The 144,179-nt window shown below is 45.5% G+C and overlaps 2 protein-coding genes and 1 long non-coding RNA gene across 7 annotated transcripts in view; all 3 read left to right on the forward strand.

Moving 5' to 3' along the window:
* Positions 1–5,311: 5,311 nt before the first annotated feature.
* Positions 5,312–7,717, forward strand: LOC137423814 (uncharacterized). 2 transcript variants are annotated; one of them, XR_013622705.1, is made up of 4 exons: positions 5,312–5,799; positions 5,891–6,065; positions 7,030–7,290; positions 7,493–7,717. XR_013622705.1 is itself a non-coding variant. In XM_078773494.1 (4 exons), the coding sequence occupies exons 1-4, from the start codon at positions 5,710–5,712 to the stop codon at positions 7,511–7,513; spliced, it is 504 nt and encodes a 167-aa protein (XP_078629620.1). In that variant the 5' UTR covers positions 5,312–5,709; the 3' UTR covers positions 7,514–7,717. The 2 variants fall into 2 exon arrangements, 1 of the variants encoding a protein (XP_078629620.1); XM_078773494.1 differs by having other exon boundaries at positions 5,312–5,756.
* Positions 7,718–19,858: 12,141 nt separating this feature from the next.
* LOC137423813 (uncharacterized) lies at positions 19,859–80,777 on the forward strand. Of its 3 annotated transcripts, XR_013622782.1 has the most exons (4): positions 19,859–21,168; positions 53,049–53,260; positions 55,011–55,194; positions 79,311–80,777. It is a non-coding gene; the product is annotated as an uncharacterized LOC137423813 (long non-coding RNA). The 3 variants fall into 3 exon arrangements; XR_013622780.1 differs by having other exon boundaries at positions 53,049–55,194; XR_013622781.1 differs by having other exon boundaries at positions 53,049–55,194; positions 79,990–80,777.
* Positions 80,778–99,418: 18,641 nt separating this feature from the next.
* LOC137423808 (uncharacterized) overlaps positions 99,419–144,179 on the forward strand; it is a 152,573-nt gene continuing 107,812 nt past the window's right edge. Inside the window, exons 1-2 of one of the 2 annotated variants that reach the window (XM_068111328.2) lie at positions 99,419–99,550; positions 111,977–112,092. In XM_068111328.2, coding sequence (XP_067967429.2) covers positions 111,988–112,092 — 105 coding nt within the window. In that variant the 5' untranslated portion in view covers positions 99,419–99,550; positions 111,977–111,987. Of the gene's footprint in view, positions 99,686–111,976; positions 112,093–144,179 lie in introns of both variants that reach the window. The other variant, XM_078773717.1, reaches the window with a different exon arrangement.

The raw sequence follows: 144,179 nt of genomic DNA on the forward strand, positions 1-144,179 counted from the left end.
CAGACGCCTCGGATTGTGCGATTGTGGTGACTCTCACACAAGGGGGTCGCCCTGCGGCCTTTTTTTCGCACACTCCGACCCAGAGCGAATGCCTCCACTCTGCTGTCGAGAAGGAGGCGTACGCTATAGTAGAGGTAGTTAGGCGGTGGCGCCACTTGCTTCTGGGCAAGGAGTTTCAGCTAATGACCGATCAAAAGTCTGTCGCATTCATGTACGACTGTCGCTGCATGCACAACGCATTAAAAATGAGAAAATATCGAGATGGAGAATAGAACCAGCTGACTTTTGTTACAAACTAGTTTACTGGCCGGGTCGGGAGAATCTGGCCGCTGTCGAGACCAGTCTGCGCGGGTATGGATCCCTTACCCCCAGATTTACAGGTCATACATGAATCGTGTCATCCGGGGGTGACGCGACTCGCCCACTTTGTTCGTTGCTGAAATCTGCCCTTCTCAGTGGACGATGTACGGCGCTTCTGCCAGAAGTGTCCGGTGTGTGCTGAGCTAAAACCCAGGTTCTGCAAGCCACCTATGGGAACTCTGGTTCAGGCCGGCGGTCCTTGGGAGAGACTAGGCATAGACTTTAAGGGGCCGCTACCTGTGTTGGGGCCGCATCGCGACATGCTCACGGTTGTAGATGAACACTCTTGCTTTCCCTTCGCGTTTCCGTGCACGGACGTCATCGGCTACGTTGATCCAATGCCTATGCCAGCTGTTTGTTGTTCGGGTATCTGGCTTTCGTCCACTCTGATCAGGGAGCTGCTTTTATGTCCCAGGAGGTGAGGTCTTATCTCCTAGAGTGGGGTATCGCGGCTAGTCAGACTACCCCGTATCATCCGCAAGGTAACGGACAGGTAGAGCGACTTATTGGGATTGTCTGGAAGACGGTGGAGATGCGTCTGAGGACTCTGTTGCTGAGCCATAACCAATGGAGTTTGGTCTTGCCAGAGGCTCTACACGTGATTCGTTCCCTGTTATGTACCGCCACTAATAAAATGCCTCACGATCGTATGTTCCGTTACCAGAGACGCAGCTCGAGTGGTCGATCGCTGCCCGGCTGGCTAGCCGAGCCGGGGCCTGCATAATTGAAACGAATGATTCGTTTGTGTGTTTCCCTCTCTCTGCCCCTCTTGTCTCCCGCTCCCTTCATTTTATGTTTTGTTTGTCTGTCTTTTTTTGTGTTTAATGCGTTAGCTCTTACACGAGCCTCGACTTTGTATACAAAAAAAGAGTAAATACGAGCCGGCTGTTGACCGAGTAGAGGTTCTTGAGGCCAACCCAGATTATGCGCACATCCGGATGGGCGATGGACGTTTGGTCACTGTGTCGGTGACGCATCTAGCTCCATGTGGGGAGAGTCCCAGCGCCGGGCCAAGTGATGAGTGGGGTACAGGGGAGCCGGATACTCTGTCCTCATCAGCCGAGCCTGCCTACTGTGCCCAGGGTTTTGGAACCGGTGGCGGAGGGGATTCCCAGTAGGATGTTCGGCATAGCTCCGGAAAATCGGGGAACCAGTGAAGCCATTCCCTATAGGAATCGGGCCGGTCGTGAAAGTCGCAAGCCGCAGCGGTTGGGTTGGTAGGCCGTACCTCACTATCATGTTATTACTCCCACTAGTTACTCCCACTCGGGAGTAATGCATTCGATCGTGTCCGTTCGTGTATTTGTGAACAAGATATCTGGAGAAGTTCTGAACCGATTTGGATGAAAGTTAGTGGGATGGATTTGGATGAAAGTTAGTGGGATGATTGCCCTTGGGATAAGGAAGAATTGATTAGTTTTTGGTGAAGCACAGGATATTATTCTGGATCCAGGAATTTTTTTTGAATGCTTTTTTTAACCATTGGAAGATAGGGCTAAGCAGCGGCCACCCACGGCGGGAGTATGCGCTCTACTGAGTGGCGTTCTAGTTGATTGCATGTTATTGATCTATGTTACGCTAGCGAGCTTGCTGGACTTTAATAGATATATTGATGTTATATGCATGCGGGCTTGCTGGAAATTTAATTGGTGGTTGAATGTGATGAAATTATGGAATTGCATCTGATGCAGTTCTCTCTCTAGTGGTCACGCCTTAAAGGGTGATTGAGGGTGGGGTGATTGAGGTTGAATTGAGGGTGAGGGGACTCTCTGCTTGAGACTGAGTTTGAGTTGGTAAGTTTCGTATGCTTCTTTGCTCGTGGCTCATTTGCATAATAATAATTTGTAGCGGTTACTTTATTGGGACATAATCCACGGGCACGGATCTGTGGGGCTTTTGATTGTGTGGGCGCGCGGTTGTTGAAGCCACGCCCTCCGAAGGTTTTGGCGCTATAAAAGCTGTATGAGTTCCGTTCGCGTGAGGAGTTCTGTTGGAATAAAGGAGCTTTGAACACCTAAGAAATGGCCTCTGCTTATCATCCGCAACTCCTTCACTGGTGACCCCTGCTGCTCCCGAACGGATTCGGGGGCTTCAAAGGAACATGGCAAGTGCAGTGTTGATCGAGCTGATGGAGTTTTGGGTGGCCGTTTGCTTCGCGTGCACTGTATTGGGCTCCACCTCTGCGACCAGAGTGGCGAGCCTGCTCCACTGCTCCAGGATCCTTCGAAGGGACGCAGTTACGAGACGTTGGCGGCACGGCTGCTCGTCACCTTCGCGCGCACTGCTGCTCGTAACCTTCGCGCGCACTACGGCTCGTAACCTTCGCGCGCACTATGGCCAAGCACCTCCTCTGCGACCAGAGTGGTGAGCCTTGTCCAACGTGCGCTGCTGCTCGTAACCTTCGCGCACACTAACCCGGGCAGCACTGCTGCTCGTCACCTTCGTGCAACTACATACTACATACTACAACTACAACTCGCGAAAACTCTACAACTACAGCTCACGTGTAGAAAGCTGCAACTAGCGCAACTACTACTCCTACTCTGCAACCTCAGGAGGCCCACGAGGAACCTCAGCAGCCTCCCCCGAGGCCTTGACCAGCCCCGTCGGTTGGCTCAACCCCCGTCGGGTAAGTCCCCGGTTGGCCCGCCCACTGCCAAGCCGCTCATAGCCCCTGCTCGGGTCATCAGTCGTTTTGGCCGGGTGGTTAAGGCCCCCCGAAAACTGACATTGCCCGTGCGAGTGCATTCTGGGGGGGGAGGGGGGGCGCATGTAGCAGTTACCTTATTGGGACATAATCCACGGGCACGGGCCAGTGGGGCTTTTGATTGTGTGGGTGTGACGTGCGCGCGGTTGTTGAAGCCACGCCCTCAGAGAATTTTGGCGCTATAAAAGCTGTGAGTTCCGTTCGTGTGAGGAGTTCTGTTGGAATAAAGGAGCTTTGAACACCTAAGAAATGGCCTCGTCTTCTCGTCATCCGCAACTCCGACAACTTTATATTGCTGTCTGCTTACTGTATGCTGTTCTTTTGTAGACGAGTGGAGACTTGATTGAATATAAGCTCATGCTATGGAGTTTGTAGGATGATTATTTCACCACAGTGGTGCCCACTTGACGGTGCAGCAACGGTTTAATCTTCCCCATGTGCCCACTCAAGGGTGCCTTAACTGTCTCGTCTCCTCCATGTGCCTCAATGGTGGTTTATGGCTCTGGCGCCTATGACGAATGCATGTTGCTTTGTGTGAACTCATTAGTTTGTGGGACTTGTGGTTTGGATGAGACTTGGATCGTGCTCATGGTTTGTGAATAACTTAAGTAGGGAGAGGGAGAGAGATCAATGGGGCAGGCCTAGCTATGAACGAACACAATGCATACGCCCACACCCACACCCCATACTAAACATTCTACATACCATTTTATCTAAACAAAATACAACATAACCATTTTATAGTTTTATGTGATTTGGTATGTGACACCCCAGGGGTTTCCAAAATCCATCACAACCCCTTCCCTGACTCACTCACCTGAGGCTTTTAGGGACTTCAGTGTCCCCACTTCACTGCAAACAACTACTCCACTGATTGTAGAGTAGAGGTGGAGGACTGCTCTGTCGTGCAATAATTGTACAGGAAAACCATTCATATTCATGTCCCCTTAAAGAAAAATAAGAAAACCTAATGTGTTGTGTAATTACTGCGACTCATTCTCTCACTGAGTCGCGTATTCTAATCGTACTAAAATATGCCATTTGTCTGTCTGATGAATTTTTGACGCCAATACATTCTGTCGTTACTTATCCAATCTCAACCAAACTTGACAGGATGACCAAGGGTTACAAAATGAAGGTTGTAGCACATTCATTTGCCCTCCTCCCAAAGGGGGTTTCCCCCGCCATTGCCGTCAATAGGTTGCGTGTTGAGGTGTATAGCCATATTAAGTTAGCTTTGTCGTGGCATTTTTCCAAGGCTGCTTCTAATAACAAAACTAACGATAATAGCGTAATATTAATGTTATTGCAAAACAATATTAATACCAATAATATCCCACTTCCCCAAGGGTTTTTTCCGGTGAGTCAACGTATAAATAGCTTATCATGGCGTTTTTGTGGGAGCAACGGCCTCTACCAGAAGTAAAGAACAGTAATGAATATTATGAACCACAAATACATATGATTAGCTTTTTAAACAGTCGCTAATGCTATTTATAACACTAAATGAAGAAATTTGGAGGAATCCTGACATGCGTGAGGTAAGTTTTACTTTGAGAACTGAGTGAAGATCTACTGTAATGTAATCTACTGTAATGTATCAAGCTGGGAAGGCAGTTTGAGTGCACCATCGGTCTTTTATTGCGCAGCCGTGAAAAACAAGCACCCAGTCCCAGAGTCAGGCCAGCTTTCTCTGCCATGCATTATGTCTCCGCCTCTTTTATGACCGCACTTCCGGTTAATCCCATGCAATAATACATAACACTCTAGGTACCCCATAAGTGTTGGGTTAATAACATGACCCTTCCTGGCACTAACGTGGCGTTTTTCGTAGTGAACTTTTGAAACTTGCTCCTTCTGTTTAACACGAAACTGAAAGGGAGGAAACCCGGGGTGTGCTCCTTTACCAAGCAGCTAGCTAGCGCTTGCCAAGCCAGCCATTCATTGAGGGTTTTGAATGGTGTGCTTGCTCGAATGCTTAAACCACTTGGCGATCTCTCTACAAGAAACGTGGTAAATGAACACACCCAATGTTTGAGACCAGACCATAGATCGACTTTAATCTATATACCCCAAAGAGGAATGATCCTTCCTGCCCCTCCTGGAGTCTGCGGGTGTACTAATACTTTAACTTCAACTTTTACCTGTACATGCATGACCATGTGCGTTCCAAATGAAAATATATATATATATAATCTGGGAAAAATTGTTTTTTTGCTTCTGGTGTTGTCTGACAGCAGGTTGGCCATGGCCACAAAATAGTCCTTGGACGGAAGCAAGATGGTGAGCAGTCTTTGAGTGGAGGTGGAGTTACGCTAGCGTCCTCGGCACACCATCCTCGGCGCTATGTCCTCCGACAGGCATGCACACTGTGCTATATTCTATGTGCTCGCACATGTGCTGACAACGTGCTGTCCGACGCCAGTGTCCTATGTCCTGCGACGTCCATGGGCTGTGCTGCGCGCTCTAGCCTGCGCGCCGCGTGCTGCACCCTTTGTGGCATTTCCATGTTGTTGACACGGTGTTTAACAACTCAATTGACCACGTCGCTTTCACGTTTCGTTATCAGGACAAAGCCATGCAGCCTGCCCGTCATCTAATACTACAGCTAAAAGAGCAGCAACACCTCCCTACCTATATCAATGATAAGTACACTGACAGACGGAAGGATGAAACAAATTGAGAAATGGTACGCTGACAAGCACGCCACCGCTCAACCTCCACCTGACTAAGTAAACCATCAGCAAATGCAACAGCAATTACATTTATCCTGCCTTGGTTGTCATCGTTATATGCAATGAATTATTGCGTACGTATTTACAGTGCAACTATTGAAAGAATACATGCGTTATATGTGTGGCACCTTTTCCAACGCCAAAAACCGAGAGAACACCAAGACCACCATTGCCAATGTATGCCTGTTCCTGCGCCATTTGGCGGGCAAACACGACATAGGCAGTTCAATGCCTTTCTTGAAAGAAACGACCAAAATGCGCTCGTAAGTATGACATACGGCATCATTGACAACGTAGCACCCGTGAACAACTCACCTGATGCAGGTCCCTCGCATTTGCAACCCCTCATGAACATGCCATGCACATTGGCCAAAATATATGATGCACATGACGACAATCACTCACACCAGCAACAACAACAACAACAACCCTAATAACCCCAACCATGACAATAACAATAACACAAACAATAACGATAACCCTAACAATAACATTAAGATTAATAATAACAATAATGGTACAAATGATAACAGCAATAGCAATTGGTTCATTTGGTGGTTTCATTGCTTTTGCTTTTATTGATTACTGGTTTTATTGTTTCACTTGCTCATTTGTGTTAAATGGCATTTCCCCAAGCATTTATGAAGACTCACTTATTCCTCCTACAAGTTGCATGGACGACGACGACAACCAACAATGTCAGGCTAACCCTAACACGACACATTGTTGTTGCTGACGCTATCCTTTCATTTTTTAAATTTTGTCAGCAGAAATCAGGGTAAACCCAAAACAAAAATCGGCACACAACGTTGTCCAGCTAATCGGACTGTTATGTGCCCGTCTGCTTATTAAAAACGGCCGCAGAAAAGGTGTCATAACGAACATAAACCTGGACAACTTCCAGAACGCCACAAGCAAAGGCCCAACACGGTTCATCCACGCAAGCATACCGCGTGAAGGCGAACTGCGTTTTATCACCCAAACAAACTGAACCGTATGCACAGGACATTGTTATTGCAATGACACTTTCACTTTCACATTTTGCAATGTCACGGCACTTTCCTTGCAAATCAAGGCACCTAAAATTTGTTCAAAATTTCTAACAATGCACAACAAATCAACACCCCCTCAACAATCAACTACCCCTCTCACGCACACATCACCCAAGCACGTCTTAAGAAGTCTGCTGCACTACCGACATGATCCTTTACAATATTTCATTTGTAGGTTCCGGAACACAAAACCGCTGCCCACTTGGGCAGGGCGACGGTCACATTGAGCATGCAAGACTACAAATTGATGTGCACCTTTGCAAACATCAGGCACAAGCTACCAGGATTCAGAGACCAAGAAGAACAGACCTTCTTTTTCAATAGCAGTGGAAACCCATGCAAAAATATGTCCAACCTGTTGACGGCAGGATCGCAATCCCTGGGAATGAAGACGACTTTGACGGCAGGTGCAATTTGTACGTCCATTGCCACACACGTAAGTACAATACGTTGTGTTACACAATTACTCATACACCATATCAACCCACTACTCTCACATGCATGCACAATTTCCCTTTCCCTATTGTCAACGTCAATCGTTACTAACATGTATACTGCAAAAAGCTTTTCATCCTTCCGTCTGCAAAGGTCCCCATTGGCAAATCATTTCATGCTACCCTTGTCTTTCATACGACTAGGTGACAAACAACATCGACTAAAACCAAGTGAGGAATGTGGCACACTACATGTGCCTCTCATGCGCCACTCAGCACCGCCACCACATCATCCGCGATGACGAGGAACACCTGACGGCGTGTTGCACAATCAGAAAACAGCCAACTGTAGACAACGAATAAGAAAACTCACCGATCCGACGCACAATAGATGAGTGCCCCTTTCCTTTTTTTGAAATAAACCTAATAAATCACCATTACAAGTTTCAAGAATAAACAACAGTTGTCACACATTTCCGGTGTACGTGTATTCCTCAGTATTTCAAACACTGGCCACAAATCGCTGTTCTCCACAGATAGTACCTGTAATTTGCAAAGTTCCATGCGGTCGTGAATAAATGGTGTGTTACCTTGGTGTTGCCAGGTCGTAGATTCCTCCAGAAGCCATGGATTTGCACGAAAGTGCGAATGGTGGCCCATTGTTGCAATGCAAAAATGAGGTATCGGTTCAAAATTCGACAGTAATGTGTGACGACACAACAACCAAGGCTCAAATCAAGTCAAGTCAAGAGTAACTCTCGTCAAATCAAAAGTCAAGTCGAAGACAACACAAGTCAAATCAAGGTCAGTTCAAGTCGAGCAAAATTCCATCCAATACCGGATATGAAAGGCTGCCTCATCCTCGTGTCGTGTTACGGCCTGAAGCACATCGAGGCAAGAATTCGATCAAACCAGCTTTATTTATAGGTTACAACAATCAACATCCATTCCTATACATAAACAGAGAAAACAACTCAGGAAGACGAGAGGAGAAAACCACATTAGGCCAGCATGACAGAGAAACAGTAGGCAGCCAGGCCTGCAGGATGCTGCTCATAAAAAAGGACCGGCGCGACCTGAGGGAACCCCTCGGAATCCAGTCAGTCTCGAGGGAAGACCTACAGCCCGGTAGTCCTGAAGATGTCAGGAGAGAGAAGAGACCCACACGATGAGGACGTGAGCGTTACTGTATCCTCCCGTATCAACTCAAGGCCACGTTGGGCATCCAAACGGGAGGTGCTGCAGCGACATTTCAATTCAGCACGGCATTCAAGGCAGGCCCCACAATAGGCCCCCAGGCAGACAGGAGTAGGCCCCAATTCATGCCCAGTGCTGGGCCCCAACAGTAACGGTACGGCAGCAAGACTGATCAATGTCAACCTTCAGATAAAGAGGCACCTGCAGGGGTTGATCCGGCACAACCTTCAGGTGGACAGATTGCACCTGAAACTCTACAACACACGAAAAGCCACCCCGCCACGAGCCCTCCAACAAAACACTCTGCTGCTTTGCCGCTCTGCCACTCTGCCGCTCTGTGAATCAACTTCCTGGTCCCTTCCTTGCCCACAGCCAATCACAGGCTTTATACCCATGGGCCAAACCACTTGTTCTAACTCAGGGGGGTGGGGGGGGGCAAACTTCAGACAATGTCCCGGAAAGACTCTAATTTCATTTCGACTATATTGTACAATGGCTTCATCTATCAGCAATTTTCCTTCAGACCTGTGTGTTGTACGCTGGCCATTGTGCTTCTCTGCTCCCTCAACAATATGAATGAAGGTCGTCAATGGCAAACAGGAAATGAGATTTGTCTCCTTGACATATAACGTGCCTTGTATACGGTGTACCACAGCGTCCTGCTCACCAAAGTCTCCTCTTAACATATCCATGCAAACTCGACGCATGCCTTGTGCACTTGGTCTCTGGTCGCAAGCAGGATTTTTGTCTCGTGTCGCTTTCCTGTTCAGCCTGCACTTCCTCAAAGCAGTGTTCTGGGCTGTGTGCTTTTTCTGGTGTTCAGAAATGATATCTACGACTCTCTGAAAAATCCTCTCTATGTCTTTGCCGATGACTCCAACCCATCTCTGATGCGGCATACCTCATCGCTCAAATCGGCAGCCAGCAGACTCCTCAATCTCTGCAAACATGGACAAAATCGCAGATTGTTCAAACAAGTGTAACATGTCTTTCAATGCTGACAAATGTCACACTCTCATGGTGTTTGTCCAAAAAGACGGTGTGGGCAACCATGGCATCATCAACTTTGTCAACAATCATCTGCAAGAAGTTGTGTTACTCAAGATTTTGCTTTCCACCATGTGCCATGATATTTGGTTGGAAAAGCACATCAGCAAACTGGCCTCCTAAACCATTCGCCGAATGGCTGTCTTCCGTCGTGCGAAGTCCTTCCTTGGCACACCCGACATCCTCAACACATAAAAGTCAGCTTCACCCACAGCTCAATGGAATACCGACTGCTCTCCCATCAGGGCTGCTGCTGCTGCCAACACGTAGCTCGCCTTTTGACTGATGAAAAGCAAGCTTTCAATTATAATTCATTGTGATGTGTTGATATGAACCTGACGCTGAGGGCCTTTCGGTCACCCGCCGCACACAAGTTGGTGGTGTTTGTTGTGTTCTACATGCAAGTTGGTGGTGTTTGTTGTGTTCCACACACTCCTGTGCGGCCTAGCGACTGCAGGTGTCTGTCTCCGGTCTGTCTCCACAAATATTCCTTCAGGTCACACAACATGTGCCAGCAACACTTCTTGAATGTTGAAACTGCCAGAATCAAGATTCTCTGCTCACATTCACCCTTTCGTTCCTCTTTTCTGTTCCCCCTCTGTAATAAATTCGGTCACTCCCTTCACACTAACATGGCATCCTTGGCATTCTTGGCATCCTTGCCAGCCAGGGAGAGCAAACAACAAAGAACAAAAAAAACAAAAAAATAAATAAATAAACAATTCCCGCGCATCCGTGGCATTACGAACAACTAACACTAACCCTAAGACCAACCCAAACACTAAGACTAACCCTAACACTAAGATTAACACTAAGACTAACCCTAACACGAAGACTAACACTAAGACAAACCCTAACACTAAGACAAACCCTAACACTAAGACAAACCCTAACACTAAGACAAACCCTAACACTAAGACAAACCCGAACACTAAGACTCAACGCAGGCAGGTTGGTGGTCTTTCTGTCTTCTACCGGCTCCTCTCTGGCCTTGCTCCCCCAGCTCTCTCTGTGCTCTGTCCCCCTAATATTCCGAGAGGTCGCACAATATCTGCCAGCAACCCTCTTATGGATAAACTGCCAAAATCTAGGCTCTCTGCTCATCTTCACTCTTTCATTCCCCTTTTCTCCCACTTCTGGAACAAACTCCCTCACTCTCTTCAATCCCACTCCTCCCTCCAGGTCTTTAAAATAGCTGTTCACCACCATCTCTTATCTTCCCCCATCCAAAACCTTGATCTTTTCTACCCCTGCTAATTTTCACCCCAGATACACTTCTTTTTTTTGAAATTCCAACTTCTTTCCTGGAAGTCCTTGCAGTGTTGATATGTTTGAAACCTCTACCACCTCCTCCCAAGCCATCCCCCTCCCACATTTCTCTCGGTGTCTTGCTCTCGAATGTTGTGTTTGTGGCCTTCCCCCTCTCTCCCCATCTTGTGTTCCGCTCCCCTTATTTTGTGTTTTATGTATCGGTTGATTTTTGTGTGATTAATATTAGCTCTTTCACGAGCCTCGATGTTGTATCCCAAAAAATAAAAACCCCCCCAAAAAAAACCCTTACACTAACCACTACCACTAAGACAAACCCTAACACTAAGACAAACCCTAACACTAAGAGGGGTATTTTCAACCAATGGTAACCTTTATTTGGCTAAAATCAGACGAAAAATCACCAAGTTATTCAAAATATAAGTCTATATCTGGAAGGTGTTTTGAACTTTCAACGTGATGACGTTATGACGTCACGTGGCATGACCGAACAGTTGTGGACGATTTTGTCCCAACGTGCACGACCCCATATTAAACGGAATCTAATTTCTGTTTCCACTTTTACCGCTAAAGTTGGGTGCCTGCACCGCGTGGTATATATATATATTTTTTGAAAATCAGATAATTTAAACGAGTCAATTTAAAAATACGATTGTGGGTTACCATAACAACCACACTCCACCTCTGGGTCCGAGTTACACAAACAGCTCTCCCGGGCTTATTTCAACGCCGATTTGAATTCTGTTTTCGACTCTAGTCTGATTTTGGGCATGTTCACACTGGAACGCAACAACCCGCTTCAAATGAGACAAAAATTATAGAGCTGCGGTGTGTAGAGAAAGAAGGGTTTCATTGCCTGATTGAGCTGGTAAATAGGAGAAGAACTGCAGTTGTCTTCGTGTTAACCATAACCCTAACAACCCTAACCCTAACAACTACCCTAACAACCCTACCCTAACCCTAGCAACCCTAACAACTAACCCTAACCCTAACACACACGTTCCTGCATGAGAATAGCGACTTGCAACCAAAAAAGAACGTGCACTTTTGTGTGAAAACTGCTTCTATTTGGCAAACAAGATTGATTTTGAACTAAAAAGGCTTCTTGTGAAATGTGTTATTTTGCTGGAAACATGGATAATACACAATATTTGATGAAACACACACGTTCCTGCATGAAAGTAGCGACTTGCAACCAAAAAAAAGTTGCACTTTTGTGTCAAAACTGCTTCTATTTGGCAAACAAGATTGGTTTTGCGTGAAAAAGGTTTCTTGTCAAATATATGTTATTTTGCTGGAAACAAGCATAATACACACTATTTTATGAAACACATACCCATTTCTGCATGAGAGTAGCAACTTGCAACCAAAAAAAACTTGCACTTTTGTGTCAAAACTGCTTCTATTTGGCAAACAAGATTGGTTTTGCATGAAAAAGGTTTCTTGCCAAATATGTGTTATTTTGCTGGAAACAAGCATAATACGTGCTATTTGATGAAACACACACGTTCCTGCATGAGAATAGCGACTTGCAACCAAAAAAACGTGCACTTATGTGTCAAAACTGCTTCTATTTGGCAAACAAGATTGATTTTGCACAAAAAAGGTTTCTTGGCAAATATGTGTTATTTTGCTGGAAACAAGCATAATACACATGATTGTGAGAAGTATTTCCGCATGAGGTTGTGCCTGTGGGAGAGAACTTCATGGTGGTGCCTATGCCTTCAGGCATGGCAAGGTGACAAAGCAAACGGGCAAAGTATAGCCTACGGGCACTAATGCTGTACTTGCCTCCCAGATAGGGGTGGTGGTGCTGGCAGATCAGGTGGCCAGCTCCCGCCATAATCTAACCTACCCCACTAACCTATTCCAACAATTACACTTCCCCTTTCTATCCCTGTCCGTCTCTATTCTGTCATTGCTTCTCTCCTAAGCTATATTGCCAAGTGCAGTTTTGCAATCTCATAGGATCCCCGCTATGTGCTAACTAACTCACGAGAGGAATTTTGCACTTGCACAGAACCTTAGCGAAGGACCGAGCCATGTTTGCAGGTCCTTGACTTTACTGTGCCAGTGAATCCAGCAGCCAGAAATCATTTCAGTTGCTGGATGTTGTGAAGGCAAAACATTTATAATTCACCTAACTTTTGAAAATAATTTACTGATCTTTCTTCGAGACTCGCAAAATTGTCTCTACTTTAACCGATAGTTCTATCAACCTAACCTACTGATAGTTCTTCGATGTAGTTCTATCAACCGATACATGTTCATGCTCTATCAATTTGAGATCATGCCTTCTAATTTCCCTTCTGTGCCTCTACACTTTTTTGGCTGGGAAGTGTGGCTCCATCGCAGGCTGACCCAACTGCCTATGCATCCTGGAGCCACTGAGACCATGAGCGAGCTTTTCTGCTCCAAGATTAATTCTGTGGCAGTCCCCTCTGACTTCCCCCCACCCCCCCCCCCCCCCCCATGTACACTCCCTGGCACGTCGTGCCTCGGGTCCTCTTTCACTGGGTAACTGGGCCCACAAATCTGGATCCACCCCCCTCACGTTCCCATGGCATATTCCAGGCCAGTGCACTCCCAGCGCCTCGGGTGCCCTTCACAACAACAATCTACTTCTGATGAGCCACACTCCCAGCCTACCAATACATTTTTGCAATAAAAAAAATTTCCTACCAACAGTACCGACCACAGAACGACTTCCATAGCAATTTATCTGGATCTCACTGACTATAATTTACTTACCCCATGGTTTGCTTGGTCAGGACTCATTCCCTCTCCAATCATTCCTTCACACCACCATTCATTCACCTCTCGGCCACTGTTACCCACACTCATCCCTCTGGACTGCTTTACAGAGATGGTGACAACACACCCTAACTGACTATTATCCCTCTAACTATCTTGTGTTACCAACTAAACTATGCAATCACCGTGTTATTTTGCATTGCTAATCTAACTTCGTGCACTACTCATTCTCACCCCGTCTCTATTTGCCATGTCATCCTTTTCGGGATCCATTGGCTGACCCTTCCTCCTCCGGGGATTGAAGAACCAAATCTTCATCCCCAGAGAGTACTCATTTGACTGGCTCTGGTGGTCATACCTGCGGTTCATCCTTACTCCTGCCAAATGGAGATGGTATGGACATGCATGTGATAAGTTATGGAACTGCTCCATGCCTTTCTCCAGGTGATGTGCTGCATAACCCTCCCCTGGTGATGTATCAGAATGCTCTGGCACAGGACTGCATAACAGATCGACAAACTGATATATTGTTACGGCCCGGGGTTCGGGGTCTACTACAAGGGGTTAGCCTCCGTTCCCTCCCGAACTTACCGGACCTGAGGCTGCCGCACACGAATAACTTCGTACTTCGGCAGGTTGCGAATCAGTAACTACGAACGCCAATTGGTCCATCGTGCGATAGCTTCTCCTCGTGACAACCTTTGTCTGGACCTCACCAACGAGTACCAGGCCGGAAAACGTCAGTCCCCAACACAAGCAGGCAAAGGCGATCCCCAGCACGAACACGGGCAGGTAAGCCGGCATGTGCAGAAAGAGTCCAACTCATGCACAGAGGTCTGTGAGAGGGTCTGGCCGAGAGTCATGCACACGTGCAGAGGTATCAAAGTCCAAGGCCAAGAGAGAGTAATGCACGTGTGCAAGAACTTTTGTCCAGCCCTCGCCGAGGTTGGGGGGTGGGGAGAAGGGTGTTTTCCGGGCTCCCGATTGGTCGAGTTTGCCACTCCGCCGCCAGAAGATCCCTCAAAGTTCCTCAGGCCCTGATTGGTGGAGTGTCACTTGCCCACCACAAGCCCTCTCAAAGGGACTTTTACCTGGTGCATATCCCAATGGTCTTCAGTCTGTCTTATGTGCTTCAAGACTTTGAATCAATAACTGTGGATGCAATGTTGGTGCATCTGCCTGGCTAATTATCCCTTATCAGTGGAGGGCCTGTCTTTCCCTCCCAAACGCATAAATATATTGTTGCGGATATAGGATTGGCATCCATCCATATCCGCTTGTAAATATTCCCCTATTTCCTCAGTACTTCCGAACTATCCCCAATTCCCCATTCCCTAGTCCCATTTTCTGTAAACAACACTCTGTAGACCCGACCTTCCCCTATTTCCCCCTATTAATGTCGCATCCAGGTCCACCGCATCTCACGTAGACAACTATAGGACATCTTGCTAGTTATTCTTAGTCTATGTCAGTTAAGGACTCGTTTCCATTAATTCTGACTCTTCGTTGCACCAGAATGTGATTGTATGGCACCGTTAGGAAGTTTAGGACCTCCCAATACCTCCCCGCAGCTCTTCCTCACGGTTCAACAACAACAACAACAACAGCGGCGGCGGCGCGGGGAGTGGGCGTCCTCACTCCGGCTTGGTTGGTAGGGGGTGTTGAAAGGGCACCAAGCCTTTCCAACGAGCCGCCATCGAGCATGTGCTCGACGGGGTTACCAAGTAGGGGCTCGCTGTCAGCTCCTCGTCAAGGGCGGAGCCCGGTAACCCCCCGCACCCAATAGAAGCGGCGGACCGATCCCATCTGGGGCGGAGCCAACGAGCCGAGGGCGTGTCACTCCCCGCTGAGCATGCGCAGGAAGAGGGAGGTGACGTCAGAGGCGCCCTCAGCTTGGAGAGAGAAGGACGCCACCTCCGAGCGCTGCAATACCTCCCCGCATCTCTGGACCGGACCGTGTTTGATTCTGCCCCTGAGCCAAGGTGCACCTTGTGCTATCGACTGCCTGTCCTTCCCTGCCATCAATCCCTGTGTAAGTCAGTCTTGTTCCGTTTGTCTGTGGTCTGTCTGGGATAGATAAGATTGTGTCTAAGTGCCTATCTCTTCTGTGCTTTACCTCTTACCTTGTAATCTACCCCTTTTCTCCACCACCAATTATATCCTCCTCCGGAGGTCTTGAGAACTGTACCCCTTGTGTCGTTTCATTTATCCCAGCCGTTGTGTCCTTTCCTTCATTGATTTAGCATAGCGCGACTTGGTCAACGTCGGGTGGAATCGGGTGAGTTGGGGAAGAATCGGGTAAACTGTGCGAACACGGCGGCCATTCCGCTCGGCCCATCATAACATCTTAAGCCGTGTCCGTAACAATTGGTGTCGAGGAGTGAGATTGGACCCAAAGCGCGCTTAACGCGCTCAAAATTACAAGCAGTGTGAAATTTGTTTTGTTTTCAAATAAAAACCCGAATTTTGAAAGTCGCGCTATGGCAGATCAAGACGGCTAGGTTCCGGTAGAGGAGAGTGAGGCAGGGTCGATCCAGGACCAAATTGAGGGACAAGAGGAGAGCGAAGCAGTGAGGGCGGCAGGTTCGCAAAATGGCGTCCTCGCGCACGAGGCTTCAGGCGCGCAAAGTGGCGTCCTCGCGCACGTGGGGGTAGCGGCACCAAATTTTGCCGCGACCGTAGCAGCGCCGTTGGTGGATTTGAACCTTTTTTTTATACAAATGAAGGCCCTTATGGACAAGAATAGCGAAGAAATGGAAAGCAGAATGATGGGGGTAATGGGGAACCGGATGGATGCTCAGAGAGAGTGAGCAATTGGGGGTAATGAGGGACGAAGCGAGGGGTACCGGTGAGGCGTTAGACAATGGGATAAAAGAGGTAAAGAATGGGTTAATGGGGGTAGAAAACAGAATGGCCGCTCAAGAGAATCAAATAGAAGGGGTGAAACATGGGTTAACGGGGGTAGAAAACAGAATGGCCGCTCAAGAGAATCAAATGGAAGGGATGCAAAAGGGGTTAGAGGGGTTAGAAAACAGTATGGAAGGCAAATTGAGGGACATGAGGGACCAAGCGGAAAGGGAAGTTAAAAAAATGGGGCAGCAGATAGAGGGGGTCAGAATGGGGGTAGAAACTAAATTGGATGCTCACAGGGAGGAAATGGAGCAGATGAGGGTGGCATCTGGGCAGGAGATGCAAGTGATGGGAGAGGAGATCAGAAGAGGTGTGAGTGAGGAGGTCGGAGGAGTGCGCGAGGAGGTGAGGCACTGTAAGGAGCGCATGGAGAAGGAGGTGAGAAAGGGGACTGTAAAATTGCAAGGTGGTATAGAGGAGTTGACGCTGGGAGTAGAACAACTGACAGTGGGACAAAAGGAGTTGGGGGCCCAGGTAAAGAAGAACACAGCGGTAATAGAGGGTTTAAAATCGACACAGAAGGAGATGAAAAAGGACGTAGGGGTAATTAAAAAAGAGTGTCAGACGGTACATGAGGACCTGACGAGGAAAATGAACAAGGTGGTAGAGGTGATGGAGGTTAAAGAGCGGGAGGTGCGGGAGCACATAGAAAAAAATAAGGTGGAGTTAGAGGAAGAACTTAAGGGGGCGCACGAGGAGATGAAGGAGGTGAAGCAGAAATTAGAAGAAGTGGAAGAAGGGGTGAGCGAAATTAAGAAGCGCGACTTGGTCAACGTCGGGTGGAATCGGGTGAGTTGGGGAAGAATCGGGTAAACTGGGCGAACACGGCGGCCATTCCGCTCGGCCCATCATAACATCTTAAGCCGTGTCCGTAACAATATACTAACATGAAACAAGGGGAAGGAGCTCAGATAATGTTCTGTTATAAAATAGCTATTCTAAGGGACCTGTATGGTGGTTACCATTACTTCTCAGCGGTTTCCCAAAACCGCAACAATAGAGAGCAGATTCTAGTTTCTCCTTGAAGGTTGCTTGCTCGGTGATGAACGAAATTGGAATCTCAGCACCTGCTTCTGCTGTAAGGTTCTCAAACTGCCCCCAGATGCCAGAAATTTGAATGACCTGAAACAAATGTAACGAAACACACATAAGCTTTCCTTGTTCTTAGAATGATTGAAATAATACAAAAATTAATATTTATAATAACAGCATGACTAATAATAGTAAGTTAATAAACCCAAGAGGCAATAATACCTTGCAGTGATGAGCTGTACATCGAAGTTATTGAGAAACAATGAAGGAAAGTTTGGAAACTCCAGTACGGCCAATTTCTTCATTTCTGTATCTGCTCATCTTTTGAGGCGTATAAAATAGGAAGAGTGATATCACGTCACTGACATTGGCAATTAATGCTCCCAGTGTGTAGTCAAACTTGGTGAAATTCATGATAGTTTGATTTATGTTGAAGGTCAACACTTTTTCTGCACCTCTTTCTTGTACTCTTGACAGATAATACAATGGTCCCACGACAGATTTCAAATCATTGGTCAGATTTCAAATCCTGTTGCTTTTTCAGATCTTACAAACATCCTTCAATCATCTTGGGCTTTCTCGACTCTCTGAAGGCGCAAAATCTTTTCTTTTTTGTGAAGGATGTATCGCAAAGCCAATGGTATACAATTTGAGAGCCATTACCACGACAAATAAAAGAGCCTCAATGATACGAATAATAGCACTGATGTTCTCTTCATCTGACAGTCTCTTCCTGTCTTCTGCTAATACTTCTAGGGCACCCAAACCTTTTTCACCAGGACTTAACTTTTCATCTTTCACACTTTTCATCTTTTTTTTTTTTTTTGGAAAACCAGTACACCCGCTCACTACGGGAGGGGCAGGAAAGGCCATTCCTCTTTGGGGTATATACATTACAGTCGATCTATGGTCGGGTCTTAAGAAATTGAGTACCAGGGTGTGTGATCATTTACCAAGTTTCTTGTGGAGATATCGCCAAGTGGTTTAAGCATTCGAGCAAGCACTCCATTCAAAACCATTAAGGAACGCCTGGCTTGGCAAGCGCCAGCTAGCTGCTTGGTAAATGAGCACTACCCGGGCTTCCTCCCTTTCAATTTCATGTTAAACAGCAGGAGCGAGTTTCAAAAGGCCTCCATGAAAAACGCCATGTTAGTGGCAGGAAGGGTCATGTTATTAACCCAACCCTTGTGGGGTATATAGAGTACAGTAGATCTTCGCTCAGTTCTGGAAGTAAAACTTCCCTCATGGATGTCGGGATTCCTCCAAATTTTTTTTTTTTGTGTTATAAACAGCATTAGCAACTGTTTAAAAAGCTAATCATGTGTGTTTGTGGTTTATTTGTTTCACCTCTATTTGTTGTACCTCTAGTAGAGGCAGTTGGACCGTTGCTCCCACGGAAACACCATGATAAGCTATTTATAAACGTTGACTCTACGTTTGTTCAATGAGGAAAAACACCTTTGGGAGGTGGGATATTAATGGTATTAATATTGTTTTGTAATAACATTAAAATTATGCTATTATCATTAGTTTTGTTATTGGAAGCGGCCTTGAAAAACGCCACCATAAAGCTAACTTAACATCGATATACACATCAACACGCAACTCAATTGACGCCAATGGCAGGGAAAACCCACTTCGGGGGAGAAAACCCTCTTGGGGAGGGGGGCAAATGAATGTGCTACAACCTTCATTGCGTAACCCTTCGTCATCCTGTGAAGTTTGGTTGAGATTGGATAAGTAACGACAGAATGTATTGGGGTCAAAAATTCATCAGACAGACACGAAATGGCATATTTTAGTATGACTAGTACACCTGCAGACTCTGGGAGGGGCAGGAGGGTGCATTCCTCTTTGGGGTGTATAGATTACAGTCGATCTATAGGCAGGTCTCAAGAACATTGGGTGTGTGTTCATTTACTAAGTTTCTTGTGTTACGTACTCCCTCCCTAAACCACGGCCACGGTGTACCTCTGAGCCTCGAAAGGAGTCACGGCAGAAAGATGTGTTATTATGTGTGTGTCCCAATGACCAATGCTAGAACCACATCAAGCGATTGATACAAAACAAATTATTGTGTTCCAAACTCACACAATAATAACACTTAACGCAAGTACAAGGAAACTCTCACTTGCACATCATAAACCATACAATTCCTATGATGGTACCACCAATATCTCCTCAATCAATAACTCACAGTACTCCAACCTGGTGTTGGCTTAGCGGTTAGGGTGCCGGCTTGGGATCCTAGGATCCTGGGTTCGAATCCCTGTCGATCGCTGAATTAACGCCAGGGGGATTGACTCAGCCTGTCATCCTTCCGAGGTCGGCAAATAGAGTACCAGCTTTCTGGGACTTTAACACAAGAATCTCAGGCAGTCCTGGTTCGGCATGTTTTACAAGCTCTCCACGATAGGGGAATCAGAGTAGTGTGTCTTACCATGGATGGACATTGGACATGCTTCAAATTTGAGCATGTGCTCAAGGCTTGGTTGTCAACTGAAGCTCACTGGTGATCTGCGAACATTCTTCCCACATCCAGCAACGGGGCAGCCCATTTATGTTATGATGGATGCATGCCATATGTTGAAGGTAACAAGGAATATGTTCGAAGTGTACTCACCCCTGGTGAGCAATGACGGACCCATCATGATCAGCTGGTCATTCATCAAGCGTCTGAACGAAATTCAAGAGGCGGAGGGCCTGCATGCTGCTAATAAAATCACAGCGAAGCACATCAACTTTCATAATCAAAAAATGAAAGTTTCATTGGCTGCCCAAACTCTAAGTAGGTCGGTTGCAGTTGCTCTTCAGTTCATGAAGGAATCCGGCTATAAAGACTTCCAAGAATGTCTGCCGACTGTGCAATTCATCCAGGGAATTTATATAGACCTACATTTTGATGGTATGAATTAGATTAATGTGGGTATGAAACAGTTTGTTAAGATTGAACTTTTTGTGTTTGGTGATTGACCGTCTGTTTGACATCATGAATAGTAGGAGCCCCATGGGCAAGGGGTACAAAGCGCCATTGTCTGCTGATAATTGGGAAGATACGCTTTCCTTTTTCAAGGAAGCAAAAGATTATCTGTTGTCAATGGCAAGAGAAGATGGCACTCCACTTTTTCGCACAAAAAGGTTTGGTTTCTTTTGCTTATCAAGATTGCAAAACTTGAAATTTTGTGTTCTTCATTGTTTTTTTGAAAATTTTGTGTTGTTTATTGTGTTACCATAAAGCGTTCTAACTTTTCTTTACCAGTTCACAGAATTTGCAACTGTTCTGATATTTGATCTGCATTTGCTGCTTTCTAAAAATGACAAACTACCTAATCATGGCCGCTGTACGTGTTTGTATTGCACAGGGTATGTATAAATCTCCAAGGAAGATTTCTAAAATTAAATATTATATCGACAAATTAAATTATAGGTAGAAAATTTAGAGGTAGAAAATAATAGGTTGAAAATTTAGAGGCTGCAATGTTCTATTTGACTAAAGTGTTCCCTACTAATACATAACTTTTACAGGTACTTATCGATCATGGGTTTCATTATCAACATTGAAACGCTGTCCTTGATGGTCCCCAAGCTTCTGCACACACAGCGATATGTGCTGACATATCGCTTTAGCCAGGATCATCTTGAGCTCTTGTTCAACTCGATCAGAGCATCAGGTAAATATATAAGAATTATGAATAATTGCAGTGAACTGCTGATAGTTTTCCTGTATTTAAGATGCATATTTCTTTTCAACCTGGCATTGTTTATACAGTCTAAAGTGCAATTTCAGGAAATGTTGATTAATTGAATGATTGCAAATTTAAGTTGTCAAATATGTCAATGGCATTGAAAAATAAACTTATCCATTTGGTGGTTCAACAAAACTAGTTTTTTGTTGTTGTTGTTGTTGTTGCATACTGAATCGAGGCTCGTGAAAGAGCTAACATTTACTTCACAAACAAATCAACCAGACAAACAAGATATATAAAAAGAGGGAGCAGAAGACAAGATGGGGAAAGAAGGGGAAGCACACAAACACAACATTTGAGAGCAGGGAGATGTGTGGGAGGGAGAGTGCTTGGGGGGAAGAGGCGTGGGAAGGGGGGGGGGGAGGGAGGGAGAAGTATAAAACACAAGGACACCAAGGACCTCCAGGACAGAAGTTGGTATTTCAAAAAATTGGATCTGGGGTGAAATTAGTGGGGGTAGAAAAGATCAAGGTTTTGGATGGGGGAAGATAAGAGATGGTGGTGAACAGCTGTTTTAAAGACCTGGAGGGTGGAGTGGGATTGAGGAGAGTGAGGGAGTTTGTTCCAGAGGCGGGAAAAAAGGGGAATGAAGGAGTGAAGGTGAGCAGAGAGTCTTGATTTTGGCAGTTTGACCATAAGAGGGTTGCAGGCAGATCTTGTGCGACCTGTAGGAATATTTGTGGGACAGAGCCCAGAGAGAGCTGGGGGGGCAAGGCCAGAGAGGAGTCGGTAGAAGACGGAAAGACCACCAACCTGCCTGCGGTGAGTGAGTGAGAGGCCCTTGGAGTTAGCTTCTTCGCGGGAGATTCCAATGATTCTGAATGCTTTGGTTTCAACAGCGTGAAGACGAACTAGTTTAGACGCTAGACGAGCAAGGCACTCACCCAAGAACTTGCCTTAGAGGGCTGCACTATTCAAATCAATGAATCTTTTATTTCAGGTGGATGGAATAATTAATCCAACAGCGATGCAGTTCGAAGCAGCCTTCCGTCATTTGATGGTTCGATGTGGAGTGCAGCCTAGCAGTAGGGGCAATGTGACCGTTCAGGATGAGATTCCTTCCCTCTCGGTTTAGGACGCCGACTCTACTGTTCTTCCCAGTGAGGAAGATGGCGAAGTCATACCTTCCCCGTTTCAGGATGTTTCCAATGTGGTTTTGGATCGCGACTATCTGCCGACCACATCTGGCATGCTGGTTGACAATGCCCTGGTCTACATTGCAGGATGGGTCGTAAAGAAAATCTTGAAAAAACTGGAATGCGATGTGTGCCGTAGCAAACTGGTTTCTGATGCTGTGCCCACATCGTTTGAGGATAACTATCATTTGCTTCAACTAAGGAACAACGGTGGCTTAGTTATTCCTTCATTCGGAACTGTGAGAGCGATACGCACGGCAGAACGTTGCATCAGGCAAATGACTAACATCAGATCAGCAGCTCATCAAATTAAGGTGTCTCAAATCAATCATGTTGTCCGAGCGGAAGTAGGATCAGAAGACATCTTCAACTTGGGTGATCACATTGGAGACACTCAGCATGGGATTAACAACCATCACTTTCCGCTGATGTCTTTGATTGTCGATGCATTTTATACATTGAGGCAGTACCATGTGGCTAAAGTTCACACTCTGGATTTGCAACGTGGTAATCTGAGAAAAGTGCATGGTAAAAATCTACACTTTAAAGGCCATTAGACTGACATTCCTGGTGTTTGTTCCATTTGATATGCAGTTTTTCTGCATAATAACTGTACCTGAAAAGATTTACTGCTCTTGACATGTACTTATGAAGAAGTAACAAGTGTTAATATTCATTACATGAAGAGGAGAATTTTTTTTACTAGTTTTGTTAACTCCAATCCATATTTATGATAATTGCAGGCTTTTGGATTACCCATTGTGATTCTGTTATATGAAGATGTAATAATGGTCCTGCTTTTCTGGTGTTAGCAGTACATTTCAGTGATGTTTTTCTGCATGAAATTATTTGAATATTAATATAACTTCACACTCACAGCCTGGTGTTGGCTTAGTGGTTAGGGTGCCGTCTTGGGATCCTAGGATCCTGGGTTCGAATCCCGGTCGATCGCTGAATTAACGCCAGGGGGGTTGTCTCAGCCTGTCATCCTTCCGAGGTCGGCAACTTGAGTACCAGCTTGCTGGGATGAATGATCCCGGTGTGTACCCCGGTTTAGAATAGGTACACCGTATCCCTGCGCATCGTAAGAGCATGACCAAGGGTTGGCGTCAGGAAGGGCATCCGGCCATAAAAACATTGCCTCAAACAGGGAACCATGATTGTCATGGGGCCCACAAGGCTAACCCCCACTATAGCGGGGAAAAATGGCCTTAAAACGATCATTCATTCATTCACTCACATAGTGTGGAGTTAGATTTTGTAACTGTCCTTGTGACAGCTGTCTAGTTATTATTATTGTCATTATTTATACCACTTGGTATGCAGGCAATATGATATTAAGGAGAATAAATAAATTTTTAAAGTGATAACAGCAATCAAGCAATGTGAATATTAATTTGTACATAATTTATTAATAATGTGGTTGGTCTCACTATTAAAAGGTTCATGTCAATATATCGATTTTTCTTGTTTTTCTTTTTCCTGGAAGACCAAGTTGGCTAGTTGGCTGTGCAGTGCTCTTGTTTCATACATATATAGATTTTATTTGACAACTGGGCATCATGGTGAGATGCATGTCATTTAAAATATGATAGAAGTACAATAAAAATACAATGTAATGAAAAATTCTATAAATATGAAAATAGAACTAAAAAGACTAAAGTTAATCTTTAAGGTTATTGGTCCCATTTGCAAATGAAATGACATATAGCTCTCAATTTAAATCCAAGTGAGTTATCTTGTAGTGTCATTATTGATCTTTGTCCAATCAACTTATGAGTGTTTTACATGACGGTTTATTATATAACTAAGGGTATTATCAGAGAAATGCTACAGCATTCATAAAAATACTGATATTTAAAATAATACTGATGTACTATATTTTTAGTGTGGAAATAGGTATAAATAATTATCTGGTAATTTTGTTTTCACTGGGAACCAGTTTATTTATCATGTAAATTCCCTGATTAAAGAAATAAATGTAATGCCTACATAACGTGTTTATGTGTTTCTGATTAATATATCATAAATAGTTTAAACATTTATAAATAATAAAATTAAAATTAAAGCAATATTAAATCATATATATATATATATATATATATATATATATATATATAAATATATATATATATACAGACTTGGCATTTAATATGGAATATTTTTTTTTTCTTGACTTGGGTTTACTTTCTTAACTCAGTATATCAATCTGGTGAGTTTCTTTTACACTTTGGTGATTTATTTGTTAAAAGAACCATGTCACTGTCTGTCGCAGCAAGAAGTCAACAACAGGATTATATCACAGGTGGCGTGGCAAAATGTACGGACAGGTGCATTTGACGATTGGCTTCACAGTCGGGTATACAAGGGTTGTTGTGTTCTGTATTAGTGGAAAACAACTGCTGCACGTCTCCAAAAGTTATTGCCGCTTCCTCTGGAGATGGTCCGTCAACTCGACAATGCTGTTTGTCATGGAGTGGTGGCTTTACGAAATTACAGCATGAAAGAGCGTGCTATTGCTCGGCAGTATGGCATCACTCAAGGTCAGGTGTCAAAGATCCTGAAACGAAATGCTCAGAGGGGTGTCCCTACTCCAATACCGAGGCCAGGACGTCCCCGCAGAACCACAAGGAGGGATGATCGCCAGCTGCACCGGTTAGTCCGCAATGGCCGTACCAAGTCAGCTAATCGGCTTAGGGCTGAGTGGCAGCAACTGACAAATGTGCCTGTATCCAGAAGGCGAGTCAACCAACGACTGGTTCAAGCAGGCTGTCGTGCCAGGCGTCCCCTGAGAAAGCCACGCCTGACCAGACAACACTGCCAGCGCCGATTGCAGTGGGCCAGGGAGCACCGTCAATGGCAGCCAGGACACTGGAATCATGTGATCTTCAGTGACGAGTCTAGATTTCTGGTCTATCGTCAATATGGCCGCGTCCGAGTGTGCAGAATAGTGTATGAAGCCTACAACAAAGATTGTATAGTGCCAAGAGTCCAAGCTGGAGGTGGTGGGGTGACCGTTTGGGCTGCTTTTCATGCAGGGGGCAAAACTGACCTGGTTGTTCTGAATGGAAACCTGAACCAGTTCAAGTACAGGGCCATTCTGGAAGAAACATTGCTTCCATTTGCTCGTGCCGCCTTTCGAGGAAACTTTGTCTTCCAAGATGACAATGAACGGCCTCATCGTGCTCGCATGATCCAACACTTTCTTGCTGACCGTGGTGTAGAGCATATGGAGTGGCCTGCCATGTCCTCGGATATGAATCCGATAGAGAACTTGTGGGCAGAATTAACGCGTCAAATCGACAACTTGGACCAGCAGCCTACCTCTGTGCATGAATTGCAGCAGACTATTGTCACTGCATGGCAAGCGATTCCTGTCCAAACCTTGGCAAATCTCATGAATAGCATGCCTCGACGTGTACGTGCTCTCCTGAATGCTCGTGGGGGTTACACGAAGTACTGAACTGTAATTTTACTGTCTGTAATCCCAGTCGTAATTTAACTTTTGTTTTTGTTTAAAAAAAATTTGGCTAATGTGCAAAATAAAGAGATACTTCTGGAAAACGTACAGAAGTTTAACACAGTACTGTCCATGAATTGAGTTCGATATCAGTTTACATCACTTTCAAGGATCAATTTATTTGTTTAGAAATGTCAAATGTGGTTTTTGTTTCTTTTAAAGGTCACATTAACAAAATCTAGAATAATTTCAACATAATTCCAATGAACTTTTGGTTTTAAGACATCTTGAAAAGTAAGTTCACCCCCACAAAAAAATATTCCATATTAAATGCTAAGTCTGTATATATATATATATATATATATATATATATATATATATATATATATATATATATATATATATATATATATATATATATATATATATATATATATATATATATATATTGTTGCGGAGATGAGGACTGTATTTTTTTTGATTGTGTGCTGTATTATTATTATTATTGTTTATTCTGCGCCCCCCTACCTCCGGAGCTGTGTAAAGGTGAAAGGGCATCCCATAATTAGTCCACAAGCATACACGTCAGCCAAATAATAGAATACCCCTGTTTGATAATTATCTCTTATTCTGTGTTTTAGGGTAAGGCTGTGTCTCCCATTAATTGAAGTACTCCATTGCACCAGTGAAAGAGAATAGATCCCCTTCCATTCCCATCCCCAAAATCTCCATTTCCTTTTACATCCCCTTTCGTCATTGCCGAGCCTCGATTGCCAATTACCTCCCCTCCAAAACCACCATTGAACAAGCGCTCGGGTCGGAGAAGAAAGGCGTGCCCGCCCGTCGTCATCAAGGGCGGAGCCAGAGGGTCGCATGACCAACCAGGGCCGAGGTGAGCACACCGATGGGCGTGTCCTGAAGGCCGGCGGCTTGATCGCTGGAGGCGCTATAAAAGGCGCGCACGCAAGAAGCAAGTGAGAGGGTGGTGAAGAGTCAGAGTCAGTCAGTGGAGTCGGTGGTCAGTTGGTTGCGTTGGTTGCGGTGAGGAGTCGGTGGTGGTGGTCAGTTGGTTGCGTTGGTTGCGTTGAGGAGTCGGTGGTAAAGAGTGAGTGGACCAAGAAAGAGTTGAGGGTTTGGACCAGACGAGTCGGACAAGGCCTGGCAAAGCACGCGACGTCCACAGCAGCCACAACAGCAGCTTGGGGGCCTGAACGGCGGTTTGGAGCAGGGCCGTGAAGGAACGGCGGCTGCTAAACGCGCCGGTTGTGCTGCAGGACCCCCTTGGACCTTCCTCTCCCTCCAGCCATCCACCTCCTGCCTTTCCACCCTTCTTGTGTACGTGAGTTTGTTTTGTTTGTTCTGTCCCAGGGTTAATTAAGTCTGTATAAGCTAGTATTTTCACTGTGTCACCTGCGTCTTATGTGTTGTAAATAAACTTGATTGCTCCTTTTTGCTTGTGTGTGTACAATAAATCCAATTACTCTTCTGTCCGTCTTCTCGTTTTATTCCTTTTCCTTTTTTCCTTCTCTTTCAGTCACTTTAGAGGTTTCCCAATTGAATATCTGTGGTGCGATCTGGTCAACGTCGGGTGGAATCGGGCCAATTGGGGATCCTGTAACGGTCGCGGTTGGACCATCCGCTCGGCCCATCATAACATCTAAACCGCGATCCGTAACAATTGGTGTCTGGGAGTGGGATTCGAGGCCCGAACCAAATTTTTAAAACGTGTAGAAAAAATTTTTGGTCAAAATTACGAGCTGCCGAAATTTTGTTTTATAAAACCCGAATTTTGTAGATCGCGCCATGGACAATCAAGGCGATCGGATGTCGGTGGGGGAGATAGACGGGTTAGGGGTAACCCAGGACTTCGGGGAAGAAAGGGAAGAGGAGAGCAATGAGGTGGTTGAGGGGGTATCAGACGCACAAAATGGCGTCCTCGCGCACGAGGTTGCGGGCGCGCAAAATGGCGCCTCGCACATAGCTACGGCGGCCGCACCCGCTGCACAAGTGGGAGGGATGGCCCAAATGCAGGCCCTCATGGAGCAATTTATGGCGCAAATGCAGGCGTCCCTCAAACTGCAGAGTGAGCAATTGGGGGTAATGGGAAACCAAATGGGGGTAATGAGGGACGAAGCGAGGGGTACCGGTGAGAAGTTAGACAATAATTTTGAGGGGTTAGACAACGGGATAAAAGAGGTGAAAAATGGGTTAATGGGACTAGAAAATAGGATGGAGGACAAATTGCGGGAAATAGGGGAACAATCTGCCCGGGAAATCAAACGAATGGGAGAGCAGATAGAGGAGGTAAAAATCGGGGTAGAAACCAAATTGGATGCTCAGAGGGATGAATTGGGACAGATGAGGGTGGCATCTACAAAGGAGATGGAGGAGATACGACGAGGTGTAAGTGAGGAGGTTTCGGGGCTACGCGAGGAGGTAAAGCGAGGTGAGAAGCGTATGGAGAAAGAGGTGAGGAATAATACGGCTAGGTTACAGGGGGGAATAGAGGGTCTGACGAAGGGAGTAGAACAGCTGACAGTCGGACAAAGGGAACTAGCGGACCAAGTGGAAAAGAACACTGCAATCATCGGGGGTTTAAAAGCGACACAAAAGGACATTAAAAACGAATTAATAGCAACACAAAAGGAATGTCAGATGGTACATGAGGGGTTGACGAAGAAGTTGGAGGAGGTGACAGAAGTAATGGAGACGAAGGACCGAGAGGTGAGGACGCACATAGAAACGGTTAAGGTGGCGTTAGAGGAAGAGATAGAGGGGGCGCACCGGGAGATGAAGGAGGTAAAGGAAAAATTAGAGGAGGTGGAAGAGGGGGTGAGTGAAATTAAGAAGAGACGGAGGGAAACTAAGAGGGAGATAAAGGAGGAAGTCATGGAATATGTACAAGGTCTGTGTTCAAATCATGACGAGGTGCTCACTAACCAAATAAAAAGTTTGCAGGTGGCAGAGGAGGTGCGACGACGAGGTACGGAGGTGAGTGGCAATGTATATGATGTGAGGGGAGATTCAGTCGGCTTGGGGGGTGGTGTAGACCCGGGTGTTCGTGAGGGACCAATGGTAAGATGTATGACTGGTCCGGAGTGGATGGACAGGGGAGGTGTGCAAGGAGGTTTGGCTATGGGGAGTGAGGGGGGTGCTGGTGAGCAAGGATGTGGGGGTATGGCGTGGGTAGCGGGTTGCGGAGGGGCGACCCAGGCATCGACACCAGGAGGGGTAGTGTTTGGAGGGACGGGGGACGCGCGGGAGCCCCCCGGGAATAGCGTACTGTGGGAGCCCGAACGGGTTGGTCCCGCGTTGATCCCGCAAGGAGTGACGCGCGGGGTCCGACCTTCGGGCGCCCACAAGGTCCCACTCGCGCCGTATGACGGCAAGAGTGATTTGAGGGCGTACCTGGCGCAGTTTGAGTACGTGTGTAAAGGCAACGGTTGGAATCCGGACGAAGGTGGAGTACACCTGGTGGGGGCACTGCGCGGTGCGGCGGCGGAGGTGCTGACGGCTTTACCACCGGGTGCTCTCACCCTGCCAGCTCTCCGTGCGGCATTAATTAATCGGTTCGGCATTGAACAGCAAAGCGAGCTTGTTAAAGCCCAACTTGCGCAGCGAAAACGCAAGCCCCAGGAGACCATCGGGGAACTTGCTCACGATATTCGCCGCGCGGTCGGGATTGCACACGCGGACATGGCAGCGAGTTCCCAGGAAAGCCTGGCGCTGGATCACTTTATTCAGGCCCTTCCGGATCTGGAGCTCCGGCAACAGCTCGCCATGTGGCGCCCGCGGACCATGAGTCAGGCGGCCGACGCTGCAGCCCGTTGGGAAGCAGCGAGGCCCCTGTCCCGGGGAGGCGAGCGCCACGCAGTGGCGGTGCGGCAGATGGGGCCCGTGATGGGGGGCGGCCCCCCAAGGGGGCCCGCCCCCGACGGGGGCCCTGACCTGGAGAGTATGGTCCGGAGGTTAGTGGATCGGCGCCTGGCGGGACCTGGACCATGGCAGGCGGCCCCAGCGGTGGCACCCGGTAGTCCCCGACAGAGTACCCCAATTCGGACATACAGGGGGGGGAATTTGGAATACCAGAGGCAAGCACCTTACCAGGTGAGGTGCTATAATTGTGCTCGGATGGGTCACCGTGCATGGGAGTGTCGAGCTCCGCGCCGGGACGTTTCCCGCCAACCGATGCTCTCAACTCCGCCCCGTATAGATCGGCCTAGCCGACCTCAGACACCCCCCCGCCAGGGCCCGGGAAACTAGAACGTGCCGGGCATGCAGGGCGGTGTTCGGCAGTAGGGGATGGGGAGAAGCCCTCGTTGACGCGACAGGTCATTCATTGTGGCCGAATTGGGACGGGTAGTTTGACAATTCGGTGCAAAATTGCCGGCGTGGGGGTAGACGCCGTGGTGGACACGGGAGCCAGCGCCACGATCATCAGCCCCGTGGTCCTTAATTCGAGTGCAGACGGCTGGGGTAAAATCCAGCGTCTGGAAAATCATAGTTTGCAGTTGGCTACCGGGGCAACGGCTCCGATCATAGGGCGTGGTTTTGTGACCCTCAAGTTGGGATCGGTAAAGCAAGAGATAGAGGTTTGGGTGGCGGAGGTGTGCGACCCATGCTTAATAGGGTTGGATTTGTTGACTGCCAGTGGTTGTAAAATCGACTTGAGTCGGGGGATCCTGCGATGGGGAGTGGAAGAGCTACCATTGGAGGGGGTGAGCACGGCCGAGAGGGTGGAGCTGGAGGCTCCTGAGGCCGTGACCATCCCTCCGGGGGCCGAGGCCATCGTGCCGGCCCGATGGTCAGCTCGCCCGACATGGCAGGAATCCTGCGGCCTGGTCGAACCGGTGGCAGCGCTATCCATACCTGGTTTAATCGTGGGCCGTACCCTTGTAAAAACGGACGGGCTGGTGGTGGCCGTCCGAGTAATTAATATTAGCACGGAACCACGCACTATAGTGAGGGGCACGAAGGTAGCTGGCTGCACCCCAGTTAGAGAAGTCGCGTCAGTGAGGGGCGAGAACGTCCAGCCGAGCCGGCCCCAGGGGGAGCCTTCAATAAGTTCTAGGAATTGGCCCGATCCCATTTGCGAGATGGTAAATCGTAGTAGTGTAGAGTTGGGAGGTACCCAGAGGGAGGCCTTACACAAACTGGTTGGGTCCCATTTGGACCTCTTCTCCTTGTCCACCGAGGATATTGGACGTACGGGCCTGGTAAAACATCAGATCCACACCGGTGAGGCCCGTCCTATTCGTCAGGCCGCCCGACGGCTCCCTTGGAGCAAGAGGGCGGAGGCTGACGAGCAGGTTGAAAAAATGCTCGACGCAGGTGTGATCGAGCCCTCGGGAAGTCCTTGGATGTCACCTGTTGTGCTGGTCAAAAAGAAGGATGGGACCACGCGGTTCTGCGTGGACTATCGCCAGCTAAACAACGTGACACTCAAGGACTCATATACCCTGCCAAGAATTGATGACACCCTCGATGCCGTTGCGGGCTCAAATTGGTTCTCAACTTTGGACCTCAAGAGTGGGTATTGGCAGGTGGAGATGGATAGGGCAGGGAAGGAGAAAACTGCATTTTCCACAGGTAAGGGGCTGTATCAGTTCACTGTGATGCCGTTTGGTTTGTGTAACGCCCCCGCCACCTTTGAAAGATTGATGGAACATGTACTAGGCGGCATGCCATGGCAATCATGCCTGGTGTACCTGGATGACGTCCTAGTACATGCCAAAATGTTCCCCCAGGCAGTAGCTAATTTGGACCAGGTGTTCGGGTGCCTCAGACAGGCAGGGTTGAAGCTGAACCCGAGTAAGTGCACTTTGTTTGCAAGAGAGGTGGCCTATCTAGGTCACGTGATCGGCCGTGAGGGGGTAAAAACGGACCCAGACAAAATTAAAGCGGTAGAGGAGTGGCCCGCACCACGTACCATCAAGGAGGTGCGGGGATTTTTGGGACTCTGCTCCTACTACCGGCGCTTTGTGGCGAAATTTGCGGAGTTGGCCCGTCCCCTCCACCGGCTTACGGAGAAGGGGACGCGATTTAATTGTACACGGGAGTGCCACGAGGCCTTCCAAAAATTGAAGGGGTGTCTAACATCCGCACCCCTTCTAGCTTACCCCACTAGTGACGGGACATTTACCCTGGACACGGATGCGAGCCAGGAAGGATTGGGCGCAGTTTTGTCTCAGACACAGGAGGGCGTGCAGAGGGTGATTGGTTACTATAGTCGGGCCTTAAGTAGGCCCGAGCGAAATTATTGTGTCACTCGCAAAGAGTTATTGGCTATGCTGGCTGCCATGAACCATTTCCACCCGTACCTGTACAGGCGGAAATTTTTGGTTAGAACTGACCATTCCTCCTTGCAATGGCTCCTTCGGTTCAAGGAACCGGAGGGCCAAATTGCAAGGTGGTTGGAAAAGTTGCAGCAGTACGATTTTGATGTGGCCCATAGGGCCGGGAAGGCCCATGGTAATGCGGACGCACTCTCTCGGCGTCCTTGTCTGGGGGAAAACTGTAAATTTTGTGCGAGACACGAGGAGAGGGAGCAATTGGGCGATTCCGCCCCGATTCTCGTCGTCCGGGCAACCCGGGTGAGAGGGCCAATTTTGCCACTAACCGCGGACGAGGAATTTGGAGAGTTGGCTTGGAGCACGGCCCAGCAGGAGGATCCTGTTCTGGGGCCGGTGTTCCAATGGGTCAAATTGGGGCAAAGACCAAAGGGGGTAGAGGTCACCCCCCTCGGGGCGCAAACAAAGGCGTATTGGGCTCAGTGGCAGACCCTGGAGTTGAAAGGCAACATCTTGTATCGCAAGTGGGTGGAGGTTCCCTCTGATAGAACTTCCTGGCTGGTGATAGTCCCTGACAAATTCAAGAACGTCATATTGCAACAGGTGCATGGTACCCGCTCCGGCGGCCATTTGGGCAGGACAAAGACAATATCTCGGGTCCGCCGGAGGTTCTATTGGGTGAATATGGGGCGCGACATACAGGACTGGTGTCGGAGATGCGACGCCTGTTCTGCCAAAAAGGGACCAGCACGGAGGATGAGGGCCCCCCTCCAATTACATCAGGTGGGGGCCCCCCTTGAGCGGGTGGCTATGGATATTCTAGGACCGCTGCCCCGCACCCGCCAAGGTAATAAGTATATCCTCGTTGTAATGGACTATTTCACCAAGTGGCCGGAGGCCTATGCCCTCCCCAACCAAGAAGCAGGGGTGGTAGCACAGGCCTTCGTAGAAGGATTTGTATGTCGGCACGGGATTCCACAGGAGCTGCACACCGATCAGGGTCGAAATTTTGAAAGTCAATTGCTAAAAGATGTGTGCAGACTCCTGTCAATTCGGAAAACCAGGACCACGCCCTTGCGGCCACAATCTGACGGGATGGTGGAAAGGTTCAATCGAACATTAATCCAACAACTGGCATTGTTCACCACCACCCGTCAGGATGACTGGGACGAACATCTCCCGTACCTGTTGATGGCCTACCGAACTAGCCAGCACGGGGCCACCGCATGCAGTCCAGCGTTGCTTATGTATGGGCGGGAGTTACGGGCTCCCGCCGACTTGCTATGCGGTCCCGTGCCAGACACCACGGATACACCGCCGAGGGAGGGTTACGCACGTCACCTGGAGGAAGGCATGGAGCGGGTCCATGCCTTCGCCCGCCGCCAGCTCCATCTGGCGGGGGCCAAGATGAAGCGTAGGTACGACGACCGGAGCCAGGGGAGTCAATACGCTCCGGGGATGAAGATTTGGTTCTTTAATCCCCGGAGGCGGAAGGGCAGGTGCCCAAAACTCACATCCCCCTGGCAAGGCCCGGGAGTCGTCCTGTCGCAAATCTGTGACGTGGTCATTAAAATCAAAATGGGGCCACGGGCCCCCCCTCGGATCGTCCATGCCGACCGGATAAGACCTTATGCCGGCGAGCAGGCACCCTCATGGATCGCCTCGGCTCTAGATGCCGAGGCAGGACCCAGTACCTCTTGCGACGGGGGCTCGTAGCGTCAGAGGACTGGGGGGGGATGATAGGGGGGGCAGATGCGCTATAGATTATGGGGTGTATGGCAGTGAAAACTAGCCCGGGTGGGTTAGAATATATCGTGTGTAGGGATCTAGCGAAGATGACATTAGGTAACGTTAAGGTTTAGTTAGTGACTGATACCTGTAGTGGGGACGCAGGTAGTTTAGTGTGGATGATAATGACGTGGGAGCGCAATAGTTTAAAGGGACGACTGGGAAGCGCAAGTTTCAGAGGGGAGTAGTTAGCTGAGATGATGCCGTGTGTTTGAAGATTGAACAGGTGTGATTGAACAGGTGTGATTGCACAGGTGTGCAACTGAACAGGTGTGTGGAGCAGTGTATGAGTGAGTGATGGTGATGTGTGTTGTGTTGACCAACTGGTCCAGGAAGAGGAGGAGGGTGCAGGTGGCACCAGGTGTGATTGCACAGGTGTGCAACGACAGGTGAATGGAGGACAGGTGTATGGAATAAATGGTATGGAGTATTGGAATGGATGGTCGTGGAGTGAGTATGGTGGAAATTGTGGAGTGGAGTGGATGGTGCGAAGGTGTGGATGGGGGAAGAGTGGACCCCCATCACGGATACCCGGGGCGGGTAGTGTAAGTGTTAGGTAGAGGGTACAGGTAAATTGTGGTTGGATATTGGCATCTGTGGTGCGGGTGAAAGAATGGTCTTTGGATGGGTGCATTAGTGTTGTGGAAATGGCTGGGCGTGTAGCCTGTTAGTGTGTGTAGTTGGTTTGGGCACTCCACCACTGTGAGGATGTCGGCCAGGTGAGGCCGCAGGTGGGCTCTGGGAGCCGGTAGTTGTGGATGGGGCCCGAGGATCCGGAGGACCGACCTGGGTAGCCCAGTGCCAGAGGGCACCGAGTGGGGTGACAGAGCCAGGAGGGGCTTTCCCCACTTAGTTAGGTTAGGGTGAGGAGCTAGGTAAGCTCGGGTGGCAACTGCAGTGGTGGAGGTGTGCAGGTGGGTAGACCTGCTGGGAGAGCTACACGTCGCAGCCCAGAAATTGTGCGAGGGCACCGGGAGATGAATCGGGGGAGTGAGACCCCAAATTGAGAAGCACCACAGTTTGGTCAATGGGAATTGGTTTTTAGAACCCAGAGTGTAAGTTGGCCAATGGATTGGCAGGGAAAGACCCCGGGTCGTGTAAAGTGTGTTAAGATCATTTAGAGGATAGTTAGGATGAAGGATCTCCTCGCACCATCTGCATCCACTCACCTGAGGTGACAGGTACTCCACACCATGCCATGTTTTGATTATTTTTTATGATGCAAATGTTTGGATTGTGAGACGCATCATGACGTGGGTGTGACATTGTGCTTTGATGTTCCATCTCTTCCTCCTTATGAGGATTGATGATGAATTTGGTGATGGCAAATTTTGAAGTAGAGGGATTGTGGAGACGAATTTGGTATAAGGGAAATATGTGGAAGACGTGACAGTAGTGACGAGTTTGTAAATGGGTAGATTTTGTAAATATGGGGTAAGGGCAAGGGTAGGGTAGGTGACAGGGGGGTGACGTACGGTAGGGACGAGCTTTCTCACTTCGCCCTCCGTACGCATTTCGCCTTGCATTGCCTTACTGATGTGTACCCTTGTGACCTTACCCCTCGCTCAATTGTCCCTCTTTTGTCTCCCACATGACCTGTGCGCCATTGGGCGCCGAGGGGAGCGTGCGTGGGTCGGCCATTGTGCGCCCGAAATTCCCAGAACCAGCTGTCTGCATCGATGCACCACATTATGGACCACATGTCTGTGGCCGAGCACCACTTATGGACCCCATGGGGTGGGGCATGGCCCCTCTGCTGGAACCGGCCATGAGGGCCCGAAATCTTGCTGGCGGACCTTGGCCACAGGGCACCGATGCCCCACAGGTGAACCACACGTAGTTGGCCCTGTGGGCCATAAATAAAGAAAATAAAAAGGACACATTGGGCACACTTTATTGCAAATAGGCCGCCAGTAAGAAAATGAAAGAATGACAACATCTGGAAGACCAAATAATAATAACCAGCAGAGGGAGCCGAAGAGCAAGAGATCACCTGCAGGGTTAGGGGTTGTTGATTTTATTTTTATTGAACATGCATTGAACACTGATGAACTATGGTGACTGCACCGATTGGTGCTTGAGGGTGCTTGTATTGGTGAGTTTTTGGGTGCTTTAATGGTGCATCGATGCAGAGCAGACTGTCTCCCCCCCAGAAAGAACAATCACAGGTCCTGGGTTAGTTTTGTAAATAAAAATAGCGTCATTGTAAATAATGCTTCCCACCGTCAGTGTATAGTTTGAAGACCATTCCGCAATTCGGTTAACTGTGGGCGTAAGTCTGTTAGGCAGGGTGCAATGGAGCAGCGGGACACATTTATTTATGTTTTAAAACTGTCGCACTCAGGGTCAGGTTAAAAGTAGAGGGAACTACACCTACGTGTCACACTAAATAAAAGTTGTAGGCCGGGACGTGCCTAAGAGGAGGAGGGTGCAGTGTTGCGGAGATGAGGACTGTATTTTTTTTGATTGTGTGCTGTATTATTATTATTATTGTTTATTCTGCGCCCCCCTACCTCCGGAGCTGTGTAAAGGTGAAAGGGCATCCCATAATTAGTCCACAAGCATACACGTCAGCCAAATAATAGAATACCCCTGTTTGATAGTTATCTCTTATTCTGTGTTTTAGGGTAAGGCTGTGTCTCCCATTAATTGAAGTACTCCATTGCACCAGTGAAAGAGAATAGATCCCCTTCCATTCCCATCCCCAAAATCTCCATTTCCTTTTACATCCCCTTTCGTCATTGCCGAGCCTCGATTGCCAATTACCTCCCCTCCAAAATCACCATTGAACAAGCGCTCGGGTCGGAGAAGAAAGGCGTGCCCGCCCGTCGTCATCAAGGGCGGAGCCAGAGGGTCGCATGACCAACCAGGGCCGAGGTGAGCACACCGATGGGCGTGTCCTGAAGGCCGGCGGCTTGATCGCTGGAGGCGCTATAAAAGGCGCGCACGCAAGAAGCAAGTGAGAGGGTGGTGAAGAGTCAGAGTCAGTCAGTGGAGTCGGTGGTCAGTTGGTTGCGTTGGTTGCGGTGAGGAGTCGGTGGTGGTGGTCAGTTGGTTGCGTTGGTTGCGGTGAGGAGTCGGTGGTAAAGAGTGAGTGGACCAAGAAAGAGTTGAGGGTTTGGACCAGACGAGTCGGACAAGGCCTGGCAAAGCACGCGACGTCCACAGCAGCCACAACAGCAGCTTGGGGGCCTGAACGGCGGTTTGGAGCAGGGCCGTGAAGGAACGGCGGCTGCTAAACGCGCCGGTTGTGCTGCAGGACCCCCTTGGACCTTCCTCTCCCTCCAGCCATCCACCTCCTGCCTTTCCACCCTTGTGTACGTGAGTTTGTTTTGTTTGTTCTGTCCCAGGGTTAATTAAGTCTGTATAAGCTAGTATTTTCACTGTGTCACCTGCGTCTTATGTGTTGTAAATATACTTGATTGCTCCTTTTTGCTTGTGTGTGTACAATAAATCCAATTACTCTTCTGTCCGTCTTCTCGTTTTATTCCTTTTCCTTTTTTCCTTCTCTTTCGGTCGCTTTAGAGGTTTCCCAATTGAATATCTGTGGTGCGATCTGGTCAACGTCGGGTGGAATCGGGCCAATTGGGGATCCTGTAACGGTCGCGGTTGGACCATCCGCTCAGCCCATCATAACATCTAAACCGCGATCCGTAACAATATATATATATATATATATATATATTGTTGCGGATATGAGGATTGTATTTTTTTTTATTGTGTTGTATTGTGGTAAATTGCTGTGTAACATTGTTTGATTCTGAGCCCTCCTGCCTCCAGTGTTGTGTAAAGGTCAAAGGGCGTCTCGGTAGTTAATTCCATAAAGCATCCATTGAAGGACACTATATTACCCTTGTTCAGTAGTTTTTATCCTTATTATGTGTTTTAGGGTAAGGCCTTGTCTTCCATTAAAATGACACTCCATTGCACCAAGTGAAATAGATAGATTCCCTTCATTCCCATTCCCAAAACCTCCACTTCCCCTTTCGTCAATTGCCATTCGCATTGCCAACTACAATTGCCGCCATTAAACATGTGCTCGGGTTGGGGAAGAAAGGCGTGCCCGCCCGTCGTCATCAAGGGCGGAGCCAGAGGGTCGCGCGACCAACCAGGGCCGAGGTGAGCACACCGATGGGCGTGTCCTGAAGGCCGGCGGCTTAATCGCCGGGGGCGTTATAAAAGCGCGCGCGCAAGGTCCTACGAGAGAGAGAGAATGGAGATCATCCAGCAGCGATTCTTGTCCAAGAGAAGAGATCATCCAGCAGCGATTCTTGTTCAAAGGAGATCATCCAGGGAAGCACAAAGCCTGCTATTCGTCGCCTTGCTTGCCAGCAGCAGCGTCCACAGCAGCAACAACACTCAATAGCCGCTTGGGGCCTGGACGGCGGTTTTGAGCAGGGCCGCGAAGGAACGGCGGCTGCTAAACGCGCTGATCGTGCTGCAGGACCCCATTGGACTTTCCTCTCCCTCCAGCCATCCACCTCCTGCCTTTGCATCCTTTTGTGTACATGAGTTTGTTCCATTTGTTCTGTCCTGGGAATAAATTAAGACTGCATAGGATAAGCTAGTAATTTTCACTGTGTCTCTAATACCTTCTGTATATTATTTTATTATCTTTCCTTCTCCTTGTTTTTTTTGAGCCTGTAAATAGTAAATAAATTAGATTCGTATTTCCAACCTTTTTGTCTGCTTCTTCTTCACATCCGCGTCATCTTTGTCTTTTCCCTCATTGAGTAGCTGTGGCGCGATACGGCCAACGTTCGAGTGAATCGGGTGAATCGGGGAAACTGTTAGGTCGCGGTGCCTCCGCTCAGCAAACATTACATCCTTAACCGCGAACCGTAACAATTGGTGTCGGGAGCGGGGTCAGACCCGAAGTGCGCTTAACGCGCTCAAAATTACGAGCTGCTGGAAATTGTTTTGTTTTTAAAGAAAAACCCGAATTTTGAAATCGCGCCATGGCAGGTCAAGGCGACGGGATGTCGGTGGGAGAGATAAACGGGGTAGAATCGACCCAGGACCTCGGGGAAATGTATGTGGAAGGGGGCAATGAGGAGGTGGTTGAGGAGGTTTCAGGCGCGCAAAATGGCGCCTCGCACATGGCTGCGGGGACCGCGACCGTAGCAGCGCCGCCGTTGGATTCGAACCTTTTGTTGCTACAAATCGGGGCCCTTATGGACAAAATGAGGGACGAAGCGAGGGCTAATAGTGAGCGATTAGAGGGCCAAATGGGGACAATGAGGGACGAAGCGAGGGGTACCGGTGAGGGATTAGACAAGAAATTTGGGAAGTTAGACAATACATTTGAGGGGTTAGACAACGGGATAAAATAGGTAAAGAAGGGGTTAATGGGGTTAGAAAATAGGATGGAAGACAAATTGCGGGAGATAGGGGAGCAATTCGCCCGGGAAATTAAACGAATGGGGGAGCAGATAGAGGAGGTGAAAATCGGGGTAGAAACCAAATTGGATGCTCAGAGGGATGAATTGGGACAGATGAGGGTGGCATCTACAAAAGAGAGGGAGGAGATGAAGGAGGAGATACGACGAGGTGTAAGTGAGGAGGTCTCGGGGGTACGCGAGGAGGTAAAGCGAGGCGAAAAGCGTATAGAGAAAGAGGTGAGAAATGGGACGGCAAAGTTACAAGGGGGCATAGAGGACCTGACGGAGGAGGTGGAACAGCTGACGGTGGGACAGACGGAGTTAGTGGAGCAGGTACAAAAGAACACTGCGGTACTAGGAGGGTTGAAAGCGACACAAAGAGACATCAAGGACGACTTGATAGCGACACAGAGGCAATGTCAGATGGTACGTGAGGGACTGACAATGAGGTTGGACGAGGTGACAGAGGTAATGGAGACAAAGGACCGGCAGGTGAGGATGCACATAGAGACGGTCACGGTAGCCTTAGAGGACAAGATAGAGGAGACGCACCGGGAAATAAAAGAGGTGAAGCAAAAATTAGAGGAAGTGGAAGACGAGGTGAGTGAAATTAAGAAGAGACGGAGGGAAACTAAGAGGGAGATAAAGGAGGAGGTAATGGAATTGGTACAAGGTCTGTGCTCAAATCGTGATGATGTGCTCGCTAACCAAATAAAGAGTTTGCAGGTGGCGAAGGAGGTGCGGAGACGAGGTGCCGAGGTGAGTGGCGATATACGTGGAAATGTACATGATGTGAGGGGAGCTTCAGTCGGCTTGGGGGTTGATTTGGATCCGGGTGTTCGTGAGAGGCCGTTGGTGAAGTGTGTGATGGGTACGGTGAGCGAAAGAGGAGGTGTGCGAGAATGTCCGACTCTGGGGTGCATGGGGAAAGAGTGCGCTGTCAAGAGTAAGGGAGGCTGCACGCCTGTGGTGAGTGTTACGGAGGAAGTAACGGGAGAGGGTGCGCAAGAGTGTGCGCGAGAAAGGTGTGTAACGGACAGGTGCATGAGGAAAGAGTGCGCTGTCAAGAGTAAGGGTGAGTGCGCTGTCAAGAGTGGTGGTGAAAGTAGTGAGAGTGACACGGAGCATGAGTTGGTTGTGGCAGGTGAGAGAGGATGTACACCTGGAATGGTAGAGCATGTGTGGGAATGCACACTTGAGTTGGTAGTGAGGCACGTGGTTGGGTGTGCGAGTGAGAGCACACCTGTGATTGTCACAGAGGAGGTGACCGAGGAGGGGGCGCGAAGAGGTATGTTGGTGAGGTGTGCGAACGACGAGTGTGTGCAAAGGTGTTCGGTGGTCAGGTGTGTGACCAAGTCTGTGAGCGGAATGAGTGTACCTAGGTGTGTAAGAGAAGGTGCAATGACGAGGAGCATGGGAACAGCTGGATGTATGAGCAAGGAATGGGCTGCGGGGTGTAAGCATGCAGGTGAGGCATCGACGGTAACCGGGTTAACGGTTAGAACGACATTTAGCCGAATCGGGCCCTCGGTGCGCGCCGAGCAGCTTCGCGTGCCGCGAGGACCAGCGGGGATCCGAACCACGGCGGTTTCGAAAGAACCGCCGTACGCGATCCACGCTGGGCCTCGCTTTGAACGGCCGCGTCCGTGCTCCACTAGGGGGAGCGGGCAGCCCGATAGGAAGGGTCGTCATGGCGACCCCTTTTTGTTGAGGCGTTCCGGCAGGTCGAGATCGGGCCATTGCATGGCTCCGTGCCGAGGTGGTGCGTGGGATCTCGGCCCGGGTAAGCGTCCTTCCCTGCACCGAGTGTCGGACGCATCCAGCCGCCGGCACCAAAGAACCTGCATTCATTGCTCGGCTGTACGAAGCCGAGCTTTAGAAGTGAATTGGCGCACCGAGAGGATCTAGTAAGTAGACGGGTGATGAGGTTAGTGTTTTGGCCCCGAAATTAGAAAAAGCAAAAATTTAATGATTGGCAAAGGATTGGCAGTAATGATTGGCAGATGATGGGTAGTGATTGGCAAATTTTTGATTTGTTGAAATTGGGTGTGCAAAATTTATAGTGAGAGATGCCCCATGTGATGGGATGGCCAATCCACCATCCCTCACAGCGGGGGCAAAGGAGCACTAGTTATGGGGTTTATGGCAGTGAAAACCGGGAGGGTTTGGATAATGTGTAGGGACCTAGAAGATGACCTTAGGTAACGTTAAGATTAGTTAGTGACAAGGATACCTGTAGTGGGGACGCAGGTAGATTAGTTTGGATGATAATGACGAGGGAGCGCAATAATGTAAGGGGCGACGGGGAAGCGCAAGTTTCAGAGGGGAGTAGTTAGATGAGATGATGCCGTGTGTTTGAGAATTGGAAGTGTATTGTGAAAAGTGTGTAAGGAACAAGTGTGATTGCACAGGTGTGCAACTGAACAGGTGGATGGAGCAGTGTATGAGTGAGAGTGATAGTGATAGTGATGAGTGTTGTATTGACCGAATGGTCCAGGAAGGAAGGAGGGTGCAGGTGGCACCAGGTATGATTGCACAGGTGTGCAACAACAGGTATGAAGAACAGGTGTATGGAGAATGGTTGTGTGGAATAAATGGTAGTGTGGAATATCTGGAGTATTGGAATGGATGGTCGTGGAGTGAGTATGGTGGAAACTATGGAGTGGAGTGGATGGTGCGAAGGTGTGAATGGGGGAAGAGTGGACCCCCATCACGAATACCCGGGGCGGGTAGTGTAAGTGTTAGGTAGAGGGTATAGGTAAATTGTGGTTGGATATTGGCATCTGTGGTGCGGGTGAAAGAATGGTATTTGGATGGGTGCATTAGTGTTGTGGAAATGGCTGGGCGTGTAGCCTGTTAGTGTGTGTAGTTGGTTTGGGCACTCCACCACTGTGAGGATGTCGGCCAGGTGAGGCCGCAGGTGGGCTCTGGGAGCCGGTAGTTGTGGATGGGGCCCGAGGATCCGGAGGACGGACCCGGGTAGCCCAGTGCCAGAGGGCACCGAGGGGTGACAGAGCCAGGAGGGGCCTTCCCCAGTAGATAGGTTAGGGTGAGGAGCTAGGTAAGCTCGGGTGGCAACTGCAGTGGTGGAGGTGTGCAGGTGGGTAGACCTGCTGGGAGAGCTACACGGCCCAGTCCTGAAATTGAGCAAGGGCACCGGGAGTTGAATCTGGGGAGTGAGACCCCAAATTGAGAAGCACCACAGTTTGGTCAATGGGAATTGGTTTTTAGAACCCATAGTGTAAGATGGCCAATGGATTGGCAGGGAAAGACCTCGGGTAGTGTAAAGTGTGTTAATGTCATTTAGAGGATAGTTAGGATGAAAATCTCCTCACACCATCTACATCCACTCACCTGAGATGACGTACCTCCACACCATGCCAGGTTGTTTTAATTATTTTTGATGCAAATGTTTTGGATTGTGAGACGCATCATGACGTGGGTGTGACATTGTGCTGATGTTCCATCTCTGCCTCCTTATGAGGATTGATGATGAATTGGTGATGGCAAATTTTGGATAGGGGGATTGTGGAGACGAATTTGGTATAGGGGAAATATGGGGAAGACGTGACATTAGCAACGAATTTGTAAATGTGTAGATTGTTGTACATATGGGGTAAGGGCAAGGGTAGTGTAGGTGACAGGGGGGGTGACGTACGGTAGGGACGAGCTTTCTCACTTCCCTCTCCGTACGCACTTCACCTTGCATTGCCTTATTGATGTGTACCCTTGTGACCTTACCCCTCGCTCATCTGTCTTCCTCCCTTTGTCTCCCACATGAGGACCTGAGCGCCACTGGGCGCCGAGGGGAGCGTGCGTGAGTCCGCCATTGTGCACCCGGAACTCCCAGAACCAGCTGTCTGCATCGATGCACCACATTATGGACCACATGTCTGTGGCCGAGCACCACTTATGGACCCCATGGGTTGGGGCATGGCCCCTCTGCTGGACCCGGCCATGAAGGCACGAAATCTTGCTGGCGGACCTTGATCACAGCGCACCGATGCCCCACAGGTGAACCACACGTAGTCGGCCCTGTGGGCCATAAATAAAGAAATAAAAAACGGACACGTTAGGTGCATTTTATTTCCACAAATAGGCCGCCAGCAAAGGAAAAAGACAACAACTGGAAGAAAATAATAATAGCCAGCAGAGGGAGCCGAAGAGCAAGAGACCACCTGCAGGGTTAGGGGTTGTTGTTTTTATTTTTTATTCATTGAACAATGATGACTGTGCACCGATTGGTGCCTGAGGGTGTATTGGTGCGTTTTTGGGTGCTTTCATGGTGCATTGATGCAGAGCAGACTCTCCGTACGCACTTCCCCCCCAGACCCCCCCTCCCCCCCCCCCCCCCCCCAGAAAGAACAATCACAGGTCCTGGGTTGCGTTTTGTAAATAAAGCAGCATCACTGTAAATAATGCTCCCCACCGTCAGTGTGTAGTTTGAAGACCATTCCGCAATTCGGTTAACTGTGGGCGTGAGTCTGTTAGGTAGGGTGCAATGGAGCAGCGGGACATATTTATCTATGTTTTAAAACTGTCGCACTCAGGGTCAGGTTAAAAGTAGAGGGAACTACACCTACGTGTCACACTAAATTAAAGTTGTAGGCCTGGGTCGTGCCTAAGAGGAGGATGGTGCAGTGTTGCGGATATGAGGATTGTATTTTTTTATTGTGTTGTATTGTGGTAAATTGCTGTGTAACATTGTTTGATTCTGAGCCCTCCTGCCTCCAGTGTTGTGTAAAGGTCAAAGGGCGTCCCGGTAGTTAATTCCATAAAGCATCCATTGAAGGACACTATAATACCCTTGTTCAGTAGTTTATATCCTTATTATGTGTTTTAGGGTAAGGCCTTGTCTTCCATTAAAATTACACTCCATTGCACCAAGTGAAATAGATAGATTCCCTTCATTCCCATTCCCAAAACCTCCACTTCCCCTTTCGTCAATTGCCATTCGCATTGCCAACTACAATTGCCGCCATTAAACATGTGCTCGGGTTGGGGAAGAAAGGCGTGCCCGCCCGTCGTCATCAAGGGCGGAGCCAGAGGGTCGCGCGACCAACCAGGGCCGAGGTGAGCACACCGATGGGCGTGTCCTGAAGGCCGGCGGCTTAATCGCCGGGGGCGTTATAAAAGCGCGCGCGCAAGGTCCTACGAGAGAGAGAGAAGGGAGATCATCCAGCAGCGATTCTTGTCCAAGAGAAGAGATCATCCAGCAGCGATTCTTGTTCAAAGGAGATCATCCAGGGAAGCACAAAGCCTGCTATTCGTCGCCTTGCTCGCCAGCAGCAGCGTCCACAGCAGCAACAACACTCAACAGCCGCTTGGGGCCTGGACGGCGGTTTTGAGCAGGGCCGCGAAGGAACGGCGGCTGCTAAACGCGCTGATCGTGCTGCAGGACCCCATTGGACTTTCCTCTCCCTCCAGCCATCCACCTCCTGCCTTTGCATCCTTTTGTGTACATGAGTTTGTTCCATTTGTTCTGTCCTGGGAATAAATTAAGACTGCATAGGATAAGCTAGTAATTTTCACTGTGTCTCTAATACCTTCTGTATATTATTTTATTATCTTTCCTTCTCCTTGGTTTTTTTGAGCCTGTAAATAGTAAATAAATTAGATTCGTATTTCCAACCTTTTTGTCTGCTTCTTCTTCACATCCGTGTCGTCTTTGTCTTTTCCCTCATTGAGTAGCTGTGGCACGATACGGCCAACGTTCGGGTGAATCGGGGAAACTGTTAGGTCGCGGTGCCTCTGCTCGGCAAACATTACATCCTTAACCGCGAACCGTAACAATATATATATATGTATGTATGTATATATATGTATATATATATATATATATATATATATATATATATATATATATATATATATATATATATATATATATATATATATACATATATATTGTTACGGACGCGGCTAGGATGTTGATTGGCCGAGCGGATGGCCGCCGCGCCCGAACAGTTACCCCGAATAACCCGATTCCTGAACGTTGGCCAAAATCGCGCCACCGATATTCAATGGGGAAAAGACTAAAGCGAAGGATGTGAAGAAGAAGAACACCAAAGCAAAAGGGTGGAAATACGAATATAATTTATTACTATTTACACAATCAAAGAAACCAAGGAGGAGGAAAGATAAGAAAAGAAAATAGAAAGAGGGACGGACCAGAAGGACACAGTGCAAATTCCTAGCTTACCTATAGCAGTCTTAATTAACGCAGGGACAGAACAAACAAAACAAACTCACGTACACAAGAAGGATAGAATGGCAGGAATGAATGCTGGAAGGAGGAATGGGAAGGTTCAGCTGGGGCAGATGGTTCGGGCTTGATTCCGCACGGGACGTCGGGCTGGACCTCGACGGCCACCGATGCCACCGCAATCTGGTTCCCGCGGGGTAATGGGTCGAAGCGGCCTGGTGGAGTCAACTGCTGGTGGAGCCAAAACTACTGGTGGGGCGCAACTCTTTCGTTGCACTTCTTACTTCGCACTTCTGTCAAAGGCTTCCCCGCGCTTCTTGTTTCGCACTTCTGTCAAAGGCTTCCCCGCGCTTCTTGTTTCGCACTTCTGTCAAGGCTTCCCCGCACTTCTCCGAACTCATCTGCTACCTCAAAAACGTCTGCTCGTGCCGCTGTGTGGACGTCGCGTGCTTTTTCCAGGACTCGTCTGAGGTGGGGGCGTCTTCTGCGGGTTATATCAGCCCCACCCTTCATCCTCTTCGAACCTCCCCCAAGCGTTCTCTCTCCGCCCTCCCCAGCCAAACCCCTCGTTCTGGGTTGGTCGGCCAGGGCTGGTTCACTCCTCCCCTCTATGACGAGGTGGAGACACGCCTTTCTTCCCCGACCCGAGCACATGTTCAATGGCGGCAATTGCAGCAAACCGCCCAATTCAATCGGCAAAGGATGCAAAAAGGGGAATGCAGTTGGTAATGGAGGCTTTGAGGGAATTGAAAGGGGATCTATCTTATGTAATTCAGTGCAATGGAGTATTACGTTAATGGAAGACAAATCCTTAGCCTAATACACATAATAAGGATATAACTGTCAACAAAGATATATGGTGTCCTGCATGTATGTTTTATGGACTAACTACGGGAACGCCCTTTGATCTTTATACAACAACAATTTCAGGAAGGAGGGTGACATTTTACCACAATTCATTCCACAACAAAAAAAAAAAAACAACATTCTCATATCCACAACAATATATATATATATATATATATATATATATATATATATATATATATATATATATATATATATATAGATATATATAGATATATATATATATATATAATTACAGTATATAGCACTGATTAAAGTTGTAATTTTGAATTCTATCTGTGGCATAGGATAAAATAGGTTCTCAAGCCTGATTTTGGCATAATTAGCAGTGATAATATATCTCAATCGTATATAGATCTGTCATGTTCACCATTTTATCCTTGGTGAAATCTTATAATTATAGGGTTCGTTAAATACTTCATTAAAACTTGTATAAATTTTGGGCACGCATAAAATGACCAAATGTAAGTCATAAACTGCCCATGAAATCCTAAAACCCAAACGCAGATTTCTTATACCTACCAGTTAATGGTAAAACTATACCAAGATATATTAAATGACCATCAACAATCCTCATTCCTGTTTTACCCTTATAAAATCCATGTGGCTAATAAAAAATATATCTTCAACTATTAATCAATTAATTCGCAATTAAACTCGGTGTTTTTTTTTTTGTTGTTTTTTTTTTGTATACTGAATCGAGGCTCGTGAAAGAGCTAAAATACATGATGAATACATGATGATATATGATGATGATATATGAATATGATGATATATGAATGATATATGATATATGATGATATATGATGATATATGAATACATGATGAATACATGATGAATACATGATGCCAGATTTGTGAATTGCCCTTGGTATTATATGGCCATTATTACCAAGATAACTCCTGCAAATCTTTCATTTCTTCATTTTATAAATGTAAAGTAATTGAAAAGTATGAAAAATATTTTTTCAGGTTAGGCTGGTGAAGAAATATCTTAAAACTAGTGCATATTTGTGGCCATCCACTTTGAACCAAACCTGACCTCTAAACATGCTAAATAACTTTTTATGTCATTATAATAATGAGTTATGGACTTTTCATTTATAACAAATAAATTAATATAATAGTTCTTTAATTGATGGATAGATAGATTTTTATTTCAAACAAAAGCTGAAGAGGTTACAGTACAATATCTTATAAATAGATATAAATGTTATACATGTACATGCATTTAAACACAACAATTGTTTGAGGTAGGGATTAATTGATTGAGCTTAATTGATAGCCTTTTTTTTAAGTATTATTTGGTTAGTCCATATTTAACATCATGTTATATGTACATCTAATCTCAATTAATTTCCTGTGAGTCACAGAGAATGTTTATTCAGTGTCTGGTCTGCTCCTGCTGTGAAGGTGGTCTGCGATTCTGCATCGTCTGCTTATTCTGGCCGGTCTGCTTTTTACAGTACCCCAAACTTTCCTCCTATGAAAAACTTTGCTCTTATTAAATAGAAATTTTCCTCAGCATTAAAATGAGGTATTAATTGTACAGATCCGTTCATTATTAACCGAGCTACGGTCTAGGAGTCAATTTTTTAGCCTTGGATCCAATGATCACACATGCTGGTTGTACCTCCGCAAGATGGCGGCGCTTCCGACGTATCGCGACAACAAGCGCTGATAGGCCATGCGGCATCTAGTAATATATCTATGGTTGCTCCCACAGAAATGCCATTATAACTCTAAGCTATTCATACACATTATCACTGCAGGAAAAACGCCTTGGGGAAGTGGGACATTATTAGTATTAATATTGTTTTGTAATAACATTAACAATATGTGATTATCATTAATTTTGTTATTAAAAACGTCTTTGGAAATACGCCACAATAAAGCTAATTTAACATTTATATACACCTCAACGTGCAACCCCATTGACGGCAATGGTGAGCAAACTCGCTCGGGGGGTAGAAAACCCCCTTGGGGAGAGGGGCAAATGAATGCTCTACAACCTTCATTGTATAACCCTTAGGCATCCTGTCAAGTTTTGTTGAGATTGGATAAGTAATGACAGAATGTATTGGCGTCAAAAATTCATCAGACAGACACAAATGGCGTATTTTAGTATGATTATACAGAGATTGAAGTTCACATTTGCTGACTTGTTATAAAGCGTCATCGTTGGAAGCGCACTTGGTCGTTAATTACCAACCTGAAAACAGTGTTCGGCTTCGTCATTTTTACAATTTAGGACTTGCACTTAATATTCGTTATTATAATAATATTGCTGTTCAGATTTGTCAATGGAATTGTGATGACAGAAGTGATAAAAAAGAGAGAAATTATATTAAACAGGAAAAATAATTGATGGAGCGAGAATATAGTTTCATCTTTTTTGGTGACCATCTTGAATTGTGGCCTTCCAGGTAAAAAATCCAGCTTGGCAACAATGATTTTCATCATCAGCAGGGTCTATTTAGTCTAGAAAAGTATGTTAACAAAAATGAAAATAACTGGCCGCTTACATCGGTTTTTTGATGACTTTTCAGCTTCGGCGATCTTCTTGTGGTCTACTACAGATGCCTGCAAAAGTATTCACCCCCTACCAATAATGCCACATTGAGATAAATTACAAATTATGGAGAAACAAATTTTCCAAAGGAACCTTTTCTATTCATAACTGACGGGATCAAATGAAACTGTTTGAAGGAGCTTGCATGTCAGGAATACCTGTAAAAACATGTACAAATCAAAATTTACTGGTTGAAAAAGTATCCAGGCCTTTAGGTTAGTACTTGATGGCTGTTGAGTTTGGATGGGAACCTGTTCTGGGTAGAATCTGGATGGTATGATACGTATTCCACTTCTTAATGATAGATTTCATCGTACTCAAAGGGATAACAAGTCACCTTGAAATCTTCTTATAACCCTCTCCTGAAAGGTACTTCTCCACCACTTTGTCTGACTTATTTGGAAAGCTCCTTGGTCTTCATGTTTGCCTTGTTGGTTGACTTAGTGAGTTGCACCTTAAAACTCTTCAGATAAGTGGGGAAGATTAATTTTTAAGTTAAGCCACTGATTACAGAAAGGTGAAACCTATTACACGCCTTATTTAACTTTTCAAACAAATAATTTGATCATGAAGCAAGTTCGGGGTAATTAGGCAAAGGGTTTGAATACTTATGCAACTGAGAATCATTTGATTTTTCACTGTTAATGTAACATATTCGCATTTTATCTGCATTTTGGCTTCATTACTTTGCAGTAGTTTGTGAAGGCTCTGTATATAAAGTTTGATTTGAAAACATCATGAAATAAGCTCAGGTGGCATCAAAATGTGAAAACTTTAGAGGGGGGTGAATACTTTTGTAGGCCACTGTATGTTTGGATGACACTTGCCTGATGCTGTGGAATGATCAATAAAAGACTGTCAGTCACATTTTTTGACACATTGGATGCTTGTACAGGATTGATAATCCTGTGGTGGACTCATCTGGTCATGAAGCAGATGTGGACACTACGAGATCACCTGCGGATGGCACGGAGCATTTATTCTGTCAATGGTAGCGTGGCGGCTTGTTGCGAGCATTTGGAAAGTTGGGAGAGCTTTCTGTTGAGGTTTTCCTCCTACCCTGTATGCAGAGGAAAGGTTGAGTAGAGCCATATTATTGAGAGGTTTGTGGGGCCACTTTGACCTGGGCTGTAATTGGTCTGTACCTGTGAGTGCATAGAGGCCCAGCTATGAGCTGGTAATGGCATCTAGTGGTGATGCGGTGGTGATTGTGAAACTGCCTGTGCAAGGTATGATGAGCGGTAAATGCATTGCAGAGTGAAGGCAACAAGGGGATGCTGCTCTGAGTTTTTTTGTGGGGTCAATGGTTGATTGCCATCCAAGTGTAGGCAAGGTTTGGAATGCAAATGTTGTTGGATATTGAAAGCTATTTTGGGCCTGGAGGGCAAGGAACTGTGGCAGTTTGTAGCTGAAAATCAGGCTCTGGAGAGGGAGTTTGGAAGGGAAAGATTACAAGGAGAATGAAAATCTCGAGGTTGAAAGGAAAGATAATAGGCTCACTGAGGCTTAAAATCTTGAGGGCAAAAATTGATGCAAATAGGCTCGAGGCTGAAAGGAAAAAGTTTGAGGTTTAAAGGGAGAGGGGAAAATGTACTTTGAGTGTTTCAGGGTCCAGAGTGCTGAAGTAAATCAACCAGAGAATGTTATTAACGTTGCACAGGTTAGAACTCGATACCTGTTACCTGTTCAACACAGAGCTCATTCAGATCACTCATTCTTGATTTACTTGATTTATTTACCTGTTTGCAGAATGCAAGCACAATCCACTTCATCAAAACAACTAAGCGCTTTCACAATGCACTTCATCAAATATGTAAGGGGCCTGTCTTTGTTATGTCTGCACATAGGATGCACCCCAGTATCTGCTTGCAGTCGGAAAGCATGCCCCACCAGTATAACATATATTTTTGTCATGGAGTGTGTGTATAACTGTTATCATTGAGAACAAAAACCAAACTCAAGAACATTACTAGTGTCTCCTTACATACGGTACCACAGCAGCTGTTGCTAAGCAATGTGTGATATACAAGGAAATTTATCAATAGAGGAGGCCATTAGGCCCATCAAGCCTTCGCAATCTTATCAATAACTAAGTAGCCACTCTCCCCACTATTAGATACCTAGCTAACTCAATTTGATAACTATATCCACTGTTTTTCTGTCACTACCATTGCAGGGAAACTATTTCATGTATTTACTTCTCCTCCTTACTATAGTCCTAATTTTCCTCTTATTTGCTCTGAAACTATGACCGCTGGGCCCGTCAATGTCCATTCTGCTGAAAAACCCATCAGCATTTATTTTGTCGATTAATTTAATTATCGTAAACATCTCGATGAAATTCCCTCATAATCACCTCCTTTCTAATATAAAAGGACCCGTCTCCTCCAGCCACTCCTCACAGTTTAGTCTAGGTATGCTCCAGATCAATGTAGTTGCTCTCGGGCCTAAGCTGTACCCACTCTGTGGCAGCTATGTCGTTCCTCAGGTGTGGTGACCAAAACTTTACACAGTATTCTCGATGAGGCGTCAAAAAATTCCTGTACAGAGGTAACACTACCTATAATTTATTCCCCGACCTAAAACAACCCTATTACCTTTACTTATGGCTGCCTGGCACTGTGCAACCTGGCAACCCAAATTCCCTATTAGGAACAATAATTAATTAGCAATAATCCTCTGGATCGACCATCTTACCTTCTTGTACCTTCGTCACCCGACATGCCTTTTCAAACATGCCAAAAACAGGAAGCATGAGGGCTGGATCTTTTACGCACACAAAGTACTGTCCAAGAAGTTGAATGCCAAGTCGTTCGATATTCGTACAGAACAGAGGAACCTTCCCTTTGTCGAATCTTTCCTTTCTTGTAGAATTGTAGAATATTGCCATGATCTTTCCTGGGAAAACCACATTTCCAAGATGGCCTCCAAAGCCAGTCATCGACTGGGCATCCTCCGTCGTGCGAAGTCCTTCCTTGGCATACCTGAACTCATCACCACATAGAAGGCTTTCATCCGCAGCTCAATGGAATACTGCTCTCCCCTCTGGGCCGGTGCTCCTGCCTTACACCTAGCTCGGCTTCACGCTGTTGAAACCAAAGCCTTCAGAATCATTGGAATCTCCCACGATGAAGCTGATTGTGAAGGCCTTTCACTGACTCACCGCAGGCAGGTTGGTGGTCTTTCTGTCTTCTACCGACTCCTTTCCGGCCGAGCTCCCCCAGCTCTATCTGTGATCTGTCCCCCAAATATCTCTGCATAATATCTCTGCAGGTCGCACAACATCTGCCAGCAACTCTCTTCTGGTGAAATTGCCAAAAAGAAGACTCTCTATTCACCTTCACTCTTTCATTCCTCTTTACTCCCACCTCTGGAACAAACTACCTCACTTTCTTCAATCCCACTCTTCCCTCCATGTCTTTAAAACAGCTGTTCACCACCATCTCTTATCTTCCCCCATCCAAAACCTTGATCTTTTCTACCCCCGTTAGTTCACCCCAGATCCAATTTTTTGAAAAATCAACTTCTTTCCTGGAAGTTCTTGCAGTGTCCATGTGTTTTATACTTCTCCCCTCACCCCTTCCCATGCCTCCTCCCCCCAACCCCTCTCCCTCCCACAGATCTCCCGATGTCCCTGCTCTCAAATGTTATGCTTGTGTGCTTTCCCCTCTCCCCATCTTGTCTACCACTCCCCTTATTATATGTTTTATGTGTCCGTTTTTTTTTTTGTGATGAATGTTAGCTCTTACATGAGCCTCGATGTTGTATACAAAAAAAATAATATCCAGATTGAATTAACCTTGAGGATTTCTGTGCGTTGTTTGGAATTTTTGTTGCTTAAAGGATTTAATCAGCCATAGTTTTGATTTGTTGTTGTTGGGTGTGGGTATTACTTTTGGGTGTTAGAGATACTTTCTGTATGGAAAGAAAGATTTCACAGTGTTCAAACTTTCTTCCTTGAAGGTGGGGAGTGTTACAGATCCGTCACTTCCGCCGTTGTTGTTATTATATACTGTTAGGATTAGTTTCAGGTAATATTGTTGTTAAGATTTTTGTGTGATTTTGGAGATGACTTTCGTAAAAGGTAAAAATAAATGTTTGTGCAGGAGAAAGGAAGACGCGGGAAAGAGGCCGGAAGAGGAGAGTCGAGATCGGCAGGGAGAGAGAGATGCAGCCGTAACGTTGCATCGAGGCTGTGCGTGGACTTTTTTGATATTGGTCGAGAATGAGTTGAGGCTTCCTGGGAAAGGGATTGCCCATGACATCGTTATATATTGCGAGTGCAATTAAACCTGCGTCTCAGGTTTTATCACCAAGTGTGAGTCATTGTTGGAGGGAGCCAGCGCCTCCATTACAGGCCGATATGCCATTTTGTCCTCGAAGAGGCTGTCAGCTTGGTGCATCTTGTTTTGTCATTGGGATGTCCATATCGACCTCATTGTGTTGATTGCCGTTGGTTTCCATATCGGCTCAATTCCCATATCGACCTCTCACCTCATAACTCCTCATCCACATCCGCGTCAATACCTGCCTGCTCTTTTGCCATTCTGCACCGCGTTGGGATTTGTGCACGGACTTTGGGGAATGTTACATTCCACTCACGTTTGGCGTATCCTGAGTTAATTGCTTTGAGAGCATTGGGAAATTATGGTACCATCATAGGTATTGTTCATTTGATGCAAGTGATGTTTTCATTGTACTTTCTTTCATAGTGTTATTATTGTGTATGTGAGAGTTCTTAGTACAATTACTTGTTTTGTTCTACAATTGCATTGGTGTGGTTTTACCATGGTTTATTAGAACCCTCAAAATAACAAATCTTTCTGCCGCATTCCCTCTCGAGACTCTGAGGTGCACCCTAACCGGAGTTTGTGGAGGTAATACGTAACACATGATATATCAAAAGGTTGTGAACGAGTTATGACAAAACTAGGTGGATTTGTGTTGGTTTGGTGACGAGAACAAGTCAATTCGATTTTGGTTCAGACCCAGCTTATCAGTGGGAATGTGAGATACAAAACGTAAACTGTTCAGCTTCGCAGAGGTGTATGCTCTACTGAGTGCCATTCTACTTTGTTCTGTTTTGCCAAGTGTAGCTCGATGAGTAATTAACCTGCGTTGCGAAGCGAAAAGCAGGGTTAGGAATTCGGGTGCGTACATTTGTGTGGTGTACGTATGCGTGGCGTGCGTGTCTGCATTTTTAAAATTCATTTTCTCGGCAACCGTTGCTTCGATTGACACGAAATTTTATCATAGGAGCGCTTCCGCCTGAATAATTTAGAAAGGAAGACAGAAAGACCACCATAGCGCATAGGAGCGCTTCCGCCTGTAATGCATAATTGTGACATTGTAGGTCACGTGGTATGGACGCCATTTTGGAAAACCGTTACACCCCCATATCTCCCAAACCGCTCAATGGGAAAAAAATTGAGACAAGACTCATTGTCAAGTACTCCCCATGGGGAATAAGATATGTTGATGATGATGATGCCTTTGTTATGACGTCATAATTTGACAAGTACAATCTGATCAGTATGAAAACAAAAACTCTCTCTGCAACTGTTAGTTGGATGGATACGAAATTTTGACCAAAGGAGCACTTCCGCCTGTATAATTTGTGAAAATTATGACGTCATAGGTCACGTCGCACAGGCGCCATCTTGGAAAAACTTCGCACCTCTATATCTCTGAAACCACTGCATGGAAAAAAATTGAGACCTGGCTCATTGTCAAGTACTCCCCATGGGGAATAAGATATGTTAATGATTATGTCATTGGTTCCTTCGTTACGACGTCATAATTCGACAAGTAGAACACTTTATCCGATCAGTTTGAAATTTATTGAGCATGATCTACACAAAGATTGTACAGGTGAATTGATTTGACGACGTCATCGGTCACGTGGTTCGGTAGCCATATGGGATTGAACATAAATCTACATTGTCAATAAACCACACAAACACAGCAGCTGTAAAACACCACTCAAAATACACGGCACAAAATACACCACAAAACACGTCCTGGCGAGGATCTGCAATTGCTAATTGCTCTTGTTTTTGTTTTTGCAGTCGTGCTTTTATTAAAGGAAGCAGTTACAAGACCCGGTGTCTGTGGGCATAACCAGCTCACTTTCTGCGGCATGGATGGAGGCATCTGGACTGTCATGATGATGGCGGTTAACTGCCCAGAAATGCGATTTGAAGTTAGTTTTTGAGGTTGAAGTACGCATACTTTACTCCCACCTCCTCACAGGTGAGCTTGACTGAAAATAATGCTCTTGTATCTTCATCACCTGCAAAAGCCAAGACCCAGTGGATATATTTAAACCTGTCGACATTTAAAAGATTCTGCTTTTGAGTGCTTTCTGGATATGTGACATACACCTTTTCACCATAAAATAATTATCTATCATTATGGGATGTGAAATTCTCCGAAACATGACAAATATTTTGTGTTGCACAAATTGACATAAAACAGTAGGATCCATTACAAGACACAAGTCCGTTTATTACACAACACGTAACGCTCCAATTTCCAAGATGGCATCTCTCCATCCCACGTCCTCTTATATTATCATGCATGTTCACCACAATCCAAAACGTCTGGTAATTCAACAACAGCAACATTTGGAAAGAACATAACACAATCGCTTCTTGCAAAAGGTTTTTCTATGTAAGGTCTCACTCATGGTGGAGGACAGCAGCTTTACGAAGGACAGCAGCTTAAGAAACTACCAAATGATATGGAAGCTGAGGGAGGTGGCGATGGTGGAAGCCATACCCAACAAATGAAGAGTGGAATGAAACAAAAATGAGTAAGAATGGCCCGTAGATGAACAGGATGGGGGAAAAAAAAATGAGCGAATGTAGAAGAGATCATGTGTGACCATTGGGTGAGCGTGGGTGAAAATATGTGAGCATTGGGTGAGCGTGGGTGAAAATGTGTGAGCATTGGGTGAGCATGGGTGAAAATGTGAGCATGGGTGAAAATGTGAGCATGGGTGAAAATGGGTGAGCGAGGGTGAACTGTGTGAGCATGGTTGAGCGAGTGTGAAAATGTGAGCATGGGTGAAAATGTGAGCATGGGTGAGCGAGGGTGAACTGTGTGTGCATGGTTGAGCGAGGGTGAAAATGTGCGATCATGGTTGAGCGAGGGTGAAAATGTGAGCATGGGTGAAAATGTGAGCATGGGTGAGCGAGGGTGAACTGTGTGAGCATGGTTGAGCGAGGGTGAAAATGTGCGATCATGGTTGAGCGAGGGTGAAAATGTGTGAGCATTGTGAGTGTGGGTGAGCATGGGTGAAAATATGCAAGCATGGTTGAGTGATGGTGAAAATGTGTGAGCATGGGTGAGAGAGGGTGAAAATGTGTGAGGATGTTTGAGCGTGTGTGAGCGCATTAGGTCAAAAAGGGGCTGAATGAATGCAGGAAGCATCCAGGTGTGAGATTCTCCCATCTGTTTAATCATTCAATTGATTACTCAATCCAACTTCATGTAAATATTGGTTTTATTGATAACATGTTGAGTTTCTGAAAATGGAACAATCTGCCTCATTTTAATTGTGTCCTGGTACTCTGCATATTGTTATGGTTTTAAACTGTGAATAGATTCATCTTAATATCTGCAGTTTAAGCTTGTTTTGTTGTGCTAATGAAACCAGAATGCAGAAAGATGTCCAAATGATGATCAATGCTTAAATGTTAAACTTGCACCCTTCCTTTAGAGTTTGTGCTTTAGAAAACTCTCTCTCTCTCTCTCTCTCTCTCTCTCTCTCTCTCTCTCACTCTCACTCTCACTCTCACTCTCACTCTCTCTCACTCTCACACACTCTCTCTCCCTCCCACTCTCACTCGCACTCAAACTCACTCACACACTCTCTCTCCCTCCCACTCTCACTCGCACTCTCTCTCACACACTCTCTCCCTCTCTCTCTCTCTGTCACACACACACACACACACACACACACACACACACACACACACACTCTCTCTCTCTCTGTCACTTCCTCTCTCACTTGCACTCTCTCTCACGCTCTTTCTCACACTCTCTCTCCCTCCCACTCTCTCTCTCTCTCTGTCTCTGTCACTTACTCTCTGACTCACACACTCTCTCAGACTCTATCACACACACACACACACACCCCCACTCATTCTCTCACTCACACTCTCACTCACACTCTCACACTCCCTCTCTCACTAACATGCTCTCACTCACACTCTCTCTTACTCTCACTCTCTCTCACTCTCTCTCACTCTCACTCACTCTCTCACTCACTCACACTCTCTCTCACACTTTCTCAACTCTCTCTCTCTCCCTCTCTCCCTCTCTCATTCACACTCCCTCCCTCTTTTTATTTATATATACAACGTCAAGGTACTCAAGTAACTGCTGTAACATTCCTCATTGAGACTGACGCAGAATGTTAGATGTTCACCACCATCTCTTGTCTTCCCCCATCCAAAACCTTGATCTTTTCTACCCCCGCTAATTTCACCCCAAATCCACTTTTTTGAAATACCAACTTCTGTCCGGGAAGTCCCTGGTGTCCTTGTGTTTTATACTTCTCCCACCCCCCCCCCCCCCTTCCCACGCCTCCTCCCCCCAAGCCCTCTCCCACCCACACATCTCCCTGCTCTCAAATGTTGTGTTTGTGTGCTTCCCCTTCTCTCCCCATCTTGTCTTCCGCTCCCTCTTTTTATATATTTTGTTTGTCTGGTTGATTTGTTTGTGAAATAAATGTTAGCTCTTTCACGAGCCTCGATTCAGTATACAAAAAAAAAAAAAAAAAGGATCACAGTCCTAAATCGTTCTACTATTTGTGATATAAATCAATTATAAATACTTTTAAAGAATTGCGAGTTTTGGAGTTCCATGCTGACAACAATATCACAGGAATCAAACACAATTAGGTCGATTTCGCTTTGCCATTTATATAAAAAGATAAATAAATTGAAACCATTGAAAAGTTGACAGGGATAAAGAATATTGCAATGAAAGGGAGAATGAAGGATTTTCTCAGAAAACAGTGATGTCGAGAAGAATGTACTTAAAAGTCAAGATGTAGACCCTGAATGACATTCATATAAATCGCTCGAGAATGTTGACATGTGGCAATAAGGTTTCGAGTCGATTTAGTGGAACACAATATGAATTGGACACACAGGGTCACACTGTAAAGCAGCACTTCCACAAATATATCTGACATTTCTGAGAGCGAAGGTCGTAGGCCCACAGTATCGCTCGAATTGTGTCTCCAACATGCTTCTTTCTTTCACATCCGGCTATCTGAGTTTGGGATAAAGGATCAGGTTCCAGGTTTCGGTCATCTTTTGGGTTCATCTTGGTGTTTGTATGCCCCCGCAGAGGCATTATTATAATAACGAGTATAAAGCCCGTCAAAATGACGGGTTGGAACCGTTTTTAAAGGTACAGCGGCGTGAGCATGCCAAGTCTGGGCCTAGTGTCAGGGGTGCTTATATCTTCTTTATTTATTAGACATTCTACAGACGTAAATGAATACTCGTTTTACTCTGCGCACTTTGCACGTCACGTTTAGCGAATGTCACCTCCCTGTGCCTTGTATTTATTGTGATTTAAAAAAAAGGCGTCCATACACCGACCTTGAGGCTCAATGTGCAAGCCACCGTCTACAATTCCAATGTAAGAGACATAATTACCCTTCTTTTGGGTCTTCGGAGTCCTCGGTTTATTTGGGACCTCTGGTTCATTTGGGACTTTTGAGTGTTCAAGCTCTTTTGCATCCTTGGGATTTTTTGGGTCTTTTGTGTCCTCTGGGTCATTTGAGTCTTTTGGGTCTTCTGGATTTTTGGGGTCTTCGGGTCTTTTCGGTCATCTTGGGTCTTTGGGGTATTTTGGGTCTTTGGGGTAATTTGGGTCTTTGGGGTCCACTGTGCCCTCAGAGTCTTTAAGGGTCATTTTGGTGTTTTGGATTGACATCCTACAGATGGAAATTAACACTCAGTTTACTCTGCGCACTTTGCACATCACGTTCATTGAATTTAACCTCCCTTTGCCGTGTATTTATTGTAATAAAAAAACGCTTCCGTACACCAAACTTGAGGCTCGGTTTGCAAGCCACTGTCTACAATTGCAATGTAAGAGACATAATTACTCTTATTTTGTGTCTTCAGACTCCTAAGGGTCTTTTGGGTTCTCTGGTTAATTTGGGTCTTTTGGGTGCTCAAGCTCTTTTGCATCCTTGGGATCTCCTGGTTCATTTGGGTCTTTGGGGTATTTTAGGTCATTTGAGTCCTTTGGGTCCTCTGCCTCTTTGGGGTCCTCAGGTCTTTTCAGTCATCTAGGTATTTTGGGTCTTTGGGGTAATTTGGGTCTTTGGGTTCCACTGGGTCCTCAGGGTTTTTCAGGGTCTTTTTGGTGTTTTGGATTGTTTGGTTCTGTGGGGTCATGAAAGATCTTCGGGGTATTTTGGGTTTTCAGGGACTTTTTGGTCTTCTGGGTCTTTTTGATTTTTGGGGGTCTTTGGGATATTTTGGGTCTCTGGGCTTTTTGGGTCTTTGGGGTCTTTTTGGTCTTCTCGGTCTTTATGGGTCTTTGAGATAGTTTGGGTCCTTGAGGTATTTAAGGGTCTTCTGGGTCTTTTGGATCTTCAGGGTATTTTTTAGTTTTCATGGTCTTTTGGGTCTTCTGGGTATTTAAGGGTCTTTGGATCTTCAGGGTTTTTGAGGTATTTGGGGTCTTTTAAGGGTCTTGCAGTCTTTGGGGTATTTGGGGGTCTTTTGGATATTTTGGGTCTTCGGGGTCTTTATGGGTCTTTGGGGAATTTGGAGTCTTCAGTGTCTTTTGGGTATTTATGGGTCTTCGGGTGTATTTTGGGTGTTTGGGGTCAATTGGGTTTTCAATGACTTTTCTGTATTTTGGGCCTTGGGGACTTCTGAGTTTTCATGGTCTTTTGTGTCTTTAACAGTCTACAGGGTATTTTGGGTCTTCGGGTATTTTGGATGTGTATGGTCTATTTGGTCGTTGGGGTCTTCTGGTTCCTTGAGGTCTCAGGGTCTTTCAGGTCTTTGGGTCTTACCAAAACTTTGGGTATTTGGGGTCCATCGGGTCTTTAGGGTCTTTTCAGTCTTTTGGCTCTTCAGCATATTTTGTGTCTATGGGGTATTTTGGGTGTTTGGAGCCCATTGTGTCTTTTTGGTCTTTTGTTTTTTTGGCTATTTTGGGGTATTTTATATTTCCAGAGTCCTTGTGGGTCTTCTGAGTCATTGTGGTCTTTTGGGTAATCTTTGTCATTTGGGTCCTTGGGGTTGTTTGGGTCTTTTGGATCCTCAGCATCTTTTGGGTCTTCAGGGTATTTTGGGTCTTTGGGGTCCATTGGGACTTCAGGGTCTTTTCAGTCTTTTGGGTCTTTGGGGTATTTTGGGTCTTTGGGGTCTTTGGGGTCGTTTGGGTCTTCATGGTCTTTTGGATCTTTAACAGTCTTCTGGGTATTTTTGGTGTTTGGGGCCCATTGGGTATTTGTCTTTTTGGTATTTTGGCTATTTGGGATCTTTTGGGTCTTCGGTGTATTTTGGGTCTTCAGAGACCTTGGGGGGTCTTCTGGGTCATTGGGATCTTCTGGGTTATTGATTGGGGTATTTTGGGTCCTCTGTATTTTGTTTCCTCTGGGGATTTTGGGTCTTCGGGCTCTTTTGGGTCTTCAGGGTCTTTTGGGTTTTCGGGATCTTTTGGGTATTTGGGACTCATTGGGTCTTCAGGGTCTTTTCAGTATTTTGGGTCTTCGGGGTATTTTAGGTATTTTGAGTCCATTGGGGGTCTTCTGCATCATTGGGGTATTTTGGGTCCTCTGGGTCGTTTGCGTCCTCTGGGGCATTTGGGTCCTCTGGGTTGTATGGATCCTCTGGGTTATTTGGGTCCTCTGGGTTGTTTGGGTCTTTTGGTTCCTCAGGGTCTTTTTTATCTTTCGGGTCTTCAGGGTGTTTGGGGTATTTTGGGTAGTCATGGTCATTTGGGTCTTTAAGTCTTCAGGGTCTGTTGGGTCTTTTGGATATTTTGGGTCTTCTGGGTTCTTGGGGGTCTTCTGAGTCCTTGGGGGTCTTCTGGGTATTTTGGGTCTTCAGGGTCTCTTGGGTCTTCAGCATCTTTTGGGTCATTTGAGTCTTATGTGTCTTCTAGGTCTTTTGAGTCATTGGAGTATTTTGCATCCTCGATCTGGATATTTGGGGTATTTAAGGGTCTTTGAGGTATTTAGGGCCTTAGGTGTAATTTGGGTCTTTGGGGTCCACTGGGTCCTCAGGGTCTTTAATGGTCTTCGAGGTCTTTTCGGTATTTTGGATTGTTTGGGTATTTGGGGTCTTTTGGATCTTTAAGTGTCTTTGGGGTATTTTTGGTCTTGCGGTTTTGGGTCTTTTTGATCCTCTGCCTTTTTGATCCTGTCAGTAACTGGGATATTTTGGGTTTTCATGGTCTTTTTGTTCTTTTTGATCCTCTGGGTCTTTTCGAGCCTTTCAGTAACCGGGATATTTTGTGTTCTCGCGGTATTTTAGGTCTTCAGGGTCTTTTCGGTTTTCGGCATATTTAAAGGTCTGTGGGGGTATTTTGGGTCTTTTCAGTCTTCAGGGTCTTTCCAGTCTTTGGGGCCTTTCTGGTCTTTGGGGTCTTTCTGGTCTTCAGGGTATTTAAAGGTCTTTGGGATGTTTTGTGGCTGTGGTGTATTTTGGATATTCAGGGTGTTTTGGGTATTTAAGGGTCTTGGGGTATTTTGGGTATTTGGCGTCTTTATGGGTATTTGGGGTATTTTGGGTCTTTAATACTTCAGGGTATTTTGGGTCCTCTGGATATTTTGGGTCTTCTGATTCCTTGGGGGTCTTCTGAGTCCTTGGGGTCTTTGGGGTCCTCTGAGATTTGGGTCCTTGGGGTTATTTGGGTATTTTAGATCCTCGGGGTCTTTGGGGTCGATTGGGTCTTCAGGGTCTTTTGAGTCGTTTGGTTTTTCTGGGTTTTTCCAGTCTTTTTAGGTCTTCAAGGTATTTTGGGTCTTCAGGGTATTTTGGGTCTTCAGAGTCCTTGGAGTCTTCTGGGTCCTTGGAGTCTTCTGGATCTTTTGTGTCTTTAACAGTCTACAGGGTATTTTTGGTCTTCGGGTATTTTGGGTCTTCGGGGTCTTCTGGGTCCTTGGAGTCTTTTGGATCCTCAGTCTTTTAGATATTTTAAACCGGTGGACACACAGTCATGTTCAAAGATTGCCCATTAAAGCCCCCCACTAAAATCCCTCCTCAAGCACAACTCAAGCACAACTGTTACGTGTTCCTCCCCGACCTCCTGGTCTCGGTATACCTCCGAACCCCGAGAGGAGCCACGGCAGAAAAATGTTATTCCGTGTCAAAATCAATATTGAAACCACACCAATGGTTATCAACAAACAAATAATATATTAACAACCACACAGGAATAACAATACAACAATGATAGCAATCAACCATACAATCCATATATCTTAAAATGGTACCATCTGCTAAGGTAACGTAACTCACTGCACTCGCAGGGAATGGAACAGAACACTTCTCAATGTCTCTATAACTCAAAGGTGATCCCGGCGAAGAGGCGATGAGGCGAAGAGGCGATGCGGCGAGTAATGAGGGGAAGGCAGAGCAAACCCACAGCAAACTGGCGGCGAAAAGGCAAATCCCCGAAGGCGCGAACCAGACGTGCACATTCACAGTTCAATCGGAACTGCAGCGTAATCTTCGAACGCCGCTTTGTGCACCCACATCTCCGGCGAATGACCGGAGGGTGAGACAAGCTGACGCGGCAAAACCTTTGTCAGTGAAGGACGCGCGAGGTTCAAAATGGCCGATGGCTCTTACGTGAGTCGAATCGACCTGGCGGGGAATTCTTCGAAACCTCAACGCCTATACCTTCATACGCAGGTTTTTAATCCTACAGCGATAACACCGATCGCAGGAAATCCCTTTCAAGGACTCAAAGTTCACTCGCGACGTTCGCTCGACCACGCTCGCTACGGAGCTTCAAGCCACGCGTCTCGTTCCATCTTTTTCATCACACCCCCCCCCCCCCCTTTTTTCCTCCCCTCTCTCTCTCGTCGTCTTCCGGTTCTCGATCCGGTTTCCTGTTTCATTAAAAATATTAACCCTTTTCGCCTTTTAACAACAATAACCTTACCTTTTAACAACAATCATCGCCGTTTCCTTCAAACCCCAATAATCTATCTATAATTCCAGTAATCTCTGTGTGTGTGTGTGTCTGTCTGTGTGTTTGTCTGTGACCGCTGTTTCTCGACAACCACGGGTCCGATATACTTGAAACTTGCCAGGTATATTGCTGGGGACCCGAGGATGTGCCTTTTCAAGGTTTCATATTAATCGGACAATTACTTACCGAGATATGTCCAAAAAACGCTTCAACCAATCAGAGAGCAGCGAGCTATCACGTGTGCCGAACGTGGCGATCAGACTCTGCCTCGGACGGCACATTTGACAGCGTATTCATTTATTTCACGTTGGAAAACTATGTTGCCGTTAAACTATGTTTTAAAACGAATTCAAACTGCGATTAAATTAAAACGATTCATCCTAACTGCGATTTGCGAACTTCCGGACAGTGACGACTGTCCGGCAGCACGCTTTCCGGCATCCAATCACAGAACGCTTTGTTGCGTAGGCGTGGCCGATGTGAGACGAGCGGAGCTGAGCGCGTTACGAGCTGACCGCCATTACGGTACGTAATTCGATTTCTTATGCGCATTATTTCTCCCAATTCATTCATCTCCCAATTTCTCCCAATTCAATTCGTATCACTAATAAAAACGAATTTGCGATTCATTCGCTTTCCTGCGCGTTTGTGCACGCGATGGCGATTGCTTTACCAAACTCCGGAAGCCGTTCGCTTTGGACCAAACCATTGCATGAGGGGGGGGTTCTGTGGTCGTTGCGAATGGACCAAACCATTCATGTAAATAGAGGGGGGGGATTGTCACTGTACTCGCAAGCCGTTCGCCGTTCGCTTTGGCGTTGCGAATGAACCAAACCATTTCATGTAAATAGAGGGGGGGGGGATATAATTTTAGATAGATATATAGTACGGGCATATATATAGTACGGGCATGCCCTAGTAATAATAATACATAATCAGAAATGTTTCAAGTGGATGAAAACCACACCCACGGAAGTGCCGAATCCGTAACAGTACCTATTTAAAGATGAATTAAGTACACATTGTCGTGGCCAAAAAATATTGCCACCCTTGCACTTTTTTCAAATAATCACCATTTATTCCACAAAATTATTGAAATCCAAAAAATATTTTGGTATCCACATATGTATTTCTTTGCTTTGCAGTGGAACAAAACAGAAAATGCTGAAAAAATTACTAAATCTTAGCTTATTCCACACAGAAATCCGAGAAGTTGTTAGAAAGAATTAGATTTCAAGCAGGTGATTCACCTTTACTTTGGAATTGAACTCACCTGTGGTGAGTTGCAGTTGCATGCAATATAAAAATCACTCATTCAACCAGTTTGAATAGAGAAAAGGAGTCATTTTGCTGTGGTGTGTCACTGTGTGTACAGCAATGAGCATGGAGAAAAGAAAGCAAACCAGAGAATTGTCTGAGGAGGTCAGACACAAGATTGTAGCCAAGCCTGGACAATCTCAAGGCTACAAGTTTTTCTCCAGACACCTTGATATTTCTGTGTCCACCGTACGCAATGTTATCAGGAAGTTTAATGCCCATGGCACTGTAGCCAATCTCCCTGGACGTGGCCGCAAGAGAAAATTTGATCGAAGATTGCAGCGAAGGATTGTTCGAATGATGGAGAAAGCACCTCGATAAAATAGAGTTTGCCAAAACACACCTGCACAAGCCAAAATCCTTCTGGGAGAATGTCCTGTGGACAGATGAGACCAAATTAGAGCTTTTTTGGGAAAGCACATAATCTCTCTCTTTACAGAAAACAAAATGAAGTCTTCAAATAAAAGATCACCTTCTTTACAGTCAAACATGGAGGAGTTTAGTGATGTTTTGGGGTTGCTGTGCTGTCTTTGGCACCGAGTACCTTGAATGTGTGCATGGCATCATGAAATCAGGAGATTACCAAAGCATTTTGGAGCGCAATGTTCAATCCAGTGTTAGAAAGCTGGGTCTCCGTCGAAGGTCATGGGTCTTGCAGCAGGACAATTACCCCAAACATACTTCAAAAATCAGCCAATAATGCTTCGACATAACGCTGGACTGTTCTGAAGTGGCCAGCAATGGGTCAAGACCTAAATCCCATTGAACACCTGTGGAGAAATCTGAAAACAGCAGTTGGGAAAAGGCACCCTTCAAATCTGGGAGAACTGGAGCAGTTTGCACAAGAAGAGTGGCCCAAACTTCCAGGAGAGAAGTGTAGGAATCTCATTCATGGTTATAGGAAGCGCTGGACTGCAGTTATTTTGTCCAAAGTCTGTGCTACCAAATATTAAGTCTTGTGTGTCAATAATTTTGTCAATGCCATTTCTTTTTATTTTCTGATTTAAAAGGATATATTAAGCTCTGAATAAATAAAAAAAAGGTTCTGTAATATTAACAGTAAAATAGCGAATTGTGGAGACCAAATACTTTTGTCAATTTCAACTTATTTTTAGAGAAAATTGTAAGTTATTTGAAAAAAGTGCAAGGGTGCCGATATTTTTGGCCATGACTATATATATATATATATATACAGACTTGGCATTTAATATGGAATATTTTTTTTCTTGACTTGGGTTTACTTTCTTAACTCAGTATATCAATCTAGTGAGTTTCTTTTACACTTTGGTGATTTATTTGTGAAAAGAACCATGTCACTGATTGTCTGTCGCAGCAAGAATTCAACAACAGGATTATATCACAGGTGGCGTGGCAAAATGTACGGACAGGTGCATTTGATGATTAGCTTCACATTCGGGTATTCAAGTGTTGTTGCATTCTGGATGAGTGGAAAACAACTGCTGCACGTCTCCAAAAGTTATTGCTGCTTCCTCTGGAGATGGTCCGTCAACTCGACAATGCTGTTTGCCATGGAGTGGTGGCTTTACGAAATTACGGCATGAAACAGCGTGCTATTGCTCGGCAGCATGGCATCACTCAAGGTCAGGTGTCAAAGATCCTGAAACGAAATGCTCAGAGGGGTGTCCCTACTCCAATACCGAGGCAAGGACGTCCCCGCAGAACCACAAGGAGGGATGATCGCCAGCTGCACCGGTTAGTCCGCAATGGCCGTACCAAGTCAGCTAATCGGCTTAGGGCTGAGTGGCAGCAACTGACAAATGTGCCTGTATCCAGAAGGCTAGTCAACCAACGACTGGTTCAAGCAGGCCATTGTGCCAGGCGTCCCCTGAGAAAGCCACGCCTGACCAGACAACACCGCCAGCGCCGATTGCAGTGGGCCAGAGAGCACCGTCAATGGCAGCCAGGACACTGGAATCACGTGATCTTCAGTGACGAGTCTAGATTTCTGGTCTATCGTCAAGATGGTCGCGTCCGAGTGTGCAGACAAGTGCATGAAGCCTACAACAAAGATTGTATAGTGCCAAGAGTCCAAGCTGGAGGTGGTGGGGTGACCGTTTGGGCTGCTTTTCATGCAGGGGGCAAAACTGACCTGGTTGTTCTGAATGGAAACCTGAACCAGTTCAAGCACAGGGCCATTCTGGAAGAAACATTGCTTCCATTTGCTCGTGCAGCCTTTCGAGGAAACTTTGTCTTCCAAGATGACAATGCACGGCCTCATCGTGCTCGCATGATCCAACACTTTCTTTCTGACCGTGGTGTAAAGCATATGGAGTGGCCTGCCATGTCCCCGGATATGAATCCGATAGAGAACTTGTGGGCAGAATTAACGCGTCAAATCGACCACTTGGACCAGCAGCTGACCTCTGTGCGTGAATTGCAGCAGTCTATTTTCAATGCATGGCAAGCGATTCCTGTCCAAACCTTGGCAAATCTCGTGAACAGCATGCCTCAACGTGTACGTGCTCTCCTGAATGCTCGTGGGGGTTACACGAAGTACTGAACTGTAATTTTACTGTCCGTAATCCCAGTCGTAATTAAACTTTTGTTTTTGTTAAAAAAAAATTTGGCTAATGTGCAAAATAAAGAGATACGTCTGGAAAACGTACAGAAGTTTAACACAGTACTGTCCATGAATTGAGTTCGATATCAGTTTACATCACTTTCAAGGATCAATTTATTTGTTTCGAAATGTCAAATGTGGTTTTTGTTTCTTTTAAAGGTCACATTAACAAAATCTAGAATAATTTCAACATAATTCCAATGAACTTTTGGTTCTAAGACATCTTGAAAAGTAAGTTCACCCCCACAAAAAAAAGATTCCATATTAAATGCCAAGTCTGTATCTACAGACTTGGCATTTAATATGGAATATTTTTTTTTTCTTGACTTGGGCTTACTTTCTGAACTTGGTATATCAATCTGGTGAGTTTCTTTTACACTTTGGTGATTTATTTGTGAAAAGAACCATGTCACTGATTGTCTGTCGCAGCAAGAAGTTAACAACAGGATTATATCACAGGTGGCGTGACAAAATGTACGGACAGGTACATTTGACGATTGGCTTCACAATCAGGTATATAAGGGTTGTTGCGTTCTGTATTAGTGGAAAACAACTGCTGCACGTCTACAAAAGTTATTGCCGCCTCCCCTGGTGATGGTCCGTCAACTCGACAATGCTGTTTGTCATTTAGTGGTGGCTTTACGAAATTCCGGCATGAAACAGCGTGCTATTACTCGGCAGTATGGCATCACTCAAGGTCAGGTGTCAAAGATCCTGAAACGAAATGTTCAGAGGGGTGTCCCTACTCCAATACCGAGGTCAGGACGTCCCCGCAGAACCACAAGGAGGGATGATCGCCAGCTGCACCGGTTAGTCCGCAATGGCCGTACCAAGTCAGCTAATCGGCTTAGGGCTGAGTGGCAGCAACTGACAAATGTGCCTGTATCTAGAAGGCGAGTCAACCAACGACTGGTTCAAGCAGGCTATCATGCCAGGCGTCCCCTGAGAAAGCCACGTCTGACCAGACAACACCGCCAGCGCCGATTGCAGTGGGCCAGAGAGCACCGTCAATGGCAGCCAGGACACTGGAATCATGTGATCTTCAGTGACAAGTCTAGATTTCTGGTCTATCGTCAATACGGCCGCGTCCGAGTGCGCAGACAAGTGCATGAAGCCTACAACGAAGATTGTATATTGCCAAGAGTCCAAGCTGGAGGTGGTGGGGTGACCGTTTGGGCTGCTTTTCATGCAGGGGGCAAAACTGACCTGGTTGTTCTGAATGGAAACCTGAACCAGTTCAAGCACAGGGCCATTCTGGAAGAAACATTGCTTCCATTTGTTCGTGCAGCCTTTCGAGGAAACTTTGTCTTCCAAGATGACAATGCACGGCCTCATCGTGCTTGCATGATCCAACACTTTCTTGCTGACCGTGGTGTAGAGCATATGTAGTGGCCTGCCATGTCCTCGGATATGAATCCGATAGAGAACTTGTGGGCAGAATTAACGCGTCAAATAGACCACTTGGACCAGCAGCCTGCCTCTGTGCGTGAATTACAGCAGGCTATTGTAACTGCATGGCAAGCGATTCCTGTCCAAACCTTGGCAAATCTCGTGAACAGCATGCCTCAACGTGTACGTGCTCTCCTGAATGCTCGTGGGGGTTACACGAAGTACTGAACTGTAATTTTACTGTCCGTAATCCCAGTCGTAATGTAAATTTTGTTTTTGTTAAAAAACATTTTTGGCTAATGTGCAAAATAAAGACATACTTCTGGAAAACGCACAGAAGTTTAACACTGTACTGTCCATGAATTGAGTTCGATATCAGTTTACATCACTTTCAAGGATCAATTTATTTGCTTCGAAATGTCAAATGTGGTTTTTGTTTCTTTTAAAGGTCACATTAACAAAACCTCGAATAATTTCAACATAATTCCAATGAACTTTTGGTTCTAAGTCCTCTTGAAAAGTAAGTTCACCCCCACGAAAAAGATATTCCATATTAAATGCCAAGTCTGTATGTATATATATATATATATATATATATATATATATATATATATATATATATATATATATATGTATATATATATATATATATATATATATATATATACACGTGTGTGTGTGTGTGTGTGTGTGTGTGTGTGTGTGTGTGTGTGTGTGTGTGTGTGTGTGTGTGTGTGTGTGTGTGTGTGTGTGTGTGTGTATTTCCTTTCGCATCTGCGTAATATCTCAGGCACCTTTTGAGCTAGGAAGCTGATCTTTGGACACGACCAAGTGATTTGGCTGTAAAGAGTATTTTTGATTTTCTGATACATCAATTAATCGATTCATTATTCAATTATTCGATTAATGGCTTGATTAATTAATTGTTTTAAAGTTACAGATTCGGATGAACCGCTGGTGATTTAGGTATTATATTAGCCAATGATTATTAATTTAATTATTTTACCATTATTATTTATTTTAATTACGCAATTAACCAATCAATTATTGTGCACCACGCCCTCCCAATACCGTCTGTGTGCTTCCGTGTGCTGCAACACCCATGTTAAGATGCTTGTTTCCGGTCTACTGGCATTGGTTGGTGGATGCTAAAGATCCCACTGTGTCCTTCGTGAAGAGTAGGTGAGTTATCGCAAAGAGTAGGCGTGCTATCGCAAAGAGTATCCGAGCTATCACGAAGGATAGGTGTGCTGTCGTGAAGAATAAGTGAGTTATCACGAAGAGTAGCCGAGCTATCGTGAAAAGTATGCGAGCTATCACGAAGAATTGGCGTGCTGTCACAATGGGAGGTAAAGTTATCCTGAAGAGTCGTCGAGCTATCCTGAGGAGTGGGCGCGCTATCCTGAAGAGTAGGTGCACAATCCTGAAGAGTAGGTGCACAATCCTGAAGAGTAGGCGTACTATCCTGAAGAGTAGGTGCACAATCCTGAAGAGTAGGCGCGCTATCCTGAAGAGTAGGCGAGCTGTCCTGAAGAGTAGGCGAGCTGCCACGAAGGTAGATGAGTTATCGCAAAGAGTAGGCCAGCTATCATGGAGAGTAGGGGAGTTATCGTGAAGAGTAAGCATGCTATCACAAAGGTAGAAGATTTCTTGCAAAGAGTAGCCGGGCTATCATAAAGGTAGGTGAGTTGTCGTGAAGAGTAGGTGAGCTATGACGAAGAGTAGGCAAGTTTTCGAAAAGAGTAAGCCAGCTATGAAAGAGTAAGCCAGCTATCGAAAAGAGTAGGCGAGTTATCGCAAAGAGGGGGTGAGCTATCACGAGAAGTAGGTGAGTAATTGTGAAGAGTCCCTATAATTAGATATATTGAGCTTTAATAGACCCAACTTATATCACTGAACTTCATGATACTAAACTTAAATTAATAACTTTACTACACCCAACAAACATTACTGAACTTTACAACACAAAGTATAATACTGAACTTTACTACACCCACTAACATTACTTAACATTACAACACCCAACAAACATTAATGAACTTTACTACACCCAACAAACATCACTGAACATTACTACACCCAACAAACATTACTGAACATTACTACACCCAACAAACATTCCTGAACATTACTACAACCACCAAACATTACTGAACTTTACAACAACCACTAAAATTACTGAACTTTACAACACCCAACTTACATTACTGAACTTTACAATACCCAACTTACATTGCTGAACTTTACAACACCCAACAAACATTACTGAACATTACTACACCCAACAAACATTACTGAACATTACTACACCCAACAAAAATTCCTGAACATTACTACAACCACCAAACATTACTGAACTTTACAACAACCACTAAAATTACTGAACTTTACAACACCCAACTTACATTACTGAACTTTACAATACCCAACTTACATTGCTGAACTTTACAACACCCAACAAACATTACTGAACATTACTACACCCAACAAACATTACTGAACTTTACAACACGCAACTTGCATTACTGAATTTTACAACACCTAACAAACATTACTGAACTTTACAACACACAACAAACATGACTGAACTTTACAACACACAACAAACATGACTGAACTTTACCCAATCCAACAAGCATTACTGAACATTACTACACCCAACTTACATTACTGAACATTACTACACCCAACTTACATTACTTAACATTACTACATTCAACTAACATTACTGAACTTCACGACACCCAACTTAAATTACGGAACTTTAAAACACCCAACAAATATTACTGAGCTTTACAACACCCTACTTACATTACTAAACTTTACAACACCCAACAAATATTACTGAACTTTACAACACCCAACAAACATTGCTGAACTTTACAACACCCAACTTAAATTACTGAACTTTACAACACCCACCAAACATTACTGAACTTTACACTACCCAACTTACATTGCTGAACTTTACAACACCCAACAAACATGACTGAACTTTACTCTACCCAACTTACATTGCTGAACTTTACAACACCCAACAAACATTACTGAACATTACTACACCCAACAAACATTACTGAACTTTACTACACCCAACAAACATTCCTTAACTTTACAACACCCAACAAGCATTACTGGACTTTACAACACCCAACTTAAATTACTGAACTTTACAACACCCAACAAACATTACTGAACTTTACAATACCCAACTTACATTGCTGAACTTTACAACACCCAACAAACATTACTGAACATTACTACACCCAACAAGCATTCCTGAAATTTACAATACCCAACTTACATTGCTGAACTTTACAACATCCAACAAACATTACTGAACATTACTACACCCAACAAACATTACTGAACATTACTACACCCAACAAGCATTCCTGAAATTTACAATACCCAACTTACATTGCTGAACTTTACAACACCCAACAAACATTACTGAACATTACTACACCCAACAAGCATTCCTGAAATTTACAATACCCAACTTACATTGCTGAACTTTACAACATCCAACAAACATTACTGAACATTACTACACCCAACAAACATTACTGAACTTTACTACACCCAATAAGCATTACTGAACTTTACCCTTTGCTCCCATTCTGTGGGTTCATCGATTTGCTCCATGTCGTTATTCTATTCCACGAACATCGATACTTGAATGGAACAAAATCAAAAGCTCATTTTAAATACAATACGGTATCCCCAATGTCCGAACACAGAGGGTATCACGCCATATAAATCCTCCAGAGGGCGGTAAAGGTCGTTCGTTTGGCATTGGGACCTTCAGCGGATTACATTGGGGTGACAAAATGATCGCAAAATGGTCACGAAACAGAAACATCGACTCGGTTCGATAAACACAGTTTGCTGACAATTTACCAAAAACCTGTTTAATTCGTCTTTTTGCATCACTTCTTTATTAATGGATTATTGCTTGTTAATTTGGTACAGACTACAAATCACTATTGTCCTGCACTGAGCCAATAATCTGCGTGGGAGTGATGAACTTGTCCAGGAGGGGTCGCGGGTGTGCGAATGTGCGGGCGTGGGAATGTGTGAGCGTGGGAATGTATGAGCATGGGAATGTATGAGCATGGGAATGTGTGAGCGTAGGAATGTGTGAGCGTAGGAATGTGTGAGCGTGGGAATGTGTGAGCGTGGGAATGTGTGGTTATGGGAATGTGCGCATGTGCGGGCATGGGAATGTGTTGGCGTGGGAATGTGTGGGCTTGGGAATGTGTGAGCATGGAAATGTGTGAGCGTGGGAATGTGTGGTTGTGGGAATGTGCGAGCGTGGGACAGTGTGGTTATGGGAATGTGTTGACGTGGGAATGTATGAGCCGGGGAATGTGTGAGCGTGGGAATGTGTGGTTATGGGAATGTGCGAATGTGTGGGCATGGGAATGTGTGGTTATGGGAATGTGCTGGTGTGGGAATATGTTGGCATGGGAATGTGTGAGCGTGGGAATGTGTGAGCGTGGGAATGTGTGGTTATGGGATTGTTTGGGCGTGGGAATGTGCGAGCGTGGGAATGTGTGAGCGTGGGAATGTGTGAGCGTGGGAATGTGTGGGCGTGGGAATGTGTGGTAATGGGAATGTGCGAATGTGCGGGCATGGGAATGTGTTGGCGTGTGAATGTGCTGGTGTGCAAATGTGCGGGTGTGCAAATGTGCGCGTGTGCAAATGTGCTAGTGTGTGAATGTGTGGGTATGTGAATGAGTATATGTAACCTGGTCGACCCGTTTCCCTGGAAGCTAAATCATAAGTTTGTGTTTTTCCGTTTGGATCATCCAGGAACAATTCTGATTAAAGTGTTATTTTCTGTGTGCTGATCTCACCTGTCTCTCTTCCTCTACATTAAGACTTTTTCTTGTAGACTTCGTTGAGGCTCATGTAACAGCTAACACTTAGAACATATTATAATAAAGGGAGGGGGGAGAGAGAGGGAAACACAACAACAGTAGAGAACAGGGACATCAGCAGAGTAGAGAACAGGGACATCAGCAGAGTAGAGAACAGGGACATCAGCAGAGTAGAGAACAGGGACATCAGGAGATCTGTGGAAGGGAGAGGGCCGAGGCGGAGGTACATGGGATAAACAAATTGACACTACTAGGACTTTCAAGAAAAAAACCTAATTTGAAAAAGGTAAATTTGGGGTGGATTAACGGGGGTAGAAAAGATCAACGTTTTGGATAGGGGAAGATAAGAGATGTTGGTGAACAGCTGTTTTGAAGACCTGGAGGGAGGCATGGGATGAAGAGAGTGTTGGAGTTTCTTCTAGAGACAGAAAAAAGAGGAACTGGAAGGACAATCGGTAGAGCACATACCTCCACCAGGCTGAATGTTTATGTTTTGTATCCCACTGATAGGCCGGATCTGGATTCGGACCTGAACCAAAATCTAATCGGCTTGTTGTTGGTTGGTTACCTGACCAACTCGTCCACCACGTTTAGTCATAAGTCGTCCATAACCTTTTGAGATATCGTGCTCTGTATCGGTTTTAGCTCTATCTCTCAATGGTGAATAATCACTTTAAAAATTCTGCTGGCCGGATCCGAATCTGGGTCTTCAACAAAATCTAATCATTTTGTCCGTGTCACATACACTACCTGTCTGCCAAATTTCGTCCGAATCTGTCCAAAACCTTTTGAGATATCTTCACAGACAGACACAAACAAACAAACAGGCAGACAGGGGTGAAAACATAACCCCCATCCACCTTTGGAGGTAATGAAAGAGTAAAGGTGAGCAGTGTCTTAATTTTGGCAGGTTCACCAGAAGGGGGTTGCTGGCAGACGTTGTGTGTCCTGCGGAAATATTGGGGGGAGAGAGCAGGGGGTGCAAGGCCAGAGAGGAGTCTGCAGAAGCCAGAAAGACCACCAACCTGTCTGTAATGAGAGAACGAAAGACCTTCAGAATCAGCTTCATCGTGGGAGATACCAATGATTCTGAAAGCTTTGGTTTCAATGATTCTGAGGCAGGAGCACCAGCCCAGAGGGAAGAGCAGTCCTCTCCTCTAATGATATCCAGGAAATCTGCAGGCATGGCTCGTGGACTTCCTTGCCGGTCGTAGTCAACATGTGGTACTAAATGGAATTCTCTTATCTCCCCTTCCTGTTCAGGCTGGAGTTCCTCAAGGCAGTTTTCTGGACTCTGTGCTTTTTCTGGTCTTCATCAATGATCTCTCTGACTCTCGAGAAAATCCTCTCTATCTCTTTGCTGATGACCCCACTCTCTGCCACTCCACATCTCATCCCTCAGATTGGCAGACATCAGCCTCCTCACTCTCTGCAGAGCTGGACAATATCACAAACTGGTCAAACAAGTGGAACATGTCTTTCAATCCTGACAAATCTCACACTCACTTTGTCTCTCCATGAAGTTCGTCTGGAAAACCCTCCCATCTACTTTCTCAACAATCCTCTCGAAGAAGTCCTGTCACTCAAGCTTTTGGGTCTCACTATCTGCCGTGATCTTTCCTGGGAAAACCATATTTCTAAGGTGGCCTCCAAAGCCAGTCGCAGACTGGGCATTCTTCGTCATGTGAAGTCCTTTCTGGGTACTTCTGAGCTTCTCACCACATACAAATCTTTCAACTGCAGCTCAATGGAGTACTGCTCTCCATTCTGGGCTGGGGCTCCTGCCTTACATCTAGCTTGGCTTCACCCTGCAGAAACCAAGGTTTTTAAAATCATTTTCTCCTGTGATGAAGCTGATTGTGAGGGCCTTTACTCTCCCACCACAGGCAGGTTGGTCGTCTTTCTGTCTTCTACCGACTCCTCTCTGTCCTTGCCTCCCCCTGCTCTGTCTGTGCTCTGTCCCCCAAAGAATCCTGTAGGACGCACAAGATCTGCAAGCAAGCCTCTTCTGATAATACTGCCAAAATCAAGACCCTCTGCTCACCGTCACTCTTTTATTGCTCTTTTTTTCTCCCGCCCTGGAACAAACTCCCACACTTTCTTCAATCCCACTCCTCCCTCCAGGTCTTTAAAACAGCTGTTCACCACCATCTCTTATCTTCCCCAATCCAAAACCTTGATTTTTTTTCTACCCCCGTAAATACACCCCAAATCCACCTTTTTCCATTTCCTTTTTCTTTCCTGGCAGTCCTTGTAGTGTCCATCTTATTTATCTTGTGTACCCCACCCGCAACGCTCTCCCTTCCACAGATCTCCCGATGTCCCTGTTGTTGTGCTTGCCTCTCTCTCCCTCTCTTGTCTCCCGCTCTCTTTATTATATGCTCTACATGTTAGCTCTTACACACGAGCCTCGTCTTTAAATACAAAGAAAAAGTACTTCATGAAGCTATGGATGAAATCTTTGTATGTGGTGAGGAGCTCAGGTGTGCCAAGGAAGGACTTCGCACGACGGAGGATGCCCAGTCAGCGTCTGGCTTTGGAGGCCAGATTGGAATTGTGGTTTTCCCAGGAAAGATCATGGCAGATAGTGAGACCCAAAAGCTTGAGTGACAGAACTTCTTCAAGAGGATTGTTGAGAAAGTAGATGGGAGGGTGAGTGAGTGTGAGATTTGTCAGGATTGAAAGACATGTTCCACTTGTTTGCCCAGTCTGTGATTTTGTCGAGGTCTTCAGAGAGTGAGGAGGCTGCAGACTGCCGATCTGAGGGAAGAGGAATGGAGCGGCAGAGAGTGGAGTCATCAGCAAAGAGATACAGAGGATTTTCCAGAGAGTCGGAGAGATCATTGATGAAGACCAGAAAAAGCATAGGGCCCCAAACACTGCCTTGGGGAACTCCAGCCTGAACAGGAAGGGGAGATGAGAGAATTCCATTGAGAGCCACACAAATTGAGCTGCAAAGATACTGCAATATTGACTTTGTTGTGTAAAATTTGAGGCTCATTGAGGAATGAGATCATAGAATGGATCAGGACCTAACAGAATAAAAGGAGCAGTCCAAAGAGAGGAAAGAAACACACCAACAGCAGGGTTGAGGGACAAAATAGAGGGAGACTTGGATAAATAAGGGATGTATATAAAAATGATCAGGGCTAACGATGGATGCAGGGAGAGGACAACATGTATACAAAAGGAAACTCTCAGGAAGGAAAAACTGGAACCCAAGAAAGAGGTGTGTTTGGAGGGGGGATGATTTGAGATGGTGGTTTTGAGAACAGCAGTCTTGAAGACCTGAAGGGAAGGATGAGATAGAAGACAGTGTGGAAGTTGGTTCCACAGGTGGGGAAAAATAAAAATAAATGAGTGGAGGTGAGCAGTGATCTTGGATTTTGGGAGTTCCACCAGAAGGGGGTTGATGGTGGACCATGTGAGCCCTGCATAAACCTGGGTCGGACAAAGCAAAGAAAGAGCATAGGGTGCAAAACAGAAAGGAGGTGGTAGGCGACAGAGCAGGATGTGAGGCAGGGACGCCAGCACAGAGGGGAGAGCAGTACTCCATCACGCTGTGGATGAAGGCTTTCTAGGTGGATACTAGTTCAGGTGTGCCAAGGAAGGACTTTGTACGACGGAGGATGCCCAGTCAATGACTGGCTTTGGAGGCCAACTTTGAAATGTGGTTTGCCAAAGGAAGGTCATGGCTGAGAGTGAGACCCAGGAGTTTGAATGATTGAACTTCCTCAAGAGGGATGTTGAGAACGTAGATGGGAGGATTTGTGGTACGGTCCTTTCGGAGAAAGAGTGAGTGCGGAGGATTTCATAGGGTTAAAAGACATATTCCAAGGGTTTGACTAGTTTGTGATTCCACCAAGGTCAGAATAGATGGAAGAGGCTGCTGCCTTTCTATCGGAAGGACGAACGATGTTACGGTAAAGGTTGGAATCATCAGCAAAGAGATAAAGGGGATTTTCCAGAGAGTCAAAGACATCATTGATGATAAAGAGAGTCAGAGACTTTGTTGGAGTTCATCGTTGAAAATGCAAGGACTTCTACAAATGTGCACTGTTCTGGTCCGAGGCTGAGGCAGTGGAAACAGCAAGCCACATCACATACCTGGCCGTCTCGAATTACGAGGACTGTTCATGACAGGTTGGGTTGGAATCCCATCAGACTTTTCAGTGATTCGAACAATTTGGGATCACTATAACACATGGTGTTTCACGTTACTTCTTTTTACTATAAAAATGTGCTCAAGCACACCAGAACAGCTTGATTGGCATCTTCACCACAACAACAAGAGGGACTACTTCTCCAATCACGTGACAGGGGAGGCGTATCACCTGCGTTGAATAGGCGTGTCTTTCACTACCAACTTTTACCAAATCAGGTGGAAGGCCTGGCTCACTTCAACGTAATTTGAAACAGCCAATGCATCCCGTCCGATATTTGCATACCAAAACAATTTGGTAATGGAACTCTCAGGTGCAGGCTAAATTTATATGGTACATTAGCTGGGAACATAATTTAAAATAAATACTTTACGTACATGGATCCTTATAGTCCATGCACTGGCAGGACATTAGTGCTCTCTGGTGAACATGGAAGGTAATAAACCACATCGCTGATGATGTATCCTTTCAAAGGAAGAAGTGTCGGTTTGGGCCCGCAGTTGCGTGCGATATGCGCCGTCATATTTTCCTTAGTGAAAGATTCCCCTGATGAATGATCACTTCTATAATTACAATCTAAGATGTGCCCAGACCTGGTGATGCATTCCCAAAGTACTTTGCCAGTTCTTTTTTCATTCCTCGAAGCCCATTCTTTGGTAATGGCTCATTCCGTTCTCATCTGTCGCTTGCCAAAACAAGCCCACCCGCTGATGGAAACACAGAAGATACTGCGGGCACCATCGCATGCAATAAATTGCAAAAAAATAAATAAATAAAAACCACCCTGAAGCTTGCAGAAGCAACTGCATTTATTTATTTATTTCATATTTTGAGCTTTTGCTACAAATAGTCGGACAAATCTAATTATGGAAGGACAATAATTTGGAACACCTGATACATGGTTTGCTTCTTTAATCAATCCACCTGAACATGCGGTTACGATGGACATTGCTTAAAGCAACATTTGATCATTTCAGACAGGCCAGAGCATGTGTGTGTACTTGCGTGTGCTCATGTGCCCAACCATACGTTGTACACGTCTCTATCCCGTGTGTGTGAAGCGAAAAGTGTGGTTAAGCAATTGTTTCACTTTGTCTGTCTGTCTACAAAGGACGGTTTATGTTTCAGGTATTTTGAACATGAATCGGAAAACCAACCTGTAGTTTAACAGTACTTTGGCTCTGAATTTGTCCCGTTCGCACATGGACAGAGAGGAGTAACATATTTTTACTCTGTCTGTCTGTCTGTCTGTCTGTGAAACAAGTTTGAAAATCATTCCAAACAGGAAACTTACTGTTTTTAAGGATGTCATAAAGGACACAAGCAACAGGCATGAAAAACGAACGCAATCATGTTAAATAAGGTGGTGTAAAAGACGCTGTATCAACGGCGGTATACTTTCAATGAAACGTTTTCCAACAACCTTAAAAATCATTATTTTATTTCAAATTAATTGCATACCTGAACACTGTAGAACACAAATGGGCTTCTTGGCACTTTCAAAAACATAATGTGGACCAATCAAATTTGCTGCTCGCAGACCCCACCCATGTCCTTGTTTCTCAAGACCTCAAGACTGCGCAGGTTGACGTGTTCTATGAACTCTCTAGTCCCAATATAATCTTTATTTAGCCAAAAATATTATACACATAAAAAACTTTAAACTCTCTCCTTCCACGTTGTCTCCTTGCCCTCTTTAAAATGTTTTCCGCCACCATCACACCCACCCTCCATTCCAACCCCTTTCTCTTCATTTTCCAATTCATATTTTTGGTTCACGAGTTATCAAACAGAGTGACCGCTATATTCGCCATGGGTGTGTGTCTGTCTGTCTGTCCGCAGCATAACTACCCGATGATATCATCCGATCTTGATGAAACTTGGGTGGGAGGTCGATATCATGATCCAGTTGTGTCCTGCCTCGAGTGGGCGTATTGCGCCCATTGTGGGCGGAGCCACGCCCGAAAAAGATGTCTTTTTAGGGGGTAATCGAGTTCAAGCTACATCTTCTCCGAGGGGTTTGGTGGAATCCGACAGGGGTTTTGATATTTAGTTAGGCCAATGTCATGTGTCTAGTCCCACGGAGCTCGATTTTTCATTTTCGCCCCAAGGTCAAGGTCACAAGGTCACGAAATTTAGAAAAGTCGATTTTTGATGGTTTTATTACAATGTTCGCTTCCTGATAGGGTGAAATGTCGTACATGTTCTTATTTTATCACATACATCATGAAATACAAGTTTTCCAACAAATTTCAGAATCTTCGACCTTTGAAGGTCACAAAGGTCAAATTTTCAAAGTTGTCGGAATCGAACCGAATTTTTGGTATTGTGTAGCTAACTAACCTCATAACTGATTATACATTATTTTATATCTCATTTCAAGGTCAGTAACCTTCGTTTTGACATTTCAAGGTTAGAAAGGTGAAATTTTCAAAGTTGTCGGAATCGAACCGAATTTTCGGTATTGTGTAGCTAACTAACCTCATAACTGATTATACATTATTTTATATCTCATTTCAAGGTCAGCAACCTTCGTTTTGACATTTCCGGGCCTGGCCTGTCCGGGCCTGTTTCGGTTATAGTCCGTCCTTTGTCATTGAATACCGCTCGCTCGTGAACCATCGTCATCCCCTGACTTGTCAATATCTATGAAGGAAGTGTGACCGCTCACCTAGCGGATGAGGTATCTGCTCCCTGTTGAGGATGGTCAACCAGCCAGAAACACGTGCACTCAATTGATGCTTCCCTGAGTGCTCTGGGCCCAATATTGAGGACTAAATGTGAACTCCTCACACATGTAACACGTGCAGATCGCCCAATAGGAGGCAGCAGTGAAGAGCTTCTGCAATGGCAGCCTGCTTCCACCCTAGAACCTACACAACTTGTGGTTTGCCCAATCTGCTCTCAAAAACTTGCCATTTGTGCCACAGACCGGATAGTACGTGGCAAGTGTACCACCTCCTAGTCCGAATCCAGGTGGAAAAGGCCAGTATAGTACTTGGATTATTGTCTCCTGAACTGTTCAGAAAGTAACTTTGTCATGTTTTTGACGGAATTCTCTCAAGGGGAAGAGCATGCAAAAATGTTCTTTGTGAATCAATGTTTGTTCAACTTGCTTTCATCAAAATGACATTGCTATTGCATCTAGTCAGTGTTTCAGAAACAAAACGTACAAAAAATTGACTTACCATATTCATTTCTGGGCAAGGTGTGTGTGTGTGTACACTTTGGCCTGCTTTATGTAAGTTATGCTGGATGTTTACAAAAAGGGTTGGGCTGAGTCATCCCCAATAAATATATTGCTCTGTATGTGCTGGCATTTCTCAACGCAATGGTTTGAATACCAAGTGGTGCGTCACTTGTTTCTGACACTCACATGGTTTTATTTTTTTTTACAGAGCTTACCCTGCAGAAGGTCAATGGCCACTCTAGGCGGGGCTACTCAGGGAGAGTTTGAGAGAGCAGAAGAAGACATTAACATTCCTCTAGAATTGCAGGAGGTTGTAGGATGAGTTAAGGTAGGACACTGACTAGGAAGGAGTTCCAGAGTGGAGCAGCATGAGGAAACATGTTGGAGGAATATGAAACAGTGTAGGCCTTAGGGATAGATACGGTGTAAGGATGTGAAGAAGCTGCAAAACATGTGGAATGTATGAGGCTACACTCAAGGGGGAATAAGGGAAGAGACACCTTCAGAGCACCTTGCATGATAATATCTGTAGAAGAGACTTAACATAACTACAGAACATCGGATGGAAAGAGGCTCCAACAATGATGTCAAGTCATGATGCCTTACCAGGTTGACAGCAGGCTGCTGGATCGTGTCAAGGAGAGGAAGATGACAAGCAGGTATACCAGCCCAAATATCGGAACAATATTCCATAAAAGAGGTACAGTGGCCTTATATTTATCGGAGGGAGCGACCACGATGTATGCTATAGCTAGCTAATGTGTTTGGAAATACTTTTTTCTATACTGGAAAAATGTACTTCACTCACCTGAGGTTGGGGCAGATAGCAAGCCCAAGCAGATGTAATTTGGGGAGTTCTTCCCATGGAGAAGAACCCATTGACAATGTTTGAAAACATGTCAAACTTGTTTGGGATATGGACATCAACTGAGTCTTCTTCATGTTAAAGAATACAAGCCAGTCCTTCCACCAGTGTACCACATTCGCTACATCTAGACTAAGAGTGGTACTGACTTGGGGAAGAGATTAAGCAGACTGGGTGCCTGGATAGGTGGTGTACAGTGTAAGATCATCAGCGAAAATGTCTAGATGCGAAAGAATGCGGTCTGGTAGGTCATTCATGTACACAAGAACAAGATAAGGGCCAAAACAGTACCTTGAGGATCACCTGCATGTGTTGGGGACTACGTATGGTCTATTGATGCTAAGTGTGGTCCCTCCTGCACCACTGAAATTTGGAAGTCAGTAAAAAGTGTAGCTTATGGTTTCAGCATTTGTCGAAAGGTACCATATGACTCCAGCTTATGCACAAAATCTCTATGCCATGCTTTATTGAAGGCCTAAGGGACGTCAAGAGCAACAATTGAGGCTTCATCACAGCAATACAAAGCCATACAGGTACAGTCATGAGGGATGAAAGATCAGTAAACCGAGAATGTCTAAAGCCAAACTGTACATCATTTTGAAGATAATTGTCTTCGAGGTGACCCATAATTAGTTGATTAACCAAAGATTCAAAGACCTTACTCATCATGTAAAGTAGGCTAATAGGGCGATAGTTAGTGGGATCAGACTTCTCCCGAGAACCCTTTTACACTGGCACAACAGATGCCAGTTTCCAACAAGATGGGAATGCAGTCTTTGACACATACAGATTGTATAATTTTGAAAGAACAGAAGATAATTCAGGAGAACATATCCTCAGGACAATTTCTGGAATTCCATCAGGCCATTGGCTTTTGAGAGATCATGTCACTGAAGGATCTTGGTCAAACTCTTGGGTGTAATAGCAACAGGAAAATGTTTGTCTGGGAAGGGCGACTAGGCAAAGGATGTCATTGATCGACGAGGATGGTGTTTGCTGCAAAGCAATCAGCAAAAACATTGGCCTTATCAACTGGGATAAATACTTTGAGCCATTCAAAATGACAAGTATGGATGACATTTGTGTTTAGATCACTGTAAGCAATTCTTCAGAACTCCCTGGACTCGAGCTGTTGGGCTGGGATAGAATTGCAGTCAAACTAGACATGGTGGATCTTGGCATTATCTAACCCTTCAACAACAATTGCTTGCAAGACAATATAGATGGCTGGCCTGATGAGATCTATCCTGGTGATACTTCTTAAAGAAGTAGTTACGATGGGCAATCACAGCAACACGGGCAGAGGTGAACTATGGCTGAGAATGTGGTTTCACTTGGAAGGTTCTCGAAGGGATGGATAGCTCCATACCAACACAAATCCACTGAGTAACCTCATCATCAGATTATGATAGGCTATTACAAAGAACTGAGTTTTAAAGAATATCACCAAGAAAGGAGCGGAATGTATCCCGGTTAGCCTTGCCCTACTGAGAAACTCCGCAGTGAAAAGTTGAGCAGTGGTTGAGGGTGAGGAAGAGGCAATACGGATGGTAATGGCGACCTGATCCAATTTACCTTGCAGGGCAAACTTTTCAGCACAACATCTCTTGGGTGAGAACACAGATTTCTATTGATGCTTGGTGTTTATTTGTGTTTGAAACAAATGTTATTTACTTAATGTGTTAAAGCTCTGATCAAACAAACACTGTGAAGCATTATTTGGAAGACAGATGAAAACTACATTTCCCATGACGAATGTCGCTCTGCTGGACTGTGGACAATTTGAACGAGAGGTTTTATCAACCGAAGGTTGATGGACATTTGCTAACCACCATAGGATGCAAAGTAACGCTGAGGTGTCAGGCATTTTTTTTTTTTTGTATACAAGATCGAGGCTCGTGAAAGAGCTAACATTAATCACACAAAAAGTCAAACCGACACATAAAACACAAAATACGGGGAGCGGTAGACAAGATGGGGAGAGAGCGGGAAGGACACAAACACAACATTTGAGAGCAGGAACATCGAGAGAACTGTGGGAGGGAGAGGGCTCAGTCTCATGACAAAGATTTTGCCACATTGATACATGCAGTACACGTCGGGCAATGCACTTGGATTCCAATTGAAATATGATCAAATTAAACAATCTGATAAACATGACAGCAGTCGAAATTGACATGTCATGATTTCTTGTAATGATGCCAAAGTGAAATGACAAAGTAAGACAACAAGTAGAGCGACATTCAAAGTACACTGCCCAAATGCCAAATAAATAAATAACATATCCACCAGCAAAGCGACATTTCAGGGGCGCATTCGGGGGTGCAGCACACTAAGCCGGAATTGGGAGGGCACAGTGCACAATAATTGATTGATTAATTGCGTAATTAAAATAAATAATAATAATCGTAAAATAATTAATTTCTTCATCAATTTGCTGAAAGCACCTGAACCACCACTGCTTCATCCGAATCTGTAACCTTTTGAAAATTCATTCATTAAGTAATTAATCGCAAAAAATCAAATAAATAATCGATAAATTGTTTAATCAAAAAATCCAAAACACACTTTATAGCCAAATCACTTGGTCATTGTCCTGTCCAAATGTCAGCTTCCTATCTCAAAAGGTGACTGAGATATTGCCCAGATGAGAAAAAAAATCGATAATAATTAAGTCATTAATCAATTAATTGATGAATCAAAAATACTGTTTTTGCCAAAGCACTTGGTCACTATTGTGCCCAAATTTCAGCTTCCTCGCTCAAAGGATGGCTGAGTATATAGCCCGGACAAACAAGCAAACCGAGTGAATAACTGAGTACTTCCTTTCAGCGTGTGCCATCGCCGAGCCCCCTTCGGTGCCCAGCGATGATGTCATGCAGCGCCTGAAGATGGAAAGGAATACGAAGGGAATGGTGTACAACAAAGCCAAGTTGCAGATGCCAAATATTCATTACCCTGCGCTCGTGAAGCTAAAAGCAGGGTTAGGCATTCGTGTGCGTACATACGTGTGCATGTGTACGTGTAGGGTGTCTGCATTTTAAAAATTCATTTTCTCGGCAACCATTGGTCTGATTGACACGAAATTTTACCAGAGGAGTGCCTCCGCCTGTAGAATTTTTTTATTGATATAATTTTATTTTTATAATTATGACGTCATAAGTCACATGGTGTGGACGCCATCTTGGAAAAACTTTACACATATAATCCATATATATCTCTGAAACCCCTCGATGGAAAAAAATGAAAAAAGGCTCATTCTCAAGTACTCCACATGGGAAATAAGAAATTGTTAATGATGATGTCATCCTTGCCTTGATTATGACATCATAATTCAACAAGTACAATGTTTCATCCGATCAGTATGAATTTTTTTCCTTGCAACTGTTGGTCTAATTGACGTGAAATTTTCACCATAGGAGCACCTCCTCCTGTAGAACAGTTCAATGATCATTATGACGTCGTAGGTCATGTGGTACAGGCGCCATCTTGGAAAAACTGAACAACGTTGCACCTCCATCTCCAAAACCGCTCCATGTTAAACATTGGAACGAGGCTCATTGTCAAGTACTCGCCATGGGGAATAATATATGTTAATGATGATGTCATCCTTGCCTTGATTATGACATCATAATTCAACAAGTACAACGCTTCATCCGATCAGTATGAATTTTTTTTCTCTGCAACTGTTGGTCTAATGGACGTGACATTTTCACCATAGGAGCACCTCCTGTAGAATAGTTTAATGATAATTATTACGTCATATGTCACGTGGTATGGGCGCCATCTTGGAAAAACCAAAAAACTTTGCACCTCTATATCTCCAAAACCGCTCCATGTTAAAATTGAAATGTGGCTCATTATAAGGAATATGGGGAATAAATGTTTTTAATGATGACGCCATTGGTGCCTTAATTATGACGTCATAATTAGACAGGGCCAACACTTAAGCTGATCAGTTTGAAATTTCTTGAGCGTGATGTACACAACAATTATATTAGAGAATATAAATTTATGATGTCATTGCTCACGTGGTCTGGCAGCCATATTGGATCAAAGGAAAAAAGAAACCTTAAAAAACAAAAGAGTTGGCTCGCACCAAGTTGATTGTTCAGGATAATTATTCTATGAATACCATCTAGTTATTATTATTACTATTACTTCGTAGTACATATGCAAGTTATAAACTCACTAGCTGAGGTACCCGGCTTCGCCCGGGTTGAATAAGAATAAGACAAATATATGATGAAAAGAACATGTATATTTTAGAGCAATATCACAGTACATTTCCTACATGACGTTTTGTCAATTGTCAATTTCTCAAAACCTCTTGGTGTACAACATTTCTGGTTTTCTTACTTGGTGCCAAGACATAAAGATTGCTTGGTTTTCCAACCCTCGAGCAGCCCACGTACAGCTGGCCATGGGAAGTACCCGGCATTGCCGGGCGGGGGAAGGGAGGGGAGGGGAGGGGAACGGGGGGGGGAGGGGAGAAGAGGGGGGAGGGGGAGGAGGAGAGGGGAGAAGAGGGGGGGTTTGGGAGGGGGAGGGGGAGGGGGGAGGGGTAGGAGCAAGGGGCGAGGGGAGGGGGGAGAGGGGAGGAGCAAGGGGGGGAGAGGGGAGGGAGAGGGGGTAGGGGGGAGAGGGAGGGGAGGGGGGGAAGGGGGGGGAGGGGTAGGGGGGAGGGGAGGGGTTAGGGTGGAGGGGAGGAGGAGGGGGAGGGGGAGGGGGCAGTCAAGTCGGAAGTCATTGTCGTCAATTGAATGTCGCATTTATTTTTTATTCCCTGTCAAATGGCATTGGTCCCGCATTCCGAACCCGGAAGTCGGAAGTCATTGTCGGCAAAGTTGAAAAATTTACGTTACGAAATACGCTGACGACGTCATAATTTAAAACCCGAAGGTTTTTTAAACATTTAAGGTGTGCTGTAGTTGCTCTGGGACGTACTGATTCCGAATATGAAGGTGAAAAATTAACGTTCCGAAATACGCTGATGACGTCATAATTTTAAAACGCGACGTTTTTTTTTTTAGTTGAGATTTTATTCGAATTCCATTAAATTTCAACTGTTGGAAACAATAATTATTTCAATTTCCAACAGTTGAAATAATTATTGTTTCCAACAGTTGAAATTTAATGGAATTCGAATTCGAATAAAATCTCAAGTACCGTTTATTCGTTCTTGGCGCGAAAAAATGGCGCCATTTTGTCATTAAGTGCGACTTTACGTCACTCCTACGGACGTGAAAACATTTGTTTTCCTTAAAAATATATTTAAAATAAATACAATAGTACATAAATTAACAATAAAATAAGCTAAAAAACAATTAAAAATACAATAAAAAGCACATTGAAAATATATAAATATGTACGTACAGTATACTGTACGTTCGCGCAACCGCGGGATCGGAAAGGGGCAATAGCGCCGCCACAAACTACACCATGGAATTGCAGCTGGCGCGGTTTTTTAAACCATTGATATTAAAATAAAACGTAGCCTATAACCACCGGGATTTTATGCTGATTCCGAATCTGTGTCTAAAACTTTTCTCCGATGTGTAGTTCTTGAGTTATAAGCGGACATCCAGACAGACACACACACACACACACACACACACACACACACACACACACACACAGACACTCCTCCTTTATATATAGAGAAGATAAATGTTTAGCACATTAAATTAATCATCTGCTGATATTCGGTTAGCTGGAATGTCACTATAGCTCTCATCATAATCGTATGATGATGACCGCTCCTTCAAGCTGCCACAGCCGTTCCTAGGCTATTGGGCACGATCCTGGACAGGTCGCCACTCCGACGGAGGATACCTGAATGGCTCATTCATCCCAGTGAGCTCGTACTCATTTTGCCAACCTCGGAAAGATGACAGGCTGAGTCAACCCACCTGGTGTTAATTCAACGGGTTGACAGGGGCTTGAACTCAGGACCTTGAGATCATAAGCTAGCCACATCATCATCATCATCATCAATCATCATCATCATATCAATGTCTTTTGGCAAGAGTTATGCTGGGTGGTTTGCAGTTACCTTCCCAGCAGTCAGTCAGAGCAGGAATTTGTAACTTGTTCAAGGTGCCAACAATAACTCACGACTCTTCACCAAAGACATTGTGGGACCTTAGGCATGCACCAACAACCGGTACTGGCATACAGGTGCTCCACCTTAACGTCCTCCACTGATTGATGGCACACACCTGGATGCTCCCCACTGCATGTGAAACACCAGGATGAGAGTTTATACCTGAGTGTTGATTCAAGTCTAGACTAGGCAGCTCAAAGGCAGAGGGATATACCTGCAGACTATCGTGCCAGCCCACACTACCTGTATATGATTTACATTTTTAATTCTCATTTATTCCTACAGAAGTCGGTTTTACATCATGTGATCGGCCGATGGTGACAACGCCTCACTTCCAATGACAATTCCTTTGCAACCTTCACAAACTTTCTCTCTTTTTAACTTTCCTGAGTTGCACGAAGCTGCTTTGAACGGGTGCTGATTCGAAATGTTTCTGACTGCCGATAATATTTCTAAAATGCTAACAGAAAGTGAAGCACAGCAGCCAAGCCAGCACAATGGATGTAATGGCAAGATGCAAACCTGGCAATTCCGCATCCTCCGCTCCGTCTTTCTTGCTGTCGGATTGCTCGGTGCTGACACAAGTATTTTAGAATTTTCTCTCTCATTTCCATGTAAAGCAAAGCAATTTTTTTTTGTAGATATGTCTGCAAAGATTGATTTTGACAGGTACGTGTCTGCATTCTGAGCTCACTCGTTACTCCGAATGAAAAATTATTTCCTCTGCTTTGAGAGTTTGACTTATTTTCTCCCCTGCATTTGTGATTTTAAAAAACCCAAAACAATTTCGGGACTGCATTGCATGGGCAAGTCCTGATCTATGTATTACGTACGAAATAGAAAGAGTGTGGGTGCGGAAATGAAGGCATGCGCAAAGCGGCCCTGCCTTTATATAAGGGATCGTTTCTCTGTATGCATCTTTAACATGGGGACTGAAAATACGTTTCTCAGCTTATACTGGACGAAATTGGCTGCAAGTTTCAGAAGTAAATGCTTTGTACGTTGAGGTAATATGTTACAAATTTCAGCAACGCCCGTTTCTACATTCTTGAGTTATATTTAGAAAACCCTCGAAATCATAATTTCTCAATGGAATACTGCTCTCCCCTATGGGCCGGTGCTCCTGCCTCACACCCAGCTCGGCTTCACGCTGTTGAAACCAAAGCTTTCAGAATCATTGGAATCTCCCGCGATGAAGCTATCTCTGAGGGCCTTTCACTCACTCACTCACCGCAGGCAGGTAGGTGGTCTTTCTGTCTTCTACCGACTCCTCTCCGGCCTTGCTCCCCCAGCTCTCTCTGTGCTCTGTCCCCCAAATATTCCTAAAGGTTGCACAAGATCTGCCAGCAACCCTCTGATGGTTAAACTGCCGAAATCTCGGCTGTCTGCTCACCTTCACTCTTTCATTCCTCTTTTCTCCCGCATCTGGAACAAACTCCCACACTCCCTGAATCCCACTCCTCCCTCCAGGTCTTTAAAACAGCTGTTCACCACCATCCAAAACCATGATCTTTTCTACCCCCGCTAATTCACCCCAAATACACTTTGTTTGAAATTCCAACTTCTTTCCTGGAAGTCCTTGCAGTGTCCATATGTTTTATACCTCTCCCACCCCCCCCCCCCACCCCCCTTCCCATGCCCTCTCCCTCCCACAGATCTCTCGATGTCCCTGCTCTCATATGTTGTATTTGTATCCTTCCCCCTCTCTCCCCATCTTGTCTACTGCTCGCCTTATTTTGTGTTTTATGTGTCGGTTTGTCTTTCTGTGTGATTACTGTTAGCTCTTTCACGAGCCTCGATCTTGTATACAAAAAAAATCAAAAAAAATCACGTTGGTGTCTGTCCGTCCGTCCGCCCAAAATGTGTTGGCGCTCATATCTCAAGGGCTGTATAATGAAACTAGCTGAAACTTGGAATATACATCGGCCAATAGGTCTAGTTAATGGCTTTCAAAACAAATTCAAAATCTGCAATTATTAAAGGGGTCTACGTTGGGAGGGCGGAGAAAAGTTTGACCCCCCCCCCCCCCCCCCCCCAAAATAGGTATTTGTTCTCTTCTCCGAAACTACACACAATTTTGATGAAACTTGGTTACAAGCTTCATATCTGATGCCGAACGAAGGTTTATTAACCGCATCAAAATCTGCGTTCATTAAAGGAGTTTACGGGGAGAGGGGCTTTGACACCCCAACATAGGTAGGCCTATTTGCTCTCTTCTCCGAAACTACACACAAGATTTTGATGAAACTTGAGCACAACATTCATCACCGCATTAAAAACATATCGGGGTATTTGGGGGTCTGTGGGAGTTTGAGTAACTGTTGGTCCTGATCCAGGTGAGCTTCAGGACCCACGGTCCTATTTTTGCTTGGCTCATCGCGGGCGACCCCCAAAAAGTTGCACATCGAAAAATTTCGAATGTCCCTCTTTTCAATAGTTTGCCACATGGCACGTACCATATAAAGGGGCTTTTACTATGCCCCTAGTATTCTCCCCAAGAATAGAAGGGTAAGGCCTCTCATAGATGATAGAGTGTGGGGAAGGAAGAGATAGATAAAGGAAATGTAACTTAGTTGGACGGAAGGAGGATGTATTGAACTAATCCGGGGAGGGAAAGACTTCTGTAAAATATTCCAACATTTTTCTGGCTGTTTCGGTAAAATGATAGAAGCCTCAAACAGGCCTGAGATACCCAGCGAACACAACAACGTTGGGGCAACGTCAAAAAACAACGTGGGAGCAACGTACTTATATACCAGCGGGCCAACGGTGGGTCGACGTTGGAAGGGAGCGCTGGACCGACGTTAGACAGATATTGGAATGAAGTGTTGGACCGACGTTAGACAGATATTGGAATGAAGTGTTGGACCGACGTTAGACAGATATTGGAATGAAGTGTTGGACCGACGTTAGACAGATATGGGATATGAAGTGTTGGACCGACGTTAGACAGATATGGGAATGAAGTGTTGGACCGACGTTAGACGGACATTGGAATGAAGTGTTGGACCGACGTTAGACAGATATGGGAATGAAGTGTTGGACCGACGTTAGACAGATATGGGATATGAAGTGTTGGACCGACGTTAGACAGATATGGGAATGAAGTGTTGGACCGACGTTAGACGGACATTGGAATGAAGTGTTGGACCGACGTTAGACAGATATTGGAATGAAGTGTTGGACCGACGTTAGACAGATATGGGAATGAAGTGTTGGACCGACGTTAGACGGACATTGGAATGAAGTGTTGGACCGACGTTAGACAGATATTGGAATGAAGTGTTGGACCGACGTTAGACAGATATGGGATATGAAGTGTTGGACCGACGTTAGACAGATATGGGAATGAAGTGTTGGACCGACGTTAGACGGACATTGGAATGAAGTGTTGGACCGACGTTACACAGATATTGGAATGAAGTGTTGGACCGACGTTAGACAGATATGGGAATGAAGTATTGGACCGACGTTAGACAGATATGGAAATGAAGTGTTGGACCGACGTTAGACAGATATTAGAATGAAGTGTTGGACCGACGTTAGACAGATATGGGAATGAAGTGTTGGACCGACGTTAGACAGATATGGGAATGAAGTGTTGGACCGACGTTAGACAGATATGGGAATGAAGTGTTGGACCGACGTTAGACGGACATTGGAATGAAGTGTTGGACCGACGTTAGACAGATATAGGAATGAAGTGTTGGACCGACGTTAGACAGATATTGGAATGAAGTGTTGGACCGACGTTAGACAGATATGGGAATGAAGTGTTGGACCGACGTTAGACAGATATGGGAATGAAGTGTTGGACCGACGTTAGACAGATATGGGAATGAAGTGTTAGACCGACGTTAGACAGATATGGGAATGAAGTGTTGGACCGACGTTAGACGGACATTGGAATGAAGTGTTGGACCGACGTCAGACAGATATAGGAATGAAGTGTTGGACCGATGTTAGACAGATATTGGAATGAAGTGTTGGACCGACGTTAGACAGATATGGGAATGAAGTGTTGGACCGACGTTAGACAGATATGGGAATGAAGTGTTGGACCGACGTTAGACAGATATTGGAATGAAGTGTTGGACCGACGTTAGACAGATATGGGAATGAAGTGTTGGACCGACGTTAGACAGATATGGGAATGAAGTGTTGGACCGACGTTAGACAGATATTGGAATGAAGTGTTGGACCGATGTTAGACGGACATTGGAATGAAGTGTTGGACCGACGTTAGACAGATATGGGAATGAAGTGTTGCACCGACGTTAGACAGTTATTGGAATGAAGTGTTGGACCGATGTTAGACGGACATTGGAATGAAGTGTTGGACCGACGTCAGACAGATATTAGAATGAAGTGTTGGACCGACGTTAGACAGATATTAGAATGAAGTGTTGGACCGACGTTAGACGGACATTGGTCAGACATTGGAATGAAGTGTTGGACCGATGTTAGACAGACATTGGAATGAAGTGTTGGACCGACGTTAGACAGATATTAGAATGAAGTGTTGGACCGACGTTAGACAGATATTAGAATGAAGTGTTGGACCGACGTTAGACAGATATTGGAATGAAGTGTTGGACCGATGTTAGACAGATATTAGAATGAAGTGTTGGACCGACGTTAGACAGATATTAGAATGAAGTGTTGTACCGACGGTAGACGGACATTGGAATGAAGTACTGGACCGACGTTAGACAGACATTGGAATGAAGTGTTGGACCGACGTTAGACAGATATTGGGATGTAGTGTTGGACCGACGTTAGACAGATATTAGAATGAAGTGTTGGACCGACGTTAGACAGATATTTGAATGAAGTGTTGGACCGACGTTAGACAGATATTGGAATGAAGTGTTGGACCGACGTTAGACAGATATTAGAATGAAGTGTTGGACCGACGTTAGACGGACATTGGAATGAAGTATTGGACCGACGTTAGACAGACATTGGAATGAAGTGTTTGACTGAGGTTAGACAGACATTGGGATGAAGTGTTGGACCGATGTTAGACAGACATTGGAATTAAGTGTTGGACCGACGTTAGATAGACGTTGGAATGAAGTGTTTGACTGAGGTTAGACAGACATTGGGATGAAGTGTTGGACCGATGTTAGACAGACATTGGAATGAAGTGTTGGACCGATGTTAGACAGACATTGGAATGAAGTGTTGGACCGACGTGAGACGGACATTGGAATGAAGGGTTGGACCGACGTTAGACGGACATTGGAATGAAGTGTTGGACCGACGTTAGACGGACATTGGTCAGACATTGGAATGAAGTAATGGACCGATGTTGGACAGACATTGGAATGAAGTGTTGGACCGACGTTAGACGGGCATTCGTCAGACATTGGAATGAAGTGTTGGACCGATGTTGGACAGACATTGGGATGAAGTGTTGGACCGATGTTAGACAGACATTGGAATGAAGTGTTGGACCGATGTTAGACAGACATTGGAATGAAGTGTTGGATCGACGTTAGACGGACATTGGAATGAAGTATTGGACCGTCGTCAGACAGACATTGGAATGAAGTGTTTGACTGAGGTTAGACAGACATTGGGATGTAGTGTTGGACCGATGTCAGACAGACATTGGAATGAAGTGTTGGGCCGACGTTAGACAGACATTGGTCAGACATTGGAATGAAGTGTTGGACCGATGTTGGACAGACATTGGAATGAAGTGTTGGACCGATGTTAGACAGACATTGGAATGAAGTGTTGGACCGATGTTAGACAGACATTGGAATGAAGTGTTTGACCGATGTTAGACAGACTTTGGAATGAAGTGTTGGACCGATGTTAGACAGACATTGGAATGAAGTGTTGGGCCGACGTTAGACGGACATTGGTCAGACATTGGAATGAAGTGTTGGACCGATGTTAGACAGACATTGGAATGAAGTGTTGGGCCGACGTTAGACGGACATTGGTCAGACATTGAAATGAAGTGTTGGACCGATGTTAGACTGACGTTGTTGGTCAGGGCCATGACAGAGTTAGAGAGAGACAGAGACAAGATGGAATGGGCCGGTCCATGGGGACCATTGGGCTCTCTGACCATGACGTCACTTCCCTTACAAACCCGGGCAGCAGTATGTGGAAGATTTTGCCCCCGAATTGCGTTGGGGGGAATAATCACCGTGAAGAGGCGTCCCCGATAGTTGTGTTGCATCCTGGTCTCTTCTGTGTTCCAGCTCTTCGACGACTGTTGACTTTGTAGACCAACATGAAGGGATGGCAGAGGTTATGACAGGTGAGGGTGATCAGACCTGTTGCTTACAGAAGGTTGGGATGTGAAATAAAGAGGCGTGTGCAGCACCGTGATGGAATCGGGCTTTCTGAAGAAGGGACAGAACAGGACTGCAGTAGTGAAGTGGAGTGAGGATGTCACCAGGAGTCATACGAAGGACGCAAATAAGGAATGAATCACCGGATTGCGCAGCAAGGCTCTCTCAACACGTTGCTGCCAAGCGACTCCCATTGACCACCCAGCGTGGACCCCATGATGCTCCCTGGTTAACGACGAAGCAGGTGTCGTGGGTGTCAGAAGTGGGATGTGAAATGGTTGTCAATTTGCAAGATATACACAGCGACATGTAGATGTTAAACCAGATCACCTGTTGTCATGCAATCACCGTAATTGTGTGTAAAACTCCATGTCGCTTGCCGAATGGATCAGTAATATAAACTGCACATAGCTTATTAAGACTGTAAACCACTTGCTGTGAGATGCCACTGAGGGGTCCATTTCGTACATTGTTATACCCGATATACATTGTAGTACATATGGACTGAAGTAACATTACGCGTCAAATTGTGGGAATGCCAGACAGCCCCGTATTTGATGCACTTGTTTTACCTTGAGAATCTGCATCAACAGTTCGTAGTTAAACCGCGATCAGTAGTAAAGCATCACTGTGTGTGCATCAGTGATGGGTGATGGTGATTGAGTAGTTTAGGCTTCATGTGCATTACAGATAATAAACGCTGTAACTGTTGTGTGGTTTATACAGGTTGATATCCACACTACAGAGATACTACGGTCATCCTGTGTATAACGTGCTGGTCGTGGCCACATCATTACTCCTCAAAAAAGCGTTCATCTGGCCGATGAATGTTGTGCCTACTTGTCTATGCGAGTCCTGAAAGACTTCACATAGAAAATGATCTCAAATGTGCGACCAAATTATCGATGGATGTACAGGATTTCGCTTGACATACACTACATGACCAAAGGTATGCGGACACTCCTAATTGGATTCGGCTGTGTCACCCACACCCATTGCTGACAGGTATATATAATCAATCACGCAGCCATGCAATCTCCATAGACAAACATTGGCAGTAGAATGGGCTGTACTGAAGAGCTCAGTGACTTTAAACGTGGCACTGTCATAGGATGCCACCTTTCCAACAAGTCAGTTCATCAAATTTCTGCCCTTCTAGAGCTGCCCCGGTCAACTGTAAGTGCTGTTATTGTGAAGTGGAAACGTCTCAGAGCAACAACAGCTCAGCCGCGAAGGGGTAGGCCACACAAGCCCACATAACGGGACCAACGAGTGCTGAAGCACGTAAAAATTGTCTGTCCTCAGTTGCAGCACTCACTACCGAGTTCCAATCTGCCTCTGGAAGCAACGTCAGCACAACAACTGTTTGTCGGGAGCTTCATGAAATGGGTTTCCATGACCAAGCAGCCGCACACAAGCCTAAGATCACCATGCGCAATGCCAAGGGTCGGCTGGAGTGGTGTAAAGCTCGCCGCCATTCGATTCTGGAACAGTGGAAAAGCGTTCTCTGGAGTGATGAATCACGCTTCACCATCTGGAAGTCCGATGGACAAATCTGGGTTTGGCAGATGCCAGGAGAACGCTACCTGTCCAAATCCATAGTGCTAACTGTAAAGTTTTGTGGAGGAGAAATAATGGTCTGAGTCTGTTTTTCATGGATCGCCATGAATAATGGTCTGGGGCTCCTTTGTTCCAGTGGAGGGAAAACTTTTAACACTACAGCATAAAATAACATTCTAGATGATTATGTGCTTTCAACTTTGTGGCAACAGTTTGGGGAAGGCCCTTTCCTGTTTCAGCATGACAATGTCCCCATGCACAAAGCGAAGTCCATACAGAAATTGTTTGTCGAGATCGGTGTGGAAGAACTTGACTGGCCTGCATGGAGCCCTGACCTCAACCCCATCGAACACCTTTGGGATGAATTGGAACGCTGACTGCGAGCCAGGCTTAACCGCACAACATCGGTGCCCGACCTCACTAATGCTCTTGTGGCTGAATGGAAGAAAATCCCCACAGCAATGTTCCAACATCTAGTGGAAAGCCTTCCCAGAAGAGTGGAGGCTGTTATAGCAGCAAAAGGGGCACCAACTCCATGTTAATGCCAATCATTTTGGAATGAGATGTTCGATGAGCACATACGGGTGTGATGTTCGTGTGTCCACATACTTTTGGCCATGTAGTGTTGTAAAATTGTACACTCCCGAAACTCGTTTGGCATCAGTGAATCTTTTTGTGCATTTGTACTTCAGAATGTTTGAGGAATTTATTAATAACTAACAAAAATATTGTGTTCTCCACGTTATTGCAGGACTGACCTTTATGCAGAAACGATAGCAACTGTATGGGGTAGTGTCGGGCAATGGTGGGTGCCTCTTCCCACCACTTCCCTTGCCTACTCACATCCCCCACCTCGCCTCCCTCCTCACACTCCTTTCCCTCCCTCCTTCCACCTCACACCCCTCCCTGCAGATTCCCTCCCTTCCTCTTCCTCCTCTCACCCCTCGTTCTGGATTCCCACCTCACACTTTCCCTCCTTCCTCCGACCTCCTTACATCCCACTCCCTCCCTCCAGACACCTACCCCAACCCTTACTCTCCCTCATACCATCCGTTCCCCTCCCCACAGACTCTCACCCCTTCCCCTCCCTCATTCCATCCATTCCACTCCCTCCAGATTCCCACCCCTTTCCCTCCATCCAGACTCTCACACTATCCTTTCCCCTCTCTCCTTCCCTCCCCTTCCACCCCTTTCCCTCCCTCCCCCTATTCCCACCCCTTACCCTGCCTCCCCGCATCCCATCACTCCTTTAGGCCTCCCATCCTTTCCCCATGACAGGTGGTGGCTCGTGTGTTTATACAGTTACTAGCATGGATCAGCTTGCTATGCTCGCCTCACCACATGTCACCACAGAGGCACGGGCTTGTTTTAACTGAGGATAATGACTGAATTTGAGTTTCCATGTTGTCATCATTTACCCCGATCATAATACAAACATTTCTTTTGTACAAATATATTTGGAATATCGGTGATATTATTTATTTGTAAGTTATTTGTAATCAAAAAAGGTCCAAGTGGTCTAAAGCTCGAAATGGTCAAGGGTTCTAGCTGGTCTAATCGGTCTGAAAGGTACAAGGGGTGTAAATGGTGTTAAGGTCTCAGAGGTAAAAAGGGACTTAGGGGTGTAAAGGTTTAAACTTAAAGGGTATAAAAGGTTGGAAGGGTAAAGGGATCTAAAGGTGTCAAAAGTAATGAAATGGTCTTTAAGATAAATGTGGTCTTCAGGGCCTTGGGGGTCTTCAGGACCTTGGGGTCTAAAGGGTATTATGGGTCTTCAGAGTCTTTTGGGCATTTTGGATATTTTAGGTCTTTGGGGGTATTTTGGATCTTCGGGGTATTTTGGCTCTCTGTGGTCTTTTGTGTATTTAAAGGTCTTCAGGGTATTTTGGGTCTTTTTTGTATACAGAATCGAGGCTCGTGTAAGAGCTAACACACTGAACATGAAAACATGCACAGACACATAAAACATGCACAGACACATAAAACATACAATGAAGGGAGCGGGAGACAAGAGGGGGAGGGGGAGGGAAGCACACAAGCACAACAACAGGAGAGAACAGGAACGTCGGTAGATCTGTGGAATTGGGAGGGCTGGGAGAGGAGGGAGGAGTACACGGTAGAAAGCAAATTAACACTACTAGGAATTTCAGGAAAGAAGTTGGAGATGGAAAGAGGCAAATTTGGGCTGTTTTAACGGGGGTAGAAAAGATCAAGGTTTTGGATGGGGGAAGATAAGAGATGGTGGTGAACAGCTGTTTTAAAGACCTGGAGGGAGGAGTGGGATTGAAGAGAGTGAGGGAGTTTGTTCCAGACGCGGGAGTAAAGAGGAATGAAAGAGTGAAGGTGATCAGAGGGTCTTGATTTTGGAAATTTCACCAGAAGAGGGTTGCAGGCAGATCTTGTGCGACCTGCAGGAATATTTGGTGACAGAGCACAGATAGAGCTAGGGGAGCAAGACCGGCGAGGAGTCGGTAGAAGACAGAAAGACCACCAACCTGCCTGCGGTGAGTGAGTGAAAGGCCCTCAAAGTTAACTTCATCGCAGGAGATTCCAATGATTCTGAAAGCTTTGGTTTCAACAGCGTGAAGCCGAGCGAGGCGTGAGGCAGTAGCACCAGCCCAGAGGGGGGGGACAGTATTCCATTGAGCTGCAGATGAAAGCCTTGTATGTGGTGAGGAACTCAGGTGTGCCAAGGAAGGACTTCGCTTGATGGAGGATTGCTTTGGAGGCCAGCTTGGAAATGTTGTTTTCCCAGGAAAGATCATGGCAGATAGAGTGAGACCCAATAGCTTGAGTGACAGAACTTCTTGGAGAGGATGGTTGAGAAAGTAGAAGGGAGGGTCTTCAGGGTGTTTTGGGGTCTTCGTGGGATTTTTAGGCCTTTTGGGAAATATTTGTCTTTGGTGTCTTTTGGATCATCGTGGTCTTTTGAGTCTTTGGGGTCTTTTGGGTCCTCTGGGTCTTTAAGGGTCGTTGAGGTATATTGGGACTTGTATATTGGGACTTTGGAATCTTTAGAGTATTTGGGCCTTTTGGGGGTATTTTGGGTATTTGGGGTCTTTCTGATCATCGGGGTATTTTGAGTATTTTGGGTCTTGGTGGTCTTTTGGGGCTTTGTGGATTTTTGGGACTTTGGGTCTTCAGGGTATTTAAGAGTATTTGGCGTATTTTAGCTATTTTGAGTCCTCGGGGTCTTTTAGCTATTTTGGGTCTTCTGGTTATTTTAGGTATTTAAGGGTCTTCAGGATATTTTGGGTCTTTGTGGTCTTTTGGGTCTTTGTTATTTTGGGTCCTTAGGGTGTTTTCGGTCTTCAGGGTATTTTGGTGTCTTCAGGGTATTTTGGGTATACGAGGTATTTGGGTCGTCTGTGTCTTTAAGGTCTTCAGGTTAGTGTGTGTGTGTGTGTGTGTGTGTGTGTGTGTGTGTGTGTGTGTGTGTGTGTGTGTGTGTGTGTGTGTGTGTGTGTGTGTGTGTGTGTGTGTGTGTGTTGTTTGCACAGGTGTGTTCGTTAGTTCAATTGACTGTTAAACAAAACAGGGATTTACGTCACGCACTAAACCCTTCCTATTGACACTGGGAATCCGATGACGCTAATACGCTGATCTAGTGACACCGTCACCATTAAAATGACGTTCAATTACATCATTTATTGTTGTACCTTGACCACCATCGTTCATTACCTGTAACACAACGCCCTTCTTGAAAACTTTGGAAACACGAGAAGTTCATATAAATTCTTACCTTTATGCCCCTTCCCCCCGAAACCGCTCCTCCTCCACCCTCTACGCTCCCCACCCTCCCTCTCTTGTTGCTCCGCCCACTCCCTCAATGCGTGCATCCAGATCAGCCACGCCCACCAGCCATGCCTCACACGGATTGGAACGAAAGCTTCCGGCAAGTACCTGTATCACCTGTTTGGGAAGAGAGTAAACACCCAAATACCGCCCCCAAGGCATCCAAACAGTCAGTTCGCTGAACGACATCTCGGTCTCGTAACGAGCGACATGATTTGCTGAAACAAGTACTTCTGATGGAAAGACAAACCAGTTGAGTATCGAGTTTCTACCTTCGCGTTTCTCCATTTACCTGGCTCGGTTCGAAAACCGATGTCGATCTGATTTATGAGAACATTCGACATTGAGTTGTTAGTTTGTGATTTACAGGTTATTGACACAGCACAGGTGAGGCTGTTCATGCCGGCTGAACTTTAAGCCGTAGGGTAGAGTAAGCTCTAGAGTAGGGTAAGCTGCAGAGTAGAGTAAGCTGTAGAGTAGGGTAGAGTAAGCTGTTATAGTGTAAATTAAGCTGTGGAGTAGGGTAAGCTGTAGGGTAGAATAAAGTAGAGGAGAGTAAGCTGTAAAGAGTGTAGGGTAAAGTAAGCTGTAGAGTAAGCTGTAGGGTAGAGTAAGTTGTAAAGTGGAGTAGTGTAAGCTGTAAAGTATGTAGAGTAAGCTGAAAAGTATGGTAACGATGTGGAGTATAGTAAGCTGTAAAGTAGAGAAGAGTAAGCTGTAGAGTCGAGTAAAGTAAGCTGTAGAGTCGAGTAAAGTAAGCTGTAGAGTCGAGTAAAGTAAGCTGTAGAGTATAGTAAGCTGTAGAGTATAGTAAGCTGTAGAGTATAGTAAGCTGTATATTTTCTCCGTGTTGATTAGAGATCGACATTACATGATGTTTTTGCTCTTGAATAGATTTCGATAAACTTCTCTTCTGGTTTCCTTTCGATTCATTCGTTGCCATAATTGGTAAACTTTGTGAAGATTTGTGTTTAGGTTTGTTTGTTTTTACCACCCAGGTCTTGTACACACTGATCGATGTTTTTGCTTTCTTGGTGTTGACCAATTATTCAACACGGTGTTTATTAGACAATTCAAACTTTCCATTATTCTCATTGTGATTGGATTATTGACGTCATAATCGCTATAATATGCTTCATTGAAATGTTGGAATAACTTAATTGGGTGTTGTTCTGTTTGAACTTCTATTGGTGAGGTTCTATTACTCACTTATCCATATACCTATTGATTAAAGACTAAAGATTGAGGGGTTTTACGAAACTAACCTCCAACCCCATCCCCCACCCTCCCGGTTCCAATCCCCCATCCGCCAGCCCTCACAACCCCACCCCCACCTTCACGGTTCCCAGCCCCCTCCACCAGCCCCTCAAACCGCACCCCCACCTTCCCGGTACCTTACCCCCCACCCCCTCTGCCAGCCTTCACAACCCCTACCCCCACCTTCCCGGTTCTTAGCCCCCTCCACCAGTCCCCCTCCACCAGTCCCCCTCCACCAGTCCCCCTCCACCAGTCCCCCTCCACCAGTCGCCCTCCACCAGTCGCCCTCCACCAGTCGCCCTCCACCAGTCGCCCTCCACCAGTCGCCCTCCACCAGTCGCCCTCCACCAGTCCCCCTCCACAAGCCCCCCTGCACCAGATCCCCTCAAACCGCACCCCCACCTTCCTGGTTCCTAGCCCCCAAACGCCAGCCTTCACAACCCCCATCCCCACCTTCCCGGTTCTTAGCCCCCTCCACCAGTCCCCCTCCACCAGTCCCCCTCCACCAGTCCCCCTCCACCAGTCCCCCTCCACCAGTCTCCCTCCACCAGTCTCCCTCCACCAGTCTCCCTCCACCAGTCCCCCTCCACCAGTCCCCCTCCACCAGTCCCCCTCCACCAGTCCCCCTCCACCAGTCTCCCTCCACCAGTCTCCCTCCACCAGTCTCCCTCCACCAGTCTCCCTCCACCAGTCTCCCTCCACCAGTCTCCCTCCACCAGTCTCCCTCCACCAGTCTCCCTCCACCAGTCTCCCTCCACCAGTCTCCCTCCACCAGTCTCCCTCCACCAGTCTCCCTCCACCAGTCTCCCTCCACCAGTCTCCCTCCACCAGTCTCCCTCCACCAGTCTCCCTGCACCAGTCTCCCTGCACCAGTCTCCCTGCACCAGTCTCCCTCCACCAGTCTCCCTCCACCAGTCTCCCTCCACCAGTCTCCCTCCACCAGTCTCCCTCCACCAGTCTCCCTCCACCAGTCTCCCTCCACCAGTCTCCCTCCACCAGTCTCCCTCCACCAGTCTCCCTCCACCAGTCTCCCTCCACCAGTCTCCCTCCACCAGTCTCCCTCCACCAGTCCCCCTCCACCAGTCTCCCTCCACCAGTCTCCCTCCACCAGTCTCCCTCCACCAGTCTCCCTCCACCAGTCTCCCTCCACCAGTCTCCCTCCACCAGTCTCCCTCCACCAGTCTCCCTCCACCAGTCTCCCTCCACCAGTCTCCCTCCACCAGTCTCCCTCCACCAGTCTCCCTCCACCAGTCTCCCTCCACCAGTCTCCCTCCACCAGTCTCCCTCCACCAGTCTCCCTCCACCAGTCTCCCTCCACCAGTCTCCCTCCACCAGTCTCCCTCCACCAGTCTCCCTCCACCAGTCTCCCTCCACCAGTCTCCCTCCACCAGTCTCCCTCCACCAGTCTCCCTCCACCAGTCTCCCTCCACCAGTCTCCCTCCACCAGTCTCCCTCCACCAGTCTCCCTCCACCAGTCTCCCTCCACCAGTCTCCCTCCACCAGTCTCCCTCCACCAGTCTCCCTCCACCAGTCTCCCTCCACCAGTCTCCCTCCACCAGTCTCCCTCCACCAGTCTCCCTCCACCAGTCTCCCTCCACCAGTCTCCCTCCACCAGTCTCCCTCCACCAGTCTCCCTCCACCAGTCTCCCTCCACCAGTCTCCCTCCACCAGTCTCCCTCCACCAGTCTCCCTCCACCAGTCTCCCTCCACCAGTCTCCCTCCACCAGTCTCCCTCCACCAGTCTCCCTCCACCAGTCTCCCTCCACCAGTCCCCCTCCACCAGTCCCCCTCCACCAGTCCCCCTCCACCAGTCCCCCTCCACCAGTCCCCCTCCACCAGTCCCCCTCCACCAGCCCCCCTCCACAAGATCCCCTCAAACCGCACCCCCACCTTCCCGGTTCCTAGCCCCCAAACGCCAGCCTTCACAACCCCCATCCCCACCTTCCCGGTTCTTAGCCCCCTCCACCAGTCCCCCTCCACCAGTCCCCCTCCACCAGTCCCCCTCCACCAGTCCCCCTCCACCAGTCCCCCTCCACCAGCCCCCCTGCACCAGATCCCCTCAAACCGCACCCCCACCTTCCCGGTTCCTAGCCCCCAAACGCCAGCCTTCACAACCCCCATCCCCACCTTCCCGGTTCTTAGCCCCCTCCACCAGTCCCCCTCCACCAGTCCCCCTCCACCAGTCCCCCTCCACCAGTCCCCCTCCACCAGTCTCCCTCCACCAGTCTCCCTCCACCAGTCCCCCTCCACCAGCCCCCCTCCACAAGCCCCCCTGCACCAGATCCCCTCAAACAGCACCCCCACCTTCCCGGTTCCTAGCCCCCAAACGCCAGCCTTCACAACCCCCATCCCCACCTTCCCGGTTCCTAGCCCCCTCCACCAGCCCCCCTCAAACCGCACCCCCACATTATTGGTTCCTATCCCCCAGTCCCCTCCACCAACCCCTCTCAACTACATCCCCACCTTCCCGGCTCTTAGCCCCCCGTCAACCCCTAACCCCCACCCTGTTTTGTTCCCTCATCTTCTCCCTAGTCGTCATTAAACGCACTCTTCCAATACCTTAATGTGTACATGTCCTCCTGGAACATAATGTACTGCCTGCACTTTTTATGGACAAAAATATCCACCGGTACAAGAAATACAAGGAGCTTGGAAATCGGAGATTTGTCCCATCGTGCCTGTGCTTTATTCCCACACACCATTAATTTAATATATCAGTTTATTTATTTGTGTATTAGGCAAAGGAGCTGACAGGATGGCCTAGACGTACACACACTCACCTCCAAGCTGTCTGGTTTGGGTTCGAATCCCGACCCGGTATGTTCGAAACACCGGGATGATAAACGTGCAGGTGTTTCACCAGGTGATTCTCGGATTACCGTTAAACTGGCTGTCCTGTCTTCCAGCATTAGTTGGTGGATGTTAAAGATTCCACGGTGTCCTTCATGAAGAGTCGTTGAGCTATCTTCAACATCAGGGCCAAATTACAAAGTCCTATATATATATATATATATACCTGTATAAAAATGAACCCCCACCCACACCAGGGATACCTGTCAGTCGTGCACAATATCCTTGCACCCCTCTATCTCCAAGCTCCTTTCGGTACCTTGTTTAATTCCATTTAAACCTATTACATGATTATATGATCTCGTGCTGTGTGAAAATCCGCTCCACGAAGCATGTGGAATAATAACCGCGGCTTCACCTGAGCAAAATACAGAATATGTAAACGACGACCAATCCATTCATTTGGGGAAGAACTCTTACAAATGCAAAAGGATTTTGGTGAACAGGAGGATGAATCAAGTCCAGGACTTGGAAAAAGAAACTGTATTTTGAAATGATTTGGAATGTTTCAACTTCATTAAACGTCCGCCATTTTCTTGGATAACTCTTCTCTCAAGTCTTTGAAAGTTTGAAATCGCTTTTAAAATTTCCTCGGACATGGACTGAAACGCTCCTTCCCACTCGAGTCCGAATCCAACATTCCCTTCGTCATTGAATATTATCGCGAGTGTCGTCCTGTTCGTTTACCTCCAGCATGTCTCGAGGAGACGACATGAGCACCTTGATCCGCTCCTAATCTCGAGGCCAGAGGGAACGTGAACCTCGTGAGGATGCCGCTTTGCTTCTTGCAAAAACTTATAAGCCGAGGTCTTTGACACGTTCACCAGACCAGGTACCGCCATGTTGAATTTTTTTGGGGGAGATTCTCTGCATGTTCCAAACACTGCCTCCCACGTGTGCCATTTAGGCCTGAGGCTCAGGCGTTAGAAATGGGGAGCATGATCGATGGCATTACGATGAGTTTTATAAACAGTGGGTTTTAGTTTGTGCTGATTCATTTGTGCCTCATTCTTGCCTGAAACCAACAGTACAACACGTAAGAATCAGGAACACAAAATCTGAATCGAGGCCGAGAGTTCAAAGAAAACTTTATCCGAAAAGTTTCTGAAAAACCTGAATCTATCAGTCTTGCCTGGAACGGTTTACGTTTTGTATCCCACTGATAGGCCGGATCTGGATTCACACCTGAACCACAAACCTAATCGATTCGTCCTTGTCACACTCAAACTGTCCACGTTTTATCATAAGTCGTCCACAACGTTTTGAAATATCATGCTATATGTGGTTTTTTCCCCCCATCTTCATATCAATGGTGAGGGATCACTGAAAAAAAATTCTCAGATCCAGATCCGGGTCTTCACCAAAATCTAAACATTTCGTCCTTGTCACATTCCCAACATCTCCACCAAATTATGTCCAAATCCATCCACAACGTTTTGAGACATCTTGTTCATAAACAAACAAACAGACAGAGGAGTGAAAACATAAACTCCATCCACCTTTGGTGATGGACGCAATTAGTTATCCTGGTGGGAATGGTGGAGGAAATCTTGGATCACTGGGTTCTGGGAACGGAAGAGGAAAGTTCGGATCACTGGGTCCTGGGGACGGAAGAGGAAATCTCAGATCTCTGGGTTCTGGGAACGGAAGAGGAAAGTTCGGAACACTGGGTTCTGGGAATTGAAGAGGAAAGTTCGGATCACTGAGTTCTGGGAATGGAATAGGAAATCTCGGATAACTGTGTTCTGGGAATGGAATAGGAAATCTCGGATAACTGTGTTCTGGGAATTGAAGAGGAAATCCCGGATAACTGGGTTCTGGGAACAGAAGAGGAAATCTCGGATCACTGGGTTCTGGGAACGGAAGAGGAAAGTTCGGATCACTGTGTTCTGGGAATTGAAGAGGAAAGTTCGGATCACTGGGTTCTGGGAATGGAAGAGGAAAGTTCGGATCGCTGGATCCTGGGGACGGAAGAGGAAATCTCAGATCTCTGGGTTCTGGGAACGGAAGAGGAAAGTTCGGAACACTGGGTTCTGGGAATTGAAGAGGAAAGTTCGGATCACTGAGTTCTGGGAATGGAAGAGGAAAGGCTGGATCCTGGAAACGGAAGAGGAAATCTCGGATCTCTGGGTTCTGGGAACGGAAGAGGAAAGTTCGGAACACTGGGTTCTGGGAATTGAAGAGGAAAGTTCGCATCACTGGGTTCTGGGAATGGAATAGGAAATCTCGGATAACTGTGTTCTGGGAATGGAATAGGAAATATCGGATAACTGTGTTCTGGGAATTGAAGAGGAAATCTCGGATAACTGGGTTCTGGGAATGGAAGAGGAAAGTTAGGATCACTGGGTTCTGGGAACGGAAGAGGAAATCTCGGATCACTGGGTTCTGGGAACGGAAGAGGAAATCTCGGATCACTGGGTTCTGGGAACGGAAGAGGAAAGTTCGGATCACTGTGTTCTTGGAATGGAAGAGGAAGGTTCGGATCACTGGGTTCTGGGAATGGAATAGGAAATCTCGGATGACTGTGTTCTGGGAATTGAAGAGGAAGTCTCGGATAACTGGGTTCTGGGAATGGAAGAGGAAAGTTCGGATCACTGGGTTCTGGGAATGGAAGAGGAAAGTTCGGATCACTGGGTTCTGGGAATGGAATAGGAAATCTCGGATGACTGTGTTCTGGGAATTGAAGAGGAAATCTCGGATAACTGGGTTCTGGGAATGGAAGAGGAAAGTTCGGAACACTGGGTTCTGGGAATTGAAGAAGAAAGTTCGCATCACTGGGTTCTGGGAATGGAATAGGAAATCTCGGATAACTGTGTTCTGGGAATGGAATAGGAAATATCGGATAACTGTGTTCTGGGAATTGAAGAGGAAATCTCGGATAACTGGGTTCTGGGAATGGAAGAGGAAAGTTCGGATCACTGGGTTCTGGGAATGGAAGAGGAAAGTTCGGATCACTGTGTTCTGGGAATTGAAGAGGAAAGTTCGGATCACTGGGTTCTGGGAACGGAAGAGGAAATCTCGGATCACTGGGTTCTGGGAACGGAAGAGGAAAGTTCGGATCACTGTGTTCTTGGAATGGAAGAGGAAGGTTCGGATCACTGGGTTCTGGGAATGGAATAGGAAATCTCGGATGACTGTGTTCTGGGAATTGAAGAGGAAATCTCGGATAACTGGGTTCTGGGAATGGAAGAGGAAAGTTCGGATCACTTGGTTCTAGGAATGGAAGAGGAAATCTCGGATCACTAGATTTTGGGAATGGAAGTGGAAAGTTTGGATCACTGGATTCTGGGAACGGAAGAGGAAAGTTCGGATCACTGTGTTCTTGGAATGGAAGAGGAAAGTTCGGATCACTTGGTTCTAGGAATTGAAGAGGAAGTCTCGGATGACTGTGTTCTGGGAATTGAAGAGGAAAGTTTGGATCACTGGATTCTGGGAACGGAAGAGGAAAGTTCGGATCACTGTGTTCTTGGAATGGAAGAGGAAAGTTCGGATCACTTGGTTCTAGGAATGGAAGAGGAAATCTCGGATCACTAGATTTTGGGAATGGAAGAGGAAATCTCGGATCACTGGGTTCTGGGAACGGAAGAGGAAAGTTCGGATCACTGTGTTCTTGGAATGGAAGAGGAAAGTTCGGATCACTTGGTTCTAGGAATTGAAGAGGAAGTCTCGGATGACTGTGTTCTGGGAATTGAAGAGGAAAGTTTGGATCACTGGTTTCTGGGAATGGAAGAGGAAAGTTCGGATCACTTGGTTCTAGGAATGGAAGAGGAAATCTCGGATCACTAGATTTTGGGAATGGAAGTGGAAAGTTTGGATCACTGGATTCTGGGAATGGAAGAGGAAAGTTTGGATCACTGGTTTCTGGGAATGGAAGAGGAAAGTTCGGATCCCTGGGTTCTGGGAATGGGATAGGAAATCTCGGATAACTGGATTCTGGGAATGGAAGAGGAAAGTTTGGATCACTGGTTTCTGGGAATGGAAGAGGAAAGTTCGGATCCCTGGGTTCTGGGAATGGGATAGGAAATCTCGGATCACTTGGTTCTAGGAATGGAAGAGGAAATCTCGGATCACTGGGTTCTGGGAATTGAAGAGGAAAGCGCGGATCACTGGGTTCTGGGAACGGAAGAGGAAATCTCGGATGTCTGGGTTGTGGGAATGGAAGAGGAAAGTTTGGATCACTGGGTCCTGGGAACAGAAGAGAAACGCTCCGGATCACTGGTTTCCATTCTGTACTGTTCGAGCACAGTGTTAACTTCACCCCCAGAGTACCACGTACAATGATGTATATCACAATTTATCCCCTTTCATAATGTGGAAAGATTTGAGTACTTGCAGATAAAAGGAAGTATTAGGAAATCACTTGTATCCACTGGCAATGTCCAATTAAATAGCCTCGCAGCTTCTCTGGAATTGCAATGAAAAACTTTACAAGGGCAACAACATCGCAAGTAATTACGTTGAAAAACAACAGCTTGTCATAACCAGACATTGTTAATCATTCCACGAGGCATATTAGTACAAAGTCAATTTTACTCCAGATCCATTGCTTGCTTGTAATTGTGTTTACAGTTGCTGCTCAATGGAAGTGATGTTTCTGTTCACATATAATGGTGTTGAACCATCAGTGTTGAAATGAACGTTTAAGTGCCGTTGGTAATGAGAATCGGTTGAGTGTGGCCATATGCCGGGATGGATGGAGCAGGGTTAGCAGCTGTCTGTCAAGGTGTGGCTACTTCCATTGGAATGAAAGAGGTCCATAAAGTCATGTGACCCTGAGATTCTTGGAACTGTATCGTTCTTGTTGTCGCTCCTACGAGGAGGGGAACCGGCAGTACTTGGGAACATCGTGGAGCTTGTCATTTCCTGGGATGGGTGGAGCAGGGTTAGCAGCTGTCTGTCAAGGTGTGGTTGCGTTCATTGGTTGAAGGAACCCCATAAGGTCATGCCACCTTGACGTTCTTGGAATCCTAACTTGCTTGTCACTTATCCAACAATTGCGGGATCCCGGGGTGCTTTGGGATAGCATGGAATGTATTGGGATATCCCCTCGTGCAGGCTGATCTCGTCTTGGCTAATACTGTATAGTTTTAATAAATTGATTCAAAACAGGTTTTTCTATTCATCGTGCTTTTGAGTTCAATACTGGAGTGGGAATTTCCTGGAATGGTTGCAGTATTCGAATTTTGAGGAAATTGTGAAGGTTTCGAGGGTTTCGGGAGATGCGAAACCATTGCCAGCTTTGATGATGACGTCATGTTACACCTGACGTCTCCTGTTACTCTGCATTCATTGCACACGTATGAATTATGTGAAATGTAAAAGAGCACGTGTTGTCACTACCTTTTGTGGTTTCTTTGGGTTGCTCAGGCATTTGCAAATGGAACCGTCGAAGCATTTTTTGTTCCATCTCCCTCGTGTAAGGCCGACAGATTTGTACATTCTTGTCTGTGGATTACAGTTAAAACTGCGGATAAACTTTGAAGGTGATGTGGAAAGGTGCTTGCTTGCTGTGTCGTATTTCTGTTCAGCACTCGTGCGATACTTAGTTGTTTTTTTAACCCTTTAAATATTTGATCTCTATTCCCTCCACCACTGACCATGCATGGAGGTTATGATTTCACCCCTGTCTTTGTCTGTCTGTCTGTAGGATAACTCGAACAGTTATGGACAGATTCAGACAAAACTTGGTGGACAGGTTGGGTGTATGCCAAGGATGAATCGATTCGATTTTGATGAAGATACGAATCTGGATCCGGATACCAGAATTATTTAATTTTTGAGTGATGAGGACGATATTTCAAAAAGTTGTGGACGAGTTGGTTAGATAACAAGAACAAGCCGATACGATTTTGGTTCAGGTCTGCATCCAGATCCGGCCTGTAGGTGGGATGCAAATCATAAACTGTTCAGCCTGGCAGAGGTATGCTCTCCACCGAGTTGTCTTCTTATGGTAAGCCTACTAGTCACCTTAAACGTCACTTCCTGTTCTCATTGCTTTAGACATGTCACCTCGTATGGTGTTGATGACGGTGACAAACTAGAACGGCACTCAGTAAAGCGCACACCTCCACCAGGCTGAATGTTTGATTTGTATCCCACTGATAGGTCGGATCTGAATTTGGACCTGAACCAAAACCTAATCTGCTTATTCTTGTCACCAAACCAACTCGTCCACCAAATTTAGTCATAACTCGTCCATAACTTTTTTTAATATCAATATATATATCGCTTTTCACCCGGTCTCTCAATGGTGAAGAACCACTTAAAATTAAATAATTATCGTATCCGAATCCATATCGAGATCTTCACCAAAATCGAATTTATTTGTCCTTGTCTCACACCCAACCTGTCCAGCAAGTTTCGTTCAAATCTGTCTATAACTTTTTGAGATGTCCTGCTATATGTCGGTTTTGGCCCGATCTCCCAATGGTGAAGAATCACTTAGAAATTATACTAGCCGGATCTGGATCCGGATCTTCACCAAAATTGAATCGATTCTTCCTTGTGACACACACAACGTCTCCATCAAGTTTCGTCCAAATGCATTCATAACTTTTTGAGATAGGCCTAAAACCAACAATAGCAGGTTATCTCCCAATGGTGAAGAATCCCTGAAGAATTAAATAATTATCATATCCGAATCCATATTCAGATCTTCACCAAAATCGGATCGAATCGTCCTTGTCACACACACAACCTGTCCACAAAGTTTCGTCCCAAATCTGTCGACAACTTTTTGAGATATCCTGCTATGCATCGTTTTTGGCCCGATCTCCCAATGGTGAAGAATCGCTTAAAATTAAATAAATCTCGTATCCGAATCCATATTGAGATCTTCACCAAAATCGAATTTATTTGTCCTTGTCTCACACCCAACCTGTCCACCAAGTTTCGTCCCAAATCCGTCCACAACTTTTTGAGACATTTTGTTCACAAACAGACAGACAGGGGTGAAAACATATCCTCCCATCCACCTTTGGTGGCGGAGGTAATTTAAATGATTTATTACCGGTTTAACTTTTCCAAGTTGACATGACCCTTGCACACTTCCTGTATTTAGGAGTGACCTGGGGAGACCGCTCCTGTTTCGCGCATTACTCGCGGCCTGCGGACAATTGGTCCATTGTTTCTATCCTTGTACAGATCGTCTGTCTTTGCGTTTATATGTTACATTTGTTCAGTTTCCTTCATTCAAATTGGTGAACCACTTTTCAGACTGAGCCAAAGGCCTTGAATCCTGAATGTTTGTTGTTGTTTAGCTGTATGATGATGATGATGATGACGATGATGCCTGAAGGGCGACACAGCTTGCATGAGCATAACCTTAAGGCCTATAGTTCATTTATTTAATTTTGTCAAGCTTGCACTATGTAGTTTAGACTTGGGGCCGAAGTTTGTTTGTTTTAAAACTTTATCCTAATGTTGATTCTTATTTTGATAACTTATGTTTCTCAACAAAAGAAGCACGAGTCGAAGACAGGAGCTTTAAAATGCTTCCTTCAACACTCGGAGACACTTTGTGGTGGTGTTGATTGTGGATGTTATTGTTGTTGACCTTTGAGTTATCTGTCTCCCTTTCTTGCCTTGTTATGCCTTGTTATGCCTTGTTATGCCTTGTTATGCCTTGTTATGCCATGTTATGCCATGTTATGCCATGTTATGCCATGTTATGCCATGTTATGCCATGTTATGCCTTGTTATGCCAGGTTATGCCATGTTATGCCATGTTATGCCATGTTATGCCATGTTATGCCATGTTATGCCATGTTATGCCTTGTTATGCCATGTTATGCCTTGTTATGCCTTGTTATGTCATTTTATGCCATGTTATGCCATGTTATGCCATGTTATGCCTTGTTATGCCTTGTTATGCCTTGTTATGCCTTGTTATGCCTTGTTATGCCTTGTTATGCCTTGTTATGCCTTGTTATGCCTTATGCATTATGCCTTGTTATGCCTTGTTATGCCATGTTATGCCATGTTATGCCATGTTATGCCATGTTATGCCTTGTTATGCCTTGTTATGCCTTGTTATGCCTTGTTATGCCTTGTTATGCATTGTTATGCCTTGTTATGCCTTGTTATGCCATGTTATGCCTTGTTATGCCATGTTATGCCATGTTATGCCTTGTTATGCCTTGTTATGCCTTGTTATGCCTTGTTATGCCTTGTTATGCCATGTTATGCCTTGTTATGCCATGTTATGCCTTGTTATAAAAATCAAGTTCAAATTGGTTATCTGATGCTTGTGTTGTTGATTTTCTTTTGGCTAATTTTTGTGCTGGTGGTGCTTCTTATAGGCCTATCCAGAATTGTGTGTATAAAATGTTTCTTTTTAAAAATTCTCAAGAAGCCAGTAGTGTAATGAGGACAAAATATAAGACGTGGTAATACATCTGCACCCGAGCATGTCACACATCTTTCTGTGAATCAGTGAAGCCTGTGACGTCAATTTGTGGTAGAGTTACCCGATTAACTACATCTGGGAAAAATCCCTCCCCCCCTCCCCCCCATTTCACACTTTCTCGACTTTCTTTTGAAAAGTTTCTTGTGTGTTGTTTTTTTTTTAAGGGCTTCCATAGATGTCAGCGGCAGAACATAACGACTCGACTCAACATTATGCTTCTCAGCAGGAGATTGAGATTGCTCAACAAACGGTCCCCAATGAGGAGAAAGCCAAGAAAAAGGTTATCCTTACCATCTCTTTACCTTATCAACATTTGAGAGAGTGTCGTGTTTTCCAACTTCGAACATTGTGTGATGTGCATTCCCTTTGTATTATATCCAAGAAATGGGACACGTGTCTGGGCCATCTATATATATATATATTACACACACATGAAATGGATGAATTTTCATTCTTTCTCCTTGGTCTCATATGTATTTGATTTCCTTCCCCTCACCCTTTTCTCCTAATCCCTCCCTTCTCACTTCTTTCCCCTAAGGCCCTAAGTCCTCCTTTCTCCTCACTGTTTCCCCTAACCCCTCCTTTCTCCTCACTGTTTCCCCTAACACCTCCTTTCTCCTCAGTTTCCCCTAACACCTCCTTTCTCCTCAGTTTCCCCTAACACCTCCTTTCTCCTCACTGTTTCCCCTAACACCTCCTTTCTCCTCAGTTTCCCCTAACACCTCCTTTCTCCTCACTGTTTCCCCTAACCCCTCATTTCTCCTCACTGTTTCCCCTAACCCCTCCTTTCTCCTCACTGTTTCCCCTAACACCTCTTCTCCTCACTGTTTCCCCTAACCCCTCCTTTCTCCTCACTGTTTCCCCTAACCCCTCCTTTCTCCTCACTGTTTCCCCTAACACCTCCTTTCTCCTCACTGTTTCCCCTAACACCTCCTTTCTCCTCACTGTTTCCCCTAACACCTCCTTTCTCCTCACTGTTTCCCGTAACCCCTCCTTTCTCCTCACTGTTTCCCGTAACCCCTCATTTCTCCTCACTGTTTCCCCATACCCCTCATTTCTCCTCACTGTTTCCCCTAACCACTCATTTCTCCTCAGTTTCCACTAACCCCTCATTTCTCCTCACTGTTTCCCCTAAACCCTCCTTTCTCCTCACTGTTTCCCCTAACCCCTCCTTTCTCCTCAGTTTCCCCTAACCCCTCCTTTCTCCTCACTGTTTCCCCTAACCCCTCCTTTCTCCTCACTGTTTCCCCTAACACCTCCTTTCTCCTCACTGTTTCCCCTAACACCTCCTTTCTCCTCACTGTTTCCCCTAACCCCTCCTTTCTCCTCACTGTTTCCCGTAACCCCTCATTTCTCCTCACTGTTTCCCCTAACCCCTCATTTCTCCTCACGGTTTCCCCTAACCCCTCATTTCTCCTCACGGTTTCCCCTAACCCCTCATTTCTCCTCACGGTTTCCCCTAACCCCTCCAATCCCCTAACACCTCATTTCCTACTTTCTTTTGCTCTTTCTTTTTTCTTTATCCTCCCTTCATCATTTTTTCACCAATTTGATATCTCAACCCCCGTACATACATTGGTGTAGTTGAATTTAAAGACTTGTGAACAATCTCTGCATTCCTGCTTTTTATTGACGAAGGTAAGGCTCATAAAAAGTAACCTGGGTAAACGAATGAAGGTTAAACATGCTGACAGCACTAGGGGCGTCCACCTTTGGCTTCCTGTACCTCTCACAACACAGCAAGTCATACGAATATAAATCACCTTCGGATTAAAAGAGTATAAACAAGAAGGGAAAGAAAGAAAGAAAACGATCAGAGGAACACGATAAACCTGCACAAGCAAGACACACAGTGGAGAAATGGTGAAACCTTCCCCATGTCGAGGAACCCATAAATTAGGACGATTTGTCATCACCAGCATAATGGCTCTAGAGGTGGTCACTCCAAAAGGTGGTCTTCATGGGACACCTTTCATTGCCTAGTAACTGCTTCGGCAGCACCATTGCTGTGGTTACGCCCGGATGGTTTGCCATTACCTTCCCAGCAGTCAGAGTAGGAATTTGTAATTTGTTTAACATGCCAGGTGTAACTCGCACACGTTACACGAAGGACACCTTTGGTTCTTAAACATCCACCAAGGATTAGTGCTGGAAGAGAGGTCCTCCAGCTTAACGTCCATCCGAGGAACGGAGTACGCATCGATGCCTCACCCTACCTGAGAAAATCCGGATGACTGTACCGATATTTGAACTCTCTAAACAAAGTGTGAATGTTTGTCTAACCTATCCAATCGGCATTTCTGTAAAAGTAGTTCCAAAATGGCTTTTAAAGGCCATTCCAATGTCAGTGTGTTTATCACCCAGGTACAACACAGATATTCGGTTGAGTTGATACAAGGTGAAATAGCCAAAACCAAGGCAATTTGAATCAAACCCTCAACATCATGTGACACCAGACTTGATTTACCTGAACCAGACCTTTCATATATGACACCAGACTTTATTTACCTGAACCAGACCTTTCATGTATGACACCAGTCTTTATTTACCTGAACCAGACCTTTCATATATGACACCAGACTTTATTTACCTGAACCAGACCTTTCATGTATGACACCAGTCTTTATTTACTTGAACCAGAACTTTCATATATGACACCAGTCTTTATTTACCTGAACCAGACCTTTCATATATGACACCAGACCTTTCATATATGACACCAGAATTTATTTACCTGAACCAGACCTTTCATATATGACACCAGACTTTATTTACCTGAACCAGACCTTTCATATATGACACCAGACTTTATTTACCTGAACCAGACCTTTCATATATGACACCAGACTTTATTTACCTGAACCAGACCTTTCATATATGACACCAGACTTGATTTACCTGAACCAGACCTTTCATATATGGCACCAGACTCGATTTACCTCAAAAAAACCTTTCATATAAGACACCAGACTTAATTTACCTGAACCAGAACTTTCATATATGACACCAGACTTTATTTACCTGAACCAGACCTTTCATATATGACACCAGACTTGATTTACCTGAACCAGACCTTTCATATATGACACCAGACTTAATTTACCTGAACCAGACCTTTAATATGACAGCAGACTTGATTTACCTGAACCAGACCTTTCATATACAGACTTGGCATTTAATATGGAATATTTTTTTTGTGGGGGTGAACTTACTTTTCAAGATGACTTAGAACCAAAAGTTCATTGGAATTATGTTGAAATTATTCTAGATTTTGTTAATGTGACCTTTAAAAGAAACAAAAACCACATTTGACATTTCGAAGCAAATAAATTGATCCTTGAAAGTGATGAAAACTGATATTGAACTGAATTCACGGACAGTACTGTGTTAAACTTCTGTACGTTTTCCAGAAGTATCTCTTTATTTTGAACATTAGCCCAAAAATTTTTCAACAAAAACAAAAGCTAAATTATGACTGGGATTGTGGACAGTAAAATTACAGGTCAGTACTTCGTGTAACCCCCACGAGCATTCAGGAGAGCACGTACACGTCGAGGCATGCTGTTCACGAGATTTGCCAAGGTTTGGACAGGAATCGCTTGCCATGCAGTGGTAATAGCCTGCTGCAATTCACGCACAGTGGTGGGCTGCTGGTCCAAGTTGTCGATTTGACGCGTTAATTCTGCCCACAAGTTCTCTATCGGATTCATATCCGGGGACATGGCAGGCCACTCCATATGCTCTACACCACGGTCAGCAAGAAAGTGTTGGATCATGCGAGCACGATGAGGCCGTGCATTGTCATCTTGGAAGACAAAGTTTCCTCGAAAGGCTGCACGAGCAAATGGAAGCAATGTTTCTTCCAGAATGACCCTGTACGTGAACTGGTTCAGGTTTCCATTCAGAACAACCAGGTCAGTTTTGCCCCCTGCATGAAAAGCAGCCCAAACGGTCACCCGACCACCTCCAGCTTGGACTCTTGGCACTATACAATCTTCGTTGTGGGCTTCATGCACTTGTCTGTGCACTCGGACGCGGCCATCTTGACGATAGACCAGAAATCTAGACTCGTCACTGAAGGTCACGTGATTCCAGTGTCCCGGCTGCCATTGACGCTGCTCTCTGGCCCACTGCAATCGGCGCTGGCTGTGTTGTCTGGTCAGGCGTGGCTTTCTCAGGGGACGCCTGGCACGATAGCCTGCTTGAACCAGTCGTTGGTTGCCTAGCCTTCTGGATACAGGCACATTTGTCAGTTGCTGCCACTCAGCCCAAAGCCGATTAGCTGACTTGGTACGGCCATTGCAGACTAACCGGTGCAGCTGGCGATCATCTCTCCTTGTGGTTCTGCGTGGACGTCCTGGCCTCGGTATTGGAGTAGGGACACCCCTCTGAGCATTTCGTTTCAGGATCTTTGACACCTGACCTTGAGTGATGCCATACTGCCGAGCAATAGCATGCTGTTTCATGCCAGAATTTCGTAAAGCCACCACTCCATGACAAACAGCATTGTCAAGTTGACGGACCATCTCCAGAGGAAGCGGCAATAACTTTTGTAGATGTGCAGCAGTTGTTTTCCACTAATACAGAACGCAACAACCCTTGTATACCCGATTGTGAAGCCAATCGTCAAATGTACCTGTCCTTACATTTTGTCATGCCACCTGTGATATAATCCTGTTATTGACTTATTGCTGCGAAAGACAATCAGTGACATGGTTCTTTCAACAAAGACATCACCGAAGAGTAAAAGAAACTCACCAGATTGATATACTGAGTTCAGAAAGTAAACCCAAGTCAAGGAAAAAAAATAATTCCATATTAAATGCCAAGTCTGTATATGACACCAGACTTAATTTACCTGAACCAGACCTTTCATATATGACTCCAGACTTAATTTACCTGACCAGACCTTTCATATATGACACCAGACTTTATTTACCTGAACCAGACCTTTCATATATGACACCAGACCTTTCGTATATGACACCAGTCTTTATTTACCTGAACCAGACCTTTCATATATGACACCAGACTTTATTTACCTGAACCAGACCTTTCATATATGACACCAGACTTTATTTACCTGAACCAGACCTTTCATATATGACACCAGACTTTATTTACCTGAACCAGACCTTTCATATATGACACCAGACTTGATTTACCTGAACCAGACCTTTCATATATGACACCAGACTCGATTTACCTGAACTAGACCTTTCATATATGACACCAGACTTTATTTACCTGAACCAGACCTTTCATATATGACACCAGACTTAATTTACCTGAACCAGACCTTTCATATATGGCACCAGACTCGATTTACCTCAAAAAGACCTTTCATATAAGACACCAGACTTGATTTACCTGAACCAGAACTTTCATATATGACACCAGACTTCATTTACCTGAACCAGACCTTTAATATGACAGCAGACTTGATTTACCTGAACCAGACCTTTCATATATATGATACCAGACTTTATTTACCTGAACCAGACCTTTCAATATCATGTGGCACATCTGACTTGGTGAAATGTGCCATGTGACTCCCTTTCCTGCAATGACTCCGTAAAATGACTGGAGGAAGTGAGGGGCGGGGGAATCTAAATGAAGGTAACCATACGAGTTTGTGGTCGGCGAAGATCATTGTAAAACAGGCCGGGATGTTTGTTATCCAAAAATTGCAGATCGGTTTTGTGCAAAACAAGTTCGTGGGGAAGGGCCACGTCCTTGTCGGACTCCTTGTTTGGCACGTCCTCCTCGTCGTCCCACCTGTGCTTGTATTTGCCATATTATTATTATTATGGTGTCGTTATCTCCTTTCCCAACCGTTCCCCCCATTCCCTCCTCCCCGACCTCCCGCAAGAACTCGTAACTTTCATTACTCTGAGGCAGTAATCAGTCATTGTAAGTGCAATTAAAGGGAACTTCTAAATGAGATTGAGGTAATTGAAAGTTGTTAAGAGGAGGATAATGAACTTGTGCACAGAGATGATCTCATTTGAATTCGATGCCTTTTCCTGTTCTCCATGAATTATCTTTATCGGATTTTATTAATTTAATTATTTTTGATGTCTCTCTGAGATTTTCTACACGAACGTGATTTCAGTGTTGTGAATGCATCCCCACCACCAGGGTTGTAATGGGTGGTTTGCCTTTGCTTTCCAGAGGGTAGTCAGCGCAGGTGTTTGTATTTTGTTCAAGGTGCCGGTGATAACTCGCCTACTCTTCACGATCATGCAAGTCTCCAAAAGGAAAACCTCTGAAGTATCTCCCAAGTTTTATTCACTCAATAGCTACTGCAAACCGCATCAACCTTTGGGTCAAATTGGGCATGTGCACGACGACGACTGCAAACTCTGACGTCACAAACCCCTTCCTTGCACAGCAGGTTCAGCATCTGCTCATTTTCAAATTCATGTTTGGAAAAATAAACTTTACTTTTTTTTAACCTCCGGTACCTAAAGTAGGCAGAGGTTATGTTTTCACCCCTGTCTGTGAACAGGATGTCCCAAAAAGTTTTATGGATGGATTCAGACGAAATTTGGTGGACATATTGGGTATATGACGAGGAAGATTTGATTCAATTTTGGTGAAGATCCGAATCCGGATTCAGATGAAAGAATTTTATTTTAATTTTAAGTCCTCCTTCACCATTGAGAGGGTACCAAAACCGGATGTATAACACAATACCTCAAAGTTGTGGACGAGTCATGACAAAACGAGGTGGATGAGTTTGTTGGCGGTGACGAGATCAAGCTGATTCGATTTTTGGTTCATGTCCGGATCTAGATCTGGCCTATCAGCGGATACAAAAGGTAAACCGTTCACCTTGGTGGAGTTATGCTCTCTACCGAGTGCTGTTCTGGTTGAGTGTTATCAGGGTTAACCTCTATCTGTTCATACCCGTGCAATAGGAGGATCTCTGTGCCCAGTACCTGATCTCTGTGCTTCCTCCAGCTCGCAGATAAACCTTGTTTTGAGTGTTATTTGCATTTGTCCTGTAGCTTAAGCAATGTTCCCATTAATGTTCCCATTAATGTTTTCTTGCAATGCTCCCAATTGCATTGATGAGTGAACAGTCGATTCCTGAAAAAATTTTCTCGATGTTTTTCCAATTTGTGGGCAAGATGGCCGAGAGGTACGCACACTCACCTCTGAGCTGTCTGACCTGGGATTGAATCCCGACAGTCATAAACTATCATCCCGCATTCCTGATGTTCCACAGATAGGGTGGTTCATCATTTTGGGTGCTGTCCCTCCGATGGATGTTGAACTGGACGTAATGTCTGCCAATGTTAGTTGGTGACGTCAAAGATCCCAAGGTGTCCTTGGTGAAGAGAAGTTGAGTGACCACCAGCATCCTGACCAAATTAGAAATTCCTGCCCTGACTTCCTGTTTCAGAGTGGTGACCCATCCAGGATCTTGACCCAAACCAAGGAACTGCTTTGGCAGAACTGGCACTCTATATAGAGCATGGTACATGAATCGTTCCCACCTTCATCACTCCATTTTGTCCAACCTTTCTTCAAAATCACATAAGTGGGGAAGACAAAAAATTTTCACACTCAACCATGAAGCCAAAAGCTCTTGTGGAACTCGGCAGAGATGTTTGTACTTTTTAATGCATTTTTCAATCAATATCTCACATTCTTCCCAGAAGTACAACAGTCCTGTTTTTTTGGCTCTGAAGATCTTTTTGTACAAGGAAAAACTTTCTCATTACCGCTCATCAGTTTCTAGGTATGTATTTTTTTTTTTGTTTTTTTGGAGCCTCCATTCTCTTTATAGTGATCACCACTTTTAGTCCAGGCCCTGCTCATAACCCCGTATACAACTCATCCGCAAGAGACTTTGAAACTTGATTTGAGTTATCGGACCATTTACCTTTAAAAATCGCACAGGTGCTTCTTCAGAACTGGCTGCGAATGGCCGCTAGGGGTGAAAATCCTAGATGGCCGCCAGTAGCCATATTGAAAATATAAATTTTGAACCACTCACCATAGAAGTATGTGTAATACCTTGTTTTATGGGTTTTTGGGTGTGGGGAATCCATTTGTGACATCATTCTCATGATTGAAGGCCAAGGTCACATGCTACGATCAAGGTCAAGGTCAGAAATCACAAAAAACGGCCAAAATCGCAGTTTCACAGACATCGAGAAGCAAACTATCAAAGTTTGATGAGTGATACAATTACTGATGTTTTGCAACTTAACTGACTGTGGGAATAAGTGTAGGCCATGTAGTTTTTTCAAATCTTGTTTATTTTACAACTTCTCATTTTATTTGGCTCACAATATCGTCGGCATACACATTGTTCACTTATGAATTGGAACATTTTAATCATTCTTTTGAACACACAATCTGAAAATTAAAAAAATATATAGCTACATTACAGTGCCATATAATACCTGCATATAAGCCATATTCCATATAATTATGACTAAAAATGAATGGTATATGAGTCAGATGCCCAGACGAGAGAGCTAAGGTGGGAACTTGGCATGTGTTTATTTATTCACACAGATGGGCTCAACAACCTTCTTATGGCAGTAGATCACACACATAACTTCTGCTGCTTTGCAGGAACAACGCTTTGAGTTTCACTTCCCACTACAGCCACACAGGGTCAGAATTTTTTTGGGGATCGGCTTCAGAGACTTAAGGGGCAGGAGCGTGCCGTCTTGGTTGATCCAACCATAATGAATAAGGTCAAGCTGACTGGCATCAGCTAGCAAGGTCAATGCATTCCGGATCACATAGAATGCCCTCCTCAAATGTCTCCGGGTGACGCTGGATGTTGGTGGTAGTTCTTCTAGCCCTACCACTGATTGCCTGTGGACGTCGAGTCTCAAGTGGTCAAATGCAGTTGCAGTGGGTTTGTTTCTCGCACCGGCCCATACATGGACGAGGTATTGTTCCGCCTGATGTATGTCCACTTCAGAAAGAACAGGAGACCCAATCTTTTGCTGACTACATCTTTCCTGATTGACGCAGCACGTTTCATGCTGTCTTGACCAGCTTCTTTCGGTTGTGTTGATTTAGTAGTTTTATCACCAGATTGCTGGCAGATGATGCAATTCATGGGATCAAACTCTTTTGAGATCAGTCGTCAGTAGCACTCCAACAGGTGCACACAAAGGAGTAGACTTCTGGCTGCTGCTCTCCGCCATTCTCACTGACACAATATAGGATACACTGGAACAAAGACAAGAGGGCTTTTATTACACACTGTAAAAAGTACTAAAAATGCGAGTACAGTATAATAACAGCTAATAATTGACTTTGTGTTTATGGATACCAAATTATCCATGCCATATATACTGGGTGTCCCCAGATCATCACAGACAGAAACAATTGGGGCCCTCTTTTTCACAAGTTAATACAGATTTGAAAAGTATGGTTCATCAGCATAACACTTGTGGTAACACTGGTTCTGTTTTATTCTAAGACACCCTGTTTCGAGAAAAGAATCAATTTTTGTGAAAAACAATATATACCTACCACTTGGAGTGGATGACGAGGGGCGATCAGTGAGCACAATGTCGACAGAATCAGACACGTCTATGCAGATACACATATGCACGACACACCTGTGGAGAATAAAACAACCTTCGTCAGTGGCAAGTTGGTAATGAGTAATAAAATTGCAATGGTCTTAACATCCAGAGCATGACCTTGACCTTCCATCAAAGCAATCATATAGGCAAAGTATAATTTACATCATAAACTTTTAAATATTGAATTATACTTGATAGTCTCGATATTGATATATCGGAGATCTCGCGAGATCTTTGTTGGTGAGGTCACGTCTTTTCAAAGCTGTCCATGCGCTCACGCTTTCGAAGTTAAGTATTTTTTCACAATTGTGTTTTTGTCGAAACTGTGTTTATCTTTCGGTGTGTGTACCTATAGTGTGTCGTTAGGAAGATTCTCGGTGTTAATTTTCATACCTGAATACAAAATCGTCGGTTAATTCGTGTCGCGTCTTTTGAGGCCTTGTAGGCTACCGTGTCCTACATTGAGGCTTTGTTTTTCTCTGAGCGGTCCGTCGATTGTGCTGCAATTACTTTCGTTCTCCGTTTTTGTCCCAGTCTTTCACCCCATACTTCCTTGTTTAAAATCTCAACTCAAAAAAAATATATATATATATGTCCTTCTCTGTTCTTATTCGTTGTTCTTATTCGTTTAATCGTTGTTCTTATTTGTTAGTTTGTTCTTCGATCACGTGTTTCACCCCCATTTCCATTTTCCATTTCCCCAGATAGTTTTCACTGCTCAATTTTAAAATGTTTAAACTTTCCCCTGAAGTACTGTATTCTGTCATATATTATAACACCTTTTTCTTCTTCTTCTATAAAAGGATGCTTTCGACTTGCTCACCAAATCTATTCATTCCAAAAAAAAATTCCATCTCTTACAGTTCCTCTTTTCTACATTCCCGAAACTCTCCTGCACTCCACCCCTCCTCCAGCATCCTCAAATGTATTTTTGACTCGAAGGTCTTAAGAAACTCATTTTGCAATAAATGTTCGTTTTCCATTAATCGTACACTTTCTAAAATCCAATCTCACCCCTCCCCTCCAAATCAGCCAACATCACCGCTTTGCACAAAAAAGGTGCAAAAACAGATCCTAACAACGACAGATCAATCAGCCTTCTCCTAATTATCAGCAAAGTCATGGAATCCATCAATGCTTCGGATATGAAATCTTTCCTCCTCTCCAATGGCTTGATCTCTGATCATCAATTTGGTTTCAGACCAGGTCACTCTACTCTGGACATGCTGCTTCTGCTTTCTCAACAATGGATGGAGGTCCTCAATGCCAAACAGGAAATTAGAGCTGTCTCCCTTGACATATCACGTGCCTTCGATACGGTCTGGCACCCCGCTCTGCTCACCAAACCCTCCTCCTTTGGTATCCATGGAAATCTCCACGCATGGCTGGCGGACTTCCTCTCTAGTCGTAGTCAACGTGTGGCCCTGAATGGATTTCTCTCATCTCCTCTTCCTTTTCAGGCTGGAGTTCCCCATGGCAGTGTTCTGGGCCTGTGTTTTTTCTGGTCGTCATCAATGATCTCTCTGACTCTCTTGAAAATCCTCTCTATCTCTTTGCTGATGACTCTACTCTCTGCCGCTCCATTCCTCATCCCTCAGATCGGCAGTCTGCAGCCTCCTCACTATCTGCAGACCTGGACAAAATCAGACTGGTCAAACAAGTGGACCATGTCTTTCAATCCTGACAAATCTCACACTCTTACGATGTCTCTCCGAAAAGACTGACTGGACAACCCTCCCATCCACTTTCTGAATAATCCTCTCCAAGAAGTTCTGTCACTCAAGCTTTTGGGTCTCACTATCTGCCATGATCTTTCCTGGGAAAACCACATTTCAAATCTGGCCTCCAAAGCCAGTCGCCGACTGGGCATTCTCCGTCGTGTGAAGTCCGTCCTTGGCACACCTGAGCTCCTCACCACATACAAGGCTTTCATCCACAGCTCAATGGAATACTGCTCGCCCCTCTGGGCTGATGCTCCTGCCTCACACCTAGCTCTTCTTCACGCTGTTGAAACCAAAGTGTTCAGAATCATTGGAATCTCCCACGATGAAGCTAACTCCGGGGCCTTTCACTCACTCACCGCAGGCAGGTTGGTGGTCTTTCCGTCTTCTACCGACTCCTCTCCGGCCTTGCCCCCCCCCCCCAGCTCTCTCTGGGCTCTGTCCCCCAAATATTCCTTCAGGTCGCACAAGATCTGCCTGCAACCCTCTTATGGTTAAACTGCCAAAATCAAGTCTCTTTGCCCACCTTCACTCCTTCATTCCTCTGTTCTCCCGCCTCTGGAAGAAACTCCCTCACTCTCTTCAATCCCACTCCTCCCTCCAGGTCTTTAAAACAGCTGTTCACCACCATCTCTTATCTTCCCCCATCCAAAACCTTGATCTTTTCTACCCCCGCTAATTTCACCCCAAATCCACTTTTTTGGAAATACCAACTACTTTCCTGGAAGTCCTTGGTGTCCTTGTGTTTTATACTTCTCCCACCCCCCCCCCCCCCCCTTCCCACGCCTCCTACCCCCAAGCCCTCTCCCTCCCACACATCTCTGGATGTCCCTGCTCTCAAATGTTGTGTTTGTGTGCTTCCCCTTCTCTCCCCATCTTGTCTACCGCTCCCTATTTTTATATATTTTGTTTGTCTGTTTGATTTGTTTGTTTGATAAATGTTAGCTCTTTCACGAGCCTCGATTCTGTATTCAAAAAAAAAAAAAAGTTTGTTTCTCGATGTGTGTAAAACTGCGATTTTGGCGGTTTTTTGTGATTTCTGAGCTTGACCTTGACTTTAGCCTGTGACCTTGGCCTTCAATCATGAAAATGATGTCACAAATGGATTCCCCACACCCAAAAACCCATAAAACAAGGTATTACACATACTTCTATGGTGAGTGGTTCAAAATTTATATTTTCAATATGGCTACTGGCGGCCATCTAGGATTTTCACCCCTAGCGGCCATTCACAGCCGGTTCCGAAGAAGCACCTGTGTGATTTTTGAAGGTAAATGGTCCAATAACTCAAATCAAGTTTCAAAATCCCATGCGGATGAGTTGTATCCGGGGGTTATGAGCAGGGCCAGGACTATTTCTGCCTGAAAGCAATCCTAGACGGGTCACCATTATGACAGGATACGAGATAATACCTCTTCTACACTTTGTGGAAGACACCGTGGGTTGTTTAACACCAACCAATGCTAACAGACAGGACATCCGGCCTAACATGCCTCCAATGGACGGCGCACACGTTGATGTATCGCCCTGCCATGCGAAATTATAGGGTGACCTTTTATAGCTGGGTCTGGATTCAAACCCAGGATGGGCAACTGACATGAGTGCATATAATAATCAAGGCCATCTTGCCAGCCCGTGCAAATGGCAATTTGCTAAATGACAAGAAGAAAAAAACCATTAAACTGGTTTCTAGTAACTTCACTAAAGGTGCCAAAACAACATAAATGCAGCAAAAGATACAAGATAAGATTGTGTGGAGAAAATTCAGAGAAATCAAAATAGTAATTTGAATATTTACCTCTACCACCCAAGGTGGACGGACGTTATGTTTTCACCCCTCTCTGTCTGTCGTCTGTTTGTGAGCAGCATATCTCAAAGTTATGCACCGATTCAGATGAAACTTCGTGGTCAGGTTGGGTTTGTGACTAGGCCGGATCGATTCAATTTTGATTCAGGTCCGCATCCAGATCTTGACCTAGCAGTGGGATACAAAACGTTGTTCAGCCTGGTGGAGGTATGAGCTCTACCAAGTGCCGTGCCGCTCTAGATATGCGTTCTACCCAGTGCCGCTCTAGATATGCGTTCTACCCAGTGCCGCTCTAGATATGCGTTCTACCCAGTGCCGCTCTAGATATGTGTTCTACCCAGTGCCGCTCTAGGTATGCGTTCTACCCAGTGCCGCTCTTGATATGTGTTCTACCCAGTGCCGCTCTAGATATGTGTTCTACCCAGTGCCGCTCTAGGTATGCGTTCTACCCAGTGCCGCTCTAGATATGCGTTCTACCCAGTGCCGCTCTAGATATGTGTTCTACCCAGTGCCGCTCTAGATATGTGTTCTACCCAGTGCCGCTCTTGATATGTGTTCTACCCAGTGCCGCTCTAGATATGTGTTCTACCCAGTGCCGCTCTAGATATGCGTTCTACCCAGTGCCGCTCTTGATATGTGTTCTACCCAGTGCCGCTCTTGATATGTGTTCTACCCAGTGCCGCTCTAGATATGCGTTCTACCCAGTGCCGCTCTTGATATGTGTTCTACCCAGTGCCGCTCTAGATATGTGTTCTACCCAGTGCCGCTCTAGGTATGCGTTCTACCCAGTGCCGCTCTAGATATGCGTTCTACCCCGTGCCGCTCTAGATATGCGTTCTACCCAGTGCCGCTCTAGATATGTGTTCTACCCAGTGCCGCTCTTGATATGTGTTCTACCCAGTGCCGCTCTTGATATGTGTTCTACCCAGTGCCGCTCTAGATATGCGTTCTACCCAGTGCCGCTCTAGATATGTGTTCTACCCAGTGCCGCTCTAGATATGTGTTCTACCCAGTGCCGCTCTTGATATGTGTTCTACCCAGTGCCGCTCTAGATATGCGTTCTACCCAGTGCCGCTCTAGATATGCGTTCTACCCAGTGCCGCTCTAGATATGTGTTCTACCCAGTGCCGCTCTAGATATGTGTTCTACCCAGTGCCGCTCTTGATATGTGTTCTACCCAGTGCCGCTCTAGATATGCGTTCTACCCAGTGCCGCTCTAGATATGCGTTCTACCCAGTGCCGCTCTAGATATGCGTTCTACCCAGTGCCGCTCTACATTTGCGTTCTACCCAGTGCTGCTCTAGATTTGCGTTCTACCCAGTGCCGCTCTAGATATGCGTTCTACCCAGTGCCGCTGTAGGTATGCGTTCGACCCAGTGCCGCTGTAGGTATGCGTTCTACCCAGTGCCGCTGTAGGTATGCATTCTACCCAGTGCCGCTGTAGGTATGCGTTCTACCCAGTGCCACTCTAGGTATGCGTTCTACCCAGTGCCGCTCTAGGTATGCGTTCTACCCAGTGCCGCTCTAGGTATGCGTTCTACCCAGTGCCGCTCTAGGTATGCGTTCTACCCAGTGCCGCTCTAGGTATGCGTTCTACCCAGTGCCGCTCTAGGTATGCGTTCTACCCAGTGCCGCTCTAGGTATGCGTTCTACCCAGTGCCGCTCTAGGTATGCGTTCTACCCAGTGCCATTCTAGGTATTCGCACTACTGAGTGCCACTCTAGGTATGCGCTCTACCCAATGCCGCTCTAGGTATGCGTTATACCCAGTGCCGCTATAGGTATGCAATCTACCCAGTATTTTTCTAGGTATGCCCTATACCCAGTGCAGCTCTAGGTATGTGTTATACCCAGTGCCACTCTAGGTATGCAATCTACCCAGTGTCGTTCTAGGTATGCTCACTACCCAGTGCCGCTCTAGGTATGCACTCTAGGTATGCACTCTAGGTATGCACTCTAGCCAGTGCCGTTCTAGGTATGCGCTCTACCCAGTGCAGCTCTAGGTATGTGCTCTACCAAGTGCCATTCTCGGTATGTGCTCTACCGAGTGCCATTCTAGGTATGCGCTCTACCGAGTGCCACTCTAGGTATGTGCTCTACCGAGTGCCGCACTGGGTATGCACTCTACTGAGTGCCGTTATAGGTATGCACGCTACCGAGTGCTGGTCTAGTTTCCCATTACAGTAAAAGAGGAAACGCATTTGGAATATTGATTTGATAACTTGTCACCGAGCAATTTCCAAATAAAGTTTATCTGTTGACTTTATTTCTGGGAGCCATTGGATCAATGGTGTCACCAACATCTGTAAGCACCAAATCTGGAGGGGTTTACTGTTTGATGTGATGCAATGCAAGCGGCTGATCAGTGGAATGGAAAAGCTAAACCTTTGTTGTCAGAGGCAGACTTGAATTTGAGCATTTAGCACTAAACCCACAAATGTAAATCCATCTGTTTGTTTGGCAATTAAATGCTTCTCCGGGAACAAAGAAACCCCTGCAGCCGAAATTCTCACGAATGAAACCTCATTAAATCCCTCCCTTGATACAGCATTTGGCCAATGATGACGGCAAATGCGGTTGATCAGCATTCCAAAAGGAATTCACACTTGCACCTTTTTTTTCTCTTTTCTTTATTCTCTATTAATGAAGGCCTTAAGATGTTTGCATGGGGCATAAACTATCACAGAAGCCAAGTTGGGCAGTCGGTCAATCCAGCTGTTCATTTCATGATTTTGTGTTTCACTCCAGGTATTGACTCTTGATTTGCATGTGTGCACCTCCACCGATTACCAAACCAGGTACAGGACCACACTCGCCCTCCAGAAACACACACATTGGTCCCTTTACACTGTTTAGACATTTGCACCCTCTATGCCCCGCTTTTTTTCTTTTTTCTTTTTTTTATTATACAAAGTCTAAGGCTGCACCCTTCATTCACATACACACATATACAGATACACTGGGGTTGGGGAAGTGCTGTCCCTCACTGCCGTTACTTCCTGGGATGCTGTGGGTACCAGTGACGTAATAATAATGGCGCCGCTTTTATCACTGCACTCACCGGGGCATTATCCTCGAGGAGTTTCCTCCTCTCCATGGATGCCAACCGATATGGATTATCCATTCTCTATCATTTTAAATGCTGAACGTCAAGCAAGGCAGCAGCAAATACCATTTTAAAAAGTCTTTGGTACGACTTGGCTGGGCCTTGAACCGCCAACATACCAGACTCAGAGTGGACACTAAATCATACCCATTTAGACCCTTTTGATCAACAAGACCTCTTAAACCCCTTTACATCACTTGGACTCTGAGACCCCTTATACCTTTACACCCCTTAGACCCTTAGATGACTCGTAGCCATTTCGACCCCTTAGGCTTTTACACCCCTCACATCCCTCAAACAATTCGTACCCATTTAGACTCCTAAGACCCTTCGTGCCCATTTAGATCCTTTCGATCCTTTTTTTCCTTTATAACCCCGAACGACCCCTTAAACCTTTATACTCTTTAGACGCCTTCATACCTATTAAGAACCCTTAGACATTTGCATCCTTTGTACTCATTAATACCCATTAATACCAATTTATACCCAGTTAGACCCTTTAGAAACCTATCGACCTTCTGTGACCCGCTGGACTTTTAAAGACTCTGGACACTTTAGGCAAGTTATATCCCTTTAGAACCGGTTAGATACTCTTAGACCCATTTAGGCACCCACCTTCAGACCTTGCATATCCAGAGTCGAGGCTCATGGAAAAGTTAGAACATTGAACGGATCAAGATACAACAGCACAAAAAGAAGAGTAGAGACGGTTGGGGGTTGATGGGTGGACACCAACAGCACAAAAAGAAGAGTAGAGACGGTTGGGGGTTGATGGGTGGACACCAACAGCCGAGTTGAAGGCCTAAATCAAGGGAGACTTGGACAAACAATCGGTGTGGGAGGGATGAGTCAGGAAATGATGCATATTGTGCAGAGGATGGCGATAGAAGAAAACTCACCTGAGGGAAAAATTCGAAATTTGGGAGAAGTAGGGCTTGGTGGTGAGGTGCAGGCTGGAGGGGGGGGGGGGGGGGGGGGAATTAACAAGGGTAGAAAATATCATGGTTTTGGATTGGATATGATCTGAGATAGCAGTGAACAGCTGTCTTGAAGACCTGGAGGGAAGATTATATTGAATAGAATAGAATGTGGAAGTTTTTCTGTAGGTGGGGAAAAAGAGTAATGAATGAGGAGTTGATCAGTGATCCTGGATTTAGGTAGTTTCGTCAGGAGGGGGTTATGGTTGACCATGTGCACCCCACAGATAGCTTGGGAACACAAAGTACAGAAAGGGCAGTGTGCAAGACCAAAAAGGAGGTGGTTGAATGCAGAGAGACCACCGACCTGTCTGCAATGGGAAAGTAATAGGCCCATAGACTATGCTTCATCACGGGAGATTCCAATGATATTGAAGGCCTTGGTTTCCACAGAGTCAAGCTGAGCAAGGTGTGAGGCAGGGGCACTAGCACAGAAGTGAAAGTGGCTGATGAAGCTGCAGATGTATGTCTTGTAGGTGGAAAGGAGTTCAGGTGTGCCAAGGAAAGACTTTGAATGACGGAGGATGTCCAGTCAGCGACTGGCTTTGGAGGCGGTTTACTGTTTGTAAAGGGACTGACTTTGGAGTCCAACTTTGAAATGTGGTTTGCCTAAGAAAAAAAATCATTGCTGATATCGAGACCCAGGAGTTTGAGTCACAATTTCAAGAGGATCGTTAAAGTATATGGATGGGGGTAGTGGGGGGTGTTTGCCATATGGTCCTTTTAGGGAGGGAGAGAGAGAGAGTGACTGAGTTTTGTCTGTATTGAGACATATCCCATTTAAACATTTAGACACCTTCAGAACCCTTCAGGACCGATGGGACACTGAAGACACTTTTGACCCACGAGACCTGGAATTGAAGAAAATCCCCTCACAAAATCGTTTTTGACAACCTTTATCATGCACCATTTGCTGATGGTGTTGCAATGACAAATCGAAACTGATGTTGGAAAGTGGAACTGAAACTACTGATCTACAGATCATTGAATAGGAAAAAAGAATGAAATGTTGTGGGAAATATTGAATGGAAATTGCCAAAATCAAAGCTATGGGGATTATCGGGGGAGGGGCCGGGTTTGGGCTGAAAAACGAAAGTGAAGAGGGACAGGTGCCTGGGGTTGATTGGTTGGAATGGAAAGAACCTCGGTGATCTTTCGTCAGACGGTAGGCTCAAAAAAACGCCTAAATCCATTTCCCAGCCATGCTTCCATAATTTCACCCTCGCTTCCAAGCATCACTTCAGAGATACCACAACAATGGATTGGAAATATTAGCTGCTGGAATGGAACAAGGTTGCCAAGGTTACTGGCTCCGCTCACTCAATATCTAAGCTGAATTCCCATTTCTACCAATACACACTCCAAAAAAATTGCTCATTTGAGGCTAGACATCTGTGAACCCATCGGAGATGGGCATCCTGCTAGTACACACACACACACACACACACACACACACACCAGTAAAATGATTATAAAGGCCTTCGGTTTGCCTTTCTGCCTCAGCAACATAACTGGCATGAGACACAACAACACACGAGCTCGGGAAAGGCCACAACAAAAGGAAGCGACCGACATTGTTTTAATTGTTTGTGGCCTTTCATGGACCAGTGTGGCCACCATCGTGCATCATTCCATCACTGTGTGTGTGTGTGTGTGTGTGTGTGTGTGTGTGTGTGTGTGTGTGTGTGTGTGTGTGTGTGTGTGTGTGTGTGTGTGTGTGTGTGTGTGTGTGTGTGTGTGTGTGTGTGTGTGTGTGTGTGTGTGTGTGTGTCATTGTTGCCAAGGCTACCAACATGACAATACAGAATATGATTTTCTAGCAATGGAGTAACGACACTCATACCGGAACACCCTATACTTGGTGTACAGCTTCTCGTGTAATCAAACTTTTCTACTTTTGTTTGCACAAGTTTAAAATGAGAATATTGTTTTGGCTGCACGTGCTCAGTGCAATGGCTTTCCCAAGAGTTGGTACAAATATTTCAACTTTTAATCGCAACTGCAAGGTGCGAATGTGTGTGCGTCATCTGTCGAAACTGTATTGGGAAAAACTTTTCCAGAAAAGTCTCGTGTTTCTGGATCTTTTAATTTGCATCTTGGAAAGTATCTTCCTGCTATACAATCTTCACCTTCCTTCACAAAGTTCACCTTTTACATATTTATAGATTTTGTTTTACATCTGAGGTTTTGACTGCATTATATGTGTAAAATGAATGCTGCAATGGAAAATGCTGCAACACATTGTCAGATTAATCCAAACGGATTTTACTTTTAGTCTGCTCTTGTTGTCTAAGTTTCTTCAGGCCTTTAAGGATAACCATATTCACCTTTGAACTGTCTATCTCGGTTTCTAATCTGGACACAGCTATAAACCGCCACCCTGGTGTGTTACATGCAGAGTGAGGCATCCATGTGTGTCCTGTCCCATGAAAGGACGTAAACCCAGAGGACCCGTTTGCCACCACTGGTTGTTGGTGGATGTTTGAGGATCCTATTGTGACTTTCAATGAGGGTAGGCGAGTGGTTCTCCGGCACCCTGAATGGATTACAAGTTCCTGCCCTCTCGGTCGAGTCTCCTGCGTCGGTCAGTGAGCAATGATAGATTGAGGGGGTTGCGGGTCAAATGGGATGGTCGCTCGGGGTCCAAGCAAACAGGGGGACCAACCAAGGGCAGGTTATCATTATCATCGATGTAATTGAGAATTATTGTAATCACTGTCTGGTGACTGTGCTGTCACCCATGGAGAAACTCAAGACTGAGATGTTCCAATTGTCATGATTGGTCAGCTAATCAGTGCCTTGAAACACCATGTTGAAGCATATGAGGAAATCAATGATAAGTTTGGATTGCTATCAAAGCCTGTCTGTGTGTGTGTGTGTGTGTGTGTGTGTGTGTGTGTGTGTGTGTGTGTGTGTGTGTGTGTGTGTGTGTGTGTGTGTGTGTGTGTGTGTGTGTGTGTGTGTCTCTGTCTGTCTCTCTCTCTGTGTGTCTGTGTGTGTGTGTGTGTGTGTGTGTGTGTGTGTGTGTGTGTCTCTGTCTCTCTCTATCTGCACAGGTTATGTTTTCACCTCTGTCTGTTAGATTGTGACCAAGATATCTCAAAAAGTTGTTGGATTTGGCCGAAATTTGGTAAAGTACAGTTGGTTTAGTTGCAGAATCAGAGTCGAGGTTGACCTTGTCAGGAGAGAAGGACATAGAGTCCAGGAGCAGATGGGTTTGACTGGGTACGGTGGGTACAGAGAGGGATGGGTTTGGGACACAAGATTTTGAGGCAAACACAGAGTTGAGGCATTCGGCTTTGTCACATGCGGTGTCAACTGTGTAGCCATTCGAGGTAAGGGATGAGATTGAGGGGGAACACCAGAAACCGATTTGACCAGACGCCACCAGGATTTGGAAGAGGGAGACAGATAGAGTTCGGTCTTGAGAATGGTGAGATATTGTTTCCTGGCTCTCCTGAGGGTGGACACACACTTGTTTCGGGCTTTGTGAAAGGAAATGAGATTTCCTTCCGCTGGATTTGCTCTCCAGGAGACCAAGGCAAGTTGTTTCTGGGCAACAGCCTCACCACAAGATTCCGTGTGCCATGGACGGGGGGAAGGGTATGACAACTGAAGAGGAGATGGGATAAATCTGTGCACAAGAGAGAGCAATTTACTTTGGAAGAATTCCCAGGATGAGTTGATGTCAGAGGCGGTAGAGATGGGAGACCAGTCCAGATGATTGACGGCTGCTTGAAGACTGTGCCAATTGGCCTGAGTGAAACGCCAGACTCGTCGACGCTGAGGAGGCTCCCTGAGAATGGTCAGAGAGATGTCCACTTTAACAAGCACATGATCAGATGAGCCGATTGGAGCAGAAGAAGAGCAGCAGACATTTTCAGGGAAGTTAGTCATAAACAAGTCCAGAAGAGAAGATGCTCCGTTGACTGAGATCCGAGTCAGGAAATTGACAGATTGTGTCAGTCCCAGTGAGTCGCAGAGTCCTTTGCTGAGGAGCCATGGCTGGTGAGAGAGGTACCCACACCTAGCCAAATGGCATGGTGACAATTGAAATCACCACATATGAGGAAGAGAGAGTTTGGATGAGTATATAGAAGTTGCTCCATATTATCAGACAGCGAGATGTAGATGGAGTCATCACTGTTTGGTGGACGGTACAACACACATATGAACAAGAGGTGGGAGCGAAGGGGAAGCCGTAGCCAGAGGTATTCCTGGGGGTGAGGTGGAGAGAGGGCAGTGCAGGGCGAGTGAGAAAGAGAGTTTTTGGTAAAGATAGCAACCCCACCTCCAGGACGAGGCTCAGGTCTATCATACCGGAGGAGGGAGTAACCCAGACCTCAAAAGACCGTGCATGCGTAACCTCAAAAGACCTGATGTAGAATGACAAATTGACACTCCGCTGCTCTGGCAAGACTACTTCTACATTCTCAAAAGACCTGGCACCAGGGTATTTGTTTTATCTCACATTATCATGATGCAATTTGAAACCCTCAATAGATGTACACAATTTTTTCTATGATTGGGGGTCATCATGGGTTTGTGCTGCAAGAATCTGATGAAATTGAGATAATTTACCCATCTTGTTGAACAAAACGTGTGACATAATTGCTGTCTTTATTCTGGCATGGCTTGATTCTGGTACACTTGGGCACAGGTTCCAGTATAAGGCAGAGCCAACTACAGACATTTGTGGATGACGGTCATTCAGCAGGCACATGTGGAGGTAGCCTAGTGGGGATGAGCCTGTACTGGAATCCCCTGTGGGTTGTTGGATCAAAATTGTCTGAAGGAAGTAGTACTTCGTATTTGGATTCTCAGCTTCTGGAAAGTTCATGTTCTCAGGAAAATTACCATGTTGTTAGGGATTGTCAGTAAAAGCATGGCTGGCTTATTTGCATCATTCATTGAGGGGGTAAATCTGCCTCTCCGGCCTGGTCTATTCTACACGTGGTACTCGTCGATATACTTTGTGGTTTATCTTTGATGCCCACACCACAGAGGGGCACGAACATGTTACATATTAGGGAGGCGGTGCTGTCCAAAATTGCCCAAATGAAATGAAAAATACAACTACCTGTGGTGTCGTATACCTGCACTGATTTGGGAAAAGTACAACTTTTATTCATATTTGCACATATTCTGACACACATTTCTCATTTTCACTCTCAATAACGATTCTTGATAGATCAAACCAAACCGATGTGTTTTGTTTCCTCCTGTACTCATTTTCGCCATTGTGTCGCAATAGGCTGAACCAAAGCATAAAGGCTTTATGGGCCTGTTTGTGTTGACACAGGTGTTTAAACTGCAGGACCTTTGGATCACTGCTCTATGGTAGGTATACCACAGTCAACTCTATGGTTGATAAATATTTAAATTTTTGACCACCTCATAATATTGATGAGACCAAAATTGTATTCTCCAGTATGAGCAGCGAATGATGGTTGACAAGAACTGGAGTTTACTTAAAAGTACCTGTTCACCACCATCTCCCATCTACCATCTACTTTCTCAACAATCCTCTCCAAGAAGTTCTGTCGCTCAAGCTTTTGGGTCTCACTATCTGCCATGATCTTTCTTGGGAAAACCACATTTCCAAGCTGGCCTCCAAAGCCAGTCGCCGACTGGGCATCCTCCGTCGTGCGAAGTCCTTCCTCGGCACACCTGAGCTCCTCACCACATACAAGGCTTTCATCCGCAGCTCAATGGAATACTGTTCTCCCCTATGGGCCGCTGCTCCTGCCTCACACCTAGCTCGTCTTCACGCTGTTGAAACCAAAGCTTTCAGAATTATTGGAATCTCCCGCAATGGAGCTATCTCCGAGGGCCTTTCACTCACTCACCGCAGGCAGGTAGGTGGTCTTTCTGTCTTCTACCGACTCTTCTCCGGCCTTGCTCCCCCAGCTCTCTGCTTTGTCCCCCAAATATTCCTACAGGTCGCACAAGATCTGCCAGCAACCCTCTTTTTTTTTTTTTTTTTTTTTTTTTTCTATACTGAATCGAGGCTCGTGAAAGAGCTGACAACCGCGAGGGAAAGACAAAGACAGTACATGGGGACCGCGAGGGAAAGACAGTACATGGGGACCGCGAGGGAAAGACAAAAACAGCACATGGGGACCGCGAGGGAAAGACAAAGACAGCACATAGGGACCGCGAGGGAAAGACAAAGACAGTACATGGGGACCGCGAGGGAAAGACAAAAACAGCACATGGGGACCGCGAGGGAAAGACAGTACATGGGGACCGCGAGGGAAAGACAGTATATGGGGACCGCGAGGGAAAGACAAAAACAGCACATGGGGACCGCGAGGGAAAGACAAAGACAGCACATGGGGACCGCGAGGGAAAGACAAAGACAGCACATAGGGACCGCGAGGGAAAGACAAAGACAGTACATGGGGACCGCGAGGGAAAGACAAAAACAGCACATGGGGACCGCGAGGGAAAGACAAAGACAGTACATGAGGACCGCGAGGGAAAGACAGTACATGGGGACCGCGAGGGAAAGACAAAAACAGCACATGGGGACCGCGACTCCGCGAGGGAAAGACAAAGACAGCACATAGGGACCGCGAGGGAAAGACAAAGACAGTACATGGGGACCGCGAGGGAAAGATAAAAACAGCACATGGGGACCGCGAGGGAAAGACAAAGACAGCACATAGGGACCGCGAGGGAAAGACAAAGACAGTACATGGGGACCGCGAGGGAAAGACAAAAACAGCACATGGGGACCGCGAGGGAAAGACAAAGACAGCACATAGGGACCGCGAGGGAAAGACAAAGACAGTACATGGGGACCGCGAGGGAAAGACAAAAACCATTTTTTCAACTTCTTCTTCATTCTTCTTCAAAAACAGCACATGGGGACCGCGAGGGAAAGACAAAGACAGCACATAGGGACCGCGAGGGAAAGACAAAGACAGTACATGGGGACCGCGAGGGAAAGACAAAAACAGCACATGGGGACCGCGAGGGAAAGACAGTACATGGGGACCGCGAGGGAAAGACAGTACATGGGGACCGCGAGAGAAAGACAGTACATGGGGACCGCGAGGGAAAGACAGTACATGGGGACCGCGAGGGAAAGACAAAGACAGCACATAGGGACCGCGAGGGAAAGACAAAAACAGCACATGGGGACCGCGAGGGAAAGACAAAGACAGCACATAGGGACCGCGAGGGAAAGACAAAGACAGTACATGGGGACCGCGAGGGAAAGACAAAGACAGTACATGGGGACCGCGAGGGAAAGACAGTACATGGGGACCGCGAGGGAAAGACAAAAAGTTAAACTGATGGTTAAACATGTCCTTCCCTTCCCCCTCTCTCCCCATCCTATGATGGTTAAACTGCCGAAATCTCGGCTCTCTGCTCACCTTCACTCTTTCATTCCTCTTTTCTCCCGCTTTTGGAACAAACTCCCTCACCTCCTTCAATCCCACTCCTCCCTCCAGGTCTTTAAAACAGCTGTTCACCACCATCTCTTATCTTCCCCCATCCAAAACCTTGATCTTTTCTACACCCGTTAATTCACCCCAGATCCACCTTGTTTGAAATTCCAACTTCTATCCTGGAAGTCCTGGCAGTGTCCATATGATTTATACCTCTCCCACCCCCCCCCCCCCCCTTCCCATGCCCCCTCCAAAGCCCTCTCCCTCTCACAGATCTCTCGATGTCTCCATGTCTCTCGGTCCCTGCTCTCAAATGTTGTGCTTGTGTCCTTCCCCCTCTCTCCCCATCTTGTCTACCGCTCCCCATGTTATATGTTTTATGTGTCGGTTTATCTTTCTGTGTGATTAATGTTAGCTCTTTCACGAGCCTCGATCTTGTATACAAAAAAAAAATCTCATCTTCCCCCATCCAAAACCTTGATCTTTTCTACCCCCGTTAATTCACCCCAGATCCACTTTTAATTGAAATACCAACTTTTTTCCTGGAAGTTCTAGCAGTGTCCATGTCTTTTATATTTCTCCAACCCCCTCCCCCCTCGCCTTCCCATGCCTTCTCCCCCCAAAGCCTTCTCCCTCCCACAGATCTCCCGATGTCCCTGTTCTCTGCTGTTGTACTTGTGTGCTTCCCTCTCTCTCTCTCCCCCATCTTGTCTGCCGCTCCATTTATTGTACGTTTTGTCTGTCCGTTTTTTTAAAATTGTGATTGAGGTTACCTCTTACACGAGCCTCGATCCTGTTTACAAAGAAAGAGATTTAAAAAAAAAGAAGAAAAAAAAGGTTTTAAAATAATTCAATTTCAACATAAAGTTTCGGGTCACATCAGTTCCGAATGACAAATGAGCTTGGTTTAGAGCTTCCTGTATGAAGAGACCTTCACAGAAATGTGTGGCACACAGTTGTGTGGAGGCGGTGGTAGTAGTGGTGGAAGTGATGTTCTCATGGCTTTGTGGGAGTTTGAGGCACCACAATATAATTTAAAATTGGCAAATACATCTAGCGATGGGTGGCCTTCTCTTCTTCGGATCAGTTTTCCTTGAAGGAATCCGCACCATTGAGGGCAAAGTGACGAGGCTTTACCAGCTCAACCACAAAGCCACGCTTTCTCCATGAAGGTGGTATTTTTAATTCCTCTTTCAAAATTACCAAAATGGAGATTATTCAAGAAGTTGAGTAAACAGAATTCTCACAACATGAGAAACATTAGTCAGGTTCACTATGTTTTTTCGTTCAAAATTTTGGTAGATTAGCAAAACTATACATTTTTGGAATATTCAGAGCATGAGGAATCCAAAAATTAATGTTTACATTTGCGTAGACACCTTTGCGAAAATGACACTCTGGACAGTGATGAAGATCTGTAAAAGCATATTCCTGAACGGTATAGACCTCGTAGATCCGGTGTATAGGACTTATAGTTCAATCTGATACTACCTATAACTTCCTATAACAACCTATAACTTCAAAGGACTTGCAATATCATGTATTATGTAATACAGTTATATCACAAATATAAAGACTGGTTTTCAATTACCTTTGTTTGTTGCTTTTCTATCATCCTGAGCACTATTTTGAGGCCTTTATTGGATTCCTTGACCCAGAAAACATAGGATTAGCATATTTAATTAAGTCTCTAGGATGACTAGAAGCCGAGATCGCGCAAAATATGTATTTTATGGCGGCCATTTTCAAAATCCAAAATGGCGGCCATGCAGGTGTCTGTGAAAATGCCAACATTGATTTTCAGATTCTCCATGCTCTGAATATTCCAAAAATGTACAGGTTTGCTAATCCCAAAATTTTGAACGAAATTGTATTTGTTAACATAGTGAACCTGACTATCTTCATCACTGTCCTGGGTGTCATTTTCGCAAAGGTGTCTACGCAAATGTAAACATTAATTTTGGGATTCCTCATGCTCTGAATATTCCAAAAATGTACAGGTTTGCTAATCTACCAAAATTTTGAAAGAAATTATATTTATTAACATAGTGAACCTGACTACATTGAACAATTTAATAGCCTGGTTTTTCCAGTCCAGTGACATTTCAGAAATCTGCCATGACACAAACAACGTCAAGCCATCAACAAAAGGGACAGTAGAAAGAGGGGCAAAACTCGAACAGTAGAGGTAAAGACAAAATAAGGCCAGGCCAAAAATGAGTGGCTCTCGGTAGATCACATACCTCTGCCAGGCTGAACAAATTTTGTATCCTACTGATAGGCCGGATCTGCATCGGCTTGTTCCTGTCATCTTATCAACTCATCCACCAATTTTTGTCATAATACATCCACAATTCCTTTTAATATCGTTTTTGGTCCCATCTCTCAATGGTTAAGAATCACTTAAGAAATTTGAATAATTCTCTTATCTGGATTTGAATCTTCACCAAAAGCTAATAAATTTGTCTGCGTCACGCACACAACCTGCCCAACAAGTTTCTTCCAGATCTGTCCTCAGCTTTTTGAGATATCCTGCTCACCGACAGACAGATCGACAGACAGACACAGAGATGGGTGAAAACATAACCTCCGTCCACATTTAGTGATTGAGGTACCAATGGGTGTGGTGGAATGAGGGGTATGAGAGGATGCATTTGGGTGGACAAGATGGCTACGGAAGCAAACTCCAAGGGAGGAAAAAATGGATGTTTGGAAGGAGGTGACCTTGGGGGATGGGGGTTTAAGGAGGGTATTGAAGGAGCTGGGGCTCCCACGTCGATCGGAAGAATGGACGCGACAAAAAGCTGGAATTCATCCGAGTTGCTTTAATCAAACCAAACACTCAGGCACTCTGAAAAGCCCGTTTATCGGGCAGAAATATATATACATATTATCCCGGGGCATTTGCCCAGGAAAGGCGAGAGGGGGCGTGGCCCAGCGTCCTGGCTGCGGCCTGGCAAGTTGAGGGCGAGCCTGCCCGGGCGTCCTGGACGAGCCCGGCATGGTGATCGCTCCGCGTCCTTGATAGGTGCAAGGCGATTGTGAAAACCCAGCGGTAGCCGCTACAGTATAAAAGATCATGGTTTTGGATTGAGGACGATCCAAGATGGTGGTGAACAGCTGTGTTGAAGACCTGGAGGGTAGAATGAGATTGAGGAGGATGTGGAAGTTGGTAAGTGAGGAAAAAGGAATCAGAGTGGAGGTGAGCAGTGATTTTAGATTTTGGGAGATTCGCCATAGGGAGGCTGAAGAAGCTGCGGATGAATGTCTTGTATGTGGATACGAGTTCAGGTGTGCCAAGGAAGGACTTTGTACGCCACAGCAGAGGATGCCCAGTTGGTGGCGGCTCGCTTTGGAGGCCAATGTTGAAATGTGGTCTGCCCAAGAAAGATCATGGCTGATTGTGAGATCCAGGAGTTTGAATGACTGAACTTCCTCAAGAGGATTGTTAAGAAAGTAGATGGGAGAGTTTGTCAGACAGACCTTTCAGAGACATGGTGAGAGTGAGATGTGCCAGGATTGAAAGACATATTCACATATTCCAAGTGTTTGAGCAGCTTGTGTTTGTTTGTTTTTTCAAGGTCTGAAGATACGGAAGAGGCTGCAGTCTGTCTATCTGACTGATGAAGAATGTCATGGCAGAGGGTGATGTCATCAGCAAAGAGAAAAAGTGGATTTTCCAGAGAGTCAGAGAGATCATTTATAAATATTAGGAATAGTATGGGGCCTAGAAACCTCCCTCGGGACAGTCGAGCCTATACAGAGAGAGGATATTAAAGGATTCCATTGAGGGCCACACGTTGACAGAGTAGAGGAAGTCAGTTGTCCACGTGTGGAGTTGGCCTTGGATGCCATAGACAGAGACCTCTGGAAGTTTGATTTATTTATTTTTCTTAATCAATAACATCAATTTTTCCATGTTATTCAATCCAGTGGTACAGGTGTGGCATTTGTATTTCAACCACTTATGGTAATTCCCTACTTTAACAGAAATCTATGTTAGAGGTGCACATCGCAACTGAGAATGCTTCCCTGTTACAACCAGGACAACCAACACGTTTCACCTCCTTCCGTCCAGCTGTTTAGGAGTGCATACAGTGCATTCAGGAGTGTTTAGGAGTGCATATAGGTCAAAACACACACCAAATGCACACCTGAGCTCCTCACCACATACAAGGCTTTCATCCGCAGCTCAATGGAATACTGCTCTCCCCTCTGGGCTGGTGCTCCTGCCTCACACCTAGCTCGGCTTCACGCTGTTGAGGCCAAAGCTTTCAGAATCAATGGAATCTCACGCGATGAAGCTAACTCCGAGGGCCTTTCACTTACTCACCGCAGGCAGGTTGGCGGTCTGTCTGTCTTCTACCGACTCCTCTCCGGCCTTGCTCTCCCAGCTCTCTCTGGGCTATGTCCCCCAAATATTCCGACAGGTCGCACAAGATCTGCCTGCAACCCTCTTATGGTTAAACTGCCAAAATCAAACCTCTCTGCTCACATTCACTCCTTCATTCCTCTTTTCTCCCGCCTCTGGAACAAACTCCCTCACTCTCTTCAACTCCACTCCTCCCTCTAGGTCTTTAAAACAGCTGTTCACCACAATCTCTTATCTTCCCCCATCCAAAACCTTGATCTTTTCTACACCCACTAATTTCACCCCAAATCTACTTTTGTGAAATACCAACTTCTTTCCTGGAAGTTCTTGGTGTCCTTGTGTTTTATACTTCTCCCCCCCCCCCCCCCACCCGACCCCCTTCTTCCCACGCCTCCTCCACCCAAGCCCTCTCCTTCCCATAGATCTCCCGATGTCCCTGCTCTCAAATGTTGTGATTGTGTGCTTCCTCTTCTCTCCCCATTTTTGTCTACCGCTCCCCTTATTATGTGTTTTATGTGTCTGTTTGATTTTTTTTTTGTGTGTGTGATAAATGTTAGCTCTTTCACGAGCCTCGATCTTGCATAAACAAAAAAGATATATATGAGCTTGTGGTATGATTATGCTTGTTATACTGTTCATGTAAGCATGTGACGTTTTGCACTTTTGATTGGGAGTTTCTCAGCATGTCAGATCTGTAAATTGTCCTGCTTTCCCTTACCCAGCTTTACACACCATGAGTTACCGACGTAAACCTTGGACTTCATTTGGCTATACTTGAATTACAGCTGCACATTTATTACATTCAAGGCAGCGACAGCAGATGTCTGCTTCTCGATTGCGGTACGGGACGTTGCGGTCATTACACCTGGCACCGTGGATTTGCGAGCTTTGCTTCTCATCTCGGTACAAGGATGTTTTAGGTTCAATGACGTAAAGCCACGGTCACAATGTGTCATTCAGAGCACAAAAAAAACCCTCCCTTGATGTTCTCATCTCCACAATACTCAGGACCTCAATGTGTCTCGCTTTCCAATTATAAACTTCGTACCTGTATTATTATCATGTTTCTCTTCTATAATATCGTGCACCTGTGACGTGTTTGATAACCTGTCTCACACCGTCCTTGTTTTAGTGACCTGGTGTGCCACTCCCTTCTCTCAGGGCGGATCAGACAAAGCTGATGTAAACACAAAGCTGCTCTTGTTGCCACCCACCATTTTGTCTGTCTATCTGTTGTCTGGTGTCTGTCTGTCTTCCCTTATGTCTTGTATATCTTGAGAACAGAATACTGTAGGCTCCACAACTTGTCAGACATATTGAGGCCTCATGGAAGTGGGGTGGTGTGTCGATTGGGGGAGGAGGTTAGGGTCTCTAACGGTTTGAGTAATCGCAACCAGACATGGCACCGATAATGGGGGACAACAGGGAGTAAAATAGGGGTGAAGTAATTTTAGGGGAGGGGAAGAGGGAGAATGTGGGAGAAGGGTGAATGGGTGGTTCTCTTTGTCAGGGCCTGCCTATTCACGTCAGCCCAATGGGTCACAATTCTACCAAAGGTGGCTTGCGTAATGGGGTCCCTGGGGGAGAGGGGGCTTATGCTAAAGAAACAATGGAGGTATTAACTTTCTTAGATTTTGACATGCAAGGGGGGGATTTAGAATAGGGGAAGGGGTAATCTATTTACCCACTTTAATTGTGACCAAACTTTTCAAGGATAGTATAGGCCCCATGGATAGTATAATAGGGGGTTATATTGCAACAGTGGATTTATAACCGATGTTGGTCTCACTTCTAATCGTCATGCAGTCAAGTGCTAACCCATACACCTCCACTGTCATCGTCGTTGGCGACGGCGGAAGAAAAATATATAATGGAGGGGTGGAGTTGTTTGTCCTCTTGAGAAGAGTATGTCATACCACGTGGACCACTCCGAATCCTTCCCAGTTTCGCTTTCCTTCTTTTGTTTCAATTTTGATTCACTCTTCTTCTTTTTTTTTAACACCTGTGTTCATAACACAAGGAACGTTTGGATAATTTGGTTCAGAGTGCTTCATCTATTTCTACCCTCGCCTGAGGAGAGGGTATTGCATTTGAGTCCGTTTGTCTGTCTTTGTCTGTCTTTGTCTGTCTGTCTGTTTGTCCGCACAGAATAAATATGATTTTTCTCTGCAACCGTTGGTCCAATTGACAGGAAATTTTCACCGTAGGTGCAACTCCACAAGTATAATTTTTTATGCTAATTATGACGTCATAGGTCACGTGGTTCGGCCGCCATCTTGGAAAAATCGAAAACGTTTGCACCTCTATCTGAAAGCACTGAATATAAAAAAAATTGAGACATTCCTCATTGTAAAGAACTCTCCATTGGGGAATAAAATATGTTAATGATGATTTCATATGTGCCTCCATTATGACGTCATAATTCGACAAGTACAAAACTTCATCCGATCAAGATAAAAATTTATTGAGCATATAAATCTAGGAATAAATTAGTTTAGAAACAAAAAATGATATCATCGGTCACGTGCTTCGGCCGCCATATTTGTTTTAACACAAAAGTCTTAAAAACCACTGAAAATACATCCTGGTGAGGGTTTGCAATCTCTGATTGCTCTTTTTCTTGTTTATTATAGATTCTGATTCACATGTACCCATACTGTGTTACAGAGCATCGGTTATGCCAATGTAGTTTCTTGGCAAGGATTACACTGGGTGGTTTGCCATTGCCTTCCCATTCGTAGTAAGGGTAGAAATTTGGTACATGTGAATGCCCATATAACGTCCATCCGAGGGACCAAACACACATTGAATCACTCGACCTGTGAAACTCCAAGTTGACGGTTCATAGCTTGGCCGAGATTTAAACCCAAGCAAGACAGCTTTGAGGTGAGTGTGTGTACCTCTAGGCCATCCTGACACCTGAAAATAGATAGGTAGCATGAATTTCACTCATTATTCTTGTCATGCATCGTCGTACAGACAATATAATCGGTAATACCTGTCCATTAATGTATCTAGAGCTGGAATCGCATTTGCTTTGAGGAACAAAGCTAGAGTATTTTGTGCATTTCATTAGGAACAGAATTCTTTGATAAACACTTTTGCCATTAGTCTAGCATTTGGTTAACAAACCAATTTGATGATTATACCGATCAAGATTTGTAAATATTTTAATCAATCAGGTTCTGACAAGACAGGTAAGCCAAGGTGATTTTCATGCAGTCAAGTTCTGTTTGGATTCCAAGGTATAGCATCCTATGCCTACAGGCCTGGTGCTTTACAGACAGAGCCTACGTTATCCAAAATGCACTAGTTGCTTTATTGTAGCTTGAAGATGTTCGTATTTTTATTTTATGGCATTACAAGGTACATTGAACAGAGTGGCAGGTGAAGACACCAGACATGGCTGGGGTGCA

This window comes from Myxine glutinosa, chromosome 3 (genome assembly GCF_964187855.1).
Source record: "Myxine glutinosa chromosome 3, kmMyxGlut1.1, whole genome shotgun sequence".
NCBI lineage: Eukaryota > Metazoa > Chordata > Myxini > Myxiniformes > Myxinidae > Myxine > Myxine glutinosa.

Coding starts and splice junctions, on each gene's coding strand:
- LOC137423814 (XM_078773494.1), top strand. CDS start 5,710: ATGATAAGTACACTGACAGACGGAAGGATGAAACAAATTGAGAAATG. Junction 5,757..5,890: donor ATGAAACAAATTGAGAAATG/GTACGCTGACAA, acceptor ACGTATTTACAG/TGCAACTATTGAAAGAATAC. Junction 6,066..7,029: donor GAAACGACCAAAATGCGCTC/GTAAGTATGACA, acceptor TTTCATTTGTAG/GTTCCGGAACACAAAACCGC.